Source organism: Liolophura sinensis, chromosome 10 (assembly GCF_032854445.1).
Source record: "Liolophura sinensis isolate JHLJ2023 chromosome 10, CUHK_Ljap_v2, whole genome shotgun sequence".
NCBI lineage: Eukaryota > Metazoa > Mollusca > Polyplacophora > Chitonida > Chitonidae > Liolophura > Liolophura sinensis.
This window is the reverse complement of record NC_088304.1, coordinates 21,533,862-21,678,040: the sequence shown is the minus strand read 5'-3', so window position 1 is coordinate 21,678,040 and position 144,179 is coordinate 21,533,862. Positions and strand designations below refer to the sequence as shown.

The 144,179-nt window shown below is 41.0% G+C and overlaps 1 protein-coding gene across 1 annotated transcript; it reads left to right on the top strand.

The window, feature by feature from the left end:
- Positions 1-59,860: 59,860 nt before the first annotated feature.
- On the top strand, positions 59,861-123,627 carry LOC135476444 (phosphatidylinositol 4-kinase alpha-like). Its single transcript, XM_064756472.1, is given in 52 exon segments — positions 59,861-59,951; positions 61,476-61,595; positions 61,787-61,880; positions 62,818-62,903; positions 63,462-63,534; positions 65,864-66,339; positions 67,684-67,749; positions 69,237-69,333; positions 69,879-70,073; positions 70,581-70,681; positions 71,849-72,102; positions 72,675-72,770; positions 79,148-79,331; positions 82,409-82,509; positions 82,975-83,134; positions 83,468-83,518; positions 84,589-84,630; positions 84,633-84,719; positions 85,392-85,409; positions 85,411-85,509; positions 86,528-86,549; positions 86,552-86,641; positions 86,644-86,659; positions 87,031-87,113; positions 87,653-87,729; positions 88,595-88,713; positions 89,586-89,667; positions 90,800-90,883; positions 91,343-91,552; positions 92,749-92,841; positions 96,159-96,246; positions 96,744-96,803; positions 96,937-97,064; positions 97,604-97,762; positions 98,359-98,510; positions 100,778-100,885; positions 103,009-103,136; positions 104,330-104,452; positions 104,645-104,909; positions 106,604-106,736; positions 107,167-107,292; positions 107,757-107,810; positions 109,102-109,222; positions 110,089-110,218; positions 110,460-110,530; positions 112,730-112,802; positions 114,027-114,189; positions 115,098-115,202; positions 116,291-116,416; positions 117,678-117,798; positions 120,538-120,697; positions 121,996-123,627. Coding segments are annotated over 52 exon segments (6,186 nt in total). The 5' UTR covers position 59,861; the 3' UTR covers positions 122,222-123,627.
- Positions 123,628-144,179: the final 20,552 nt, after the last annotated feature.

Here is a 144,179-nt window from a genome sequence, read left to right as displayed (position 1 = left end):
GCCTCCTGTCAATTTACCTTTATGAGAATTTTTTTCTATTTGTTTTGGCATATCTTTCTTTAGTGTCCTTAAAGTAATACTAGTCATTCTATAAAGTACCTTTTCATGTATTCTTTAAGCTCAACGTGGTCGAAAGCATTAGGCTGTTGTGATCTTCCATTAGAAATAAACTGTAGCCTTGTCGTGCTGGACTGATAGCAAAGCCTAAACAAAAGTGTTAGACTTACACTATCGTGCGGTCGTGTAAAGGCATTTTGACCAACATACCATAGCATCTGTTTAGGCTTCAACTATCGCCTTCTGGTCAAGGATAAGCGCGTAATCTACTGAGTTTGTTCGCGACAAAACTCATTAACCTGTTATCGTCATGGTTGAAATGCGATACCGTGGTACTGTGGTAGAACACTTTACAGATGAAATGTCAACCTTTTTCGTCACAGTTTTATTTTACCTAGGAAACTAAAGATTCCCTCCCTAGAGAGGGACAGCGCAATATATTTAAGTCAGTTAAAAATGCTTTCACACAGGATATGCTTCAACGCTAGAAATCGTGCTATCTTACCGTCTTTTCCGTAGACCACATGTACTACAACAAAATAATGAAAACATACACATGATTCAGATTCATTTTTCTAAGAGCTTGGTCTCGCAATATTAGGAGTTGTGGGTCATGTCTTTCAATGTGTTATGACGGTTGTTACTCGTTGTGAAGTAAGCATCTTGTATGAGTGTTGTCAATAATGGATGACTAAACCCAAGGCGTCAAATAACTTAAGTCCATATCCCGTGCGATGTGTACAACGGTAATGTTCTCCTAGCAGGAATAAATGTTACAGTTTAAAATATATATACTACAGCACGGGTAGAGTAGTATAGGGAATAGGGGTTTTGGCGCACCCTCCCCTTGGGGCACTCCCCATAACAAATAGAGGCTCCCAGCCCCCATTCCCTTCCCTGCTTCTGGGGGGTAGTATACACACTATAGGTTCTGGCGCACCCTCCCCTGGGGGTCCTCCCCAGAACAAATAGAGGCCCCCAGCCCCTTCTCGGGTTCTATTAGACATACCAATTGCACCAGGCATGCTTTTACACCAACTGTGTATACAACATGCCAAGGGGTTACAATAAGTGTCGGTGGCTACCCATCGGCTGCACCGAGCTCTGTGGTAAGAGCTGTCTGGGGGACTATTGCGGGATTCATTTAGCCAGTCTGCGGAAATGTCTTGGCACAGACCAATGTATTAGATGTGGTCGGGGCGTTAAAAACCGACTTCGGCTTTGCATGGCCTGTGGATATCATAATGCCAGATGCGGGAAAGGCGGCAGAGGCACAAGGCTTTCTTGGACGAGTTCAACCGGCTGGCGGCTATAGAAATTTACAATTAGAGAAACAGCACCACCAGGCAGATATCAGCGCTCGAAATTTAGTGTTAGAGAAACAGCACCATTAGGAATTCGACGCGTACAATGAACCACCATGAAAAAGCGCGTGCACTACGGGGGGAGTTTGAGACGCTCCTAGGTGTGCGGCCCAAGTACCCACGGTCCAGCAATGCCTTGGAAGAATTGCAGGGGATCCTCGACTGGCATAAAACGGCTGTGGCCGAGTTAAACCGGCTGCAAGACAACAAGAACTCCCGAAGAAACGAGGAGTTGAAGCAAGACGTCAAGAACCCCCTCACTAACGAGGAGTTGAAGCAAGACGTCAAGAACCTCCTCAGTAACGAGGAGTTGGATGAATTGCTAGGCGGAATACAGGGTGAAAAGAAACTAGAATTTACTAACACCGGCAGGGCCATAAGGAATCTCCTCCGGGCCTGGCGGATGGGCGTACCCGAAGGCGTTTGGACGGACCCAGTAGCCTTCTTAAAAGAAATTCGAGCCCTTATTCGCCAGAAGCTAGAAGAAGAGATCCTGGCACTCAACGGGGTTAAGTTCCAACTAGGACTCAGGGTTCAGTTGCGAAAGGACAACGCCGATGGCAGTGAAGAGTATACCAGCCCAGTACTCCACAGCAAACAAGAGGCCCTCTTAGAGGCTGGTGACATTGATGGGGCTCTAGATAAGGCCTTCCCCACCATCCAGGAGGTGCTGAAAAAATGGACACATCGACGGTCAGGGTGGGTTGTCAATAGCGTGCAAACACTCTGGCTTGACATTGCAAGGTATCAGCCAGTGAGAGGCGGGTCCTACACCCCCCTACCTGCAGCTGTGAGTAACACGAAAGCAGTCATCAATGTGAAGAACAAAGACGACGACTGCCTCCGATGGGCACTCCGATCTGCCTTTTTTCCAGCCGCGCGGCACCCTCAGAGACCAACAAAGTATCCCACCAATGATGGTCTTGACTTTGGGGATCAACGCCCCCACGCCCATCTCTCAGATCCCTAAAGTGGAGGAAAAGAACGACCTCGCCATCAATGTGTTCGGGTGGGACAAGGGTGTGATCGTGCATTGTCTCAGCAAGCAGACCGGCGAAAAGCTCCGAATCAATCTGCTGCTGATTGGGAAGGCAGGCAAATTCCATTATACGTGGATAAAAGATTTCGATCGTCTCCTGTTCCAAGAAAGTAAGACACGGAATCGCAAGCACTTTTGTGAGCGGTGTCTACACGGTTACACAAGGGAGGCGCATAAGCCGGAATGCTGTGGGATTGGCCAGACGGCGGTGAGGGTGGAGATGCCCCAGGAGGAGGAAAACAAGTTCACCTTTCAGAACCACCACAAACAGCTACCGGCTCCGTTCATCATATATGCCGACTTTGCAGCTCTGACCGAAAAAGGTTGAAGGCCCGCCGCCGTCACCTACAGAGAGCAGCACTCAAAAGACTCAGCACCACGAGCCCTGCAGTTACTGCTATGTTGTGGTGCGTTGCAACGGCCGCACAAAACCTCCCGTGGAATACTGAGGCTCTGACGCGACGGAACACTTCCTCAGAGCTCTCCGACAGGAGGAGCGGGAAATCCAAAATGTTCTAGCTAACCCTATAGCCATGAGGATGACTCCCCAGGACTGGCAGGCCCACAACAACGCCGCAACCTGCCACGTGTGTGAGAAGCCTCTAGGCGCCGATTCTGTGACCGATCACTGCCATATCACCGGCAAGTACAGAGGCGCGGCCCATAACGCATGCAACCTAAAGTTGCGGCTGGGTCCTAAGACAGCCATACCAGTAGTCTTCCACAACCTACGGGGCTACGATGGGCACCTCCTGATGCAAGCCATAAGTAAGGTGGAGGGCCGCATCTCCTGCATCCCCAACAACACGGAAAAGTACATCTCCTTCTCGCTGGGGCAGCTCCGCTTCATCGACAGCCTTCAATTCTTACCGGCTTCTCTTGACAATCTGGTAGAGGCCAACAAACCTGAGGCTTTCCACATCACAGCCCGGTATGAGCCTGCCAAAGAAAAAAGTTAGTTGCTCATGCGCAAGGGCGTCTACCTCTATGAATATATAGACTCCTGGGAGCGCTTCGACGAGTAAAGCCTCCCACCCAAAGAGGCTTTCTACAGTAAGTTCAAAGTCTCAGGCATTAGCTATAAGGACTACATCCACGCTCAACAAGTATGGAAGGCATTTGACTGCACCAATCTGGGAGACTACACAGACCTTTACTGCCGCACAGACGTGCCCCTGTTGGCCGATGTGTTTGAGGCCTTCCGGAAGACATGTTTACGGCCGTATGGATTGGACCCTGCTCACTACTTTACGAGCCCAGGTCTCTCGTGGGATGCGCTGTTCAAGAAATCCGGGGTAGAGCTGGAGCTGTTGACAGACTACGACCAACATGTCTTCACTGAGAAGGGGTTGCGAGGAGGTATCTCCATGGTAAGTAAGCGATACGCCAAAGCCAATAATCCGCAGGTGGAGGGACACAACCCCGAAATCCCAAACAGCTACATCCAATACCTAGACGCCAAAAATCTATATGGCTGGGCTATAGGTCAGTTCCTTCCAACGGGCGGCTTCCAGTGGGTAGGTGACGCGCAGCGTCTCGGTGAAACGATTGCTACCCACCCCCACGACAGTCCTTCCGGTTACATCCTCGAGGCCGACAAAGAGTATCCGGCCGACCTACATAACGCACATAACAGCTACCCATTAGCCCCGGTGCGTCTGGTGGTCCAGAAAGAGTGGATATCAGACTATCAGCACGGCCTTCTCGGCAAGAAAGCCCCTACCGAGGTCGAAAAGCTGGTTACCAACCTCCGCTACAAAGAACGGTACGTCCTGCACTACGGGAACCTACAGCTGTATCTATCTCTGGGAATGCGCCTGACAAAGGTTCACCAGGCCCTTGGATGGAACCCTATATCAGGATGAACACCGAGCTCCGAAAAACGGCAGCGAGTAAATTCGAGAAGGACCTGTACAAGCTAATGAACAACTCGGTCTTCGGAAAAACTATGGAGGACCTTCGGAAGCGTGTGGACGTCAAGCTGGTACGCTCTAATGAAGACGACAAGCTCCGACGCCTAATAGTCAACCCGAGCTTCGCACGGGCAAACGTATTTGATGATGACCTCGCAACGATTCAGATGCACAAGACCCGTCTAGTCCTAAACCGACCTATCTATGTTGGCATGAGCATTGTAGATCTCTCCAAGCACCTGATGTACGACTTCTACTACAGCCACATGAAGGCCCAGTACGGAGAGCGCTACCAGCTCCTCTACACTGACACGGAGAGTCTGCTACTCGAGATTCAGACTAAGGATGTTTATAGGGATATGGCTGAGAATACAAAGCTCTACCACACCTCAGATTACCCCCAAGACCACCCCTTGCACAGCGTAGCAAATGTGAAGGCCTTGGGGAAAATGAAAGAAGAGTGCGCGGGGCGGCCGATCGCAGAATACATTGGTCTGCGCCCCAAGATGTACTCCATTCTGGAGGCAGGTGGAGCCAACATTCACAAGGTCAAGGGCGTGAAAAAGGGAGTTGTGGAAAAGCGCATCCGCCATAAGCAGTACAAAGAGGCCCTCTTCGAGAAGAAGATCTTCCAACACGGTATGGACGTGCTGCGATCAGAGCGCCACCATATCTATGGGCAGCACCTGATTAAGGTCTCACTGTCCCCCTTCGATAGTAAGCGCTGGGATCGCCGAAGATGGTGTCCACACCTTGGCTTATGGCCATAGAGATGCGCCTCCTTAACGGCATCCGCAGGATGGGCTGGAATGGACAATCCTCTTCGAGGAACTACTAGCGCCGTAGAAACCCCATCCGGGGGAAGCTGAGTATCGGGAGGCACTATAAGCAACTCCTCACGAACGAATCCCCATTGCAGGCCATCCGACGTATCGATTAGATAGTGCAGCACGGGTTCATTAGGCTATATGACAGAGCGCCCAAGCCGATATATCTCTAGAGACCACACAGGATGAGTCGCGCGACGGCGGCCGCCCTCCAGCTCTCCAGGCTGATAGAGATAACGAACGCCAACACCCTCGGAGATCTTCGGCTCATTAAGTCCAACGGGACGACCTGGAACCGTCGAGGAAGGCTTATGGGGCACCCCTTTTGCCTTGATGGCGTCTTTTGGCTTTTTACCGATCAGTCTCGTTGTCTCGTTATTCAGAGCGGCCACAACAGAGGGCAGCCGAGCCACCCATTCAGTTGACCAATGTTCGGGTGGGAGGCGCATCTCCTGGGCGTGCTGATGTCCAAAGAGCCCCTCAGCCAGAGTACGGTTGAAACGCTCCACTATGCCTTGGTCTCGGTGGATATCCACGCGACCTCGGCGGACTGTGACATCGTGTTTGGCCAGCAGTTGGCCGCACCCATAAACCCAGTTTTGGCTGCACCCATAAACTCGCGCCCAGGGTCAACTTGGAGAAGCTTCGGCCATCGAAGGGGTCCCCGCTTGTAAATGCAAGAGAGAGCATCAGCGACTTCTTTGGAATCTTTAGTAGCCAAAGATTCCTCCTCCTTGAAGCGACATCAACAACTGTCAGCGCGTTCTTATACAGCTTCCGGCCTCGCCGATCATGTGGTAGAAGTAGAAGATTGGCTTGGTGGATGTCATTCGGCGTGGAAACATCGAACATAGGCCTCGGTATTTTTCTGGTACGAGACAGGTATATCTGCCAGATAGCCTGCTTTTTCAGCCAGGCCCGGACCACATCTTCGGAGAATTTTGCCGCAGTGGCAAGTTTCTGGATGGCCACTCGACCCTTCCAGTACCCACGATAGCTGTAGCAGACACCTTACTAGCCATGTCATCAAGGTATTCTAGCAGCCCTCTAACAGATTTGAGACGAAAAATATGTTAATCATCGTGGCGTATTTGAGTGCGCAGAACCACCTCACTACTAAGATCGTGCCTGCCATACGGCGAGGAGCTTAATGGTGAGTCCGGCACAGTCAGTTCGGATTACTTGGTGAGTTTTGCGATTCCGTAACTCACACCCCCAACCACACACATTTACAGGATGATGAAGGTTATCTTACGGTGTTTTTGATCCTCACTAGGCACATACAAATCGGAGAGCTGTGGCTCTGTGCCCAGCCGCGCGTCGCATGCGTCTCGTGCGTCGCGTGTAAGAGTTTTGCCCGTGACCATAGAATACTCGCGGATTGCAGCGTCGACATCCCGGAACGTTTGGACAGCGTGGCCCTGGCCTCGGAGTTCATCGTTGATCCAGCCCAAGCGCTCGGTGCGCTTTCGGGCCCAATTTTCCTGGGCGGCAGCGCGGTCATGCCGCCTTCGCTCTTCGTCGACACCGGAACTCCTCAGCATCTTCTTTCAACATCTTCGTCGCTCATGGCGTCGATCTCAGCGGCTGTTACGTCTTTTCCCAGATATCGTTTGGCCTTCCAACCCACCGCAAGTGCCGCCAGCCTATCCCTGAGCTGCCGTGCATCATGTTGTTGGCTGAGGTCGGGCTGTTGGCTTCGGCCAGGCTGTTGGCTTCGGCCGGGCTGTTGGCTTCGGCCGGGCTCCTCCTCTGCGCCCAGAATCTCGTCTATAAGCTCGTCGGTATTCATGCTTCATACGTCTATTAGACGTAGGGGCGCCTACGTCTAATATATAATCTTAGATGTGGCGGGCGTATCAGTCATTAGCAGGAGCGTAGAATGCGGATTGTTCTTGAGCTCTGTCGAACCTTTGCCTTTTCGCTGTCGGCCTCGATGATGTGGTTCTCCTCCAGGCACTCGTTGAACGAGCGCCGATCTTTGCAGTGGAATAAAGCCACCCACCTTTTCTGCTTGCGAATGTCTTTGAGGACGGCGTTGTGTTTGTGAGTGAGGACCCAGACGCTTTGCTTTGTATGACGGCCCGAGAAAGCCATGAATGACAGCATTTTTCTTTCTTTCTTTTGTCAGACAGTCGTTGAGCCGCTCGCCGAGGTTAAAACAATAGAGCTCATGGTCAGACAGTCTCCATCGCCGCCTGTGCGCCTCGTTATGCTTAAGAGTGGGGCACAGGATCACAATGTAATTAAAAAAAACCGCGGAAACGGCCTTCAAGCAGGTCCAGCACGAAGACTGTTTTGCCGCAGTTCGTCCGCGCACAGATAATCGCGCAGTGGGCGTTATCAATAAAGAGCGCTAACGAATGTACCATTCTGGATGTGCAGCTTTGCGTCCATGATCACGTACAGATATACGTTCAACACGCCGGGATCTTCTCTCTCTTTTGTCACCTGTATCGTAATCACCTCACTGGCGTTCAGAACGCGCCTCCCACTGCCATGCAGCTCGTCATCGTCGCTTGGCCGAAGGTCAAGCCAGAAGGCGTGCTTGTGCGTCAAGAACTCTTCCAGGGAGACGTCTGCCAGGCCTAAGTCTTTAACGACCCTGGCCACCTCAGGGTCCCGCTTTCGTAGGGGTGAGCTGGCGAAGAACCTCTGGACCTCGCCCCATTGCTGGTACGCCCGCATGCCCTGGCTGTACAGCTGATTGGGGACCCCTTCTATTGTGACTTCTACTTTGGATATCTTCGGGTTGTAGAAGGATTCCGACCTCCTCTTCCACGGGGTTCATTTGGTCTCGAACAGCATGGAGATGCCCTTCATGGCTCCCGCGAGCGTGTTCAGGTTTATGTTCCAGAGAGTATCAGACTTGTCCTTCACAAACTTTAGGTGGCGGAGGAGGCGATCATACAGAATGAAGACGCCCATGGCAAACTTGGTGCGGAGCGAGCTCCTCTTCGGTGACCATATCGAACTCCAGGCTGATGTTGTCGATGGTGTAAGTCGCGTCGGCATCGTCTGTTGCCTGGATGACCCGGCCGTAATCGTTGAACGTCAGTTCGTACTCCGCGCACAATGACGTCATTTGCGGAAAGCGGAACAAGAGTTGTTGATTCTAGTCGATCCTACTCGGGTTGTTGGTGACGACCAACGACTGCCGTACACCTTGTACCCCCCGAGGCCTACGGAGTGTTCTGAAAGGGTTTAGCCTGCGTCCGTATGCATCCATTGTTGTATTGAAGGCATACCTTGCAATGTTCAATACGAGGATTATGGCAGACTATGACTTTGATAACCAGGCGTACGACGCCAGAGAGGACAACGCCCAAAACGATGCCAGAGAGGAGAACAACATCGACGACGAGCGGACCCTCTCCTTCCAGGTAATAATGTTCCCGAGCATCAAAGCTTTATTGACGAGTTCCTCAAATCCCCAGAAGGAAGGATATTAGCGCAAGCCGTTAATGATTATTACAAAAGCTTGGAGGAGCTGTATGGCCTCCCCCCCAAAAGTCTCAAACGCTATTACATGAATTTTGAGATTAGCGAAGAAGGGAAAGTGCGACTCAAGGATTACTGCAATGTGAAAATCATCCACAAACGAACAGGTGGACCGCGAGTCCTCACATCAATCGCCAACCAAAAAGGAGGGGTGATGCCATTCGACTGGGGCTGGGCTTTGAAAACTTGAGAAAGAAAATCCAGCCATCGTTGCATCCGGCAGCAGTCGCAGCCCTGGAGACAGCGACTTCAAAACTCGGTGCCGCGGCCGCCGAGGCAGATACCATGGAGCTGAAGGATTTAAACCAAGCAGCGAAAAAGGCCGATGATGCTGTCCACACAATGGAAACAAGCTTGACGGATAGTGAGGTCGGGCTTGCTCTTGAAACGATAAACGACCCTCCTTTTCCCATGCGAGAATTTCTGAGGCTTGACAAGGCACTGCAGACCTCGGAAGGCGAACACACGAATAACCTCGCCAAGCTGTCAAGCCTCGATAAGGACATCGCAAAACAAAAACAGAAGTTGAAGGAGGCCATTGATGAATTCTCCCGGCGCCGGATCGCAGACCGGATAAGGAATGTCGAGGACGAGAGGGTGCCCCGGCTCGAAGCAGCCTCTTTAACGGGCGAAGCCCTGCGCACGCAAATACGCCGCATCAAGCAGACGGTCGATCGCATCCTACACAAGGATACCACTCTAACCGAGCGCGTCCGCACCCTCTTCCGGGAGCAGGGAATAACCGTGGTCTCCATTCTCACGGCAATTGGGATGGCGATCTCGACACTGGGGCTAGCGATAAAGTTGGCGTTGACTGGCGGGTCCAGTCCAGTCCCTGGCGCGCGCCCTCGATTCCGGGTATTATTGGCAGTATCGTGTCCTGGCTACTGAACCTTCTGGGGAAAGCGGCTGGGTGGCTGGCCGATAATGTCTGTTCTCTAGTCGTCGCAGTAGGTAGCCTAATGCTCGTGGCTGTTCGTAAGTATTTACCGCATAGTCCACAGCAGCAGTAAGCCGATACTAACCCCAGCGACGACGTTGGCTATCTTCTTCGCATCGTGATTCTTTTGCTTTGGAAATAGGGGTTCTTGTTTGCCTCCGGCGGCAGCAACATGCTGAACGCGCGCGGTGGGTGGGGGGACGCTTTCTTGTGGCTCAACGATCCCGTGGGAAGGTGCGCGTTTGTGCAAAGTGGGCGGCATTTTAGCGTTCACACCCTCATTGGCGCCTAGCTTCTGGTCCTCTGTGGCCACGACGATTTTGTTGTTCTAGTTCACCACATGGCCGATCTGCAGAAGCATGTCGCTGGGGGCCAAATATAGGCCTATGCCATAGACAAAGTCTACAGCGCTCCCGGCATACTGTAGCACGTCCTGGTAGCGTTTGATAGCAGACGGAAGGTCGATCGGAGAGGAAATAGCGTCTTCAACGTTCGCGGCAAACTTTTGCCTAGAATACGCGCCCTTGTTTGCGCTTGGGCGCCTAAAAGAGCCCACACGTATGTCCTGATGGAATCGTTTAGGCGCTCTACGCCCGGCTGCTGGAATCCTTGGGGTGTGTCGACAATTACCGCCGCCCAAGCCTCCTCGGCGTCCTGCTCGATGTGGTCGACGTGGAGCGCTCTAGGCTTTCTAGAGAACGACATCCTGCTCGGAACGAAGGTCCCATCGGCAATGGGGCTGTAGCCCGTTCTCGTGATATAGAAATATGCCACTCCGAGGCCGTGATTCACCCCCCTGCGCCTCCAGTCCGTGTGCTTATCTGCGCGGAACTCCCTACAAATCCTCTCATAGGCCCTCTTGTCGTAGGGGTGGTCGAATGTCGCCCACGCTCTGTCTTGCGGCAGGGGGGCCTGGATCTCTTCCAAGATCCGCCTAACTTGGTGATACACATGGAACGTGTACAGGGCCCTTATTCCTAGGTCAGGGGCGAGAAGATGGTATTTTGCAGAGACGCCACAGCCCGTGGTTGTGCACCAGACCGGAAAGTTCACTTGGTTCTGCCAGAATAGCATTGGATTGGTGTTCTAGGCCCGAACAATTTCATTGTCGGTTATCTTTGGCAGCCGGTACTTGGCCAACACATTTGTGAACTGGACTGGAAAGGCCTTCTTTTCATCAATGTAGATGTCAAATCGCGTGAGCTGCTCTGCGTGGGTTTAGATACTATGAAATGCCCCGGCCTTGTAAGTGGCCTCTCTATTGAACCTGTAAGCCTCACTGTTCATCGTGGCTAAGATGTTCATCACATTGACTGACATTCTAAATGGCGCACAGCACACGCTGCCTCATGCCCTTAACAACCTCGACGGCCGCCTTAAAACCGCCCTTCGCGAGATAACATTCTACCCGGCCTGGGTGAATATCCCCTCCGGAGTGGGCTTCTTGCTTGAGGACAAACGTGTTGAAGTGCCGACGGGCCACTACAATGTCTGTACGCTGGACAAGGACATATTCCGCCCGCATGGGGTATCTCTGAGAATGAATGAAGCCACGGGCCGCTTAGTCCTTACCCTCCCTAGAAATACCTTCATAATACTCCAAGAGCTTTCCCCAATCTTAGGGTTCTCCGACGGGATGACTCCCTAAGGGGGGACTATGGAGGGTGAAAAGCTACCTAACTTGGTGTCACACAAAGAAGTCTTCGTGCATTTAGATGAACTGAGCACCTCAGAAAACGTGAGAATAACCTCAGATTTCGGTGGCGGTTTCACACTACTTAAAGCCATCGCCGTGACTGGTGAAGGGATTAACTGCGGGAAGACGGTTTCATTTCCCAACCCACAGTACAAAACCTTGCGCGCCGACTCTATAGCGCACTTGACCGTGGCACTTTTAGACAAGGACGGCAAGTATATTAATGTAGGGTACCTCAGTGCTACCCTAGAAATACAATGAGTATGGTGCACGCAACCGGTCCCGGGTCTGCGTGCCTCTCTTTAAGCGACTGGGCAGATGTGTCGGAGTTCGAACTTCAAGTCCAGGAAGGTAAAATCTACGCCTTCGAGTTTCAAAGTGGCAAGTACAACCGCAAAAACATTACGGGGAGGGGACAAGCAGAACCTACCACGTTTGCTCCCCTTGAAGATGTCTCATCATCTGTAGAGCAAGAGCGCAGGCCGCCGTCTGAGGTGATTGAAGAACAAAAACTGTCAATAATTCGCCTTGAAGACCGCTTTGTTCTTACCAGAGCTCGCGACCCCGATTGGTTTATAGATGTGAAGGTGACCCCGACGACGGTCCAGGCCACCGTGATCGATGTTTAAAAAGTTTTCAACTCCGGAACCTATTTCGTGTCGTACATACCAACCAGCCGCTGTCTTCTAGATTGGGACAGAAGAGGCCGCTTCGTACTAATAGCGTCGCCGGTTGTAGAGAACTTACGTCTTACCGCGCAAACCGATTTTAAGGCCGCATTACCACTAAACCCTATACCCTAAATCTATACTTATCTTCGACCTCATACTTGGCGCGGGCAGTCGCCGTTGCACCTTGATTACCGGGGTGAAAATAAGGTGGCCTGTAGAGCACAATTGAAAGGATCTCAGACTTATGATCAAATTACAGGCCCAGGACGACCCAGTCATCCGGAGCTCTCTCGAAGATATACGAGTCGTCACAGGGGGGGGGGGGGGGGGCGTTTTAAATCTCGATCAAATCTATTTAGACTGCGGTATAAGCCTTTACCGCTTCCGTGTTAGTAATCATGTTGACAATTTAGAGCTTACCGACGTTATTGATTCGTAGGACGGGCAATATGGGACGACTGTACCCGACGATCTAGGATGAAAACCCTTTGCCACCGGAGTGTGCGGCGCCGACGATTACGGATGACCACCCCTTGGCCCCGACCGCACCGACGATTATGGCTGAAAACCCCTTGGCCCCGACCGCGCCGCCGGAGAGCTTGGCGCACGCACATCGCCTGCAGTATATCAGCGAAATACAGAGGCAGCTTGAATCTGAGCGAGATCTCCGCCGGGCCCTGTATAAAAAGTACCGGCGTGGTGTCTCGGCCACCGAGGCCCTTGATTCAGCCATGCTCACGGCCGGTTTGGGCCTAGGGGTTGCTGGCGTGGGGCTACTCACAACGATAATTGCAACCCCTGCTGTCTTGGCCATGGAAGCTGCGGCCCTAGCTTGCGGTGTCTTAAATGTCGCCAGAAAATTCGTTAGCCACCGACTTCACGCAAAGGCCAAGAAACAGAACGATATAAGGCTGTTATTCGAGGCCAAACTTAACAGCATGCGTGCGCAGGTATCTACGGCATTATCTGATGGTGTTATTTTAGACGTAGAGTTCAAGCAAATCGTTCAGGAGCTCAAGAACTACTCTGATCTGAAGCAGGAGATGCACGCCAAGTCTCGTAAGGTATTCAACGCCGTAGAGATCGATGAAAGCACGAAAAAAACAGCTTATAGATCGCGGCCGAAAACTAGCTCGGCAAGAGCTGAAAAATGCTCTTTCCGAATGATATTCTGGGGAGGTGCCCAGGGCAACCCCCATGCTATGTCTCGAGAGCCCCGGGGGCAGGGCATTAGCCAGGATCTAACAATAGGGCGTCCAGAAGGCAGGGGGTTTGGGGGCCGCCGTTTGAGGCCCCCGTAAATAAGCAGGGGGTCTGCCGCCAAAGACATTTTATCGTCACAGTATCATTGAAAATCAAGACCTTTTAATAGCTTTAATTGCTATTATATCACTGGAAATAATGTATTACTATTGGACCCAAGAAATTGACAGTTTTAGGGGCACCAAATATATCACACTTTTCCCACCAATGACTGACACTGAGTGCGAATCACTAAAAAGAGTACATAAATTTTATATTAAAGTATGTAAGGTTACAATCTGTTATGCTTTCGACAACCAAGTGTGAAACAGGAGGTAGAAAAACAAATTGGACTGTAAAATACACAATTCAATACAGATGTAAGGAAAACAACGGCAATTTGGCACAGCAGTTCTGACAGTTGAAGTGTGAATGCTGTGAATCAGGAGGTAGAAATAAATAAACTGTGAACAATAAAATACACAAAAATACATATAAAAGGAAAATAATCAAAATGCATGGTAATTTGGTACAGCAGGTGCATGTCACTCACGCTTACACTACTTCACATTAAAATGCAACGGAACCAAATCAGAATACAGTATACATAGCTCTTACAACTGAGACTGAGAACAGGCAAAATTATCACCACTGAATCTGTGACTGTCACTCACTAAAAAGAGTAGTGTCACCAATCACCATACGATTTGAGCAGCTAAGTCACAGTAGGTAGAAATAAACTTTGTAAAATACAAAAAAAACAAAACAAAACAAGAAACAATTCAAATACATGTACTATCAGTCACATATCTATGTCGAGAAATTAACTTTTGGCACAGTGACACAGTAGTGCATGTTTAACATCATTTCTGTCATCTGAATACATATATGAATACACTTTGAAAACTTACATGTTAGAAAAATATTCACAATCTAGTATACATACATATAATGTTAATACACTTTGAAACAGTGTACTGGTCTGTGGGCTGGGACTCGCCGTAAAAAATGTTGATTTGAAATTTTGCCTGTCAAAATACCCCTTTTGGCTGGATTACCCGTCCAGTTGGACTGGTGAAAGAGGGTAAAAAAAAAATCTGCCCAATGTGGGGCTCGAACCCATGGTAAAAAAATGCAAAAGGCCTGGTTTATAGCTCAACCTGTTACCAATTAACCACCACCCTAACGGCGGGCTCCGGATTTTTTGCGCTAACGACCCACCGTTAGGGGGGTAAATTGGCGCTGACACATCCCACCACCTTTGGGCCATGTACAACACCCCATGGTAAGGTCGCTCTGCCTCCAAATCTGTCGAAAGTTGCAGAGATTCCTAAGAAGTGCGTAGAGCCAGGCGCCATATGCAGGTAATGTATTCATATACAGGAGACCAAATCCGGATTTGAGCTAGCAAACATCCCCTTATATATGTAGTGTATGAATACACCCCTTACACACAGCGCCTATCCCACCTCTGTCAGCCGACTGAGCTATATCCCACAATCCACGAAACATGGGCTTAAATTGGAAGGACTTTTCCGCAAAAACAAAATATCTGCAATCCTCCTAAAAATACTGGATGTTATCAAACAAGAAAAGCTGGAAAAAGTTGTCACATTTATTTTTCATAAAATTCCGTAGTTTAAGCTCTATTCAGGGGAGAAAATCAGCTGAATCACCCTGTTGTGTAACACAGCTGGCCTATATACAGACTATACGCCTTATCTGTTAAATGCCATGTTAAATGTGTGTCGGCTAGACTTGTAAATAAGCGTGTATACCTTGGCTGGGGAGGCGCCTAAGGATGGGTTTTATGGGGGAAGCAGGAAAAGGCGGGTGGGAGCCTCTATTTGTTATAGGGAGGGTCCCAAGGGGAGGGTGCACCTGAACCTATAGTGTGTATATACCCCCCTGAAGCAGGGAAAGGAAAGGGGGCTGGGAGACTCCATTTGTTATGGGGAGGGCCCCAAGAAAAGGGTGAGCCAGAACACCTATTCCCTATACCACTAAAGCTAAAGTACACAAATTAAAAGACGGCTCAATAGGATAACCCTGCGTGTTTAGAAGTATCCATTGCGTGTATTGATGTGACAAGTACACAGACTTTTGCAAGAAAATATAACAGATGTAAATGTGGATGAATGGGGGGTTAATTGGAGCTGACACATCCCACTACCTTTGAGCCGTCTACAACACCTCTTGGTAAGGTCTCTCAGTCTCCGAAACTGTCGAAAGTTGCAGAGAGTCCTAAGAAGTGCGTAGAGCCAGGCGCCATATGCAGGTAATGTATTCATATACTACATATCCAGGAGACCAAATCCGGATTTGAGCTAGCAAACACCCCCTTATATATGTAGTATATGAATACACCCCTTACACACAGCGCCTTTCCAACATCTGTCAGCCGACTAAGCTATATCTTACGACCCACGAAACATGGGTTAAATTGGAAGGACTTTTCCGCATAAACAAAATATCTGCAATCCTCCAAAAAATGCCCGATGTTATCAAACAAGACACGCTGATAAAGGCTGTCACATTTATTTTTCATAAAAACCCGTAGATTAAGCCCTACCCTGGGGAGAAAATCAGCTGAATGAACCCTGTTGTGCAACACAGCTGGCCTAAATATAGACTATACGCCTTATCTGTTAAATGCCAACTAGGTCGCCTCATATCCATGTGTGTGTGTCGGCTAGACTTGTAAATAAGCGTGTATGCCTTGGCTCGGGAGGCGCCTAAAGGGGGGGAGGTATGGGGGAAGCAGGAAAAGGGGGGAGGAAGCCTCTATTTGTTATAGGGAGGGTCCCAAGGGGAGGGTGCACCAGAACCTATAGTGTGTATACAACCCCCCCCCCCCCCCCCCCCAGAAGCAGGGAAAGGAAAGGGGGCTGGGAGACTCTATTTGTTATGGGAATGGACCCAGGAATGAGGTGCGCCAGAACACCTATTCCCTATACTACTAAAGCTAGAGTGCACAAATTAAAAGACGGCTCAATAGCATAACCCTGCGTGTTTAGAAGAAACCATTGCGTGTATTGATGTGACAAGTACACAGACTTTTGCAAAAAAATATAACAGATGTAAATGTGGGTGAAATTTTCAATGTTTGGTTCTGTGAGACTACTAATGAAATATGCAGCGTTGAGATAGCTTTATAGGCCTTAATCAAGGTGCCAATTCAAAAGTTCTGCAAAGAAGTTTTGTCTTATTTCACAAGCCATTTGCCTGCCTATAAAGACATTTTTCGTGCCAATTAGATTGCACCGTTGTTTCTATCTGCTATCTGTAGCTGTTGCATCCATATATATTATTTGAAGGCACAGTTTTGGTTTGACCTCAGCAAATTCAAAAATTGTAAGATTTTCGTGAAATCATTGATTTTTCATTCAGAGTTCTTTGTATAGAAATGTTGTACAAAGAGGCCAATTTTTTTGAATAAGTTGAAGTGTGACCGGGTGCGTGAGAGAAGGCATGGCGCTGGGGGATTAAAGGAAAATGGCGGCGAACCATTGTTTCCGCTGATTACCTTTTGTCATCAGTAAGTTTGCAACTCACTCTTTAAGAAGTTCTGTCAGGCCTAACTCAGTGACGACGTGGCGAGGAGTTAAACATCTTGCAAAGTGTCACTCAAACCTCATATAAATTGTTTGCTGGCTCTCAAGCTTGCATTACGCTTTCTTATGTCAAGCAGGAAAACTCGATAAAATTGCCGTCTTACACTTCTTGCCATGGATTCCAAACACTTCCAGTTGTTTGCAGATTTGCGGAAAGCAGAGCTGACCTTTCAAAAGGCATGCGAGCAAATTGTGTTTTTCAACAAGCACCTCGACGATCTCCAAATCCGATACGACCGTGCCAACAAAGAAGGAAACAAATCATTCCGCTACAGCCTTCGTCTGAAGATAGCCGCGGGAGAAGGACTCAGAAATGCTTACTACGAATACGCCTGCAATAAAGCTGATGTCATCACTGCACTTCGATGCAAACTAATTGGACAAGATGCTCAGTACGAAATAGACTCCGACAGCAACAGTGAAGAGGACAACATGTAAAATCCATCTGGCACCTCGACTACATTCCACCAAAACGGCTCTTTTCAGAGCCACACAAGTCTTCCCGAAAAGGAACTTTGTAATCTGAAAGCATAGACAGGAAACACACCAACATGCATTTATCAAAGCACAACAATAAAGTCGCACACGGCAATAAAAATCAAAGAAACAAAACAGAAAAGATAAATACTTTATTACAGCAAAATAATCGAACTGCATGCAAAGCCGCTATAAGAACTTATCTCCTTTAGTGCATTTTAAACTCAGCAGAGTTGTGGTTTACAAAAAACTGTGGCCTATTAAAAATGTGCAAAGCTAAAGTACACAAATTAAAAGACGGCTCTATATCATAACCCTACGTGTTTAGAAGTATCCATTGCGTGTATTGATGTGACAAGTACACAGACTTTTGCAAGAAAATATAACAGATGTAAATGTGGGTGAAATTTTTAACGTTTGGTTCTGTGAGACTACTTATGAAATATGCAGCGTTGAGATAGCTTTATAGGCCTTAATCAAGGTGCCAATTCAAAATTTCTGCAAAGAAGTTTTGTTTTATTTCTCAAGCCATTTGCCTGCCTATAAAGACATTTTTCGTGCCAATTAGATTGCACCGTTGTTTCTATCTGTTATCTGTAGCTGTTGCATCCATACAGCTGACACACTGATTATCATTTGAAGGCACAGTTTTGGTTTGACCTCAGCAAATTGAAAATTGTAAGATTTTCGTGAAATCATTGGTTTTTCTTTCAGTATTTTTTGTATAGAAATGTAGTACAAAGAGGCCAATTTATTTTAATAATAAGTTGAATTGTGTGCGGGTGCGTGAGAGACGGCATGGCGCTGGGGGATTAAAGGAAGATGGCGGCTAACCATTGTTTCCGCTGATCACCTTTTGTCATCAGTAAGTTTGCAACTGACCCTTTAAGAAGTTCTGTCAGGACTAACTCAGTGACGACGTGGCGAGGAGTTAAACATCTTGCAAAGTGTCACTCAAACCTCATATAAATTGTTTGCTGGCTCTCAAGCTTGCATTACGCTTTCTTATGTCAAGCAGGAAAACTCGATAAAACTGCCGTCTTACACTTCTTGCCATGGATTCCAAACACTTCCAGTTGTTTGCAGATTTGCGGAAAGCAGAGCTGACCTTTCAAAAGGCATGCGAGCAAATTGTGTTTTTCAACAAGCACCTCGACGATCTCCAAATCCGATACGACCGTGCCAACAAAGAAGGAAACAAATCATTCCGCTACAGCCTTCGTCTGAAGATAGCCGCCGGAGAAGGACTCAGAAATGCTTACTACGAATACGCCTGCAATAAAGCTGATGTCATCACTGCACTTCGATGCAAACTAATTGGACAAGATGCTCAGTACGAAATAGACTCCGACAGCAACAGTGAAGAGGACAACATGTAAAATCCATCTGGCACCTCGACTACATTCCACCAAAACGGCTCTTTTCAGAGCCACACAAGTCTTCCCGAAAAGGAACTTTGTAATCTGAAAGCATAGACAGAAAACACACCAACATGCATTTATCAAAGCACAACAATAAAGTCGCACACGGCAATAAAAATCAAAGAAACAAAACAGAAAAGATAAATACTTTATTACAGCAAAATAATCGAACTGCATGCAAAGCCGCTATAAGAACTTATCTCCTTTAGTGCATTTTAAACTCAGCAGAGTTGTGGTTTACAAAAAACTGTGGCCTATTAAAAATGTGCAAAGCTAAAGTACACAAATTAAAAGACGGCTCTATATCATAACCCTACGTGTTTAGAAGTATCCATTGCGTGTATTGATGTGACAAGTACACAGACTTTTGCAAGAAAATATACCAGATGTAAATGTGGGTGAAATTTTCAATGTTTGGTTCTGTGAGACTACTTATGAAATATGCAGCGTTGAGATAGCTTTATAGGCCTTAATCAAGGTGCCAATTCAAAATTTCTGCAAAGAAGTTATGTTTTATTTCTCAAGCTATCTGCCTGCCTATAAAGACATTTTTCGTGCCAATTAGATTGCACCGTTGTTTCTATCTGCTATCTGTAGCTGTTGCATCCATACAGCTGACACACTGATTATTATTTGAACTCACAGTTTTGGTTTGACCTCAGCAAATTGAAAATTGTAAGATTTTCTTGAAATCATTGGTTTTTCTTTCAGTATTTTTTGTATAGAAATGTAGTACAAAGAGACCAATTTATTTTAAAAATAAATTGAATTGTGTGCGGGTGCGTGAGTGACGGCAAGGCGCTGGGGGATTAAAGGAAAATGGCGGCTAACCATTGTTTCCGCTGATCACCTTTTGTCATCAGTAAGTTTGCAACTGATTCTTTAAGAATGTCTGTCAGGACTAACTCAGTGACGACGTGGCGAGGAGTTAAACATCTTGCAAAGTGTCACTCAAACCTCATATAAATTGTTTGCTGGCTCTCAAGCTTGCATTACGCTTTCTTATGTCAAGCAGGAAAACTCGATAAAACTGCCGTCTTACACTTCTTGCCATGGATTCCAAACACTTCCAGTTGTTTGCAGATTTGCGGAAAGCAGAGCTGACCTTTCAAAAGGCATGCGAGCAAATTGTGTTTTTCAACAAGCACCTCGACGATCTCCAAATCCGATACGACCGTGCCAACAAAGAAGGAAACAAATCATTCCGCTACAGCCTTCGTCTGAAGATAGCCGCCGGAGAAGGACTCAGAAATGCTTACTACGAATACGCCTGCAATAAAGCTGATGTCATCACTGCACTTCGATGCAAACTAATTGGACAAGATGCTCAGTACGAAATAGACTCCGACAGCAACAGTGAAGAGGACAACATGTAAAATCCATCTGGCACCTCGACTACATTCCACCAAAACGGCTCTTTTCAGAGCCACACAAGTCTTCCCGAAAAGGAACTTTGTAATCTGAAAGCATAGACAGAAAACACACCAACATGCATTTATCAAAGCACAACAATAAAGTCGCACACGGCAATAAAAATCAAAGAAACAAAACAGAAAAGATAAATACTTTATTACAGCAAAATAATCGAACTGCATGCAAAGCCGCTATAAGAACTTATCTCCTTTAGTGCATTTTAAACTCAGCAGAGTTGTGGTTTACAAAAAACTGTGGCCTATTAAAAATGTGCAAAGCTAAAGTACACAAATTAAAAGACGGCTCTATATCATAACCCTACGTGTTTAGAAGTATCCATTGCGTGTATTGATGTGACAAGTACACAGACTTTTGCAAGAAAATATAACAGATGTAAATGTGGGTGAAATTTTTAACGTTTGGTTCTGTGAGACTACTTATGAAATATGCAGCGTTGAGATAGCTTTATAGGCCTTAACCAAGGTGCCAATTCAAAATTTCTGCAAAGAAGTTTTGTTTTATTTCTCAAGCCATTTGCCTGCCTATAAAGACATTTTTCGTGCCAATTAGATTGCACCGTTGTTTCTATCTGCTATCTGTAGCTGTTGCATCCATACAGCTGACACACTGATTATCATTTGAAGGCACAGTTTTGGTTTGACCTCAGCAAATTGAAAATTGTAAGATTTTCGTGAAATCATTGGTTTTTCTTTCAGTATTTTTTGTATAGAAATGTAGTACAAAGAGACCAATTTATTTTAATAATAAGTTGAATTGTGTGCGGGTGCGTGAGAGACGGCATGGCGCTGGGGGATTAAAGGAAGATGGCGGCTAACCATTGTTTCCGCTGATCACCTTTTGTCATCAGTAAGTTTGCAACTGACCCTTTAAGAAGTTCTGTCAGGACTAACTCAGTGACGACGTGGCGAGGAGTTAAACATCTTGCAAAGTGTCACTCAAACCTCATATAAATTGTTTGCTGGCTCTCAAGCTTGCATTACGCTTTCTTATGTCAAGCAGGAAAACTCGATACAATTGCCGTCTTACACTTCTTGCCATGGATTCCAAACACTTCCAGTTGTTTGCAGATTTGCGGAAAGCAGAGCTGACCTTTCAAAAGGCATGCGAGCAAATTGTGTTTTTCAACAAGCACCTCGACGATCTCCAAATCCGATACGACCGTGCCAACAAAGAAGGAAACAAATCATTCCGCTACAGCCTTCGTCTGAAGATAGCCGCCGGAGAAGGACTCAGAAATGCTTACTACGAATACGCCTGCAATAAAGCTGATGTCATCACTGCACTTCGATGCAAACTAATTGGACAAGATGCTCAGTACGAAATAGACTCCGACAGCAACAGTGAAGAGGACAACATGTAAAATCCATCTGGCACCTCGACTACATTCCACCAAAACGGCTCTTTTCAGAGCCATACAAGTCTTCCCGAAAAGGAACTTTGTAATCTGAAAGCATAGACAGAAAACACACCAACATGCATTTATCAAAGCACAACAATAAAGTCGCACACGGCAATAAAAATCAAAGAAACAAAACAGAAAAGATAAATACTTTATTACAGCAAAATAATCGAACTGCATGCAAAGCCGCTATAAGAACTTATCTCCTTTTGTGCATTTTAAACTCAGCAGAGTTGTGGTTTACAAAAAACTGTGGCCTATTAAAAATGTGCAAAGCTAAAGTACACAAATTAAAAGACGGCTCTATATCATAACCCTACGTGTTTAGAAGTATCCATTGCGTGTATTGATGTGACAAGTACACAGACTTTTGCAAGAAACTATAACAGATGTAAATGTGGGTGAAATTTTTAACGTTTGGTTCTGTGAGACTACTTATGAAATATGCAGCGTTGAGATAGCTTTATAGGCCTTAACCAAGGTGCCAATTCAAAATTTCTGCAAAAAAGTTTTGTTTAATTTCTCAAGCTATTTGCCTGCTTATAAAGACATTTTTCGTGCCAATTAGATTGCACCGTTGTTTCTATCTGCTATCTGTAGCTGTTGCATCCATACAGCTGACACACTGATTATTATTTGAAGGCACAGTTTTGGTTTGACCTCAGCAAATTGAAAATTATAAGATTTTCGTGAAATCATTGGTTTTTCTTTCAGTATTTTTTGTATAGAAATGTAGTACAAAGAGACCAATTTATTTTAATAATAAGTTGAATTGTGTCCGGGTGCGTGAGTGACGGCAAGGCGCTGGGGGATTAAAGGAAAATGGCGGCTAACCATTGTTTCCGCTGATCACCTTTTGTCATCAGTAAGTTTGCAACTGATTCTTTAAGAATGTCTGTCAGGACTAACTCAGTGACGACGTGGCGAGGAGTTAAACATCTTGCAAAGTGTCACTCAAACCTCATATAAATTGTTTGCTGGCTCTCAAGCTTGCATTAAGCTTTCTTATGTCAAGCAGGAAAACTCGATAAAATTGCCGTCTTACACTTCTTGCCATGGATTCCAAACACTTCCAGTTGTTTGCAGATTTGCGGAAAGCAGAGCTGACCTTTCAAAAGGCATGCGAGCAAATTGTGTTTTTCAACAAGCACCTCGACGATCTGCAATTCCGATACGACCGTGCCAACAAAGAAGGAAACAAATCATTCCGCTACAGCCTTCGTCTGAAGATAGCCGCCGGAGAAGGACTCAGAAATGCTTACTACGAATACGCCTGCAATAAAGCTGATGTCATCACTGCACTTCGATGCAAACTAATTGGACAAGATGCTCAGTACGAAATAGACTCCGACAGCAACAGTGAAGAGGACAACATGTAAAATCCATCTGGCACCTCGACTACATTCCACCAAAACGGCTCTTTTCAGAGCCACACAAGTCTTCCCGAAAAGGACCTTTGTAATCTGAAAGCATAGACAGACAACACACCAACATGCATTTATCAAAGCACAACAATAAAGTCGCACACGGCAATAAAAATCAAAGAAACAAAACAGAAAAGATAAATACTTTATTACAGCAAAATAATCGAACTCCATGCAAAGCCGCTATAAGAACTTATCTCCTTTAGTGCATTTTAAACTCAGCAGAGTTGTGGTTTACAAAAAACTGTGGCCTATTAAAAATGTGCAAAGCTAAAGTACAGAAATTAAAAGACGGCTCTATATCATAACCCTACGTGTTTAGAAGTATCCATTGCGTGTATTGATGTGACAAGTACACAGACTTTTGCAAGAAAATATAACAGATGTAATTGTGGGTGAAATTTTTAACGTTTGGTTCTGTGAGACTACTTATGAAATATGCAGCGTTGAGATAGCTTTATAGGCCTTAACCAAGGTGCCAATTTAAAAGTTCTGCAAAGAAGTTTTGTCTTATTTCTCAAGGCATTTGCCTGCCTATAAAGACATTTTTCGTGCCAATTAGATTGCACCGTTGTTTCTATCTGCTATCTGTAGCTGTTGCTTCCATACAGCTGACACACTGATTATTATTTAAAGGCACAGTTTTGGTTTGACCTCAGCAAATTGAAAATTATAAGATTTTCGTGAAATCATTGGTTTTTCTTTCAGTATTTTTTGTATAGAAATGTAGTACAAAGAGACCAATTTATTTTAATAATAAGTTGAATTGTGTCCGGGTGCGTGAGTGACGGCAAGGCGCTGGGGGATTAAAGGAAAATGGCGGCTAACCATTGTTTCCGCTGATCACCCTTTGTCATCAGTAAGTTTGCAACTGATTCTTTAAGAATGTCTGTCAGGACTAACTCAGTGACGACGTGGCGAGGAGTTAAACATCTTGCAAAGTGTCACTCAAACCTCATATAAATTGTTTGCTGGCTCTCAAGCTTGCATTACGCTTTCTTATGTCAAGCAGGAAAACTCGATAAAATTGCCGTCTTACACTTCTTGCCATGGATTCCAAACACTTCCAGTTGTTTGCAGATTTGCGGAAAGCAGAGCTGACTTTTCAAAAGGCATGCGAGCAAATTGTGTTTTTCAACAAGCACCTCGACGATCTCCAAATCCGATACGACCGTGCCAACAAAGAAGGAAACAAATCATTCCGCTACAGCCTTCGTCTGAAGATAGCCGCCGGAGAAGGACTCAGAAATGCTTACTACGAATACGCCTGCAATAAAGCTGATGTCATCACTGCACTTCGATGCAAACTAATTGCACAAGATGCTCAGTACGAAATAGACTCCGACAGCAACAGTGAAGAGGACAACATGTAAAATCCATCTGGCACCTCGACTACATTCCACCAAAACGGCTCTTTTCAGAGCCACACAAGTCTTCCCGAAAAGGAACTTTGTAATCTGAAAGCATAGACAGAAAACACACCAACATGCATTTATCAAAGCACAACAATAAAGTCGCACACGGCAATAAAAATCAAAGAAACAAAACAGAAAAGATAAATACTTTATTACAGCAAAATAATCGAACTGCATGCAAAGCCGCTATAAGAACTTATCTCCTTTAGTGCATTTTAAACTCAGCAGAGTTGTGGTTTACAAAAAACTGTGGCCTATTAAAAATGTGCAAAGCTAAAGTACACAAATTAAAAGACGGCTCTATATCATAACCCTACGTGTTTAGAAGTATCCATTGCGTGTATTGATGTGACAAGTACACAGACTTTTGCAAGAAAATATAACAGATGTAAATGTGGGTGAAATTTTCAATGTTTGGTTCTGTGAGACAACTTATGAAATATGCAGCGTTGAGATAGCTTTATAGGCCTTAATCAAGGTGCCAATTCAAAATTTCTGCAAAAATGTTTTGTTTTATTTCTCAAGCAATTTCCCTGCCTATAAAGACATTTTTCGTGCCAATTAGATTGCACCGTTGTTTCTATCTGCTATCTGTAGCTGTTGCATCCATACAGCTGACACACTGATTATCATTTGAAGGCACAGTTTTGGTTTGACCTCAGCAAATTGAAAATTATAAGATTTTCGTGAAATCATTGGTTTTTCATTCAGTATTTTTTTGTATAGAAACTAAGTACAAAGAGGCCAATTTATTTTAATAATAAGTTGAATTGTGTGCGGGTGCGTGAGAGACGGCATGGCGCTGGGGGATTAAAGGAAAATGGCGGCTAACCATTGTTTCCGCTGATCACCTTTTGTCATCAGTAAGTTTGCAACTGACCCTTTAAAAAGTTCTGTCAGGACTAACGCAGTGACGACGTGGCGAGGAGTTAAACATCATGCAAAGTGTCACTCAAACCTCATATAAATTGTTTGCTGGCTCTCAAGCTTGCATTACGCTTTAAATAGCTGTGTTTTTCAACAAGCACCTCCATTCGTGTATTGATGTGACAAGTACACAGACTTTTGCAAGAAAATATACCAGATGTAAATGTGGGTGAAATTTTAAATGTTTGGTTCTGTGAGACTACTTATGAAATATGCAGCGTTGAGATAGCTTTATAGGCCTTAACCAAGGTGCCAATTTAAAAGTTCTGCAAAGAAGTTTTGTCTTATTTCTCAAGGTATTTGCCTGCCTATAAAGACATTTTTCGTAGCAATTAGATTGCACCGTTGTTTCTATCTGTTATCTGTAGCTGTTGCATCCATACAGCTGACACACCGATTATCATTTGAAGGCACAGTTTTGGTTTGACCGCAGCAAATTAAAAATTGTAAGATTTTCTTGAAATCATTGGTTTTTCATTCAGTAATTTTTGAATAGAAATGTTGTACAAACAGGCCAATTTATTTTAATAATAAGTTGAATTGAGTCCGGGTGCGTAAGAGACGGCATGGCGCTGGGAGATTAAAGGAAAATGGCGGCTAACCATTGTTTCCGCTGATCACCTTTTGTCATCAGTAAGTTTGCAACTGACCCTTTAAAAAGTTCTGTCAGGACTAACGCAGTGACGACGTGGCGAGGAGTTAAACATCATGCAAAGTGTCACTCAAACCTCATATAAATTGTTTGCTGGCTCTCAAGCTTGCATTACGCTTTAAATAGCTGTGTTTTTCAACAAGCACCTCGACGATCTCCAAATCCGATAGGACCGTGCCAACAAAGAAGCAAACAAATTATTCCGCTACAGCCTTCGTCTGAGGAAAGCCGCCGGAGAAGGACTCAGAAATGCTTACTACGAATACGCCTGCAATAAAGCTGATGTCATCACTGCACTTCGATGCAAACTAATTGGACAAGATGCTCAGTACGAAATAGACTCCGACAGCAACAGTGAAGAGGACAACATGTAAAATCCATCTGGCACCTCGACTACATTCCACCAAAACGGCTCTTTTCAGAGCCACACAAGTCTTCCCGAAAAGGAACTTTGTAATCTGAAAGCATAGACAGAAAACACACCAACATGCATTTATCAAAGCACAACAATAAAGTCGCACACGGCAATAAAAATCAAAGAAACAAAACAGAAAAGATAAATACTTTATTACAGCAAAATAATCGAACTGCATGCAAAGCCGCTATAAGAACTTATCTCCTTTTGTGCATTTTAAACTCAGCAGAGTTGTGGTTTACAAAAAACTGTGGCCTATTAAAAATGTGCAAAGCTAAAGTACACAAATTAAAAGACGGCTCTATATCATAACCCTACGTGTTTAGAAGTATCCATTGCGTGTATTGATGTGACAAGTACACAGACTTTTGCAAGAAACTATAACAGATGTAAATGTGGGTGAAATTTTTAACGTTTGGTTCTGTGAGACTACTTATGAAATATGCAGCGTTGAGATAGCTTTATAGGCCTTAACCAAGGTGCCAATTCAAAATTTCTGCAAAAAAGTTTTGTTTAATTTCTCAAGCTATTTGCCTGCTTATAAAGACATTTTTCGTGCCAATTAGATTGCACCGTTGTTTCTATCTGCTATCTGTAGCTGTTGCATCCATACAGCTGACACACTGATTATTATTTGAAGGCACAGTTTTGGTTTGACCTCAGCAAATTGAAAATTATAAGATTTTCGTGAAATCATTGGTTTTTCTTTCAGTATTTTTTGTATAGAAATGTAGTACAAAGAGACCAATTTATTTTAATAATAAGTTGAATTGTGTCCGGGTGCGTGAGTGACGGCAAGGCGCTGGGGGATTAAAGGAAAATGGCGGCTAACCATTGTTTCCGCTGATCACCTTTTGTCATCAGTAAGTTTGCAACTGATTCTTTAAGAATGTCTGTCAGGACTAACTCAGTGACGACGTGGCGAGGAGTTAAACATCTTGCAAAGTGTCACTCAAACCTCATATAAATTGTTTGCTGGCTCTCAAGCTTGCATTAAGCTTTCTTATGTCAAGCAGGAAAACTCGATAAAATTGCCGTCTTACACTTCTTGCCATGGATTCCAAACACTTCCAGTTGTTTGCAGATTTGCGGAAAGCAGAGCTGACCTTTCAAAAGGCATGCGAGCAAATTGTGTTTTTCAACAAGCACCTCGACGATCTGCAATTCCGATACGACCGTGCCAACAAAGAAGGAAACAAATCATTCCGCTACAGCCTTCGTCTGAAGATAGCCGCCGGAGAAGGACTCAGAAATGCTTACTACGAATACGCCTGCAATAAAGCTGATGTCATCACTGCACTTCGATGCAAACTAATTGGACAAGATGCTCAGTACGAAATAGACTCCGACAGCAACAGTGAAGAGGACAACATGTAAAATCCATCTGGCACCTCGACTACATTCCACCAAAACGGCTCTTTTCAGAGCCACACAAGTCTTCCCGAAAAGGACCTTTGTAATCTGAAAGCATAGACAGACAACACACCAACATGCATTTATCAAAGCACAACAATAAAGTCGCACACGGCAATAAAAATCAAAGAAACAAAACAGAAAAGATAAATACTTTATTACAGCAAAATAATCGAACTCCATGCAAAGCCGCTATAAGAACTTATCTCCTTTAGTGCATTTTAAACTCAGCAGAGTTGTGGTTTACAAAAAACTGTGGCCTATTAAAAATGTGCAAAGCTAAAGTACAGAAATTAAAAGACGGCTCTATATCATAACCCTACGTGTTTAGAAGTATCCATTGCGTGTATTGATGTGACAAGTACACAGACTTTTGCAAGAAAATATAACAGATGTAATTGTGGGTGAAATTTTTAACGTTTGGTTCTGTGAGACTACTTATGAAATATGCAGCGTTGAGATAGCTTTATAGGCCTTAACCAAGGTGCCAATTTAAAAGTTCTGCAAAGAAGTTTTGTCTTATTTCTCAAGGCATTTGCCTGCCTATAAAGACATTTTTCGTGCCAATTAGATTGCACCGTTGTTTCTATCTGCTATCTGTAGCTGTTGCTTCCATACAGCTGACACACTGATTATTATTTAAAGGCACAGTTTTGGTTTGACCTCAGCAAATTGAAAATTATAAGATTTTCGTGAAATCATTGGTTTTTCTTTCAGTATTTTTTGTATAGAAATGTAGTACAAAGAGACCAATTTATTTTAATAATAAGTTGAATTGTGTCCGGGTGCGTGAGTGACGGCAAGGCGCTGGGGGATTAAAGGAAAATGGCGGCTAACCATTGTTTCCGCTGATCACCCTTTGTCATCAGTAAGTTTGCAACTGATTCTTTAAGAATGTCTGTCAGGACTAACTCAGTGACGACGTGGCGAGGAGTTAAACATCTTGCAAAGTGTCACTCAAACCTCATATAAATTGTTTGCTGGCTCTCAAGCTTGCATTACGCTTTCTTATGTCAAGCAGGAAAACTCGATAAAATTGCCGTCTTACACTTCTTGCCATGGATTCCAAACACTTCCAGTTGTTTGCAGATTTGCGGAAAGCAGAGCTGACTTTTCAAAAGGCATGCGAGCAAATTGTGTTTTTCAACAAGCACCTCGACGATCTCCAAATCCGATACGACCGTGCCAACAAAGAAGGAAACAAATCATTCCGCTACAGCCTTCGTCTGAAGATAGCCGCCGGAGAAGGACTCAGAAATGCTTACTACGAATACGCCTGCAATAAAGCTGATGTCATCACTGCACTTCGATGCAAACTAATTGCACAAGATGCTCAGTACGAAATAGACTCCGACAGCAACAGTGAAGAGGACAACATGTAAAATCCATCTGGCACCTCGACTACATTCCACCAAAACGGCTCTTTTCAGAGCCACACAAGTCTTCCCGAAAAGGAACTTTGTAATCTGAAAGCATAGACAGAAAACACACCAACATGCATTTATCAAAGCACAACAATAAAGTCGCACACGGCAATAAAAATCAAAGAAACAAAACAGAAAAGATAAATACTTTATTACAGCAAAATAATCGAACTGCATGCAAAGCCGCTATAAGAACTTATCTCCTTTAGTGCATTTTAAACTCAGCAGAGTTGTGGTTTACAAAAAACTGTGGCCTATTAAAAATGTGCAAAGCTAAAGTACACAAATTAAAAGACGGCTCTATATCATAACCCTACGTGTTTAGAAGTATCCATTGCGTGTATTGATGTGACAAGTACACAGACTTTTGCAAGAAAATATAACAGATGTAAATGTGGGTGAAATTTTCAATGTTTGGTTCTGTGAGACAACTTATGAAATATGCAGCGTTGAGATAGCTTTATAGGCCTTAATCAAGGTGCCAATTCAAAATTTCTGCAAAAATGTTTTGTTTTATTTCTCAAGCAATTTCCCTGCCTATAAAGACATTTTTCGTGCCAATTAGATTGCACCGTTGTTTCTATCTGCTATCTGTAGCTGTTGCATCCATACAGCTGACACACTGATTATCATTTGAAGGCACAGTTTTGGTTTGACCTCAGCAAATTGAAAATTATAAGATTTTCGTGAAATCATTGGTTTTTCATTCAGTATTTTTTGTATAGAAACTAAGTACAAAGAGGCCAATTTATTTTAATAATAAGTTGAATTGTGTGCGGGTGCGTGAGAGACGGCATGGCGCTGGGGGATTAAAGGAAAATGGCGGCTAACCATTGTTTCCGCTGATCACCTTTTGTCATCAGTAAGTTTGCAACTGACCCTTTAAAAAGTTCTGTCAGGACTAACGCAGTGACGACGTGGCGAGGAGTTAAACATCATGCAAAGTGTCACTCAAACCTCATATAAATTGTTTGCTGGCTCTCAAGCTTGCATTACGCTTTAAATAGCTGTGTTTTTCAACAAGCACCTCCATTCGTGTATTGATGTGACAAGTACACAGACTTTTGCAAGAAAATATACCAGATGTAAATGTGGGTGAAATTTTAAATGTTTGGTTCTGTGAGACTACTTATGAAATATGCAGCGTTGAGATAGCTTTATAGGCCTTAACCAAGGTGCCAATTTAAAAGTTCTGCAAAGAAGTTTTGTCTTATTTCTCAAGGTATTTGCCTGCCTATAAAGACATTTTTCGTAGCAATTAGATTGCACCGTTGTTTCTATCTGTTATCTGTAGCTGTTGCATCCATACAGCTGACACACCGATTATCATTTGAAGGCACAGTTTTGGTTTGACCGCAGCAAATTAAAAATTGTAAGATTTTCTTGAAATCATTGGTTTTTCATTCAGTAATTTTTGAATAGAAATGTTGTACAAACAGGCCAATTTATTTTAATAATAAGTTGAATTGAGTCCGGGTGCGTAAGAGACGGCATGGCGCTGGGAGATTAAAGGAAAATGGCGGCTAACCATTGTTTCCGCTGATCACCTTTTGTCATCAGTAAGTTTGCAACTGACCCTTTAAAAAGTTCTGTCAGGACTAACGCAGTGACGACGTGGCGAGGAGTTAAACATCATGCAAAGTGTCACTCAAACCTCATATAAATTGTTTGCTGGCTCTCAAGCTTGCATTACGCTTTAAATAGCTGTGTTTTTCAACAAGCACCTCGACGATCTCCAAATCCGATAGGACCGTGCCAACAAAGAAGCAAACAAATTATTCCGCTACAGCCTTCGTCTGAGGAAAGCCGCCGGAGAAGGACTCAGAAATGCTTACTACGAATACGCCTGCAATAAAGCTGATGTCATCACTGCACTTCGATGCAAACTAATTGGACAAGATGCTCAGTACGAAATAGACTCCGACAGCAACAGTGAAGAGGACAACATGTAAAATCCATCTGGCACCTCGACTACATTCCACCAAAACGGCTCTTTTCAGAGCCACACAAGTCTTCCCGAAAAGGAACTTTGTAATCTGAAAGCATAGACAGAAAACACACCAACATGCATTTATCAAAGCACAACAATAAAGTCGCACACGGCAATAAAAATCAAAGAAACAAAACAGAAAAGATAAATACTTTTTTACAGCAAAATAATCGAACTGCATGCAAAGCCGCTATAAGAACTTATCTCCTTTAGTGCATTTTAAACTCAGCAGAGTTGTGGTTTACAAAAAACTGTGGCCTATTAAAAATGTGCAAAGCTAAAGTACACAAATTAAAAGACGGCTCTATATCATAACCCTACGTGTTTAGAAGTATCCATTGCGTGTATTGATGTGACAAGTACACAGACTTTTGCAAGAAAATATACCAGATGTAATTGTGGATGAAATTTTTAACGTTTGGTTCTGTGAGACTACTTATGAAATATGCAGCGTTGAGATAGCTTTATAGGCCTTAACAAAGGTGCCAATTTAAAAGTTCTGCAAAGAAGTTTTGTCTTATTTCTCAAGCCATTTGCCTGCCTATAAAGACATTTTTCGTGCCAATTAGATTGCACCGTTGTTTCTATCTGTTACCTGTAGCTGTTGCATCCATACAGCTGACACACCGATTATGATTTGAAGGCACAGTTTTTTTTTGACATCAGCAAATTGAAAATTGTAAGATTTTCTTGAAATCATTGGTTTTTCATTCAGTATTTTTTGTATAGAAATGTAGTACAAAGAGACCAATTTATTTTAATAATAAGTTGAATTGTGTGCGGGTGCGTGAGTGACGGCATGGCGCTGAGGGATTAAAGGAAAATGGCGGCTAACCATTGTTTCCGCTGATCACCTTTTGTCATCAGTAAGTTTGCAACTGATTCTTTAAGAATGTCTGTCAGGACTAACTCAGTGACGACGTGGCGAGGAGTTAAACATCTTGCAAAGTGTCACTCAAACCTCATATAAATTGTTTGCTGGCTCTCAAGCTTGCATTACGCTTTCTTATGTCAAGCAGGAAAACTCGATAAAATTGCCGTCTTACACTTCTTGCCATGGATTCCAAACACTTCCAGTTGTTTGCAGATTTGCGGAAAGCAGAGCTGACCTTTCAAAAGGCATGCGAGCAAATTGTGTTTTTCAACAAGAACCTCGACGACCTCCAAATCCGATACGACCGTGCCAACAAAGAAGCAAACAAATCATTCCGCTACAGCCTTCGTCTGAAGATAGCCGCCGGAGAAGGACTCAGAAATGCTTACTACGAATACGCCTGCAATAAAGCTGATGTCATCACTGCACTTCGATGCAAACTAATTGGACAAGATGCTCAGTACGAAATAGACTCCGACAGCAACAGTGAAGAGGACAACATGTAAAATCCATCTGGCACCTCGACTACATTCCACCAAAACGGCTCTTTTCAGAGCCACACAAGTCTTCCCGAAAAGGAACTTTGTAATCTGAAAGCATAGATAGGAAACACACGAACATTCATTTATCAAAGCACAACAATAAAGTCGCACACGGCAATAAAAATCAAAGAAACAAAACAGAAAAGATAAATACTTTATTACAGCAAAATAATCGAACTGCATGCAAAGCCGCTATAAGAACGTATCTCCTTTAATGCATTTTAAACTCAGCAGAGTTGTGGTTTACAAAAAAACTGTGGCCTATTAAAAATGTGCAAAGCTAAAGTACACAAATTAAAAGACGTCTCAAAAGCATAACCTTGCGTGTTTAGAAGTATCCATTGCGTGTATTGATGTGACAAGTACACAGACTTTTGCAAGAAAATATAACAGATGTAATTGTGGGTGAAATTTTTTAACGTTTGGTTCTGTGAGACTACTTATGAAATATGCAGCGTTGAGATAGCTTTATAGGCCTTAACCAAGGTGCCAATTTAAAGTTCTGCAAAGAAGTTTTGTCTTATTTCTCAAGGCATGTGCCTGCCTATAAAGACATTTTTCGTGCCAATTAGATTGCACCGTTGTTTCTATCTGTTATCTGTAGCTGTTGCATCCATACAGCTGACACACCGATTATCATTTGAAGGCACAGTTTTGGTTTGACCTCAGCAAATTGAAAATTGTAAGATTTTCTTGAAATCATTGGTTTTTTATTCAGTATTTTTTGTATAGAAATGTAGTACAAAGAGGCCAATTTATTTTAATAATAAGTTGAATTGTGTGCGGGTGCGTGAGTGACGGCATGGCGCTGGGGGATTAAAGGAAAATGGCGGCTAACCATTGTTTCCGCTGATCACCTTTTGTCATCAGTAAGTTTGCAACTGATTCTTTAAGAATGTCTGTCAGGACTAACTCAGTGACGACGTGGCGAGGAGCTAAACATCTTGCAAAGTGTCACTTAAACCTTATATAAATTGTTTGCAGGCTCTCAAGCTTGCATTACGCTTTCTTATGTCAAGCAGGAAAACTCGATGAAATTGCCGTCTTACACTTCTTGCCATGGATTCCAAACACTTCCAGTTGTTTGCAGATTTGCGGAAAGCAGAGCTGACCTTTCAAAAGGCATGCGAGCAAATTGTGTTTTTCAACAAGCACCTCGACGATCTCCAAATCCGATACGACCGTGCCAACAAAGAAGGAAACAAATCATTCCGCTACAGCCTTCGTCTGAAGATAGTCGCCGGAGAAGGACTCAGAAATGCTTACTACGAATACGCCTGCAATAAAGCTGATGTCATCACTGCACTTCGATGCAAACTAATTGGACAAGATGCTCAGTACGAAATAGACTCCGACAGCAACAGTGAAGAGGACAACATGTAAAATCCATCTGGCACCTCGACTACATTCCACCAAAACGGCTCTTTTCGGAGCCACACAAGTCTTTCCGAAAAGGAACTTTGTAATCTGAAAGCATAGACAGGAAACACACCAACATGCATTTATCAAAGCACAACAATAAAGTCGCACACGGCAATAAAAATCAAAGAAACAAAACAGAAAAGATAAATACTTTATTACAGCAAAATAATCGAACTGCATGCAAAGCCGCTATAAGAACTTATCTCCTTTAGTGCATTTTAAACTCAGCAGAGTTGTGGTTTACAAAAAACTGTGGCCTATTAAAAATGTGCAAAGCTAAAGTACACAAATTAAAAGACGGCTCTATATCATAACCCTACGTGTTTAGAAGTATCCATTGCGTGTATCGATGTGACAAGTACACAGACTTTTGCAAGAAAATATAACAGATGTAAATGTGGATGAATGGGGGGTTAATTGGCGCTGACACATTCCACGAACTTTGGGCTATCTACAACACCTCTTGGTAAGGCCTCTCAGCCTCCGAAACTGTCGAAAGTTGCAGAGATTCCTTAGAAGTGCGTAGAGCCCGGCGCCATATGCAGGTAATGTATTCATATACTGCATATCCAGGAGACCAAATCCGGATTTGAGCTAGCAAACACCCCCTTATATATGTAGTATATGAATACACACAGCGCCTTTCCCACCTCTGTCAGCCGACTGAGCTATATCCCACAACCCACGAAACATGGGCTAAATTGGAAGGACTTTTCGGCATAAACAAAGTATCTCCAATCCTCCTAAAAATACTGGATCTTATCAAACAAGACACGCTGAAAAAGGCTGTCACATTTTATTTTTCATAAAAACCCGTAGTTTAAGCCCTATCCTGGGGGGAAAATCAGCTAAATCACCCTGTTGTGTAACACAGCAGGCCTATATAAAGACTATACGCCTTATCTGTTAAATGCCAACTAGGTCGCCTCATATCAATGTGTGTGTGTGTAGGCTAGACTTGTAAATAAGCGTGTATGCCTTGGCTGGGGAGGCGCCTAAAGTGGCGGGGGGTATGGGGGAAGTAGGGAAAAGGGATGGGAGCCTCTATTTGTTATAGGGAGGGCCCCAAGGGGAGGGTGCGCCAGAACCCCTATTCCCTATACTACTGGTAGTAAGCTAGAACAGCGTGTGTGTATGTGTTCATAGGTTGTGCCTTCTTGTGGAAGGGCGAGTGCATGCCGTCAAAATGGTGCCTGGGCTGAAGTATTAGGCCAAAGACATTTACCATTTTTAAGTCTTTGGTAAGAACCGAAGCGGGTTGGACTTCCGTCTTCTTAATAAATTGTAAATATAATTAAAAACGTACAGTATTGAGAGTAAAACCAGAGCAGCGATGACAGTGTGGTAGCAAGAAACTGGTCATACGTAATACGGCCTACTGTCAATTCACCAAAGTTAAGGTTTTATACTAATATAAAAAGTACTGGTCTCTATGTTGTAGTCTTCGATGTTCCATTCAAGCATAAAGCTGGAGTCTGCCGGTGGCCAATACTTCACCCAGGATATGTTTACTAATTTTCACATGTTTTACAAATTCCAGTTTACATAAATCCATATTTTCTCCTTAAGCCAAGGATTAAGGTTGACGCTTAATTTTCTACTAAATGAATGTAAGTATTTATGTTAACAGTTAGACTGAAACCCTAATTGAGATGCAGACCAAATTGGAATAGCTACTTTATCTAGTGATGGGATAAGTTCCTTTCGAAACCTTGGGATAAACTAAGGATGTGTCCTTTCTCGCCTTACGTGTATCTGGCAAAAGATTAGCGCCCAGTAACATGGGTCATACATCCATATCATGGCTGACAAACAGGTGATGTGAGGAACGTGTTTTCTGGGAGTGAAATTAAACTAGTGAAAAAAGGCATTTTGACGTCAGGCTGTGAATGACACGTGCCATGCGTGACATCCTGACAGCAATCTTACTATTTATCAGTTTTGTTCTGTCTTTGGTGCTCTTTTCTTTCTCTTATGACATTATCCTTATCCTTGTCAAATGGTGAGGTGTTACCTTTAGTGCAGCTGTCCTTAGTCCTGCATAATTCGATTATGTTGCCATTGTTTATAATCTATTCGTCGAAACAGACATTCGCATACCAGTCGTCAATCAATATGGACGTTCCAGGTCAATAATCAAAAGGTCAATTCTCAAAACGACGACTAACACATACCATCAAAAAATATGAAAGTATATAAAATACGAAAATCGGATGAATGTCATCCAATACAGATGCTCCGAGTAAATAATCGCAAGACAAATTTCCGAAACAACGTTGAATGCAAACCTCCAAAGAACTAAGATAGTATATAAAGGAAGTTCAAGCTGGCCCAAGCATAGCTCACGCTGGCTTTCTCTCTGGCCGTACGATGGAAGGTCTGTGAGCAGCCTGTCGTAAATGTCATCTAGGGTGTAAAGGTATACGTCTGTTTGGATCATTCACCAACTGTTCACGGACGATAAAAAGTAGCCCTCCCGGCGTGGCGCAATGACGGAAAAAGCTGCCCAGCAATGCGGTCGCTGTGAGTTCAAGTCCAGCTCATGCTGGCTTTTTCTCTGGGCGAACGTTTCAAGGTCAAAAACCTGCGGATAATTGAGGGTTTCCCCCGGGCTCTGCCCTGCTTCCCGACTACCAATAGGTAAAATGGGTACGGCGAAAAAGATCGATCAAAGAAATAAGTAAATCATAACGAACAAAATCTCCATTCAGGAGAAAAATTCTTCCTGCAGGGCAAACCATATAATTATGAAGGATAATACATCATTGTGCTTTTCCCCTATACTATGAGGGTCGGATGTAGAGGAAACCGGAATACCCGGAGCGAACCGTCAGCATTTCACAAGTAACTGGCGAACTTTCACACGAGTTATTACAGATCAACGGACCCAAGTAACGAAAATATTTGTCTATTTAATGGTAAGAGGGATTGTTCTCAACCCTTTAGTTAAGTAACATGTAATGTTATCCTGATAAATGGAAACAACTACTATTTTGTTCAAAAATTATCAAAAATTCGTTCGAATAAAGTTATTACTTCCAAACTAAATTTTAGCCAAATGTAATGAAATTATACACGTTTATAATGAAGATTACCATCCAAACATCTGCCTTTTCTCTCCTAAGTGTATTTTAATGCGTATGACGTCACAACGTATGGACTGACCCTGTTGACGTCGCACACAGAACCATTCACATGCAAATCATGTCAATGGCAGTTATAGTGTGGGGGTGTATAAAAGCCTATGTGCTTTCGTATTTTATTCATTCATTCGTCGACGAAAGGCAGTCGGTAAAATGCCGCGACTGAGTGCTGCCGACCGAAATATCGCCATTGGTCGTCTTCAAGCCGGAGAAAGTTTTGGTACTATTGCACGAAACCTAAATGTTCACAAAACAATGATATCCCGACTTTGGAGCCGTTACAACAACTTTAATTCGACCAACGATCGCCCGAGAAGTGGAAGGCCAAGAATCACGACCCCACTTCAAGATCGGTACATCCGGGTCTTTCAACTGAGTAATCGGCATGCCCTACCAACCGTGACTGCCACACCAATACCAGGTTTGAGGAGAGCGTCGGCTCAAACGATTAGGCACCGTCTGAAAGAAGCGGGTTTACGTGCCTGTAGACCAGTTGTTGGACCTGTACTACGCCCCTTACATCGACGCCTACGACTCAGGTGGTGCAACAACGTAAGGATATGGACTTTACAAGACTGGAGGCGCATCTGGTTTTCTGATGAATCCCGTTTTCTTTTGACACGTCACGACGGAAGACAGCGTGTGTATAGGAGACGTCACGAACGCTTTGCGCCCATCTGCGTCCGGCAGGTGGACAGATTTGGCGGAGGCAGTGTTATGGTTTGGGGAGCCATCTCGTACAACCAGAAATCAGACTTGGTGATCGTTCCAGGGAACCTGACAGCCCAACGTTACATCAACCACGTGTTACAGCCTCACCTTCTCCCGATTATTGACCGACAGACACAGCTTTTTCAACAGGACAACGCCAGGCCTCATACTGCACGTACAACAATGAACTTTCTGCAGGATTCCAACGTCAGTGTCTTGCTGTGGCCCTCTAAATCACCAGACCTCAACCCTATTGAACACCTGTGGGATACTCTGCATCGACACGTGCGTCAACGTCAGCCACCGCCACAGACGCTTCTACAGCTCGCCGTTGCGTTACAGGAGGAGTGGAGGGCCATTCCCCAGGAGAGAATCCGGCGTCTTATCCGTTCTTGTCCAAGGAGATGCCTTGCAGTGATTGCAGCTCGTGGTGGTCATACGAGATACTGAGGAAGACGCCCCCTGGTGAGCAGCTGGTGTCTGTGAGATGACTTTTGAAGAGACAGTTTTAAACATTACCATCTTGATTATTATTCTGCCAAATTTCTGACTTCTGTCTTCAATAAGAAAAACGTTGTGCCGTCCTAAAACTAAATATTAAAATCTCTAAAATAGGGGGGTTTGCGTTTCTCTTTTGACAGAGTTTATAATAATATGCTAGTATTTCAAATTAATTACTGGATTGTTTCACTTTTGTTACAGTTAACACATAATAATATCCTGGTAATTAAGATTAATTACTGGAATGTTCCCAACACTTTACTTACAACTGAGATATAATAATATGTTGGCAATCGAAATTAATTACCGTTGCTGACAGTTTATTGAACAGTTATTTTTTCAGTCTTAAATTGTTACAACTTCCCATATGTCCCACGCTGAGTTCCTCACGCCTTCAGTTTTGTGTTCTGTGCCCGCATATCCTCGGCACTGGCCAGTGCGGGTGTTGTAGTTGAAAACTCGACAAGGGTACAGACAGAGGCGGAAACACATTGTAACAGCCAACGCTCTTTTCTCGAAAAGGTGATCATCTTGTATTAGGAAATACCGCTTCATAATCCTGGAAACTGAACAAACACACCAGGCAGTCTGTCAACAACAGTTACGACTGTCTGCCATTTCCTGGGTTCAACAAATATGTCTGAATTGAAAACCGACAAAATATGAAACCCAACAGTAAACAGGGCTTCAGGCCTCATAGTAACGTAATTATCATACATTTCAATGAAACTTAGTCATACTTTTACTGCCATAAAATTTTGGCTTATCTGAGAAATTCTTCTTTACTTGTATAATACAACATGATGTGATCAATTTAAGTTTGTGATAAGAGTCTGAATAGTTTAGCTTTCAAAGATTAAAACTGTCTCACGTACGTTTCGTCTGGTTGAGACTTTGTGGACGACGGTGCTGAGATGCTTTAGACTCTGGTAAAACAAGAAAATATAGAAAACTGATAAAAGATAAATAAAACAATTTTCACCTAAAACTTTTAACTTGTGCATGGCCTTGCCATATTGATTTTTTTTTTGAAATCAAATGAAATTTGAAGTAGCGGCAAACACCCTGTTTGCTCCATGCTGTATGATGCGCCGAACCATTACGACATACAATTGGCAAAGCATCGTGTAACATGAGGTAAATTGGCGTGAATTTCACGACAGGCTGGCAAAAGACATGAACAAGTTGCGAAACGTTTGGGAAGATTGGTAAATTATTCTTGTTAGGGAGAAAACGCTACAAGAAATCCATATCACTCTATGGTAAGTTCTTCGTAAGTCTATCGTCACTTCGTACTAATCGGTTAATTTTGAGAACCGTTACGACACAGCGATGCCTTCCGAGTGATTACGTTAACTTTACCACTGCAGCCGCCAACTTTCCGATTACTTACGCAGTTTTAACGGATACTTACGAATCATTACGAACTTACGTCCAGCTACGAAATTTTAAAGCCTTTGGAAATTTTCGCCGACATGAAAATTAGAACACGAATTCATTACAAATGCAAAGGCGATTACATTGCGACGTCAATTTGTAACGTATTGGCAAGAATTCGTCAGTATTAGTAAAATCTTGGTAAATATTCCCTAAGCTGTCGGTTGCAATCGTAAAGACAACGTAATCATTCCGGAAGCACCGATATGTCGTAAGGCTTCTCAAAATCAGGCAATTAGGGCAGAATAGATACTTTCCAGTGTATGCCAAGTTACGATGGACTTACGAAGGACCTAATTTAGAGTTAGAAAATGCCACGATTTTCTGTCTTTTTCAAGAATGTATTACGAATTATCCCCAACGTTTCGCAACTTGTTTGTTTTTGTCGTGAACATCACGCCAGTTTACCTCTTCCTGCACGATGCAATACGATTCTTATGTCGTAACGGTTGGGCACGACATTCAGCTAGGTGGAGAGATGGTGCAGGGATATCTACTCGTATCAGAGAGATGGTTTACCACAGAGAATGGCAATAACAACCACACTACTATTGCGTAGTGTAGATGAGTGGCAAGTCGTCAGACGTAGCTGGTGAAACTGGCCTCTTGTCAGTTTACCTTAGAGTTTTATTCTAAGTGTTTATGGAAATCTTTAAAAAGTAATAATTGCAACCTCTCTAGCACCATGATTAAAACAAAATCAAGTAGAAAAGTATTCGGGCATGTTAACTGCAATACATATTAGACGTCATTACCTAGATTTACCCAAAATGCAATATTGTCATCGCATTTAATATACAAACACATGAAAAGACTCATTTTAAGGCCACCTTCTGAAATGTATTACCTGAAATTCGCGTTGTGCTTATCATGGTACGAGTTGGAACATCTACCCAGATAGATGCTTTGTCGATATCTGGAGCCACAAGGCAAACAGTACAAGAATAAAAAGATATATATGATGCCAGGTGGTTTACGCTAAAATCGCTCACGATGACGGTTTGTTATATGTATTTTGTAAGAAATCCCGTCAGCTGGGGATCACGTGATCACTGTAGCGTGGGTGAAAACAAAATGGCCACCCTATGTTGAATCATAGGAGAAAAAATCCTTGGTTGCCACTCCGTTAGCGATCAGTAAGCCCTGGTTGTACAACAAAACATCACGTAAGCTACACAGAAATACTCAAACTATAGGAAAATTTTAAAGATCCACCGAATACATCGCTCAAAGCGAAGCAACGATAGGCATTTTCCTGTCCTATAACATTACGGAAACAATTTGTTTTCATCCACACCCTGTGTTACAACGGAGAGGAGATGACGTGGTCTCTGGCCTCAGGGCCGTCTTACAGGTTGTTACATGTACTTTAGAAACATCCTCTAGTTAGACTAACCTGGCAGCTGAGTTCCTTTCCCTTGTATCTGTACATAGTGTGACAACTGAGATAAAGATATTTATTTATTTATTTATTTATTTATTTATTTATTTATTTATTGATTGATTGATTGATTGAAAGTAGTGAAAAAGAAATATACATGTGTGAAATAGTAGTATATTCCAGTATTGATGAATATTCAAGATTTGTGCCAACGGTGTGCAGCGACAGTGAGCTTTTATACCTTGCTGTGTTTGTGGCAAATATGACGAGCATGCAAAAACTGACTCGAAAAACACCCTGGGAAGCAGATTTACCCTCCGCCACGTTGCTAAATTATACAGGACGCAAACAGATCTGTAATTTGACCTTTTATGAGGCATTTTAATTACGCTCGAAAAAGGAACAGCGGAAACAAGAAGCATGTTATAACGTCAAGACACTTCTGTGAACACACGTGACAAAATTCAGGCAAAAACATTTATTATGTGGGTGTTATGAAGTTAAAATGAGATTTTTTATATGCTTATATTAGCGAGTGATTGTAATCACAAAGTAAGGGACTGGTTCACATAATAAGAATATTAGCTGTCAATCATTCCAATTACTTCTGTCAAAGTAGATGAATGTAAGTTAGATAACAGGCGGAACCAGTATCAGTAAACAGCAAGAAAATGTGGGATTGTTGAACTGATTACAACTGACTGTCCAGGCAATTTGAAAGCAACAATGTATGATTAAGGTGACAACTATTGAATAACCATGGTGACGATGCATTGGGACAGTCTACAGTTATTTCCACTTGAACGGTGAGTACGGTCTTATACATCAGTAGCACAACACTCCAGTCATCCTACAGGTCTCACCCTTGTGTTTCAGACTGTTAATTTTGTTCAATGTTTGGTGGATAGCCATCCTTATTCCCCTGATTATCAGATGCATTTGCGCACCATGTGAATAATTTGACCTTAGTTCGGAAGCTTTAGAAATATTGTCAGATTGTGCGATCCCATATTTATTTATTTATTTTTTTGATTGGTGTTTTAGGGCGTATTCAAGAATATTTCACTTATACGGCTGCCAGAATTATGGTGGGAGGAAACCAGGAAGAGACACCGGGGGACCCACTACCATGCGCGGGTTGCTGTCAGACCTTGCTGGAGAAGAAAACAGAATGAGCTGTGCTTGAATTGACAGTGACATTGGGACGCTCCTGGGTCATTGGTGTGCTCACCACCTCGGCCACGAAACTCCTCTACCCCCAGCTATCCAATGTTAAGTTTGTACGTGTTTACATGATAGTAAGATTTGGTATTTCATTGTCGTATTGAGGATTTTCTTTCAGTTCAATTAAGTCTGATTTAATGACAAGAAGTACAAGTGTTTTAAATATCAAGGTATGGATTAATAAAGTATAATAAAGTATCTTACCATGCTCACAGACATAAGGAAACTTGTCATCACAGCTCAGTTTTCCCACCAATAGCTAATAGTACTTGATGATCTACGATATCCAATGCATGCAACGAGGCAAAACGTCCATGTTTTGAACCAGCTATTAATTGCAATGTTTATACTAGTCGACCAGAGATCACCAACAACAGGAGTGCCTGTAAACGAAATAATTGTACCCGTTAATGCAATATATATTACCCGCCTTCCAGAGCAAAACTGTATAAAACGGAGTAAAAATGTAACACAAATACAATTAAAGTATTTCACGCTCAGTGTGTTAATGAAGACGACGGATAGTTCAACAGAATGATTATAGAAATTATGGAAGGAACACAAAGGAAAAAGTATGAAATTGAAATGCGGTATACGTAGAGCACAGAGCACAGCCATGCGCGGATGTTGACGCCACCATAATTGCATATAACGTGGATCTTGCGAGGTCGCTACATACATGTATAGATTGTCATGTACTTCAACATTTAAGCAACAAGCAAATATAATAGATGAAATCGAGCGAGTGAGTAATTGGGGTCATATGACCACGAAGCGCATGTAATGTGCCTACATGTTGCGGGACGGATTTCTGCCGTTCTTTTATGTAGTGCTGCTTCACTGATAACATTACCGAAGGCAAATAAGCCGCCCCGCCCGAGCCATAATAATGATATGGGTCAACCAGTCGCTGCACTTTCCTTTAAATGTTAAACACCAAGGGAGGAAGTTATAACTTCCTCTTTTAAGGTCTTCGGTGTGATCCCACCCAGGGTTGACTCTGGATCTACCTACCCTCCCCCTTGAAGCGGACACAAGATGATATCAACATTACAGTGGTAAACTATAGATTACAATAAAGACTTCGACATCTACATGTACACATTCCTTGCCCCAAGACCGGGTATCTAATTACTACGTAAACTGTGTAACGTGCAATATCATCACCTGGTAATTTACATTTACACGTTTGTATATGTATTTGTTACAAACTCTTAACAAAGTTTGGTGTTCGAGCGACTCTATAATGTATTCAGTTATTGTGGTAGATTAGCCAGCTAAATTTAGCGCACACATTCTATTAACTCACTAGAAAGATTGCTTTGGACTAACAGGATATTATCTGGAATAATTTATTTATTAGTGTTTTACGCTGTACTCAAGAATATTTCACTTATACGACGGCGGACAACTGGGAGGAAACCGGCCGGAGCCCGGGGAAACTCACGGCCATTTGCAGGTTGCTGTCAGACCTTCCCACGTACGGCGTATGTGGAATATCACACAGTATTGTGTTATAATAACAGAGTACCTTCTAGCATCCCTCAGACAACAGATTTTGTGCTAAAGTTAAGATTATTTTTATGAGTGTACATTGACATCAAAAATCAATTAGCCAGGAAACAGTAGATAATCAAACGACAGAAACGAGCAGGTAGATAATTACATGTAGTCATTAAATACTAATCATCAAAGTTATTACCATCTGTCCAGTAAAATTCTCCATCTCGTTCTTTTGCACCAGTCCATACTGTCAAAAACATTTTCTTTTTAAAAAGAGCAGACACCTTTTCCTTATTGGCCGCCTTGAACAACTGACCACCCCTGGCTCGGCAATCTCTGACCGCAGCTGACCACGTCAGACTCTCCATGTGCAGGGTATAGCAAAAGTTTCCATGAATCATGTTCCTCGATCCATCAAATCCGTTACACCAATCTTCTATTGCGCTGTAATCAAGGCTTGTATCTGAAAAAAAAAAAACAGTGTTAAAATGAGGTCAGTAGGCTACAAAGTCTGAATATTTGCTAGTATTTCGACATGCGTAATAAAGGAATCTGTGCGCCAAAAACAGACATTTGTATACCAGCTGACAACCAAGAATTATGCCACGTTCTGTTAAAGTTATTCTACATCACGACGTATATGAACACACACTGATTGGTACGTGAAATTCACGGCCACAAATCGTCTATGTAGAGACAAATACAGCCTCCCAACTCCTGGCGGAAAATGTTGAGCCTCAAACAGAGAATTCAACACTATACTTAAAGACTTCCAGCACAGAGAGTAAAAGCAGCGCGTCGGCAACAGTGTGATGGCTGGCAAATGGTCAATCGAAACCGATAAAATACGGGCTCTTGTCAATTTACCTTTCATAAGAATTGTTTTCTATTTGTTTCTTTACTTTCCTTGAAACAATACTATTCGTTCTATAATGTACCTTTTCATGTATTCTTTAAACTCAACATGGTCCGCAGCAATAGAGAGTTGTCGTCTTTGCTTTAGAAAAGAATGTGGCCTTGCCGTGCTGCACTGCTAGCAAAGCGTAAACACAGGTGTTAGACTTAAACTCTCGTGTTGGAGGATTTTGACTAACACACCATAGCATCTTTTTAGGCTTCAACTTTTGCCTTCCGGTCAAAGGTAAGCGCATAATTTAATGTGTTTGTTCGCGACAGATCTTGTAAAAGTGCAATCGTCATGGTGAAAATGCGATACTCTGCTACTGTGGTAGAACACTTTACAAATGAAATATCAACCTTTTTCATCACAGTTACTAAAAACATTTTTGTTAGGAATCTAACAATTCACTCCAGAGGGAGATACACAGCAATATTTTAAGGCCGTTGAAAAAAAAAACAAAATGTGTTCCTTACATCTTTTACACAGTACACGCTTCAACGCGAGAAATCTGGTTATCTTACCGTCTTCACTATAGACGACATGTACCACCGACAAAAATGTGAAAACATACACATACTTCAGACTCATACTTCAGATTTGTAAGAGTTTGCTCTGCAATGTTAGATGTTTTCGGCCGTGCTCATAAATGTGGTATGACGGCGGTTACTCGTTGTTAAGTAAGCATCTTGCATCACTGTTTTCAATACTGGATGACTAAACCCAAGGCGTTAAATGACTTAAGTGCATATCCCGTGTGCCGTGTGTAACGGCAGTGTTTTCCTGCTTGGAGATGTTACAGTTTAATGTTACAGTTAGGGTTACATTTTGAGTGTTTGCGTTAGATAAAATACATTTCTTACAGTCTGACGTCAAAATAGCTTCGTTCACAATATATTCTCGTCTTTTCGTCGTCTTACGTGCATGTGTCACAAGGTTAGAATCCTGTAACATGGCTAATACATCCATATCATGATTGACTAACAGGTGATGTGAGAAACGTGTTTTCTGGTGGTGAAATTAAATTGATGAACAAAGGTATTTTGACGTCAGACTGCGACTGACGCGTGCTATGCTGACAGCAACTTATAATTTATTATATTATAATTTATCAGTTTTGTTCTGTGTATTGTGAACTTATCTTTATATTATCCTTATCTTTGTCACGTCCTGTGGGGTTACCTTTAGTTCAGCTGTCGTTAGTCGTACATTATTCGATTCTGTTGCCATAGTTGGAAATCTATGCGTGAAAAGAGACATTCGTACACTAGCAGTCAATCAATATGGATGTTCCAGGTCAATAATCTCAAGACAGATCCCCAAGACGACGTGTAACATGTCATGAAAGAACTATTAAGTATAAAGTACGAGAATAGAACAGAATCATGCAAAAGAGCAATCAACAGTTTTCAATGATGTTTGAATTTATTTATTTATTTGATTGGTGTTTTACGCCGTACTCAAGAATATTTTACTTATACGACGGCGGCCAGCATTGTGGTGGGTGGAAACCGGGCAGAGCCTGGGGGAATCCCACGACTATCGCCACAGCATTGTGGTGGGGGTATATCTGGGCAGAGGTAGTTAATGTAAAATGTTACGCTGACGACACAAGTATATCAATAGGAGACGTGCGTCAATTATCGGGTAAAATGTCGCATTTCTATTGTGCACAAGTAGAGCAGACGAGGTGACGGTGGGAATGGGCTGCCATATGAAAATGTTTTTGTGAAGACATGGACATTTTTGTGTAAGTATTTATTTATTTGATTGGTGTTTTACGCCGTACTCAAGAATATTTCACTTATACGATGGCGGCCAGCATTATGGTGGGTGGAAACCGGACAGAGCTCCGGGGAAACCCACGCAGGTTGCTGACAGACCTTCCCACGTACGGCCGGAGAGGAAGCCAGCATGAGGACTTGAACTTACAGCGACCGCATTGGTGAGAGACTCTTGGGTCATTACGCTGCGCTAGCGCGCTAATCTACTAAACCACTGAGGCCCCAATGATATTTGAAAGACGCTAGCTATATTCTAGGCGAGTGAGTGAAACTAGTACTCAAAACGATTACTGGCGACCTAATTCAACACGATGAATATATCAAGTACATGCCTGAACAGTCGCAAATTACACGTCCAACGGGAATATAACTATGCAAAAACTAATTTAATAAAATAATCAGTGATCCTCCGCCTTACCGTACCAGATCCTTTCACAAAGTCTGGTGTTTGAACGATTCTAGAATGTATTCTGTTATTGTGGCAGACTAGTCCGCTAAATGCAACCCACACATTTTATTAACTCAATACAAAGATTGCTTTAGACTAACAGGATATTATGTGGAATATGACACAGAAGTATGTTGTTATAGCAGACTATTTTCTAGCGTCACTCAGACAATAAATTTTCTGTTAAAATCGACATGTTAATTCTGTGAGTGAAAATTGACAACAAAAATCAGTTTGCCAGAAAATAGTAGATAATCAAACCACAAGAAACGAGCGGGTAGATAATTACATGTAGTCATTAAATACTAATCATAAACTTGTATAAATTACCATCTATTTAGTAAACGTCTCCACATCGTTCTTTTGCATGATTCCATACTGTCAAACGTTCTTCCGTTTGACAAATATCAGACACCTTTTTCTTATTGCTCGCCTTGAACAGCTGCCCACCCCTGGCTCGGCAATCACTATCCTCAGCTGTCCGCGTACAGTGTAGCAAAAGTTTCCATGAATCATATTCCTCATTCCGTCAAAACTGTTACACCAATCTTCTATTGCACCGTAATCAACGTATATTTGCTAATGTATTCATTGCTTAAAAAGTGAGCTGATTTACACATATGTGATATTTGGAAATGCGTAATATGAGAATCTGCGCGCTGAAATAAACATTTGTATATCAGCTCTTAACTAAGAAGAATGCCACGCCTTTTTTAAGTCATTCCACATGAATAATTATGCGAATATACACTGATTCGTGCATGCAATCGCCGAAAAAAGGTCTATGTACAGACAAATACAGCGTCATAAATTCTGGTAGAAAATTTTGAGGGATTCCAATGAGTTAAGGCTCAAACCAGGAATTCAACAATGTAGTACAGCATAGAGAGTAAAACAAGCGCGTCGACGACAGTGTGATAGTTGGCAAATAGCCACTCGAAACCGGTTAAAAACACCACCTCTTTCTCATTCACTAAGCTGTATATTGCCAACTTCAAACATTCCATATATAGGAAAGGCTGTGAAAAACAATTACCGACCTTCGCTGGATTTAAAGGAAACCACAGGGTCACCAGATGGTACATCTTATATGGACCGATATTTCTGCAGAGACTAAAACGGTTTCCCTTCTCACAACCTTTTCAAGAGGGATAGTTTCGACCGTGTAAATTGTCTTTACTTGGACAACAATATACCGAAGGGTCCTGCATATAGCGTGTGCATATACCGCCTTGTAGCATTTGTTAGATCCCGCATGTGTGGCGCTTTCAATCAACGTCACAAGTTATTCCCGCAAAAACTAATGTGTCAAGGCTATTTCAGCAAACATCCTCACTCCAAGTTTCTTAAGTTTTACAACTGTGCAGTTCTCTTGTTAGTAAACATGGACAGAGCGTACAAAATCTCTGGCGCCCTGCTTTATGATTGTGTCTAATTCCTTTTTAATCGGGCACTAAGGGACCTATACTGATCATGTTAAATTAGATCGCCACGTTGGATATATTAACACTTGCAATCAAAGGGCGCTTAAGAAACAATTTTTTATCAACAACTGATATTCTAGCATGGTACACTTTCTGAATACTGATTTCAATCAGTAGCCTAGAAAATGCCTTGTGTCTTCCAAAATAATTCAAGACTTTTTTTAGTCAAACAACGAGAAGTCATTAGGTTTGTGTACGTATACTGTCGGTGCCGTCTTGTTGCAGCAGACATGACACTCCGCCCAGCCACATTATACCGACACCGAGCCACCCAATCGTGTTTCCTTGCTCTAGCCTCTTAGTGCTGAGCGCCAAGCAAGGCAGCAATCGGTACCATTTATGAAGTCTTTAGTATGACGTAGATCCCGGGTCTGATCACTTCGTTGTGGAAGCACTGAAGAGGTTTTGTGTTTTACGCACAGATTGGTACATAATACTAATGGAATGCAAATATCCTTCATCGAAAGTTAGATGGCACAGGCCACCACAAGGACATTGTCGATCGTTTACTGTGTCCAAGCCAAGACGGACATTTTCAATCGCTTAATGTGTCCAAGCCAAGACGGACATTGTCAATCGCGTAATGTGTCCAAGCCAAGACGGACGTTGTACATCGCTTAATGTGTCCAAGCCAAGATGGACATGTCCAAGCTAAGACAGACATTTTCAATCGCTTAATGTGTCCAAGCCAAGACGGACATTGTCAATCGCTTACTGTGTCCAAGCCAAGACGGACATTGTAGATCGCTTAATGTGTCCAAGCCAAGGCGGACATTGGGACCGCAGTGGGGGTTCCTTGTCTAATTTCAGGCATCCTCTGAGTAAATTGACTGACGCACTTCTTTAGGCGATATCACGCTTTTAATATTCTTCCGGGCTTTTGCAACAAATTTTTCTTACTACCATCTTTGAGTTACAGTCATCTTATTTTACATTTTCTTTAATATGAACATACAGCACAGACCATATGTGAAATAGTGATCGGACCAAAAATGCCATGTGACAGAGTAGAAATCAAGTGACAGACCTGTGAAAGTTAAAATTTATTTATTTATTTATTTGATTGGTGTTTTACGCAGTACTCAAGAATATTTCACTTATACGACGGCGGCCAGCATTATGGTGGGTGGAAACCGGGCAGAGCCCGGCGGAAACCCACGACCATCCGCAGGTTGCTGGAAGACCTTCCCACTTACGGCCGGAGAGAAAGCCAGCATGAGCTGGACTTGAACTCACAGCGACCGCATTGGTGAGAGGCTCCTGGGTCATTACGCTGCGCTAGCGCGCTAACCGACTGAGCCACGGAGGCCCCGTGAAAGTTAAAATGATAAATATTAATCTTTATACGCATATATTACCATCTATCCAGTAAAATGTGCCATCGCGTTCTTCTGCTCCAGCCCATACTCGTATACCTGTATCATACTTCAAATTAACTTTCCAGATTGTCCGGCTTGAATGGTTGACCATCCATTGCTCTGCAAGCATTGACCGCGGCTGACCACGTGAGACGCTCCAAATGCAGCGTATAGCAAACGTTTCCATGAATCACACGTTTTTCTCCTTGAAGGCTGTTACACCAATCTTCTGTTTCGCTGTAACAAAGGTGGGTTTCTGAAAAGAAAATGTTAGAAAAGGTTTGAGTATGCATTACTTTAAGTCAATTATTTTACCGATATAAGTGATGTTTCTCTATGTGTAACATTTAAACAGTAGTATAACACACCCTTTTTATATGGTTTCTTGTGAACATACTACATTACAGGCTGATAGTAAATAAAACCATGGAAACAGTCGGTCTCACGTTTCCGTGTGTGGGCGAAGAAGGTGCGATGCATTCTGGGAGAATATCTTATGAATGAAATGATAACGGAATGGATGAAGATTCAGGGTAAAAGTCAGTACAACTTTTCACACCATACCTACTAAATGGCCCGAAGCAACCAACCCTACCCTAGTGCCTGTAACGGCCGAACATTTTGTGTGTAATGGTTTTGTTTATTTTAGTTTCAGCGTTTTGAAATTAAAGATTAGATATATAGGTAGATTTTGTGTGGTCTTAACTGTACCTTTCGCTCTTCACTGTATGAGATCGCTCAACCTTGACACTGACTGTCCTCCGAGTCAACAGGTTCTCGGTGTGCACTGCTAGAAACACCACACACGAATCGAGATATCCTGTCAACAGTTAGTTCAACAGCCTGTGATCCTTTGAAATTTGCCTATCCTTCTCCGCTAACCGGGAAATAATCCCACAAAACTAGTGCAGGCTTGCTGATAAATGTGATGACGAAATTCCCCAAGAAATAGCTTTTACCTGGGGACAATCGTGGACAAGACTACATCCGTTAGAAAACCTAAAAATCAGCTGGTGTGTCATACTCAAAGATTTTGATGACATTTGGTGACAGATGCACGTGTTCTCGGACGAAAGCAATGTGGGCTACAGTGTATGTACACATACATACGCTTTTTGGTTCTAGGAAAGTCATGTGCAGCACCCTTAAAGGTGTCCAGTCTGAGACTGGAGCTCAAATCAGCGTCTTCGGAAGGCCTCCGAAACACATCCCTGTCGGAAGGGTGTAACAAACACATTAAGACTGATGTTCGTGTGGGAAAAGAGAAAGTGAAATTTAGATAACGCAAGGTTATAGCCTTGGAAAGAAAAATAAAGAGATTGGCGGCCAGCGAAATTTTCTATTAGAGAAATAGTGAACGGAGGGAATACACACACATTATGTCTACTACGGGTGAAAATCTAGATCAGTTGGAATAGCTCTTAGGAGAACTGTTGGAAGAAATGCTAAAGAATCAATAGATTACATGACATGACTAAAAACATCACTTCCTGAGAAAGTAGAGAGATTCTTACTGCCACGAAAATACAGGTCTTCTCGCAAAAGCAGGTGAGGAAAAGGTCATAGAGGAAGAGTTTGACCCAGTGTCTACCTCGAAAGCTTTACTATAAAAAAGAGATTCTGCACTTGTTCAACAGTAAATAGCACCAAAAGTTAACCTTTAAACATAAGTCGCGGTTGATTGGGACTTTTTCGCGGGAATGGTAGATCCATGTTCCAGAATAAGAAATCAATGATTTGAAAGGAGTGAAGTTTTCGTGGCTTCAAAGGCCCAGTTTCGAAAAGACAATACTGACGGTAGAGAAGAGTACACAGACCCTTGCTTCGCCGTAAGCAGGAGGGTGTGCTGCAGGTCAGCGAGATCGGCAAGGCTCTAGACACGGCTTTCCCTAGAATCCAGGAAGCGACTGAGAAATGGAGGCAGAGAGGCTCTGGATGAGTGGTGGGCGGAGTAAAACTTCTTTGGCTGAATATCGCCGGGTATCGGCCACTTCTTACATCCCACTACCTACAGTCGTAAAGAGCAAGAAAGCAGTGATGAATGTAAATAATAAAGATGACCACTGTCTCCGATGGGTCCTCCCTTCTGCCCTGTTTCCAGCAGCCAAAGATCCTCCAAGACTCACAAAATACCCAGTAAATGATAGCCTTAGTCTCGAGGGTGCCACAACATCAATCTCTCAAGTCTGCAGGGTTGAAAAACAGAACAACCTTGGCGTTAATGTATTCGGATGGGACTAAGGAGTGATAATCCACAGACTCAGCAAACAACCGGCAGGCATCGCCAGGGTAAACCTGTTACTGATCGAGAAGGCCGGTATGTTTTACTACATCTACGTGAAAGAGCTCAACCGTCTACTCTTTCATGAGAATAAGAATAACAGGCGAAAGCATCTCTGCGAGCACTGTCTCCACGGCTAAAGCAAAGATCTTCTAAAGGCCCACAAGCCAGAGTACTATGGAATACGGAAAGCAGCTGTGAGGGTGGAGATGCCTAAGGATGGAAAGAAGAAAATGACCTTCCAGAATCACAACAAACAGCTGCCGGCTCCGTCCCTCACCTACGCCGTCTTTGAGGCTTTTACAAATACAATGGAAGGACCAGAACTGCACCCTGTGAAAAGCAAGACACAACAACACGAGGAAGTAATGAAACAGAGCATTTCCTCAAGACCCTCCGGGCCAAGGAGCGGAAGATTAAGAGAGAATATGACAACACCAGGGTCATGCAGATGATTCCAGAGGACTGGCAGGTTCACAACCCAAGAACAGCTTGCCACGAATGCGAAAAGCAGCTACTTGGCCATAGTGTTCGGGTCACTGCCACATCACTGGGGAATACCGCGGTGCTGTCCACAATGTCTGCTGCCTGAAGCTGCACCTGAACCCCAAAATCACAACCACAGCTGTAGGCCAGTAACAGCCATAACTAAGACGACAAAGGTGAGCTCTCGATTTATCAGGTCTACACCCGGCAGACAGCTGAGACTTAAGCCCCAGTGTGTTAAGAGTTTTACCCATGACATCGGAGTACACATGTATCGCTTCATCGACATCCTAAAGGTTTGAACTGCATGCCCTTGACGGCGTAGGTCTTCATTGATCCAGTCTAAGCGTTCTGTCCGCTTTTTGGACGATTCTGCTTGAGCCACCTTAAGTTACTTGATTGCTTTGTTGTGAATCTTACGCTCTTCATCAGCACTTGAGTGTTTTGTTCTAAAGGCATACGAGTAGATTTGTACTCAACTGTTTGTAAATGTGGAAGAGTTGGAATTTTAGATCTCGGACGCCTGCGCAACCTCGTTTGCCTCGTTCTAAAATTTCAACTCTTCCACATTTACCGGTCTAAAATCAACCACAGTTATTCAATTAAGAGTCATTATTTCTTAATTTTATCTCGTATTACACTGACATCTTTCTTTAGTTAACGAAATGCTTTCCAATAACTGCCAAAACCATGGAATGGATAAGGAGCATAAATACAAAGCAGGTTAAAAGCGCGGAAATGTCGATAACGTTAACAGAATTTATATGTTTAAAGTTAGTGTGTAGCAAATAGTCATATTAATTGATATCGCTATGTAAAATCCAAAGAAAACAAAATTTTAAGCTGAAACTGAACTGGAACTTCTTTTTGAGGTTGGCAATGCTAAGTTTGAAGTTCTGAATAGTAAATTTATGCTAATTTTCTTTCTAAATAAAAGAATGTGCAATGTATTCAAGACGTTGCTGCGTCAAATAAAAAATAAAAGGCTGTGACAATTGAGATATAATATTACTATACTGTTTTTATATATCTACTAAATGTATATATTCATAAACATAAACATTATCATATCTGAAATAATATCGATAGCTTATACACCGAAATATACGAAAGTGTTGACTCGTCCTAAGCAGCCACATATACGACAGGTTTGACTGTACAAAGTAAACTGAGGTATTACACGATAGACGGTTCAACACTAAACATACTGGTAAACTGATCTTACCATCCTTAGCGTAGACGATGTAAATCACCGACAAAAATATGAAAATGTAGCCAGGTTTAAGACTCATATTTTTTCTAGCAATCTTACAAGTCCTCGGCCAGATGCCATCTAAAAAATGTCTGTGTGAACGCGAAGTAAGGTAAATATCTACAGAAAACAAACTCTTATCAATATTGAATGAGTGTGAACAAAAGGCTTAGTAGTAATCGATATCCTACCATGTTGGGCAGAATGTTTTGTGGTATGGTGAGTTATCACTGCCACCAATAGACAAGCTGAACCTTTGGAGTCTATGCGACCTACGTGGACTACGTTTGAACTTCCTCATCACTTACGTCCTTACGCGGAACTATTTCATCAGTATTCATCAATAAAATAGTTTCATTTGTTGGTTAGAACTATGTTGTAGACACTTTAGATAGAGAGAATGCCTCAACCATCAAAGGTTGCGACAGAGTTTTTGTGCTTTCTGACATCACTTCCTGCCTCATCACCTTGACCTCAGGGATCTCGGCGTTGTTCCAGATTTCTTTACAATTAGTTGTAAATTACAAACTGAGGAAGAAAAATTTAAAGCATGAAAATAGCCTGACGGAATTACGCTAAATGGACACAGGTGTTGACCCAATGTAGTGTTTATCATTAAGTCTGCGAATTAACGTTCAGTAATCAAATAAATTCTGCAGATAACTGAACAGAGATACTTATTAAAAGGAACAAACATACCAGTCATGAACACTGCATGTGTGATAGGGATTTAAGCTGATTAGAGGTGCGTAACGGAATCACGTGCGCAATTTGTTCAGAAATTTGACATAACTTTCACTAAAACGCTGTGCAGAATAATTTCGTATCATGTATTTTCAATTCTTTACCTTCTCTGATACAAATGTTGAAAACACAATATAATTCAAACAGAGATTGATAACCATTAGGTTTGCACGAACATTACAACACCACTGGTACTTTTATTCTACTCTTTATGTAATAAAGGGAAGATAACTTGACGACATATTTCCCTTATGAACTTATGAACAACTTATGAACAAAGTATAGACTAAATGTGAATGCCGTAAAGTCAGATTGTACACAGTAGTAGCGTCACATGGCAATCGCAGCACCCTGTTTAGCATTGTTAACAGGGAATTTAAGAAAGGTTATAACAACTAAAACAACTGATGGTGTCTCTACATAACACCAGGGTACGTTTCATTTCCAGTATTGCAATGAGAAGTGTTCCAGTTTCAATTTACGTACAAATTTCGCAATTTGATTGAGAGGCAATCATTACACATGAAAAGCTCGCTGTCGTCAATTACACCTCTTATTACAGCACATGATTCATGGAACCATTTGTTACAGTCACATTTTAGCCAGTCTTCACTTTTCTTGAGGTCCTTCTCATCTCCGAACTCACACTCACACTTTCCACATGAATATTTCGAGCTCGCCGATTTTGGTATGTGTGCCAGGGGGATTTCGTCGGATTCAGTTGATGGTATATCGCCGTCATTTTCCAGCAATATCTATGCATCCTTGATTAGTAAAACATGGACTTTACTGCTGGAGGCTGATTTGTAAAATTTAGTCCCAATATTTCCATGTCCACTACTGGCCAACATGGTGGACATTGCTTGTGCCAGGAATAATTGGCAATGTGGACCAAGCTTCCTCCAATATTAACTGACTACATATGTCGCTGATGTCTTGCTGTGTTGATGTTAGCCCTCTAATTGTATCTGTTGCAGACTGCACAACACTTCCAAAGGACTGGGCATCTGTAACAACGTCCTACCTACACAAGACCCGTCTGTGCACTATGCGTTAAAGGGTCATTTGGACACTTTCCATGGCTGAAATTCAAATTGAATTTTCTTTCCAGTTCTACGATCAAAGAAAATATGAATTTGTTCTTGAATTGACTACTTAGTCCCTCCGTCCAGATTTTAACTGTTTTGACAAAAGCCAAGTTTGTTTTAATATGTTTCAGAGCAGCGTAAGTGTACGTGGACACGGCTCTTTTTTTCATGGTCCTTTACTGTCACAATGATGGAAGAGTGGACAAAACTTCTAGCCCATGCCATTACAGTGAAAATGGTTATTTTCCGCTGCTTCCAGCGAGCGAACTGAACTTCATCTTGAAATGTAGAGGTATAATTTACTGCAGATCCCATTGGCAAAAGACACAAAATGCTCTAGGCAACTTTTGCTTCTGTCTTGTCTGCTTCATATGACTCGGCCTGCGTGCCTTTAATGAAAACGTGGCATTGGAATTTTGGAAGTTGATTCTTTAGGCTACCCAGTTCTTCCGCAATCTGCCTTTCACGAGAAAACCACTGTCGTCTTTTCCCACTGGAAGCAGCACATCGTTTCCTCCATATCCAAGGGGAGATCTCCAAAACTGGTGTCAAACATTTTCCCGTCATCTTATCAAACAATGGAGTCACTTGACATACACTCCTCAGATAGCGTATTGCAGACACACGGCGACAAGAAATCGCGTTTAGAGTTGAGTGGTATGCACTTGCACTTTCTGTGTAGGCTTTCCAGTAGTAAGGTTATATTATTGTGATATTTGCACCCACACATATTATGTGGCATTTGTCAGCTTAATAGCACATACATGGGGCGTAGTGCAGCAAATGACGATTTTCCTATTTTGCGTTCTTGCATTTAGGACTTGAATAGTTCAAATGCTTCTGACACTGTCATTGTCATATGCCTCCTTTGTTCTGTAACATTTAATCCATTTGCATCTCTAATAATTATGACATCAGTTTTCCCACATGCAACACCTGAGATAGAATCACTCTCATAAAATGTCTGTATGTCGTATTTTGTTTGAACCAAACCTTGTGTTTCGTAGCTTGTAAATGGTCTTGAACTTCACCGACAAAGACGCCTATCTTGTATGGAGTTTGGTTCTCACGGAATGTGGAGAATGATGAGACTTTTCTCACCTTGATCGAGTATTTAGCTTTGGTCGTTTACGGAGGTCTGTAAGCTTCTCTGGTGACATCTGTAGCCTTCTAATTTCCTTTCTTTCTCTATCATTACTGCGATTATTTTCCAATGCCTCTCTGTCATTTTGCAGACGGGCGCGTCTTTCACACTGTTTTCTTGCGGATGTTTTTGGCATACTCTGAACCTTTATAAATAAACCAAATATATTAGTCTGAGTCAATAAGGACACAACTACAGAAGACTTAAAGATTTATTTTTATTATGTACAGTTTTATTTGTCAAAGAAATATTTCTATGTGACGGAATCACCTATAATATGAGATTCCGTCACATTTTCTGTGATTCCGTCATGTAAATTTAACATAGTTCCCATACACCATACAGATTAATTTTTTACGGTAAGAAGTGCTATCATACTTTAGCTTTAGTCGCAAAAGATAAAAGTCTCAAGGGTCCCGTTTTCATATGAAATTTTGATCAATTCATAATTTTTGTGACGGAATCACCAAATTCGCAATTTGAATTTTCGGTACACGTTTATGTTTTCTTGGATTGATTTATAAAATATCTGTCCATGAATCCCTCAGAATGTTTACTTTGTTGTAAAGAAATAGAAATTGGATTTGTAGAGAGTCTAAACAAATAGCATAACATACATAGCTTCAGGCTGATTGTTCAGGATTAAAATAGGCAAAATTTCCGACTTTCGCACGCTCAACTTTAGACGGCAAACGAACATTTTCGGTTGTATTTGGTTGCGCGCGCAAACTAAAAGGCCTCATGAATTTTCAAAACTATAGTATATTTCAGTTTTCGGTTCAGTTTTCGGTTGTATTTGGTTGCGCGCGCAAACTAAAAGGCCTCATGAATTTTCAAAACTATAGTATATTTCAGTTTTCGGTTCAGTTTTCGGTTGTATTTGGTTGCGCGCGCAAACTAAAAGGCCTCATGAATTTTCAAAACTATGGTATATTTCAAGGACGCAAGTATCATATCTTTTTTTAAAAAAGACCATCATTAAGACTCTGGAGTGGATTTGAATTTTAGGCACTCATGTCCGCTTTTATGTGGAATTCATGTACTGGTGGCAGTGACGTAAAAGGCCACAGACCTCCATTAATTTTCCATAAGCGACAATGTTAACGTTTAGCGCTGTAGCTCAGCCCCAAACATTCCGTGGCCAATAAACTTTGGTGTATACATGACCCAGCCTGTGAGAAAGAAACCATTAAAATTTTGACATAGGTTGACCGTCAAAATCTGGACCTTTCTATGCCGGCAGCTGGGAGGGGTGCCTAGCAACGCCAAGGGGACGTCATTCGCGGCCTCATCACCCCCTATCTCCTTGTGTCATCTTTCATCAGTAAAACTCATACCTGCCCAAACCTTAGACAATTTCCAGCATTTTGATATCAAGCATTCACCTGTGCACCAAAAACGACAGGCTGACAGGCAAAGAAGACTTTACACCCTAAAATACACAGAATCACATTCCCTCCCGAAAAACGGAAGTTGTAATGGGGATCTGTCTCCTATCACACCAGCCAACTTTTGTCAAAATGAATAATTTTTGCACAACATAATTCCTACTACCTCTCAACCTTACACACAAAGTTAAGGCTTGATACATGCAAAAACTTTGGAGTAGGAGGAATTTAACTTGGGCTACCCCTATCTTGGAAATGTGCCTGTTTATCCGCTCTAAAGCATGAAGGTCAAAGCTCTGTAGTGCACATACGGTTTAAAACATCTCAACCAGGTCAAATGTTTTGGAAAGCTGGCATGTACATCGGCAAGAAAAATGAAAAAATTCCAATGATCAAGTATTTTACATTTTCCAATAACAAACATTTAGAAAATTATGGATTTTCAAGTAGATTTTCTGGTTTACAGCAGTGCTAAGAAAATAGTTAAAGGCCAAAAGTGTCAAAATGTATATCAAAAGACAGGTAATTTATTTGACAATTCACTTACAAAGTATGCCTTTTAGCAATTTGTGCAAAATTTGACTTACAGTGATACCGGGGGGTACGAAAGCGGATTTTCAAAATTCCAGAGAAAGTCCACTTTGATCAATATCAAAGTAAACGCATGTATCCAAATTGATATAGAAATGCTCATAGGCACTGTTTCCATGGATAGGGCTTAAGAAAAGACTAGTATCCCTCACAAACTGATAAAACCCTTTAAAAGAACACAGTCCCCCCCACCCCCCCCCCCCCCCACCCCCCCCACACCCCCCCCCCCCACCCCCCACCGTGTCCAAAACGACAGATAGAGAGCGGCGCATGCGCTGTTGAGGACTATGCACTCGACCATATATGCCGTCCACGCAACCAGACAGCACTTCAAGGTTATATGTGGGACTCATTGTATTATTTCCTACATACCGGTATTTGGCATACTATACATAAAGGCCTTCGTGTATATTCATTATTTCGTCTATGCACCAACGTTAACTGCATGCTATATTTCTGGAGCAATAGTGAAGTAACTCCGAAAAATGATGTCGTTTAGGTCGATATTTCGGTTGAATTCCAATCCATCATCCAGACAAGGTGAACTATGTTTACAATAAAGGAAAACAAGAGATAGTTTTGAATCAACTCGAATACTGACTGTACACATTATATGTACAAACATCTAATGATCCCTTGTCCTACACATTGGGTCTACACATGTAGGCCTACATATAAACAAATGAATAAATAAATGTAAATCAACCCAAATTGGTGTGAATTCTTAAAGGTCAACAGTTCCTTGCGTGCAGCCATATAAAGCTATTACATAGTTCAAACACATATATATTGTTTATACTCTCTTCGATATGTCTATAAACCGTGTACAACACCTGGTGGGCAGTCTTCTGTTCAGGCCGTTTAAAACAAGGGTCGATAACTCTGCCGGCTGAGCATTTTATTCTAGAGGGCGTGTTACAACATGGCAGCCGAAGAGCGTAACATTTATTCCAAAACATTGCAGCAGCTAGCACGTTCTTTGGCTGACCTTAATCCGTCACCATGGGAAAAGGTAAATGATCTGAAAGTATTAAAAAAGAAATGCAATGACTTGTCATGTGGTCAGTGATAAGTCTGCAATGTCAACAGTTGTCAAGTACAACGATCTGTCAAACACGAAATCTGGTCGTCGAATGACTGCTCCCAGCAGTCTGATATTTCCGTGCTTCAAAGTAATTACTTAACTGAATGCTCATGTTGGCTCTTACCAAAGGGTGAATGGTGTCCTAAGGATGGTTTCCATATGGCAGTTGAGGTTGATGTAAAGACTAGGTTTGTTGTTTAGGTGTTGCATTCAACGTTAGTTTAATGCGTGAAGAGTAATTCAAGCTCCCCTGAATTGAGGCTGTACAACAGATGCAGATGTGCAGGTCGCCCCGGAAAACTACAACTTCTTTTCTTATATCTCCTAGTCTCGAGACAGACAGTGTTAATTTCATGTTTAGTTTTTGTGTCTTTGTTATCAATTAAGTTTAATGCAAATGAAAAACACCAAACTAGACTCGCTTTCCGCACCCACTGCACCACCACACCACCATCATATGCACCTACTCGCTTTAGATGACATTTATTATATCCATGAATTTTTCCATGGGAACAGTCTCCTCAGCCACTGCCACCATCTTCCCACTGCTCTACAGTGAAGCAGCACATACACATAACTGCCCAAGTTGGCGGCAGTGGGCGAAGAGTCTTAGTGGATGTAAACTACCTTGACTAAAAGACATGATTTTATGATATGCGCCAATGGCGCTGTGGAGTTGACAGACAAGACCGTACATGTATGTATATTCAATCGGGCAACTACTTCAAAATCACTTGGTAGTCTGTGAAAGCAAACCTTTGTTTAATCTCTCCTAAATCTACATCATCTTGTGAGACTTCTGAAGTGCTGATTGGATGCATTAAAACTGAAATCAGTTAAAGACCATAACCCCTGCCTAACTTATTAATATGGTCCAGAAGAATTCAGCAGCGTCATCAGTATTTGAAATTATGGTTACTCTGTGTCATTTTTTAATAGTCATACAGATAAGTCTGTTTTTTTTATTATTATTCAGAAGTGAAATTGCTAAACTCAGCCAGTCACTAGAGCACATTTAACCCTTACCATACCCATCTGTATTAAACATGTCTAAGAAAAACATTCAGTCGCAGAAGCCAAGTGGTTTAGTGATATAGATGTCAGGGGCTAACCCTCTTTTGACTTGACGATGTGTATGAGGGGTAGGAATGATGCAACATTGTGTTTCTGTCTGCTATAACCTGGCCTCATAAGATTCTTATTCCTGAGTAAAGATTGATTCATGCCGTTACCAAAAAAAAAAGTTCTGTCCAAAAAATATCTATGGCCATTTAGGTCTGTTTCTACCCCTCTTCTGAAATGACTCAGGTTATATTATTTGTGGTCTAATCTTCTTGGTGATATTAAAGTATTTGCAGAGATTGCAAAGTGATAAGACCATGCATTGTTTCGCAAATTCAGTATGTAGATATTGTACATGTAATGTAATTTTTGTATGGTTTTTGCCCACAGGTCAGTCGACTTATTTCTCTTTGCCCTGCAGAGAACTTGAGAGGAGGATTCTGTTTAGATCAAAGAGGCCAGGATGCCATTATCGCTCTGGGAATTTACTTCCTGGAATCGGGCCTACAAGTGAGTGTTTACCTGAGGAGAATGCATAGTTGTGTCCCCTTATATCTTTGTTGCTGTCTGAGAGCAGTTTCAAAGGTAAAGCACTCCAAGTGCTGTCAGTAGACAAACAGCTTCTGTGAGTCTCTGGTCCTTCTTCTGTACAAAGATGTTAAATTGAATATCTATTCTATCATTTAATTCTATGTTTTCAGTACAAGGAGAAGATATTGCCATACTTATTGAATGTACTGCAGAGCCTGGTGAAGGCACAGTGGGTGGACCGTTTAAGAGGAATGACCAGCCATGGTGAGTCAGTGGTATACATCATGATGGGTGAGTGGTGCACACTGTGGGTGAGCATCGTACGCGATCTGTGAGCGGTGTGCACAGTGAGTGAGAGAGCTGTGTACATCGTGGGTGAGCTGTAGTGAGTGATATACACAATATGTGACAGTGTGTGCAGATGGTGAGCAGTGTACGTGGTGGATCAGAGGTACTGTTTTTGCAGTGGGTGGACCGTTTAAGAGGAATGACCAGCCATGGTGAGTCAGTGGTATACATCATGATTGGTGAGTGGTGCACACTGTGGGTGAACATCGTACGCGATCTGTGAGCGGTGTGCACAGTGAGTGAGTGAGTGAGTGAGCTGTGTACACGGTGGGTGAGCTGTAGTGAGTTGTATACACAATACGTGACGGTGTGTGCAGACGGTGAGCAGTGTACATGGTGGATCAGTGGTACTGTTTTCGCAGTGCCTTTTCTCTCCTTATTCAGCTAATTATCAGTTATTTGGCATTTTTTAGAATATATTCCTTGTAGTATTATTGGGTACAGATGCACTGATAAACTTGCCATTATATGGGAATACAGTTGCTGACTCCGAAAATAATAAATTTTGAGCATAGTGAACCAATATTTCGTCACTTTACCTTTGTTATCTTTTAATAGAATTTTAGTTTACAAAACCATTTGAAACTTGTGACGAATTACCAATCCTCAAAGTAACATGAATAAAGTATTGATCCATCATACTCCCCTCTAATGCCATTCTTCCTGCATTCTCTTGTCGTCTCTGGTTGTTGTGGGAAGCTCAGCTAGCAGCCTGCAGATTTTCAAAGGGTTTTCACCAGGAGCTGCCAGGTTTCTTTCCACCGTAATGCTGGCCCCTGCTATATGAGTAAAATATTCTTGAGTTCGGCATAAAACTGCAATAAGACACATATTTTTTCCATGTATATTACAGTGTTACCAGTAAGTGAAAGCTTCACGTTTTGTCTCTCCACCATTCTGAGTGATGTGGCACACAGGAATCCAGACTTTAAGGAACAGGTATGTTGGAGTGGTGTCATAACATTGGACAAATTATATACTTGCAAATGTGTAAAAGGTAGGTTATGTTTTGTGGGCAGAATAGTGTGTATATTTTCATTTTAGAAACCAACATAGCCGAAATGTAGGACTTGAATTCCTTAGTTTGGTAATGTTATTTTAGTATTTTATATATGTATTTGATGGGAGTTTTTTATTTTTTGCTGTGCTTTATTAAGTGTGTTGCAGTGGTCCAGTTTATGTGTGGAAAAAATTAACCTGAACCTGTAGCAAAACCACCACATCTTATTAAACCATAGCGATTTGTAGAATAGAACTGATTCTTCAGACAACTCAACATAATGCTTTCTGAGAGGTATTGAGCCTGTGAATAAAACAATAAAAAGTTAGTGGTAAACCATCATATCTTTGTTCAGTTCACATCTACTTGTCAGTTTTATTACAGGTTGATTAGTTTTGTGTGCGACCTTCCCACGTTGGGCGGGAGAGGAAATCAACTTGAGCTGGACTTATGTTAACCTGTACATACATATTGTCATATGTGATTTATTCTTCCAGGTACTTACTGCCCAGCTAGACCTCCTACAGCTTCTCACCAAGCTCTGTGTTGGCGTTCATGATATACCACAGGGTGGGTGATATACCACAATGCTTCTCTCAGTAATACGTCCTCTCTTTTTGTTATGTTTAAACATGTATGAAGAGCCTCGCTACATGTATGGGTGTAGTTTAAGAATAGACCTAATTTTTCTAATTTTTGGGTCCGCTTCGGGAACGGTAGATCCAGGGTCAATCCTGGATTGAGTCACACCTGGTGTTCAGCATGAAGGGGATAGTACAACGACTGGTTGACCCGTATCAGTATAATGGCTCGGGCGGGGCGGCTTACTTGCCTTTGATAATGTGTCTCAGTGAAGCAGCACTAGATAAAAGAGCTGCGGAAATCCGTCCTGCAACAAGGAGGCACATTACATGCACTCTAAGGATTCCTTCGTCATCATATGACTGAAAAATTGTTAAACACAACATTAAACCCCAAGCACTCACTCACTCACTCACTCTAATTTTTGGCGCATGTAGTCTTGTCCTATAGCCATCATATGTGTCATTGTAACAAGAATATACTGTTTCTCATTTCTCACATTGTTAGTCCATCAAATAAAGAACATACCCATATTTTTTCTTTTCCAGAAAAAAAACTTTTCTGTGATTTTTAGCTTTCAGCACTGCTAATATTTCTCCTAAAACATAGAAAGGACATAACTAAGGCTGTCTCTGCTGGTTCTTAGCTTAACCAGGACAATATAATTTTTCAACTAGTCTTATTTTTGTCAGTAATTAAGACGCACACTGATGTTTGAGCATATTTTTTTTCAACAAGATGTGAAATACATGTTGCAGTTATTCTCATTGACCCAGGGTGTTGTGAGCAAACCCAGATGGTAGAGAAATGTGGACAGAGTTAATAGATAGAATGAGAAACAAAAGGTGGTCCATGCTTAAGGAGCTTCTTTAGTGTTAAGACGTTTACAGTGTATGCCCTAAAAGCAAGGTTAAATTTTAAGATCGAGATAGTAAGAATTGCTTTCTTAAATCATTAAAAAAATGCATTGTTTTAAAGCCGCTGTTATTAATTAAGGAGGATAATACTTAAACAAACGTTTTCTGCCGATTCTCATTTTACCTGGTGTGACGTCATGCAAGAACACTTGATGTCACCCATCACTGACGTATAGCAAAAAATGATGTCATACGTTCAAACGTGCGTGACATCACTCCAGCATAACTGCTTTATTCAACGTCATATTAGCCTGATTCATCGTCACATAAGTTATATTATCGGGTCCCATCAAAAAAAAAAAAAAATTTTACTGAAACTGCCGAAGATTTTTTTTTTGAGGACTCTTCTCTTGTAGGGTTTATAAATAGGGTTATTCGTTGTAAATGTTTGAATCGTGGTGCTGGCTGTATTCCATAGGGCATCCTTCATATCAGTTTAATATTTCTGCCTAGCCTCCCTTGGGGCTGAAGTAGCGCTTTCAGATAATCGTTGTTACACCCTCTATACAAAGGGAAGGCCATGTATGTATTTTTAACCAGTGGAACACCAGTGTCTTGTGTGCATACTTGAATAACACTACCCGCCATGAATGTTCACCCGCCTCGGGAGTCGGGAAAATCGGGATCAAACCTGGGTCGGGTAATACCAAAGACTTTAAAAATGGTACTTGGTTGCTGGCTGGCTTGGTACTCAGGCATTGAGCAGTCAGAGCAAGGGAACAGTGCTGGTTGGCCTGGTGTCAATATAATGTGGCTGAGTGAGGTTTTATGTCTGTTGACATGATACCTCAGTGGTGGCATGAACTCTTCCACAAGAACGGTACGGTATATGTACTCATAGCGAATGACTCTTCCTCATCATATGACTGAAAAATTGTTAAGTACAACATTAAACCCCAAATATTCATTCATTCATTCATGATTATTCATATTGCTATTTAAATCAGTAGAACACGTTTATAATAATGTAGGCTTAGGCCACTCCAATATATATTTTTGTTTTACGAACTTTAAACGAAGATATAAAAAACTATAATAAACCATCTACTTGTTAGGAAATGTCCCAGCAGTTCTTGTTCTTGAAAACACATTTTCTTGATCAGAAAATCTTTAAAAAAAACAGGATAATCATGAAAACCCTGTGTCAGACAAAATAAAAAGCCAAATTTTCAGTTTTAATTTTTATACCAGATTTGGCTTTTTTTTTAGCGTCGGGTTGCTGGTAAAACACAAAATTAAATTGATGTTACCTTAGGGGACTTGTATTTCCCGAGATAATGGTTTGCTTCCCTTTGTAGAGGGCTGGTGTGAATTATCTTCAAGCAGATATAACCTTTTGGTTGAACCTTCAGCAACCAGACGTCTGGTACCTGTAAAATTGTGACCTTGGACCTTTTCAGATACGCTGGCGAAGGTGATTATTCCAGTGCTGTTGGGTCTGGCCCGTGCCATTGGTCGATCTTCTGACAATGACACGCCCCTCATTAGTCACCTCTACCCTCCTTCCCATGTGGTCTCACCCAAACTGCGCAACATTGTCCGAGAGGATGAGGTACGGAAGAAGAAATCCTTCAGCACATTTCGTCCCATTTTACCGAGAACGATGTCGTCAAACATCCTGGTCCCAGAGAGTCCACCTGGCTCGGCCAGCTCCATAGGATTTTTCTGCGACACTCTGCACCAGGAGCGCTCCCCCTCTCCACTGGTGGCGTCCTCTAAGGGGGAGCAGGCCGATGACCCACTGGACGCCTCCGTACACTATTTTAACCAGGTGGGCTCAAGTTTTACGAGAACGAAGGCCTGGGGCTTCGAGATCATACCTGAACAGGATCATCTAGAGTTCTCCAGCAATCAGCTACAGACTATCCTGAGTATGGTAAGCTGTAAGACAGGTAACTATTCTGTCAGGCAGCCTGAAAGTTGGAGATCACCCCCAAAGTGTGCGAAAACAGTTTGGCCACCGCCATGTGGAAGCCTAGGTGGAAAAGGCCCCTAATTACCACTCTCATCAGTGACCAGGTTCAAAAATAGGCATATTCCTATGCTACAACTTTAGGGGGGAAATTTTTTTCGCATATGCTGTCTGTTACTAACATGACTGTTAAAGGGGTTCACCTGGTCTCTGATTTCCGGGTCATCTAACAGAGTAGACCACTTCGGTGGCATAATGGTTCATGCGTAAAACATCAAAGTCGAGAGACCTGTTATCAAACTCAGGTCGGGTCATACCAAAGACTTGAAAAAATGGTACTTGTTGCTGCCTAGCGTGGAGCTCAGCACTAAGAGGTTTATAGAGCAAGGAAACAGGGCTGGTTGGCTGAATGTCAGTATGTTGTGACTGGGTGGGGTGTCATGTTTAGTGTCTTCGGCACGATGCTTTAGTGACGGCAACAACTTGGCGGCATGGCCTGTCCTGCTATAAGAAGACACAATATATAATACCGTAATGCTGGCCGCTGTTGTATAAGTGAAATATTCTTGAGTACAGCGTAAAATGCCAATCAAATCAATCAGTCAAATCTATAGCAAGTGTGGAAAGGTGTGTGATGCCAGCTTTAGGAAAATCAAATCTGTCTTCCGATTTTAACAACAAACGCAACAAAAACATTTCCCAGAAAAAGAAATGAAATGAGGACAATGTCGTGATGCTGCGTGCTGAAGAATGGGACACTGGCAGAAATCCGAAATGGGACATATTACGTCATTTTAGTGATGCTGGACATTCCACTGCACCGTCAACAGCAGGATGTCATATTTTGCGCCGTGCAGCAAAAGACCGTGGACATGCAAGTTTTAATTTACAGTAGCGCCACCTTTTGTGACAAGAAAATCTGCCAGCATTGCATTGATTACCAAAAATGTATCAGCACCTCCAAATCGTGATGCAGTATGTTGGAATCCACTTTACCTGTGGACACATTACCTGTGTTGTTACAATACTTCTCTTGCCATTTCATGTTGATGGGAAAAATCTCACAGTCTTACCAAAAACATAGGTTTCCTACCTTAGACAGGAGAGCACTGTTTTAACACATTCTGGGTTTGGAGGGAGGATGGAGAGCCCCAGTGTGTTTATATTTTTTATTGTTTTTATTTTTATTGTTTGTTTTCCACTATGGACATGATTGACAAGGAGCTGATGTCTCCATGTACGTGTACAAATGTATTTATTTTTCTATAGTTAAATGCTAAAAAACCATATTTTTTTCTTTGAATACAGTCCAAGAAACTGTTAAACAAGGAAGTTTTGAAGAACCTGGACACTATAGCTCATGAGTTTTCAACGGTAAGATTTTCTTATCATACCTTGTGACATTTTTTATCTCACCTGTGGGAAGTGTGGGCGTGGCTAATGTTATAGCCTGAGAGACAGTGTAACATCCACTAGCAGTGAAATCAGTGTTAAAGGTAAGTGGTAGGAGGTGGTGTCTAAGCAAATGTGGCAAGTATTAAGGGCATTTTTTGCAATCAACACGTTGAACTAGTGTAAAATATAACACTGAAAGAAATAATATGTAAAAATCTTTCCAAGTAGTATATATTAGTACAAAAACAATTCAGCACAGAGTTGAACTAGTGTAAAATATAACACTGAAAGAAATAATATGTAAAAATCTTTCCAAGTAGTACATATTAGTACAAAAACAATTCAGCACAGAGTTGAACTAGTGTAAAATATAACACTGAAAGAAATAATATGTAAAAATCTTTCCAAGTAGTATATATTAGCACAAAAACAATTCAGCACAGAGTTGAACTAGTGTAAAATATGACACTGAAAGAAATAATATGTAAAAATCTGTCCAAGTAGTACATATTAGTACAAAAACAATTCAGCACAGAGTTGAACTAGTGTAAAATGTAACACTGAAAGAAATAATATGTGAAAATCTTTCCAAGTAGTACATATTAGCACAAAAACAATTCAGCACAGAGTTGAACTAGTGTAAAATATAACACTGAAAGAAATAATATGTAAAAATCTTTCCAAGTAGTACATATTGGCACAAAAACAATTCAGCACAGAGTTGAACTAGTGTAAAATATAACACTGAAAGAAATAATATGTGAAAATCTTTCCAAGTAGTACATATTAGCACAAAAACAATTCAGCACAGAGTTGAACTAGTGTAAAATATAACACTGAAAGAAATAATATGTAAAAATCTTTCCAAGTAGTATATATTAGCACAAAAACAATTCAGCACAGAGTTGAACTAGTGTAAAATATAACACTGAAAGAAATAATATGTAAAAATCTTTCCAAGTAGTACATATTAGCACAAAAACAATTCAGCACAGAGTTGAACTAGTGTAAAATATAACACTGAAAGAAATAATATGTAAAAATCTTTCCAAGTAGTACATATTAGTACAAAAACAATTCAGCACAGAGTTGAACTAGTGTAAAATGTAACACTGAAAGAAATAATATGTAAAAATCTTTCCAACTACTATATATTAGCACAAAAACAATTCAGCACAGAGAGTTAAGAATACAGAACATTTAGTTTCATGCATGTTTTCAGGCTAATGTTCATTTTCCAAGGAAGTCTTTCTTAATATTAAAGTCTTGTAATGTACCCCCTAGATTATTAATACTAGATGTTCCACGTATGTATGTTTTTGTATAGAGCAAGTCTTAAGGACTATAATCCATCTTTTCAATGAATGTAGCATCTGTCCGAAATACATGGTGTATAAATTAATTAAACTCAATAGCTGGATTGTAATAATGTTAATGTTGTTTTTCTTCTTTTCCGTGTCCTGCAGCGTGATAATGGTCGACATTTTCCGTACCAGACATTCAGCGAGACCATAACCTTGGTGATAGTCACCCTCTTAAGAGACATACTGGAGCATGAGAAAGGTGAGTTACGTTTGGTCAACCCTAATTCCTAAACCTCTTCTCACCTGAAAGAGCAATTTTCAGTGAGATTTTAGCCTATTTTAATTTGATTTTGAAGACAAATGCACTTTGTTTGGTTGTGGCCGGTTTCATGGCTGCACAAATGGTATTATTTTATCAATATGCACAGAAAAATGCCCTCGAAACAGTGGAAAATGGGGCCACGGTGGCCTAGTACTTCACATGCTGTTGCAGCACAATGACTGACTGTAATGCTGGCTGAGGTTGTATAAAGTGAACTTACATTCTTGAGCGTGACATGAAATGCCAATCAAATAAGTAAATAAATAAAAAAAAAAGATACGTAAAGGTTGAAAATTACAGTAAGTGTGTATAATTTTTAATTGTCACTGTCAAACATCTCTCAGTCAACCTAATTAATTCTTCATATTCAGTCTGTTTTAGCTAAATGTGTGTAGATGTGTTTGGAGTACTGGACTTTGCCTCCTACTTCATATATTCCACAAGAAGTCCATAATATGTCTCTATCCACTTCTGTTTTGTAGATTTACCTGCCCCATTCGCTAAGGACGTTCAGGACTTTGTTAAGGACCTGTACCTGTCGGGCATGACAGAACTACAGGAGAGTCACCACCGGGGTGGTGGGGGGAAGCGCTGGTGTCTGGATCCCTATGAATTGACAGTGGCTAGTAACGCTGCCTGTATAGAGCTTCTCTTCTGGGCCATCAGGGAGGAATCAGGTCAGTATCTTATCAACTGCTCTACAATAGCCATCAGTTGCTTTTTATGCAATGTAATTTTTTAAGCCAAAAAGACAAAAAGAATTTGAATATGTTATATTTTTGTATGTCTTTAAGTTTTCCATGATGTGAACTTGGAATACAAATAAAAGTGAAAATCAGCCTTTTTATACCATCTCGTCTTGATGTTTTAGTGGTTTTCTTGTTTGTCAAGATCTTTCGATTGAGTAATTGTATCTTCATCAGGAAAACTTTTTGGAATTGTCCACATTTTCCGAAAATTAGATGATCTTCATGGTTTAACTGTCCTCCGATATAAAAACAAAAAAATTATTCTGTGTGGTAAAGCAACACTTTAAATTGATGTAGCCTCACTCTAAATAGTTGTACATCAGAAATGAAGTTGTAAGCAGTGTTACAGAGAGACGGAGTAGTATTCTTTGACCAGAAAGAATATCATATGTAATGAGTTTTGTGGAGGGTTTATTGTGCTTTGTTGGTTAACAGAGGCTGAAGGATTATGTGTGCGGCTCACAGAGAAGATCAATACTCACACAGAGAAGAGACTGCTGCTCTCACACATGCCCTTACTCACGGTCGCCCTGGAGGTTTGTCAGCAGTTATACTCTGGATTTTACTTCACCTAATTCAGTTTGCCCCTCGCAGTGTAATCACACAATGTAATGGTAGCACCCTGCATGTGGGTCTAGATCGTTCATGCCAAAGACTTGTCAGTTTTAAGCTCTAAATTATCAAATCATGGCACACACAGGGCGTTAACCTTTTAATTATTACTTTTGATTTATTTATTTATTTATTTGGTGTTTCACGCCGTACTCAAAAATATTTCACTTATACGACCGCGGTCAGCATTATGGTGGGTGGAAACCGGGCACAGCCCGGGGGAAACCCACAACCATCCGCACGTTGCTGACAGACCTTCCCACTTACAGCCTGAGAGGAAGCCAGCATGAGCTGGACTTGAACTCACAGCGACCGCATTGGTGAGAAACTCCTGGATGATTACGCTGCGCTAGCGCGCTAACCAACGGAGCCACGGAGGCCCCCAATTATTACTTTGGATGATAAACAGTGAAGGTTGTATGTATGTATAGCAACACAAAATCAAATATGGAATACAGCTTTATCTTCTAAATGAAAATGGGGGCTCTCTGTGGTTAGCGTGCCAGGGCGGTGCAGGGCAATGACCCTTGAGCCACTGACCAGTGCGGATGGGTCGTGGGTTTCCGCTGTGCCCTCCATTGTTTCCTCCACCGTGATGCTGACCAGAGTCGTGTTAGTGAAATATTCCTGAGTGCTTTACATGTATATCTCTAATCACAGTCGATCATGAAGAAGATTTATGGCGTATACCCCATATGCATTTATATTTATTGATTTACTTATTTATTTATTTATTTATTTATTTGGTGTTTTATGCTGTTCTCAGGAATATTTCAATTATGCAATATAACTGACTATGTAACATTTGCTTAATACTTTTATATTACTTTATTGCCTCATACAAAGAAGATGTTTTGAGGTTTGTTTGGACATATTAGATATTGTTTTGTAGCATGATATCCTGCTGGGAAAATTTAAGTTTCAACACAGAATATAAAGTTTTTGGACTTACTTGCATCCAAGAGTGCAATTGTTTGTGCAAAATTTTTGGCCCTTTGAGATCAAGTTTGAAAAGCAGTGTGAGTCATACATAAGCTTTGTATCTTCAGCAGGTGAAATGACTGTGTTCTTTGAATTACTCGTTATCCCAGGCTTTGGGCAAACTGGCAGAAAAGTTCCCCAATCTGGCCTCGCTGATGATTGCTTCATTGCGAGACTTCCTCATCAGCCCCTCGCCCATCCTGAGCAAACTTAGCAAGTACCTGAGCTCTTCATCTGATGGAGGTATAAAAATCACGGTGACGGATGAAAACAGAGTTGGAGGAAGCAGTTCTAATGGCCCGAAGAGCAAACTTCATGCTGCCCTGGAGAACATTAGAGACACTGCTATCATGAATATTTGCAGGTTTGGAGGCCTTTTATATTTATTCATTGATGACTTATACGACGACGGCTAGCATTGTGGTGGGAGGAAACTGGTAGGAGGTTGCTGACAGACCTGCAGATGTATGTTTGGCACGTATGGAGGCTTTATATATATATATATATATATACAAACATACTGCCATTTTACTCTCATATTTAGTCACATTTGTCCTTCCACCTTCCATTTTTTAGGCAGTAGCTTTAAATCAGAGGGTTTATCAGGCACTTGACCTTCTTAGGTGGTTTCTCTCCATTGCTTCTTTGGTTTCCTCCACCTGGAAAACCCAAGTAGAGAACAAACTTGGCATACGTACTGTGGGCTGAACCAGCACTGAGCTTAGACTGTATATACACGTACATGTGGCATGCTGAATTTCCCTGGGAGAAAGTTGTTTCCAATATCTTTGAAATCGCTTCATCCATTGTTGTATTCTGGAGAAAGTGCTGCTAATAATACCACATTACATGTAAATAAATTACATGTACTCTTCTTTACATCGTGCGACTCTATTCAGATGAACTCCACTGAGTTTGGTTAAATTTTGCTTGCAGGGCATTGCAGGCTGGTCTTCAGGCAGATCCTGACTGTGTTCAGGCCTTCCTAGCCTCTGTCTCCAGCAGACTGTACAAAGCAGAGATGAGTGACAGGTAAGCTGGCCAATCACAGCTGGCTAGCTGGTTTTAGCCACGTCTTCTAGTGCCAAGCTTTCTCCCAGCTACCCTGAGTGTGAATACTGAAATGAAATGTATACATAAGAGTTAGTATATGAAGAAATACAGTAAGTCTTTTCTGACATTATATTTACTGATGATTATAATGTCCTATTTTGTAAAATCTGTAATTGGAGAGTAGTCAGTGTTAGACATCACAAATTAGACAAAACGAATGTTAGACAAAACCAATGAAAGACTACATTTTTTTTTAGTCCTAAGACTTACCCTTTCCCAGTAGGATATTATCCTACCTTCCCAGCAAACTTCAAAATACCTTTCTAAAACCAATAGAGCTCCCAGAATTGTTAAAAATCAGCAGGGTAATTTTGCTACATGTATGTTGTTAGAAGCTCACTGCACAACTTCATTTAGCTGACTAGTATCTATATCCATTCAATTTTTATAAGAAACTGAGTGAGATGAAAGGTAGATTAATGATACTGGAGTGTTTCAAGATGAGTAGAAAATATGTAAGCTAAAAAGAGTTTTTCTGTCAACTTTTTAGCCCGGAGAAATTGTTATTTACTGTTGAATGGAAAAACAAAGACGTGTGTAGAATGCAAATTGAGAAGAGTAGAGAGAGGGGCTGTAGGTGCATGACTGGTCAGGTATTACTCAGACACTTTTATTTGAAAGCTAAAATATGAAGTAAAGTTTATCATACAGACAACTAAAAGCTATGTGCAAAAATACTTTTATTTATTTTTTTGCGATTTTTTAAAGAGTATTTGAAGGTATTCAAATATTTGTTTATGGTTGGGCTTTGTGAGCCATACTGACGGTATCTAGGAACTCAGATGAACTTTTGGGAACATTTTTTCAGTAATCTTTTACTCATGGGTAAAAACAGTTAGTCCAATATTCAGTGTTGTGATTAGAGTTGGAAAAACTTCCTGTGATGTAAGCGCTCCTAGATGCTGATAGACACCATTATTAGCTCTTTTTACAAAAATCTGAAAAAAAATAAATGAAAGTGTATTTGTGCATAATTTTAAGTGGTCTATTTAGTGAAGCCTACTTTAATTTTTTGAGGCCTTAGCTTTGACAAGAAATGGACTTCTGCTCTGACAAACTTTGTTCAATACAATTAAGGTCAGGTTGATAAAACCAGCCAGAAACTTAAAGCCAAATTAGTTATGTGTGTACAGATGACTGTAAATATCATGGTAAGGTTTGTTGGCAGCGTTGGAGAATCAGGCTCATCCGTTTCAGTATACTCAGTTATCAATTTGGGGTTCACATTCTCCACTCACGTGACTCCGGTTGTTGTGTTGTTGTAGCAAATATTTCACATGCAGTGAATAATTCTTATTCAGTAGTTTTGATTTACTGAATATCTCGAATTGATCAGGGTATGCTGGTTTAACGAATATTTTTGGCATTTAGTCACTGTTTGAATATAATCAACATCTAGTTCTACTATTCTACTGAATATTTCACATCCCGTTGTTATTCTACTGAATATTTCACATCCCGTTGTTATTCTACTGAATATTTCACATCCCGTTGTTATTCTACTGAATATTTCACATCCCGTTGTTATTGTACTGAATATTTCACATCCCGTTGTTATTCTACTGAATATTTCACATCCCGTTGTTATTCTACTGAATATTTCACATCCCGTTGTTATTGTACTGAATATTTCACATCCCGTTGTTATTCTACTGAATATTTCACATCCCGTTGTTATTCTACTGAATATTTCACATCCTGTTGTTCTGTTGTTTATTTTTTTTTTACTGGATATTACACATATAATTCGTACATCACATAAACCCTAAACGGCTGCAAATGTTTTACCTCGGAGCATTATGTTACTCACAACCAGCATGACCCTAATTGCATGCACACTGTATACCAATAACATGCCTTCATAAAACCTATATCATACCTGTATCACAAGCACAGTTGAACCCTTAACCTTTAATATGTTTTCTAGGGCATATACCATTTCGCTGAGCAGATATTCATTAATTGTTTGTATCTGGCCAGTAGCTGCATGCTCAAGACTGGAGCGAACGTTGATTTCAAATAGTTTTCAACACAATTTTCTAGAAGAAAGTATTAATGTGTATGTGTTTGCAGGAATTTGCTCCAGTTATGCAATGTACCTGTTTATGTATGTTGTTCTTACAAAGGAAAACATACACGTGCATGTATTTTGTTCTTACAAAGGAAAACATACATGTATATGCATTTTGTTCTTTCAAAGGAAACATGTATTTTTTTTTTTTTTTTTTACATCTACACGTATTTCTCTTCCCAAGAATTTTAATAGTGGATTGATGTAAAAGAAAAGCTCCGGCTGACTGCTTTCGGACAAAAGCTGGGTACATTTTACATGATATCGAACAGCTGTAATGTATGTTGATCTGAAAAGATTTATATGCTAGTCTGTTCACTCGAACCAGTTCATGTGCACAAATACTCATTGAAATATATACATACAGTTTCATTCAGCAGCTAATTGTACCGCCAGTATTATGTAGAATATGGGATGTAAGATATTCTTACATGCAGACTGTTTGATTTATATGTATTTTTAATGGAGAACCTTTATCAAATATGGTAATTTAGGTCCAAGCTGTGTAGTCAGTTGTTCATTCCTGCCTTTGTGGTGATGTTTTGCGAGGAAAAAAAGAAAGAAAACTCACATGTAGTAGATGTTTATACATATGCTTGTCCATTGTGAGAGAACAGCTTGGACCTGAGTCACCAGTGTACGGAAAAAGGTGCTCCATTAGGATTGAAATTTTCACAAAAATGTATGTATTCTTCTGTACTTGTCTGTCTGCATGTAGCTTTATGTTGTGTGTAAACGTGTGGTTGCTATATGTGTTGTGGAATTAGCTGTGCATGGCAGTGATGTTTGCATGTAAGTATATTTCCTGTGCGTGTATATTTGACATATTTATGATTTGTGTACCGTATTTCACCGAAAGTTTGGTATGTATAAACACACTTTCAGAAGAACATAGAGGTCTTCTTTTTTCAGCACTCGCGTTTTTCTGATAAGAAATTAATCAAAATTGACAAAATACTTACAAGCTACCCCAGGAAGAACCAAGCAAAATGTGCTAAACTTTAGGTGAAATTTGGCATCTCTGCTTACAAACTATTGTATATTTAGATTACATTTATTTCAGGCATATTTTGAAGGTGTTATTCTTTGTAGACTGAAATGTTATTACTCTTTGTGAAGCCCTGTAACTGACCCATCCAGTCAATGTTGTTTTGTCTCCAAAATCGAATTAAAAATGCGCACAAATTGCACTGAAAGTTGTTCTTTTGTATGTGAAAACATTAAGGAATGGAGGTATATGTGTTTTAATTTTGGGAGCATGTACATGTATTTTGGCCACACCTGTATTCGTCATAGCCAAGCTGTAATCTAAAGGCCTGACTGTTGGATAATTGCGATTGAAAGTCTTTGCTCTGTGATGTTTTATTTTTACTTATTCGATTATTCTTTGACGTCATACTCAAGAATTTTTCCATTTGAACAGTGCTGCTCAGTTTTACAGGGTGGAGGAAACTGTAGTGTGCGGGTGAACCTCCCGTCTCCTATCATCAGAAAGGATCATCATCGCTCGGCCTTGTTCAGCTCCTTGTTTTTTGTCTTTATGAGTGCTGTAGGATTGATTCCCTATTTTCTGTTTTCATTCCTATCATCTCTCCGCTAAATGTCAGAAACATTACAGAAAAAGTTGTGTAGGATTTTGATGAAAATTTACACACAGGTTGGTCTGGGTTAAGAACCAATTCGTCAGATTTTGGTGGTGATCTTTAATGTATTCCTGAATCGAGGAATTTTTTAAACAATTTTTTTACCAGCCACACCTAGGTCTGAAATGTAGAGTATTCTTCCTTTGTCTGTAGGCAAGGAATTTGTGCATTTGTGGTGGAGGTTTGTGCTGCAGAAATTTATATTGTTTGCCCTACATATGTGCTGTAGCTAGTGTGTTTGCGATGTATTGTGCTGTAGCATGTTCCATAGTTTGTACATGTATGTGATGTATTTTCTTTGTCCTGTGTGCTGTAGCATGTATGTGGTATATTTTTTGTCCTGTGTGCCATAGCTTGTATGTGATATATCTTTTGTCCTGTGTGCCATAGCTTGTATGTGATATATTTTTTGTCCTGTGTGCCATAGCTTGTATGTGATATATTTTTTGTCGTATGTTCCGTAGCTTGTACGTGATATTTTTTTGTCCTATGTGCCGTAGCATGTATATGATATATTTTTTGTCCTATGTGCCATAGCATATGTGTGATATATCTTTTGTCCTATGTGCTGTAGCATGTATATGATATATTTTTTGTCCTATTTGCCCTAGCATATATGTGATATATTTTTTGTCCTATGTGCTGTAGCATGTATGTGATATATCTTTTGTCCTATGTGCTCTAGCATGTATGTGATATATTTTTTGCCCTATGTGCTGTAGGATAGAATCAATGCCGTCTTCGGGGGAGGCAAATTGGCGCCGCCTCAGGAATGTCTTATCATTTCTGAGATCAACCACAGGAAAAGCCGTGGAGCCGCATGATCTAGAGAGGCAGCTATACATTTACACTCTTGCTTAAATTCTCCTCCTGCACAATGGGTTCTAAGGGTGTCACGCAGACACTAACCACACTCACTAGGAACCTAAGTTTGCACAAACCTTTAATAGTGTGCACGTGTGTGTGTGTGTGTGTAGTAGCACTAACAAATAATTGAGCAATCATGGTGCCAGTTTGTAGTGGAAACTGTTTGTAAGTGAACTGTTTTTGGTCATGCATGTGTGGATTATTACTAATGTAAATGTATTGCAAACAGGTTTGAAAAAATCATACGCTTTTGCTATGTAGAGCATGCTATGCTAGAATCAAGCAAGATTGCATTCAGTGCGCAGTAATTGTTTGATTTCATTCACTTTACGTTGTCTGCATTCACTCACTTAACATTTTTGCATTCATTCATTTCACATTGCTTGCATTCATTCACTTCACACCTGTTTTTCCTCACATGTGATGTTAATGATCTAACCTATTTGTAAATCAACTATTTATACCCTTCATATTGCCAGGTGTTTATTCCCTTCCCTGTCATATTGCCAGGTGTTTTTTCCCCTTTCCCCTAATATTGCCAGGTGTTTATTCCCTTTCCCTTCATAATGCCAGTGGCCTCTGGCAGCGATCATAGCCTAACTACCAAGGCGACACATGCTTTTAACATGTGTTGCCATGGTAGTTACAATCAACTTAGCCCACGATTGCTTTGTGCAAGCAGTCCTGGGTGTTTATTCCCTTTCCCTTCATACTGCCAAGTATTTGAAACTGGTCAGTGCATATATTGTAGGTGTCTCTTTACAAGACAGTTTTAATCATATATAAAAGATCATCTTCATTATTTGAGTTTAGTAGTAGCATAAATACTTTATGATTAACCAATTATCTGAAAGTAGATCTCTTACTGTTTCTGTAGATTAGGGAAATAATTTAGCATTAATTTAATCTGAAAGCATGAATAGTTATTAACGATGTGTACATGTAACTGTATAAGTGAGTCATTCTCTTTTTGCTTGGCAAGATTGGATTGGGTTTAATTGACACGTGCCTGATGTCCTCATGTCTAGTGAACAATCAGTCTTTGGTGCGGTTTATCCAAATCTGCTTTATGAGATCTTGTATTTGCCCACAAATTCTTCCCAACCCCAGGCACTCCCTCACTCAAATTCTTCCCAAGACCTGATTCTGTAACAGAAGAGAAATAATCGGTGCAGTGAGTCACTGTTGCTGCCTTCCCCATAAACAACCTCCATTTTTTTAAACTCGGATATACATAAATGCTTGATGATTCTGCCTTGATTTGAACTCCAGCTGACGTCCCCATTAAACAGCATACTGTTTAAAACTCAAATACATGTAAATGTCGGAGGATAAACTGATAAAGGCATTCTACAATTAGGAACGATGCTTAGGAATTTAATGATACCTCATCTGTAAATTGAAAATTTAATTAAATTTAATTTTCTGGTCAATGATCCATTTCACATGTATTGTAGACATGTATGTAAATGTGTATTGGAAAATCTTATACATGGTATTTATCTTGCTTATTAACTGCAGTAATGCCTTGTGCATATTGGTTAGCTAATTTCTCTAACATTAAGACATATTAATGGAGCATGCGAATGTGGGCAGGTTTACAATGCCAGTTGGTTACTTTCCTTCTCTCCAGAATCTTGGTGGATTTAGCCCATGAGGGGATTTTTAACAGGCAGTGCACTCATTGTAGTCGATAAATCTTTTGTGTGTTTCAGAGAGTCCACGTTGATTTCAACCAACACCATACTGGTTCTGGGACACGTTGCTGTGGCACAGAAGGACACGCCCAAAACAGTCGCCTCTGTGCTGCAGATCTTCCAGCAACGGTTCTGCTCCCCTCCGTCGCAGCTGGACGTTCTCATGGTGGATCAGCTAGGCTGTATGATCATGGCTGGATGTGTAAGTTAGTCACGTATCTTTGTAGCTGGTATTCTGATGGTAGATCAGCTAGGCTGTATGATCATGGCTGGATGTGTAAGTTAGTCACATATCTCTGTAGCTGGCATTCTCATGGTGGATCACCTAGGCTGTATGATCATGGCTGGGTGTGTAAGTTAGTCACGTATCTCTGTAGCTGGCATTCTCATGGTGGATCAGCTAGGCTGTAAGATCATGGCTGGATGTGTAAGTTAGTCACGTATCTCTGTAACTGGCATTCTCATGGTGGATCAGCTAGGCTGTGTGATCATGGCTGGATGTGTAAGTTAGTCACATATCTCTGTAGCTGGCATTCTCATGGTGGATCACCTAGGGTGTATGATCATGGCTGGATGTGTAAGTTAGTCACATATCTCTGTACCTGGCATTCTCATGGTGGATCAGCTAGGCTGTATGATCATGGCTGGATGTGTAAGTTAGTCACATATCTCTGTAGCTGGCATTCTCATGGTGGATCAGCTAGGGTGTATGATCATGGCTGGATGTGTAAGTTAGTCACATATCTCTGTAGCTGGCATTCTCATGGTGGATCACCTAGGCTGTAAGATCATGGCTGGATGTGTAAGTTAGTCACGTATCTCTGTAGCTGGCATTCTGATGGTAGATCAGCTAGGCTGTATGATCATGGCTGGGTGTGTAAGTTAGTCACGTATCTCTGTAACTGGCATTCTCATGATGGATCAGCTAGGCTGTATGATCATGGCTGGGTGTGTAAGTTAGTCACGTATCTCTGTAGCTGGCATTCTCATGGTGGATCAGCTACATGTAGGCTGTAAGATCATGGCTGGATGTATAAGTTCCAGTCATGCTAGAAGGGTTGTTTCCACAGTCTGGAATACATTTGTTTAAAGAGTGAATTTCATCTTTCACCACTGTCTTTTTTCCATCTAGTTGGATTTCTTCAAGAGAGCTCTTACCATTTAAAAATAAATGTCACCTACATTGAATTTCATCTTTCACCACTGTCTTTTTTCCATCTAGTTGGATTTCTTCAAGAGAGCTCTTACCATTTAAAAATAATTGTCACCTACATTGCGTAAAGAACACAGCGATTTTTTGAACCTTGACATGCCTATCAGAACACATATACTGTACTTCAGAATTGTGTTTTTTTTTTTTTTACTAAGGCCTAATTTCTCATCTATAGGACTTGCAGTAAGGTACATGTCCCTCTAGTAGTCCAGTATATACAGCACTGAACCAGGTATACACGTCTGAGTAAACTCACAAGTTGTTTCTTGTGACCTAAAGTTTTGCCCGTCAGTTTACCCTGCCCCCTAGCTGATTCGACGGCAAGATGACAGGAAGTGCTTATTAGCCACCAGTTTGCTACTTTACCCATGGCCAGTAAGGCGGTTTGGGTTACTAATCGTCGCCACATGTGGTCAGGTAATGGACGAATAAGCATGCCGATCTCTCCACCAGTACACCTATTCTTTTATCCATGAATTAAACCGAAAAAAGAATCAAGAGTCGAGCAATAATTGTTTCAAACCTGTCAATGCCATACACAGTCACAAAACATAGCCGCACCAAACGAACGACAATATACAGGGAAGACTTCAATTCAAGTGGTAAAGATTGTTCAGGTTACGTGGCAAACTCCCCAGCACATTTTCTGCTGAACGGTTGTCCATTCACTGCCCTCATTAATGGAACAAATCAATAAATATTTTCTCCATAAATATCTATTACCAGTATACCATATAATTTAAATGAAGTATTTCTTCATGCACATGTTATGGTCAGAACTGTCCTCCCATTGCAGAAGAGTTCTATTTCTGGCAGTTTTAAGGTGGGAAACTTCCTTTAAGCATAGAAACAAGGTCTCCGAAGATATCAGAAAAGACCTATTTGCGAGGAATTTCAAAGACTCCTATGTCAATATCAGAGCAGCGTTTCCTAGTGGAGCCTATATGACACAAGGTTTTTGCATCAGAAGGAATTCACAAATCATGGTGTACTTGTAATGATCTTGTATACAGACAATTTCCTGCTGATCTTGTTTTGTTTCATATACCAGGAGGCTATGGGCGTGTTCATACAAGTGTGTGTACATATGTGTACTTGTAATGATCCTGTACACATATGATTTCTGCCTAAACTTTTCTTGTTTCTGTGTTACAGTCAACCATATACCAGGAGGTTATGGGCGTGTTCACACAGATGTGTGTACATATGTGTACTTGTATGTGTACTTGTAATGATCCTGTACACATATGATTTCTGCCTAATCTTTTCTTGTTTCTGTGTTACAGTCAACCATATACCAGGAGGTTATGGGCGTGTTCACACAAATGTGTGTACATATGTGTACTTGTAATGATCCTTTACACATATGATTTCTGCCTAATCTTTTCTTGTTTCTGTGTTACAGTCAACCATATACCAGGAGGTTATGGGCATGTTCACACAGATGTGTGTACATATGTGTACTTGTATGTGTACTTGTAATGATCCTGTACGCATATGATTTTTCTGCCTAATCTTTTCTTGTTTCTGTGTTACAGTCAACCATATACTAGGAGGTTATGGGCATGTTCACACAGATGTGTGTACATATGTGTACTTGTATGTGTACTTGTAATGATCCTGTACACATATGATTTTTCTGCCTAATCTTTTCTTGTTTCTGTGTTACAGTCAACCATATACCAATAGGTTATGGGCATGTTCACACAGATGTGTGTACATATGTGTACTTGTATGTGTACTTGTAATGATCCTGTACGCATATGATTTTTCTGCCTAATCTTTTCTTGTTTCTGTGTTACAGTCAACCATATACCAGGAGGTTATGGGCGTGTTCACACAAATGTGTGTACATATGTGTACTTGTATGTGTACTTGTAATGATCCTGTACACATATGATTTCCGGCTAATCTTTTCATTTTTCTGTGTTACAGTCAACCATATACCAGGAGGTGATGGGCATGTTCACACAGATGTGTGTACATATGTGTACTTGTATGTGTACTTGTAATGATCCTGTACACATATGATTTCCGGCTAATCTTTTCTTGTTTCTGTGTTACAGTCAACCATATACCAGGAGGTTATGGGCATGTTCACCCAGATTTGTGTACAGAGTAGCTCCCCTTATGACAAGGAGAAAGATGAAAAGGTCAAAGGTTACAGGTCCGTTGAGTCTAACACTGATTTCATATTGGACACTGTCAAACTTAGTGTTTTAGAATCATATTTAAGCAATCAAATAATTTGACAGTAGAAATGTACATTCATTTGGAATTGTACAGTTCCGGTATTGACATCTTGATACCTTTTTTTATGTACCTTCAGAAACTTGTTTCCCTTTACTTCTAATATTGACCTTTTTTTTGTCCATGTACTTGAACAAACACTTCTTCCTTTCCTTCAGATATTGACATCCTATTAGTTTTTTCATCCACATACTTTCACCTGTCATATATCCCGTTCCACTTGTATTGAAGTCTTATTAACTTTTTGTTCATGTACTTTTACAGACACACCTTCTTTTGAGTCTGCTATTGACATCTTATTAGCTTTTTAATCCATATACGTTCACATGTCATATGTCCCTTTCCTGCCCGTGTTGAAGTCTTATTACCTTTTTGTTCACAGACATGTGTCGCTGGCTGTGATCAATGCCTATGCGAATATCGCCGCTAATATCCAAGGCGAGAGTGCCCAACAAGAGTTACTGGTTCGCCTTTTGGAGCTTTTCGTCCAGCTGGGATTGGAGGGGAAAAGAGCCAGTGAGAAAGCTGCAGGAACTATGAAGGTCAGTGGTTACATATATGTCACATATATAAGAAAGAAGACAAAAGTACTCAGTAAAATCTTACAGCTCATATAGAACTTGAAGTATTAAGCATTGATGGTTCAAATCCAGCTCTTGATGTTTCAGCAGCAGTTTTACATGTATGTCCATATGAATTAAATTAAAATTAAATTCTAACCAGATAAATAAATGAGATATTTCAATGTATGAATGAAAAGTATGTTCATGCTTTTGAAACTACAGATTTGGGTTAAAATTACATGTATTTTCTGAGCCATGAATTTGTGGTGTGACAGTTAAAGACTTAAGCCTGAATTATATATTATTTTGTAGGCATCGAGTAGTGCTGGGAACTTGGGGGTCCTTATCCCTGTTATTGCTGTGGTAAGAACTTTTTAGCTGTGTGTAATTTGCATTTCTCCGGAGTTGGTAAGCTGTTGTGTTTCACACTTCGTCAGTAGCCGTATTAAAGGAGGATATTGTAGTTTTTCAGATATAATTGTATTTTTTAGCAACAGTACTTGCTGTGTGACATGAACATTGTGTGGAAATTTGCACATTGTGTAAAAATTAGCACATTTTCTGGAAATTTGCACATTTTGCGAAAGAGTGTTGGAATACCAAAACACAAACTAAAGGTATCAGCAAGCTATGGTATTTTGGAAAATATGATACAACAAAGTGTTTTTGGATTTGAGATAATCTTTATTAACCTTCACAATCCTTGCATTTATATTGATGTGACATGAACTGAAAAAATTAGCACCCATTTTAGTCTGGAAACCTATTTCGGCCTCCATGGCAGAGTTGGTTAAGCATGCAAACAATGACCTAGGAGCCTGTCATCAACGCAGTGACTATGAGTTCAAGTCCAGCTCATGATGCCGTCCTTTCTGGCCGAAACATGGGAAGGCCTTCTAACAACCTGCTATGGGTCATGGGTTTCCCCGAGTCCAGTTTCCTTCCACCTTAATGCTAGTAACCATCATATAGGTGACATATTCTAGAGTACTAAGTAAAACATAATCAAATAAATAAATAAATGAAAACCTCAGCCAACTTGGTCATAGCTAAAGAAAGAGACGAATGTAGAAACCAGCAGTTAAGTTGCAACTTGTGTGGGCAGGGGTGGGAGTGGGTTGGGGGGGGGGGGTAGGGGAGGTGGTGCTTCATAATGTATAGGAAATTATTTTCATTGGGCCATTGATATTAAACAATGTTTAGAGCCAAAATGGTCCAAGAGCAGCAGTATATCTACGTGTACATGTAGCCAGTTGACCACAGAACCGGTGCATCCTGCTCCATTTAAATGTCATCCTACATGCAATACGTACTTCTAAATATTGAAACACCCCTGCATGTACGTGCATGGATTTGTACATTTTTACACTGTTAAGGCCTTAAAGCTTATGAGAACTTGTCACTTGTTTTTTTTGTTTGCTTCTGATACACAGCTGATGAAGAGGCTGCCTCCAGTTGTGTGACCCCAAACCTCGTTCTACATAAACTGTTTCGTGACTTCTGGCTATACTGTGTGGTCATGGGTTTTGTCGTGGAAGACTCAGGTATCCTAGCGCTTTGTCATGTTTAGTATGCATACAGTGCACAAGTTTGGATTCATGATTACATCCCTCTTGTACAGAACACAGCAAACTCACAATTAATCAAAATGGCTATAAGGCCTCCATGTCCTAGTGGGTAGCGTGTTGGCACATCTGAATGTCCCAGAAACCTCTCACCCATGCTGTTGTTGCTGTGAGTTCAATACCAGCCGACCAGCCCCGATAGCACAGTTCATAGAGCGTCCAGGGTCAATCCTTGGTCAAGTCACACCTAAGACTTTAAAGAGGAAGTTGTAACATCCTTGCTTGGCGTTCAGCATGAAGGGGAAAGTGCAACAACTGGTTGACCTGTATCAGTATACTGGCTTGGGCGGGGCAGCTTACTTGCCTTCGGTATGGCGTCTCAGTGAGGCAGCACTAGGTAAAAAGAGCGGTGGAAATTCGTCCTGCAACAAGCAGGCCACATTATATACACTCTAAGGATTCCTTTGTGGGTCATATGACTAAAAAATTGTTAAGTACAACGTTAAACACCCAACACTAACTCACTCAATACCAGCCCGGGTTGGCATCATGTTTTCTTGTTCGTGAGGAAGTCTGCCTGCAGCCTCTCGACTGGAGATGAAGGCAAAATGAGCATGAAATAAGGGATAGAATTACATGGTGTGTTTGTGTTTATCAGGCATCTGCCCCAGGACTGGTACGAGGGTGTCCTGTGATGTGGCTGTCAAGTCTCCTCTCCTTATCTCCAGAGAACATCTGAGGTCAGAGCTGCTGTACAACACTGTCTTCAAAAATGACAGCATTGCACCGGTAAGAAAGGGTCTTAAAGTGATCCATACATGTGATCCATACATGTACATGTGATCCATACATGTACATGTGATCCATACATGTGATCCATACATGACAATAACCACTGTTGGATAAAAACTGCTCGTTCTATCACCCTTACCATACATGCTTTGTCGTCGTCGTTGTCAACCATAATTGATGTTTCACGTCAATAATTGCAGTATCATTTTCAAAAGCATTGTTCAATACAAAGCAAGATTCGTGATTATGGCATAAAACACCAATCAAATAAATAAATAAATCAACACAAAGTACCTAACAACCCAAAAAATGTAACACAAACGCCAAAGAATTGAGAATGTAAGAAACAAATCACCAAAAAATTAGGACAGGGAATGTTCTGCGTGTACCTGTAGATGTATAATTTAATCAGTATCCAAATCATTTACTATCCGGATTACAAGTTCGTGTTTATGAAAAATATTTTGAGCAGAGCTGTTCTGCAGTGCAGGATCATTACCACGCAGTCCTTTGTAGTTGATGTGCAATTTTCTGTTCCGCAACCTGTACAGTATGGTTGTTATCTGCGTGAAATTGTGTGAAACTGTATTCAGCTACAGTAATGCTCCTGTGCAGTACCCGAGCTTTGCTTATCTCATGCCATACTCAAAAATTTTCCACTCAGAGGACTGGGGTCATTTTTATGGCTGGAAGGAACTGATTTACCCAGGGGGACCGCGAACCTTTGGCAAGGCCCATTGTTTACTGATGAGTTTTCCACATGTCTACAACCACAATATAAGACTGTCCGAACGGCAATACGGGCGTCCTTAACATGGTGCATATTGTCACCAAGGCCTTATAAGCAGTCGTTGCGAGATAATCTACAAATTTACTATCCTAGATGGTTTTGAACCCCTACTGTCTATCCCAAAGGCACCATACATTTTAAAGCTAATAACTTAATTATATAAACTGTGAATTAAATATAAATAATGTGGTTATTGTGCTAACTATAATTGTCTGTGTGTTTCAGAGTGAATTGGCTGAGCTGAGGATGACATCTGCAGCCTGTTGGAATACCCTGCTGATGTTGTACCTCTCGTCAACAAACTTACTTTTAATCAATGTACTTACATCCTGTCTGTATACAGCTGGAAATTCTCAGGTACTCACTCTTCACATTCACACGGCTGATGTCGTTACCTCTCGTTAGCAAACTTACCTTTAATCACTGTACCTACATACTCCTCTGTCTACAGGCTAGAAATCATCAGGTGTTCACACAGATGTTTGGAAACCTTTTTAATAATTTAATCATGCAAGTGAGGTTTTCTCCAAAACGTTTGCACTGGAGTACTTTCTCATTTTTCTCTTGCCACGATGTGACCACTTCTCAGTCCTGGTGGCTGTTGTCTGTGGCCTTATACTGAGTGTCTTTCACATGGCATTACAGTGATGAGTATCACAGACACACAGAAATCAGTCCTTAACTCAGTCAGTGTGCTAGTCATTATTCTCTGTTGTTTTCTCCCCCAGGGTGGCCAATTCCCAGGACTCCACAGCCTTCCATGGGATCTTCTCTTACCTGGAGGACACCACTATTGTTAAGGACAAGGCAGGTTAGTCACAGAATATACTGTGTGATACAGGAGTTACAGTCAGATCATACTGTGTGATACAGGAGTTATAACATGACAAGGCAGGTTAGTCAGATCATACTGTGTGATAAAAGGGTTCAACATGACAGGGAAGGTTAGTTAGATCATACTGTGTGATACACGAGTTGCAAAATAACAAGGCAGGTAGTTAAAACATACTGTGTGATACAGGAGGTTACAATATGACAAGGCTGGTTAGTCAGGTCATACTGTGAAATACACGAGTTACAACAGGACAAGTCTGGTTAGTCAGATCATACTGTGTGAAAGAGGAGTTACAATATGACAAGGCTGGTTAGTCAGATCATACTGTGAGATACAGGAGTTGCCAGATGACAAGGCAGGTAGTCAGATCATACTGCGTGAGTTATACAGTCACATGAGTTAGTCATTAAAGCCATGAAGTACATGTAGGCTGCATAGTATGGTTGATATAAGCTCAGTGATGTGGTACTGCATTGATGGCAGGTCTCTTGCATATAATTCCCCTTACATTTCAGGCATGTGGAACTGCTTGCTCTCCGTCTCGGAACAGGTGTTCAAGAAGTTTCTGGATGTTACGTCTGAGAAGGGTAAGGCCAAAGAGTATGGTGCTAACTAGCAGGCATAAAAAATAAATAAAGCTAATTTATTCCCTAAAACATTATGCGTGTTTCTTTTTACAGTTTATTTTTAATTAGGCCATGTTAATACTTATTATGTGGATTTCAAGTAGCCCAGGAAAGTGATGGCTCACTACACAGAAAATATTGTACTTTACCACTGTACACAAAAGGGCAGTGGGGGCCTCCGTGGCTCAGTTGGTTAGTGCACTAGCGCAGCGTAATGACCCAGGAGCCTCTCACCAATGCGGTCACTGTGAGTTCAAGTCCAGCTTCCTCCAGCTGTGAGTTCAAGTCCTGGCTTCCTCTCCGTCTGTAAGTGAGAAGGTCTTCCAGCAACCTGCGGATACCCATGGGTTTCCCCTGGGCTCTGCCCGGTTTCTGCCCACCATAATGCTGGCCGCCGTCGTATAAGCGAAATATTCTTGAGTATGGCGTAAAATACCAATCAAATAAATAAATAAATCAAAAGGGCAGTGGGCTGTGAACAAGTGGTTAAGGTGCATGCCTTTCATAAGGCTAACACACTTCAAGGATCAGGATTTCCTGTGCTCTCCCCGCTATTGGGGCGTCGGTGACAATAAGCTCTTGACAAATGTTTTATGGCTATTTACTCAGTGGAAGATGTTTGTAAGTTGCCAAATGCTAGTAATTTACCCTCAGCTGGGCGTTTTGGTTTCCTCCACGCATAAAACTGCCTAACATCTTATCAGAAAACAAAATGGTGTTACACAACTATCAAGTAAATTATGAAGTATACATACACAGTGGTTTAAGTACTGACCTGTGCTTAAGGATATAGACAAGGTTAAAGGTGTTCATTTTGTTTTGCAGCCGAAGACGGAGGAAAGAGAAAAGGAGCTAGAACAACACGCTCAGTTTCTGCTGGTCAAGTTTAACCACGTCCATCGGCAGATTAGGAGAGTGGCTGACAAGCTGTTATCCGACCTCGTTGATAGGTGAGATATTTATTTGACTGGTGTTTTACTCCGTACTCAACAATATTTCACTTATATGATGACACCCAGCATTAGGGTGGGAAGAAACCCATGGCCATCCGCAGGCTGCTACCAGACCTTGACAGGTAAGATAGCATGTCTACACACACACACACACACACCTGCCTGATCATACCTGGGAAGATCTCTCAGCAACATGCAGGTGGTTGTGGGTAGAGCCTGGTTTCCTCTCATTGCATGCATTATACTGGCCACCCTTGTATAAGTGAAATATTCTTGAGTACTGTGGGAAACATCAATCAATCAGTGAAATATAGAAAATCACACATATACCAGAAGTGCTAATGTTGTACATGTACACGCTGAGAAACTGTTGTGATTAACCATTTGTGTTCACGGCTGTTGTTGTGGTTTACCCAAGCTACAAACTAAGCATGGACGGTTTCACGAAATAAGATGACCAGAATTTAGGAAGTGCTTTAGGAAACACCCACGGACATTCTGTTAATCAGCCTTCCTCAGGTGACATTGACAAATATCTTACTAGATGTATGTCTACCAGACATACACTGAAGTGTTATCAGTGATAGAAGGCATTTCCTCTTGCGACCTTGCTTGGCGCTCAGCCGTGAGAGGTTAGAGCAAAGAAAAAGGATTGGTTGGCCCCGGTGTCAGTTTAATATGGCTGGGTGGGGATTTCATGTCTAGTGCATTCTGCATCATACTTCTGTGGCGAGAGCTCTTTGGTACAGTATATGTACACACACCCCATGACTCCTCGTTGTCATTTGACTGAAAAGGTGTTAAGTACGATGTAAAACCTCAAGCATACATACATACATGTACATATGTTCCCTTGTTTATACACCCAGGTTTCCCCATCTACTGTGGAGTGGCAAAGTGCTCAAGTCCATGCTGGATATTCTTCAGGTCCTCTCCAAAGCTCTGGAAATCGTGAGTGATTGGCTCATTTGTGCTAGAAGAAAATACAACGCAAGACCAGATATATACATGCAGTGATAAAAGAGTCCCACATAAAGTTTAGAAAGCATAAATTTTTGTTTTTGTGATGTTGCACAACTGAAATATGGCAGGTGAAATTAAGCAAAATCATGCATATTGAGGAAATCGAATGCGCTGCAATGTATCAGTTTTATTAAATCAGGAAGCGGTTATTTCTGTGAATGGAAGATGGGTTTGTTTTCTATGTACATGTGCATGTAATCATGTCCCCTGGATTCTGTTTTTCCCTTTAACCATGCATATATGTACGTAAAATGTGATTGATGTGACGTCATATTTCTTGTTTGCTCTGAAATGACCCATCCCATGGCCTCGTTAGAATTCCTTTTTAAAAATGTATTTATAGAGTTACATATAACACGTCTGTGACTGGATAGGTCTGTTTACAGCCATCTTCCCAAATTTTGCATTCTGCTTGTTGTAAGCTGTTTACATTAAATTTGTATTATCATCAAACTTTCACGGGCACAAAGTACATGTGAAGTTCACCTTTGTTATTTTTCAAGTGACACATTCTGCTGGATTCTGATTGATTTATCCATCTTATAGCACCACTTATGAGTTGTTTCTGATGTGTGATATATTTTGTACCAGAAAAACCAGTGTTGGCATCATAAGAGTCAGGAGTACTTTACCCTCTCCTATGTATAAAGTAATGATTGAAGAATTTACTGTGAGGATCAAGCCAGGATTTGAACTTTGATATCCATAGCCAAAGTCCAGCAGACCTATGAAAGGGAAATACCCACTAGCTACTGCTAGTATAAACACTGGAATGCTGCTCCCGTCATGACGTGTTGTGTAGTGGTGATATTTGATCGGAACATTGTGCGGAGATTGAAGGATCCGGATGCCTCTGGTTATTCCAGCAACCTTTGACCAGTGATTAGGACTTCTCTAAATTACCTCCCTTGTGTTTAGAATAACACACCAATGATAAAAAGTGAGACAGTTCACCATCTACATGTAACTTTTGACGTTTCAAATTTCCACTTTTCAACATTTGGCATCCACCACGTAGCTTCCCATGTCCCATATTCTGTGTTAATAATTATCATTACAGGATCCTAATGAAGACGCTCCAGAGTTTGAGATCGCTGGCACGCCCTATAGACTGAGGGTCATGGATAACCTGATTGACAGAGAGGTGCGTAGATGTCTGTCTGTTGGTCTGTTAGCCTGACTGTTTGTCCGTTGCCTTGTCTCTTGCCCTGTGCAAACAAGCTGTGTTTATAAATAAAATAAACTGGGTTGTACTTAATGATAAACAAGTTGAAACCTTGCCAGTGACATAAGGCATGGTCATTTTGGATTTGATATTAATTAATAAATATATTTTTTAATATAGGTGTTGATAGATGAGATGGCATTAGACAGTAGTTGTATTAAAAAGTGATTTGGGAAACAGTAGAAGTATATTGACTTGATTTGCTCCTCAACTCTATAACACCTGTCGAACAGTTAGCCTTGTGCTGAGGATACTGAAACATACGTACCTGTATTATCTTTATTGTCTTCAGTACCATGTCCGTCTGGTATGTAGTCACACTGTTGCTTGTTTTTAATGTTTCAATACTGATGTGATGTTGCATTACTTCCTCTTCAGAACACAGTGAAGGATTTCGCGGCACGTAGTGCCAGTATCCTACAGGAGTCAATGAAGTGGGCTCCTAACGCTACGCGATCTCACCTCATACAGTACCTGTTAGAACAGCGCAACTCTTCTGAAGGTCTGGTACAGCACAGCGGACTGGCGCTGGCCACGGAGAGCGTCCTCAACTACGCCGGCTACAACAAGTCAGCCGCTCCTCTTGGGGTAAGTGATGGGGCCTCGCTGGTGAACGCATTAAGTTACTTACTGGTCATTCCTCAAGATCCTCTCAAATGAGATGACACGTTTCTTTCCTTCACCAGCAGTCTCTACCTTCACTTTTTGAGAGTGAAGTCCTTTCTTGTGCTAGTTACATGTATCTCAGTTTCTACCTTCACTTTTTGAGTTTGAAGGGAATTTTGGCAGGTCCTATGTTGTGCTAGTCACGTGTATCTGTAATGTACCTTCATGAAGAAACCAGTTCAATAAATGAAACAGTTTTTAGCTGTTGGGCAGCTAAAAGCATGGGCATCAGCATCAGCTTCCGATACCCGGTTAATTAATATTAAATGAAATGTTATGGATGGTATGTTTAGAAAGTACTGCAGGTATTGAGGTCAGGGTTTGCAGATATTGAGATCAGGGTTTGCAGTATGTAGAGTGCAAAAGCACCAGGGGGATATTCCATCTTTGATTTAGTGTGTACATGTTAATTACCAAATTCCTGACTTAGTGTATTGTGTATTAGAATCAAAGTTTAACAAAATGCTAAGGGTGGTATCTCAAAGTGTACAGCATGTATTGACCTGAAGTTTTACGTGCGTATAAAGCACGATGACACATGGTGGATGTTCCATCACTGATGCTTTGTGAGTGCATGAATTACTATAAATTATAAAATTCGCGACTTCAGTACTTTATGTATTGAGCTGAAATTTTGCATTCATGTGCCTCCTACAGGCGAGCTCTTTGGTAGCCTTACTGCCATTTCTAACTTTTCTTACCTGTCAAAAATCACCAAAAAAATTCGAATATATTGATGGAATGTATTAATGCCACCAATTGTTTCACCAGTGGAAATATATAATTGCACTTATAAATAAATGTTCTTTTTGCATTAATATTGGAAACACTCTGGAAATTGTTTTTGCTTCTTTTGTGTCGGGATAACATTTATGGACTTACGTGTACAGGTATTCGCTACTCTAGCAGGGCGTGGATAGCGTGGTTTTGAAATGTCAGACGCAGAAAATACTGTTTCATTCCTAGCTTTGGACAGAGAATGTTGGGATGCCTCAGCCACCTGGTGCCTTAGTACCAACAAGTGTACTGTAATAAATATAACAATGTTGTACATAAATGAAATGTTTCAAAATATAAAATACCTGTTGGTCAGGAATTTCACCATTCACCATTTTCAGACAGCCACACTGGACCGTAGACCGACATGTGTGACGACGGACAGCTCCTACTTCATGGCTAATCTCACATTGAGAAGTCGGTACACAGGGGAGGTAAGCAATCAGGGGAGGTAAACAGTCAGGGGAGGTAAGCAGTGGTGTCGGTAGAGAATTACACTCTAGTAGACCATAGTGTGTGTGATTCTTGACCACCAGTATTAGCATATGGAAGCTTTCTGATCCACCTGAAGTTCTGTTGAAATACTGAAAGGTCAAGCATGCACCTTTTGTATACAAGCACCTAAATACATGTAGAAGTTATGATAACTTTAGTCTACTGGTGGTTCAACATGGCAGCTGAAGGGTAGTTCAAGATGGCTGCCAAAGGTGTAGCGCAGAAAGACAAAGCTCCAATCATCTCCGGTAAATCTGTAAGTATGTTGATATTTGGCATGTGTATGAATGTTTCAAGTGAACATTAGTACAGTAGAGATTCACCTCCCCCACTCACACAAACCAGCAGATGGTTCTCTTTACTTTTTTCCATGTACCAACTTCACTTCAGAGTGAGGATATGTTGAGAGGAATTAAGCTGGCCCAGGTCCAGCTGTGAGTGTTCTAAATAAGAAGTTAGGCTTGGGGATTCATGTTGCTGATAATGATATTGCTTATCGTCAAGGCAGATATAAATCAAACACTGATAGGCCTACGGCAATAATGGTGAAATTGATGTCATTAGGATATAAGAATGAGTGTCTCAAACGTAGATGTGCACTGACGTAGTTGTGAGTGAAGATTTAACATGTGAAAATGTTCACGTATTGAAGCGAGCCACGGTACACTAAAACACAGAATCTGCTTGGTCATTCACCGGCGGGATATTTGCAAAAACTGTCCTGGGTGAGATAAAACTGCTTACAACTGTAAGATCTGTGAACGAAGAACTTGAAATCACCCTCACAGATCAAAGCAGCCATGTTTCCAACCCGACAGACTGCATCTTTAGAAATCAAGATCCCTCTACCTGATACTTTTAAATTGTGTTCAGCTTTACTGTTGACATTATTCCGATGACAGCTATGGATAGGTCAAGTGAAAGTGGTTTTGTAAATCATTAGTGTTGTAACATGGTTCATGGTTATACTGTGTTGTTGTTTATTGATGTATTTATGATGTAGATCATACATTATGATGTAGATCATAAGTTTCATGACGTTACTAATGATCTATGTGGGAATTATCTTATTATGAGTTTAACAATACATGAGACAACATTCACCCTGGAGAAAGTATTTGGACAGTGAAAGAATATTGAGGGAAGGGAAAAAATACTATAAAACCTTATATAGTAAACAAGATGAGAAAAATGAATAAAGTAGAAATAAAAATTAAACTTAAAAAATATAAATTTGTAATACTGACAGAGGCTGAATCATCAAAATTAGAAGGAAATTTTGCTTTCCAGGAATTATAAAATGGTCTTAAAAAGAAAGGAAAAAGAAAAAAGCCAATGAATAGATGGTTTTCCGCTAGAATTCTATAAGTTCAGCTGGAAAGAAATTGATCCATTTGTTCCATCAACGAATTCTATTCAAAAGCTGAGCTTTCCATTACTCAGTGGCAACGAGGAATAACTTGTTGACAAAAACCAGGGAAAAAACCTTGCAAAATTGGAGACCTATAACATTGTTGAATATAGTTTATAAATTAGCCTCTGCGTGCATCACCAACAGAATTAAAATGGTTTTAGACAGTGCGTGCATCGCCAACAGAATTAAAATGGTTTTAGACAGTGCGTGCATCGCCAACAGAATTAAAATGGTTTTAGACAGTGCATGCATCGCCAACAGAATTAAAATGGTTTTAGACAGTGCGTGCATCGCCAACAGAATTAAAATGGTTTTAGACAGTGCGTGCATCGCCAACAGAATTAAAATGGTTTTAGACAGTGCGTGCATCGCCAACAGAATTAAAATGGTTTTAGACAGTGCGTGCATCGCCAACAGAATTAAAATGGTTTTAGACAGTGCGTGCATCACCAACAGAATTAAAATGGTTTTAGACAGTGCGTGCATCGCCAACAGAATTAAAATGGTTTTAGACAGTGCGTGCATCGCCAACAGAATTAAAATGGTTTTAGACAGTGCATGCATCGCCAACAGAATTAAAATGGTTTTAGACAGTGCATGCATCGCCAACTGAATTAAAATTGTTTTAGACAGTGCGTGCTTCGCCAACTGAATTAAAATTGTTTTAGACAGGGTTATTGCTGTTAATGTGATGTTTTGGGGCTAGATGTCAAAAATCTCTAACAGATGTATGATTTCCCCGAATATCTGTAAGACACACATTTGAAAATGAAAGTACTCTTATGTCAGTCTCTGTGTTGTGCAGAAAAATAAAAAAAATAAAAATGTGTTAAAAAAAGAAGAAAAAAAACTGTAGTCTGCTGAAGTGTTTTTCTCACTGACATGTTGCACGCACCCCTGACCTGTGGTGTTAACCCACTCCCCCGTTACCTGTTGTGTGTTCCTCTTCCCCATCAACATGCAGGACCTGTGATATGTATCCCCAGAACCTCTTGCCTACAGGTGTATCCCCTGGACCTGTTGTGCGTATCCCCAGAATCTCTTGTGTACATGTATATCCTTTGGACCTGTTGAGTGTATCACCCGAACCTCTTGTCTACAGGTATATCCCCTGGACCTGTTGTGTGTATCCCCAGAATCTCTTGTGTACATGCATATCCTCTGGACCTGTTTTATGTATCCCCCAAGTCTCATCTCTACATGTATATCCTTTGGACCTGTTGAGTGTATCACCCGAACCTCTTGTCTACAGGTATATCCCCTGGACCTGTTGTGTGTATCCCCAGAATCTCTTGTGTACATGCATATCCCCTGGACCTGTTTTATGTATCCCCCAAGTCGCATATCTACATGTATATCCTTTGGACCTGTTGAATGTATCACCCGAACCTCTTGTCTACAGGTATATCCCCTGGACATGTTGTGTGTATCCCCAGAATCTCTGGTTTACAGGTATATCCCCTGGACCTGTCATATGTATCCCCCGAGTCTCTTGTTTACATGTATATACCCTGGACCTGTCATATGTATCCCCCGAGTCTCTTGTCTACATGTATATACCCTGGACCTGTCATATGCATTCCCCTGAGTCTCTTGTCTACATGTATATCCCCTGGACCTGTCATATGTATCCCTGCGAGTCTCTTGTTTACATTATATCCCCTGGACCTGTTGTGTGTATTGCCCAAACCTGTTGTGTATTCCCTGGACCAGTAGTGTGTTTGCCATGGACCTGTAGTGTGCATGCCCGAGACCTGTTGTGTATATGCCCTGGACCTGTTGTGTGTATCCCCCGGACCAGTTGTGTGTATCCTTCTGACTTGCTGTGTATACTCTCCTCAGATCTGTGGGATGAAGGACTTGTGTGATGAGGAGGGAGACCTGGTCACCACCCTCTGCCAGAAGCTGGAGAAGGCCTGTGAGAATACAGGTGAGGACAGCTAGTCTAAAGCTGGGGTGGGAGTGTGAGCATTATTATGCTGCAGGGTGAGCCTCTTGGGAGATTTGTGGGAAGGTTGAAATAGTCATGCAGCTCCTTTCGTCAAAATCTCTCGAGACCAATAATTTCTTCATGGAGGAAGGGTTTGTTGCCATTGATTTTAGAATATTTTGAGCTTTTTTTAATCAGAATGTATTGGTTTATCACCCCTATTGCTGGCGTTCAGCATGAAGGGGGTAGTGCAACGACTGATTGACCCGTATCAGAATAATGGCTCGGGCGAGGCGGCTTACTTGCCTTCGGAAAGGCGTCTCAGTGAAGCAGCACTAGATAAAAGCAGCACATTACCTGGGTAGCTAATTATTTCGTGGCACATCCACGGCTGTAGAATGAGCAGGAGTTCCATGAATCATTGTACTGAAAGTTTGTTACATGTATTGTTAACTTGTGCAGTCATTATACTTACCGTTTTCCATTGATTTCCACAGACCCAGAAGTGTGTAAGAAGGCCATGTTTCGTGTATGTGCCCTGCTGATTACAGCTAAAGGTGAGTGACCCACCTACCAATTCTGACGTTTCCTGTATCTGCAGTGAATGCTCTGTGCACATACCAAGACACCAGGCTTCTGTACTTCACTTACGGTTCCTACATTTCATGTGATTATTTTTTCCGTGTTCAGGTAGTAACAGACAGTTGTTACACAGCCTGTGCTGGACGCCCATTCGTCACTTCACAGAGAGAACCATGGAAGCTGCTGTGGCATGCTGGGAATGGCTCTTAGCCGCACGACCGGATCTGAGCATTGAGGTCAGCGTGTGCGACATTCATGTGTACATTGTACTCTACGTCATTTGGACAATTCTTTTGCTATCAGTACTCTTACAAAATTTAATATTTATAAAATTTATTCATGGTTGATTAATGCCATATTCAAGAATTTTACTTTATTAAACGGCCTGACAGCAACCTGCAGATGGTCGTGGGTTTCCCCCAGGCTCTGTCCAGTTTCCTCCCACCATAACGCTGGCCGCTGTCATATGAGTGAAATATCCTTGAGTACAGCGTAAAACACAAATCAAATGAATAAATAAATATTTTATTAAAGGGAAATAATTTTAGTGTTTGTGATGTGGGTAAAGTTCAGTTTTTGTGCTCTTTATATTGAAATTTGATTAGAAATATTACTGTAGTCCTTGCTATAATTTCTGAGCGATATTTGATTAGTGGTGTAGCTTTGATTGCAATTTCTGCTCTTATAGACAATTGGTAAAGATAGAGTACTCTATTCATTGTCTTAGTTCATGCGCGACATTTGACAAGGGAGGTAATTGTGCTCGCTGTTGTAGTTTCTGTGTGAGATGAGTGCAGCCTGGCAGATGACTGTGGACATGAAGCTAGGGCTGTTTGCAGAGGATGGGATTCGCCCTGACCCCCTGGCTAAAGAAGAAGAGCAATCTCTCGATCCTAACCCTCCCTTTGTTGAGCCTCACAGGATATGGACCAAGGTGGGGTTGAAATTCTCGCATGCCTGATGTTAGAAAAATTCCAAGTGTCTTACTGGCAGAGTGGTAAAGAGTGCTAGGTTTAAGACTGAACCCCATTGACCAGTAATTAAGGTGAAATGTTTGTATCCAGATCCCTTTTTCTTGTTTGGGACAAAGTTTTGATGCTTCACCTGGTTTTTTCCACCTCAGAAGTTCAAAAAAGGAATAAAATACATAACATATAAATATAAGAAAATTGTACTGTAATTAATCCTTATAGCTCAAATTATATTGATTGTGTACTTGAAAATCGAATAAAAAGGGATCCATAATTACATAAAAAATTCTGAATATTAAATGTTATGGCGTAAGGGACCGTCCCCTGTATGAAGAAACAGTTAAATCAGTCAAAGTAACAACAAGCTGTAGCACAGACTACCATCAAGTTCAACTTTAAATTTTCAGCATGTGGAAATCTATGAGTACAGTTTAAGATTTATCGTTATTGTGTGTTTAACAGTAATTTACCTTTATCTTAATGTGTTCCGTTTTTGACAGAACATGTTGAAATCACTGTTAATGTACAGGTTAACATTTACCTTTATCTTGTGTTTTAGTTTTTGGCAGAGCGCGTTGAAATTGCCAAGTACAGCAGCCTGGATCAAGTGAGCATCTACACCTCTCTGCTGCATAAGAGTCTATCCATCAGCGTGGGGAAGCGCTCAGGCCCGATGTCCCGCCACCCAGCAGCCCTAGGGCCCAGGGTCAGGTCTGTATACAATGTTTATTAATACTTGTAGCCTCTGCCAGAAAGGCCAGTGTCACCTCATTGTTATCCTCAGTTTTTAATATTATTTTATTAATTTTGTGCAATAACATTACATGTTATTAGTGGTGGAGGCTTGATAAATCAAGGGCAATATCAGAATCTGTTCATGCAAGCTGTGATTTATGTCATTTATTTACTCAGGAGCCTTTCATCAATGCGGTCGCTGTGAGTTCAAGTCCAGTTCATGCTGACTTCCTCTCCAGCCGTAGGTGGGAAGGTCTGCAGCAACCTGCAGATGGTCAAGGGTTTCCCCTGGGCTCTGCCTGTTTTCCTCCTACCATAATGCTGGCTGCTGTCGTATAAGTGAAATATTCTTGAGTACGGCATAAAACACCAATCAAATAAATAAATAAATAAATAAATTTCATGTATATATTTATTTGATGTTTTACGTCGTACTTAAGGATATTTCACTTATAGGACGGTGACCAGCATTATGATGGAAGGAAACCAGGACCATGTATGCTTTGCTGGCATCAAATCTGTGTTAGCATGGTGCAAAAGCATATAGATACCCTGAAAAAACTAAAAAGTCGCATACACTGCAGTTGATGTTTCAGTACTTCCAAAAATTGTATTTGTCGCCTTCAGAAAATTTGTTAAAATGTTGAAAATTTAAATTTGCAAAAAACTTTTGCGCTTTTTTTTTTTTCAGAGTGTTATGCTTTTGCATTATACAAGGCTTATTGGTGCATCAGTACCAGTGTGACTTTATAGGGGATGTTGTTTGTTGTCTTCTGCCTGCATGGCAATTCATTGAGGCAGCACTTTCCGTATTTTGTCATTAGGCCACGACTGCTGCCAGGAGATTCAATCCAATAAAATGTTGACAGTAGAAACAAAGAAAACAGTCCCTTCAGACGTGTACCCTATTTTCTAGGCGCAGATCGGGCCATACCAAAAACTTTAAAGGTGGCACTTGTAGCGTCTCTTGGGCGCTCAGCGCTGAGATGTTACAGGAAGGAAACAGGACTGGTTGTCCTGGTGTTAGTGTAATATGACTGGGTGGGGTGTCTTCAGTATGGTACACTTCAGTGGCGGCTACCCAAGCATACATACATTATATGGATAGTGCATTCTTAGGGATGGGATATCCGGAATTGTGTGAAGTAGAGGTACAAGTTGAATATCACTAGTTGAAAGCTTGCTATTCTTGATATCCCGCCCCCTGGCATGTGCTAAGAGAAGTGTATTTGCTCAGTTGGTACTTGGTCAGTAGGTACTTGCTCAGTAGGTACTTCCTCAGTTGGTACTTGCTCAGTACGTACTTGCTCAGTTGGTACTTGCTCAGTAGGTACTTGTTCAGTAGGTACTTGCTCAGTAGGTACTTCCTCAGTTGGTACTTGCTCAGTTGGTACTTGCTCAGTAGATACTTGCTCAGTTGGTACTTGCTCAGTATGTACTTGCTCAGTTGGTACTTGCTCAGTATGTACTTGCTCAGTTGGTACTTGCTCAGTAGGTACTTGTTCAGTAGGTACTTGCTCAGTAGGTACTTGCTCAGTTGGTACTTGCTCAGTACGTACTTGCTCAGTAGATACTTGCTCAGTTGGTACTTGCTCAGTATGTACTTGCTCAGTTGGTACTTGCTCAGCTGGTACTTGCTCAGTTGGTACTTGGTCAGTAGATACTTGCTCAGTTGGTACTTGCTCAGTTGGTACTTGCTCAGTATGTACTTGCTCAGTTGGTACTTGCTCAGCTGGTACTTACTCAGTTGGTACTTGCTCAGTAGGTACTTGCTCAGTTGGTACTTGCTCAGTTGATACTTGCTCGGTTGGTACTTGCTCAGTAGGTACTTGCTCAGTAGGTACTTGCTCAGTTGGTACTTGCTCAGTTGGTACTTTAAAATGCTGTACTTGTATGTTGTAAACAGACCTATTCATCATCTCCTTGCTTACTTTATGAACTAGCAGACATCAGCGAAGCACGAGGGTATTATACTGCAGTAGAATAAAAGCACAGGATTGTTCGGGATATTATTTTGCAAGCTTGATGTTGCTTTGTTTGAGCATGCAATCTTGGTACATGCCCAGCAGGCATGAGATTTGTCCTCTTTTCGGAGAAATTCTGATGCAACAAATGCGTCAGAAAAATGCTCAAAATTTAATTCAGAAATGCTCAAAATGTAAAAATTATGAGTATGATGTATAGCTTTCTCTTTTTCATCCCAGTGTCTGTCTCATCCCTGATATACCTGTATTATGTTTCAGGCTACTCACAATGGGTCTTTCCCTCCTCCAGGGGAGCCTCCTACCCAATACTACCAACAAGAGTGTTCTCAGGGAGAGGGTATACGCGGCAACGCTGGACTGGTTCTGGTGAGTATAGCCATGTCAGTAACAGGCAGTCAATTCGTGAAATTCTTATTTTTTTTTTTTTCACAAATCCATAGATCCATTTGCAACAAGAATTAAAAGTATATATTGGAAAGGAAAGAACATCGTTTATGGATAAGAACTTGAATAATCTATTCAGAGACATTTACTGTGCTTCTGCCTTCAGCACTTCTTATTTGTGATGATACTGATTTTCAGCAGTGGTATATCAAATAATTAGGTGACGAAAACTGGACCTTGTGTAATAGCTTAAATGTAGCGAAGAAAAGTTTGTTTTTTTTTCTTCATTATGATAACATCCCTTCATTAATCACTGTGGGAAAACGTTAGAAATTAAGCTGTTTGAAATTTCACTTCCTCATTTTGATGTTTGGAACTTACATGTATGTAATATAAAGCATTTGTACATATGTAGCTGTTCAGAATATTGCACAACTTGTGTATGTTACTGATTTGTGGTCGAATGCTAACAATATAAATGTAACTTACATGCATGGGAAGGTCTGCTAGCAACCAGCAGATGGTTGTGGGTTTCCCTCGGGCTCTGCTCGGTTTCCTCCCACTATCATGCTGGCTACCATGGTATAAGTGAAATATTCTTGAGTACGCCATAGAATAACAATCAAGTAAAATAAATAAACATAACTTACATGTAATTACTAACGAGCCGAAAATATGCACATGATTCTTGTATTGATTTGTGGTGGGCTGTGTGGATCATCATGTACTTCAGGCAGGCTATGAAGTGTATCTGTTATCATACATTTAGATTCCCTCTTCAGCAGAATGGTGCAATAATAATTTTGGTTTGTCTCTGTCATACTTCAGTTTCTGTGCATTAACTCTACCGGCAGTCTCCGTGACCGAAGTGGTTAGCGTGCCGGCATGGCACAATGACCCAGGAGCCTCTCACATATGCAGTCTTTGTGAGTTCAAGTCTAGCCTATGCTGGCTTCCTCTCCGGCTGTATGTGCGATGGTCAGGAGGCAACCTGCGGATGGTCATGGGTTTCCCTCAGGCTTTCGCCGGTTTCGTCTCACCATAATACTGGGCGCCGTTGTATAAGCGAAATATTCTTGAGTATGGCATAAAACATCAATCAAATAAATAAATAAATTAACTGCACCAAATATTGTCTGGTTTGGAAAAAAATTGTATGCACAAACTCTGTGGCCCCTGAGATCAAGTTGGAAAACTAGCTTGGGTCATGTAGAAGTTTTTATTTATTCAGAGAGGAATAGAAATTCTTTGAATTTGCTTCTTTGCCAGTGTTTTGCGGTGGCTTTTTGATTCACTCAACCCAAACCGGGTGTTTCACTCCACCCAAACCTGGTGTTCACCCGTACCTGGTGATTCACTCCACCCAAACCTGGTGTTCACCCATACCTGGTGATTCACTCCACCCAAACCTGGTGTTTCACTCCTCCCAAACCTGGTGTTCACCCAAACCTGGTGATTCACTCCACCCAAACCTGGTGTTACACATTTTTAGCCAGCACCTTACAGGAGAGGTATTGTGCGAGGGGGACCAGACGTCGTCGGCGGCGGTATCAGTGTGCAGTTTGGTTAAAGTTTTTGGCTAGTTTTTCGGGTTGCATTGGCCAGCCATAGTACACAGATAGCCAATCATCAGTAGCAATTTGCATATCAGTGACCAAGGAAGCCTTCTTTCTCATAGGTCACTTTTTTGCTGAGCTATTGGTAGTGTTGCAGTTGCCTCCCATAGTACATGGATTGCCAAATGAAGTTCGCGATTTACGTATGAAAGACCTATGTGGTAAAGGTGTGCACCAACTCCCGCACAGTTTTACTACCACAATGGCTCACAACTCAAGTCACTGCTCTGCAATCCTTATATATATACAATAAACAGTGATAGTTGTGACAGTATAATAATTTTGGTATTTTCTGTTGCTATAATGGCAAGATAGCACTGTATGATTAAAGGATAATCTCTCTATGACAGTGTCACTCATTCTACTTTTTTTTTTCTTTTGGTTTGGATGTCAATATTTGAATGTATCATATGACTTGAACATAATAAAAGCCTCAGACTTTGTGGGATTCTGATATTCTCTGAATGCCTTGCTGTTTATGTCTTGCAGTGGCCCAGTAATCCACCCCACCCAGAGGGGATCAGACCTCAGGGAGGACATCCTGACCCTCATTCGCTTCTGGCAGTCTATGCATGCTGATAAGAAGTACCTGAGGGGCAACATAATACCGATGCCCGGTAGGTGTTTAGTAGTGATGCACCGGGTGCCGGTGGTAGGGACGGACAACACCCTTGATACACATGTAAATACTGTTTACATAAAACATATGTGGTTGTGAGATCAAGTCCACCTCATGCTGGCTTCCTCTCCCTCCGTATGTGGGAAGGTCTCCCAGCAACCTGCGGATGGTCGTCGGATTCCCCCGGGCTGTGCCCGGTTTCCTCCCACCATAATGCTGGCCACCGTCGTATAAGTGAAATATTCTTTAGTACGCCGTAAAACACCAATCAAATAAATAAATAAATAAATAAAACTTATGGAGCGTGCCATGAAACGAGAAGTTTCACAATGTGAACTTGGTCAAATTTCATGTCTTTTTCAAGTTTGTGACATGAATTCTGCTGTTACCATACATCCAGTAATATCACAACATGTGCTCATATCACTCATGTGACCAGTGCTCCTTGCTGTAGACACTTCCAAATCTGGTGGTGTTCACTGACACAATGAGTTGTACAAGGAAAATCGTGATTTTATTCAGATTTTGGGAATAACTTGTACGTGAAATGACCTTTTTCTTCACGCCCAATCACAAATGATTTATGGGGACACTCTCTTCCTGGTTAGACGTCACGTGATTTCAGTTCAGTCGGAACCTGACTTCCCACCTGAATTTTTACCTGTATAACTGCTGCTATGTCAACAACTGTATTGTAGCTGTTTGTTGGATTGGTAAGCTTGGTGACCATTCATGTCATGTTAGGATACCTTTTCTTTGTAGATTTTGTTGGTATTTGCAAAATTGAAGAACAAAAACTAGCTTTTTAACCTGAATTTGAGAAGAGATAGTTGTGAATATGTTCAACCTTCACAAGTGTGTGAAAATATGTTCAATGTCCTAAAGTTGTGCCCCTAAAAAGTTTTATTTTAGAGGCAACTAAATGTCATAAACTCTTAATTTGGGTACTGATATGTACCTTTTTACAGTAGAAAATCGTCCTACTTCTCAAACAAACCTCATAATACTTTTCTAACATCAGTGAAACTGCAAGAATCAAACAAAATAAGCAACTATGTCATGGATAACATTTTAGTTTATTTTAACACTGTATAATATGTGTGCATTTGTCTCTTTCCTTTTCAAGTATGCTTCTCCAGGTCACAAATTTGAAGCTGTAACTGTTATCATGTATGTGCGTATGTTCTTCAGAGCCTGATGCCACATCGTACAGTATGAACACATTGATGATGCCGTCAGACATGCGTTCACAATCAGGCACGGGCTGGATGAACACTATGAGCAGCATGTCTACCTACTCCAAACGCTCCTCAGGTCAGTGGATGTTTGTATATCATGAGATATGACTCAGAGCAATAAGGGGTCTTGTGGCACCTCACTCTGAAGTTTAAAATTATTCGCTTTTACTTGGTTAAACTCGACAACAAGGACAGGATAAAGAATCACTAAAAAATAAATAATACAAAAAATCTCAAGCTACCCCTTACACTCCCTGGCTGTTTACAGGGGTAGGACGTAAGCGTGTGGGCAGTAACACAGCCTTTGTGAAGGACTACATCCGTAAGCGTAACCTGATCCTGACCCTGGTGGCCAGCGCCATTGAAGTGTTCATCACCTGGCACAACCCCCTGGAGCAGCTGGAGCTGAGGGTCCCTGGGGAGGACACCATCACAGCCTGGAGGAACCAGGTCATCTCGGAGAAACAGTGGCGGGATATCACACGACTGGCCTGGGACATCTCCCCCACTCTGGCCGTCTTTCTGCCCTCGAGGTAAGCGATCAGGCGTAGGAGAAGGGTTCTTGTATGTCTACAGCAGGTTCAGGTTAAAGGTTCTCAGGATGACTTTAAGATGCGTCTAGCGCACCATTGGTAGGCCTGCACCAGCCAGTGCCATTCATCTACTGATGGTGTAGAGTGACCCTCCAACAACTTTCTAAAACCATTCCACTGACTTGCCACAGACACACCACTGGCTCACCACTGGCTCACCACAGGCATGTTACAGATTCACCACAAGTATGCGGCAGGTTCATCAAAGGCACACCACAGACATACAAGAGGCACACCACAGGTACACTACAGGCACACCACAGGGACACCACAGGGACACTATACGCACACCATGGGCACACTGCAGCAGGATCATCACAGGCACACAAATGCATGCCACAGGCACATTACAGACTAACTGCCTGTAACTGTTTGTCTAAGGTGTTTTAGGTTCTGTACTTTGTGTTCTGTACTTTCTGTCTGTGGTGTTTCGTTTTCTGTACCTCTGAGGCTCTAGTATTTCAGGTGATGTAACTTTAAAGCCCCACCCAGACTATCCAACATCACTCAACTTCAGTTGACTCAACAAGAGTCTCAATAGTTGACTCAACAAGAGTCAACTTGAAGTTGAGTTAACAAGTTATGTGGTGTTGAGTAGTCTGGACAGGTTCTTCAACTTTGTTCAACAACACTCAACACCATCCAACACCATTGGAAAATCGGAAATTTGCATATGTATTTTTGTCAACAAGTTGAGTCAAGTCAAAATTGTCAGTCGTAGAAATAACATGACCATCTTGAGGCACGTGACCTGGGCAAAATGGCGGCACCAAAGGTGAAAGAGAGAAACTGGTCTCCAGATGACACATTTTTGTTGATACAGGGGTATGAAAAATTCCCTTGCCTGTACAACACTCTCTCTAAAGGTTACAAAGACAGGAACAAGAGAAAATCATTGTATCTGCGGCATTGGAGAGAAAGCTGGAAATTTCCCCCAATTTATCGAAAGTTTGGTAAAAAAGCACAGCTCAACACAAGACAGCAGCGTTGGATAATGTAGAACTTTCTGATTTGTAGTGTGGAGGGGACACTCAGCTTACCTCAACAGTATTCAACTTGCTGTTGAGTCAACAAAAGTTGAACGATGTTGAATAGTCTGGAAGGGGTTTAAGTCGCTTGTGTCTCGGCTTCCATGTTAAAACTTTGAGCTTCTGGTGTTTCAGGTTGTACAACTCTGAGGTTCTGGTGATTCAGGTTCTGTAACATTGTGGCTCCTAAATCGGAATGCGTTGTTTTTTCAGATTCTGTATGTTTCAGACTTTGGTGTTTCAGGTTTCATAATTCTGAGTTTCTGTGATTCAGGTTCCATAATTCTGAGTCTTTGTGATTCAGGTTCCATATTTCTGAGTCTCTGTGATTCAGGTTCCATATTTCTGAGTCTTTGTGATTCAGGTTCCATATTTCTGAGTCTCTGTGATTCAGGTTCCATATTTCTGAGTCTCTGTGATTCAGGTTCCATATTTCTGAGTCTCTGTGATTCAGGTTCCATAATTCTGAGTCTTTGTGATTCAGGTTCCATAACTCTGAGTCTCTGTGATTCAGGTTCCATAACCGTGCATCTCTGTGATTCAGGTTCCATAACTCTGAGTCTCTGGTATGGCGGGTTCTGTAACTCTGAGTCTTTGACGTTTTAGGTTCCGTAACTCTGAGGCTCTGGTGAGGGAAGTTACCCGTCTGGTTCGTCTCAACCCCGGGGCAGTCAGCCACATACCTTATGCCATACAGTTCCTGGTCACGGCCCACAGCGTGGAGGCAGATGCCCCAGAGGTCAGGCCACACCATGGGTGCACTGTGCCCAAATTACTGGTTTTTATTGAAAAATCTATATTAAAGATTAAGTGTTTATAGCAAAGCTGAATTATTCCTAAATAAGTGCAATCAAGTATTAAGTAAATATGTTTAAGATACATGTAGAATGCCCGGTTTTTATCATCAGATACACAGTAATGTTGATTGTGTTTGCCATGGCATGTATTCTTCTTCAGAAAAGTGGGTTGCAATTTTGTCCCGGCTCTGTTATCAAACAGAAAATCCCTGAGGGCATTCTAATTTAAACTAAGAAGAACCAAGCCATGTGCACCACTGACAGCGCTAATGTAGTAGCTTGAGGTCACTATAAAGATGTTGGTCGGCTGTCTTACCTGTATTTTAAAAACTATATATATGAAGCTGTATGTTGTCCTACCGGCTCTTGCAGTTATCACACGTGCTGACCTGGGCAAAAGTCTCCCCTGTCACGGCACTGGCCTATTTCTCCCGTCAGTTTCCCCCTCACCCACTCACGGCTCAGTTTGCTGTCAAGACACTCCGTCTCCATCCACCGGTAAGTCTTGTTCACCTTTCCCCTGGTGTCAGTTTGTGAGCGCAGTTCTGAGCTGCCTCTCTGCCAGTGGAGGTTTTCTTTTTGCCAGCCTGGCTTTCTGTTCGTTTGTTTTACAGATAAAGATATGCAAGCATTCAAATGAAATTTTGTGTTTAAGACCAATCTGTTAAGTTTTTGTGTTGACCAGAATCCTGATCCAGGAATTTTTTTTTTGTGAATAGTTGTTCGCTAATAACAGATAAGACAGAAATGCCAAGTAGGTATTTTTGTGCCTAGTGTTTTACACCAATATGTCAAGCTGTGTCCAAACTTTCTCATGCAGTTGATTCATGCAGTGTTCTCTGCGGGAAGAAGCTTTAATTCCTTTCTTTGCAGTTGGCCAATCAGCAATTTGATAACATATTATCATTGGAGAAAACCAGAAGATGTTAACATGTTTTGTGCTTATTTTCTTTCCTCTCCAGGAAGCTCTCTTATTCTACATACCACAGCTTGTCCAGGCTGTCCGATACGATACAGTAAGTGTGCAGTTTGAGTGTTGTCCTCTTTGATTTTTACATTGTACATTACTGATTGGTAAAAGTTAATTTATACTGATTATTTGTCTGTTTTACATCATGTATACTGATTTTTGGGTAATGTTTATATTCAGGCGTTTATTTAATCTTTCTGCTGGAGGTAAAGAATTGTGTAGAAATGTATACCGACACTGCAGTACAAGAGTTAAGTTCATTGAATATTTAATAAGAATATATTTCATGCATATTGTGTTGTATATAATTTAACTGAATATACAGTTTTAAAATAACTTAAAATTTCACCCCAAAAATTGGTGATTTAGAGACCAAGAAATTTCATCAAACAGTCACCTGCACTTAAATGTACTGTTACATGGAGAGTAAAATGGACAGTTACATGCACAGTTATGTGCACATGGGCAGTTACATGGATAGCTACACCGACAGTTATGTTGACAGTGAAATGGACAGTTACATGTACACATGTATGGGCAGTTACATGGAAAGCGACATGGATAGCTACACCGACAGTTATGTTGACAGTGAAATGGATAGGTATTGTACCTGGGCAGTTACATGTACATGGGCAGTTACATGGAAATCAACATGAATAGCTACTCAGACAGTTGTGTTGACAGTGAAATGGACAGTTAAATGTACACGTACATGGGGAGTGACATAAAAAGCGACATGGATAGCAGCACAGTCAGTTATGTTGACAGTGAAATGGATAGGTATTGTACGTGGGCAGTTACATGTACATGGGCAGTTACATGGAAAGCAACATGGATAGCTACACCGACAGTTATGTTGACAGTGAAATGGATAGGTATTGTACCTGGGCAGTTACATGTACATGGGCAGTTACATGGAAAGCAACATGAATAGCTACACAGACAGTTATGTTGACAGTGAAATGAACAGTTACATGTACATGTACATGGGCAGTTACATGGAAAGAGACCTGGATAGCTGCACAGACAGTTATGTTGACAGTGAAATGGTCAGTTACATGTACACGTACATGGGCAGTTACATGCAAAGAGACCTGGATAGCTGCACAGTCAGTTATGTTGACAGTGAAATGGACAGCAAACTGGACTATAATATTGACAACAAAATGGAGAGTAGAATGACCAGTTGAAAATTTACATAGGCAGTTACAGGTACAGTTGAGACTAGAAAATTGATATCAGGTGACCACACATTTGGGGTTACTAGTGGGTAGGATAGACTGACTATTTGATCAAATTTTTTGCAGCATGTCAGGGTTTTGTGGTTTGTTTTACAGATGGGTTACGTGACAGAGTTTATTCTGTGGGCAGCCAAACATTCTCAGCTTTTGGCTCATCAGCTGCTCTGGAACATGAAAACTAATGTTTACCATGATGAAGACGGAATGATCAAGGATGGTAAGTCTGTGTATACTTGTAGTTGTGTTCAAATTTACCATAATGAAGATGGGACTGATCAAGGATGGTAAGTCTGTGTATACCTGTAGTTGTGTTCAAATTTACCTTAATGAAGATGGGACTGATCAAGGATGGTAAGTCTGTGTATACCTGTAGTTGTGTTCAAATTTACCATAATGAAGATGGGACTGATCAAGGATGGTAAGTCTGTGTATACCTGTAGTTGTGCTCAAATTTACCATGATGAAGACAGCTTAAGATGTTGAGTCTGTCCTAGAGGGAAAGTCATATCAGGTGCCATCTTGTGTCCATCCTATCTTAGGATCAGCCAGCAACCTGGGAATGGCTGTGAGTGTAGCCCGGTTTCTACCCACCATAATACTGGCTTCCAGCAGATAAGTGAAATATTCTTGAGTATGTTGTAAAGCACCAACCAATCTAATGAATATATTATCACTTAAACGTATAAATTGTCTTTAAATGTGGCGATCATATTCAACATGACAAATATGTAGCCTTTAACCTCGGGGTACGTGGAATTCAACTCTGTAAAACATAAAGTGCCAGAGATCCCTTACTGAGTAAATCATTGACTCCCTCTCAGCTGTACAGTACTTTACTGTGCAGTATTAATCTGGGAATTGTCTTTGCTTACAGTTGACCTTGGGGATGCTCTGTACAGTACTTTTCTGTGCAGTATAAATCTGGGAATTGTCTTGCTTACAGTTGACATTGGGGATGCTCTGTACAGTACTTTATTGTGCAGGATTAACCTGGGAATTGTCTTTGCTTTTAGTTGACATTGGGGATGCTCTGTACAGTACTTTATTGTGCAGTATTAACCTGGGAATTGTCTTTGCTTACAGTTGACATTGGGGATGCCCTAGAATCCCTCATCATGGAAATCACTAACTCTCTCAGCGGACCAGCCAGGAATTTTTATGAAAGAGAATTTGACTTCTTTGATAAAATAACAGGGATATCTGGCGAAATCAGGTAAAGCATATCCCGTTATTTGGTGATTATGATGCCTAGTAAAAGAGGTGAAAATATAGTGAAAGAAATACTGTTAAAAAAATAAACAGTAAAACTAAACCAAAAAACTAAATGACGACTCAATGGGACCACCATTCTATGTACTGAAGTGTTAGAGCTGAACTACAGCAGAAGGGTGTCTTAATCTGAAAAACAAGGTTTAGACCAATGAATCAGTGCTGTGTATTGTTCATGTTGTCAGGCCCTACCCCAAAGGTCCAGAGAGGAAGCAGGCCTGTCTGAATGAGCTGAGTAAAGTACAGGTGCAAACAGGTTCGTTTTTCTACCTCATGTTCTTTCTCGAAAAACCAGTCTTCCTTTCTGTATCACTTCTATTTCAGGGTTTTCTTTATTTGCACAGGGTTTGCGCAGGTCCTTGAAAGTCCTGGAAAGTTTTTTTTGTTTTTGTGTTTTAGAAATTCTAGGCCTTGAAAGTGCTTGTAATTGGCTGTTTTTGAGTAAAGGTCCTTGAAAGTGTTTGAATTTCAGGAGGCTCAGTGAGTAAATGGGATGTGAAAAAGTAAAACTGTGTGAAAGGCTTTGCTTCATTTACTTTTCAAGCTATCTTCAGTGTCCGCTGCAGACTGCAACTTAGTTAACTCGTGTCTTGCAGTATACATGTACATGTATTAGTGTTTCTGTTCCAGAGCCACATACATAACTCAAGTTTGTGGCCCTGGATCATGGATAGGCCTGCATATAGTATAGCCACACGTGTTGCCATTGTGAGTGATATTTCCTCTAATTGGGCTGTGTATGATTATTTTGCCCATTCTTAATTGGGGCAGTACATGAAAAAATGCCTGGGAAATGTAAGTTTTGCGACTTAAAAGATTGGTTGAAGTCGGGCACAGGTTAACGTGTTCAGTGTATGTGATGGGGAGGTAACTCTTGACAAACCACCCAAGTGCCAGGGCCAAAATTAGGGGATGAAGGTGAACAACAGCCCATCTACTAACTTTTGTACACAGACTGGGTTTGGAGTTGTCGGCATGATAGTTGATCTTTCAATAATGGCATGGGACAATTGCTTTGGATGAGGTTTACAAAATATCCACGTGGGAGTGGGGACCTGTGTGCAACTGTGATATGCAACATATATCACTTTGATTTTGAATTCTGGTAGGTGCTTTAATTTAGTCTTTTATGTCCTGGAAAATCATGGAATTTATTTTCTTATCACCTGTGCGCACCCTGATTGCACATTTTATGCCATTCTTTTCATCCATTTTCAACAAAGTTGCAGGAATTTTTGTTGTGTCGTGGACCATGGCGTACAGCTACATGTAGCTATTATTCTGACAGCATGTATTGCTTCTGCAATTCTTCCAGAATGCGTCTTCTTCTGTAAACTAAAATCTGCGATTACTCACGTCTAGCTGTGACTTCATGCTTATGTACATGTGTATATACTTGTATGTCAGCTGGTTTTCTGGTGAACATGTACACATGATGAGATGGAAGTTTTCTTCACGTGTAGACTTGATCACATTGTAATACTACATTTGACCCAAGTATTAGTATAAGATAAGGGTCTTAATACGATATTCGACTGGCCGTGATAGTACAGTTGGTAGAGCGCCCGCTTCAGGAGCTGTAGATCCAGGGTCAATCCTGGGTCGAGTCACACGTAAGACTTTAAAAGAAGAAGTTGTAACTTCCTCGCTTGGCGTTAGGCATGAGGGGGACAGCGCAACGAGTGGTTGACCCGTATCATTATAATGGCTTGGGCAGTGCGGCTTACTTGCCTTCAGTAAGTCATCTCAGTGAGGCAGCACTAGATGAAAGAGCGGTGGAAATCTGTCCTGCAACAAGTAGGCACATTGCATACACCTTAAGGATTCCTTTGTCGTTACATGACCGAAAAATTGTTGAGTACGATGTCAAACCCAAGCACTCACTCACTCACGAAATGATACTTTTGATGCCAACACATACACATTTTCTGATAAGAAATGAATCATACTTGAGAAAAAAACTCCACAGTGGCCCTGTACATTGTATCAGTTGATTGAATCCATAAGAGTCAAGCTTAATGTGTAACATGCAAAATGCTAAGCTTTAGGGGGGATACAATAAACTGTGTGTATTATGAAGGTTTTTCAGGTTACTTGTATACTCTTCTGGAGAATGGCAATTCTAAAATTCTGAAAACCGATTTACTTTATAGTGTGCTGTAGTGCACATGTTTCATCACATTTAAATAAGGCTTTAGCTTCCCGAATAGAACAGTATGTGGGAAGGTCTTCCAGCAACCCACGGATGGTCGTTGGTTTCCCTCGGGCTGCGCCCGGCTTCCTCCCAACAAAATGCTGGCCGTCATCGTATGAGTGAAATATTCTTGAGTACGGCGTAAAACACCAATCAAATAAATAAATAAATAAATCTTGAATAGAACATGCACTGTTTTGATGCCCTGAGATGTAAGAGTATGTATACTGAGAATCAATGTTCTCTGTTTTTTCCCCACAGGTTGTTACCTGCCGTCTAATCCAGAGACGATTGTCACGGACATAGATTATAACTCTGGCACACCTATGCAGAGGTAAGCCCGACAGGCTGTGATATCCAGTCATGGTTACAATATGAACTGCATATACATGAACTTCTAGGAGTTCAAATCCAGCTGTAGTCAATGTTCGTACTGCTCAGGAGACTAAAGTTCAATCTCAAAGTTATGGCTGTTTGGTTATAAAGATGCATGCCATTTTCAGTTGCTAGGTTACATGATGTCCAGGTTCAATCCAGGCTGGGTAAGGGAACATAATTTACAGACTTTCCCTGGTCACACTGTGCTTATAAGTGGTTGAAGATGTTTGTGTGTCTGTTTGCACCGTCCAATGTATAGTGAAGACCTCATTGTTTTTCACCAACATGGTGTCCATACCTGTGTGTTATGTGGGAAAGTTTGTCACCAACTTGCCAAAATGTTGGTGGTTTACCTATGGCACTGTGGTGTCCTCCACCCGTAAAAGTGACCGTCATCTTATACTTGTTTGGTATTTCATTAAACAATTCTGAAAGTAATACTGTAAAAAAAAAAATTCTTAGGCTTTTCATGCGTATATAAATACCCTAATTCTTCGCTTTGCCACCAATATTTTGAAAGATTCTGAGAGAACTGCAGCCTGTATAGAAATAACTTGCACAGTTTTAGGAAGCTTACAACTTTAATGACAAATCATTTTTAGTGTCATTTTCATTATAATTGTAGGCATAAATTCCATTGAAAAAAGTGCTTTAGTGTTTGAAAAGGTTGAAAATTTACACTGCTGATATTCCTTTCATAATAGATAATCTTGGAGCTTCCTTTCTTGGCCCTCAACATTATGGCATAAGTTCATTTGATTGGTGTTTTACGTTGTTCTCAAGAATATTTCACTTATACGACGGCGACCAGCATTATGGTTGCAGGAAACCGGGGGGGAAACCCATGACCATCCGCAGGTTGCTGTCACACCTGCCCACATACGGCTGGAGAGGAAGCCAGCATGAGTTGGATTTGAACTCACAGGACCCCATTGGTGAGAGGGACATGAATTCAGTAAACATGTACCTGATTGAGACACACATTCTGGGAAAACACCATTATACAGAGGAAATACAAGCGAATGTAAACCCAAAGCTAACAAATAAAGATAAAGGGTTAGAGGATGAGAATTTTGTAGCTGTTTTTGTCATTGTGGTGCAGGACCAATGTCAGGATAACATATGTGTTGCCCACGGTAACCATGCCATGATTTCACACCTGCCTGTTATGTGTTTGCAGTGCTGCAAAAGCGCCGTTCCTGGCGCGGTTTCGTGTGAAGCGATGTGGGATCCACGGCCTGGAGGCGCTGGCGTCAGGCGATCATCATGCGCAAAGTGAGATCATGGCAGCTCCGGAGTACTGGCAGGCTTGTATCTTCAAAGTGGGTGATGATGTCAGACAGGTCAGTGCAGCCTTAGCATGCTAGCTACCATTCTGCTACACGCCAGGAGGTTCTGGTCACATCACATAAAGGGGAGAATTTTAAAGGCCATACTGAACCCAAGACAAAGACAAAAAAAAGCTCAGGAGTTGATATTATTTCCCAATAAGTCTCGCAAAGAACCTTGAGAAGATTTGTCCTGAAATGAGGACAAAGAAAACACTCTTGTATGCTTAGTAAAGTTTTCCATAGAAACAGTTGTTGAATATTATAATATGCAAAGGATTTGTGCATTGTCTTAAAAAATTTAATACATGGTAAAGTATACTAGTAGTAAGATGTTAAGATTTACAGATATATATTTTTTTTCTGACCTTGATGTTCGTTTGTCAGTGGCAGCCTTATGTCCAACTTTCCTGAGCCTCTGAAAGGTCTACTCCACCCTTAAAATTTACAGCTGTTGCAGATGGGGAATATTGTGCTTTGGGCAGGAAATTCACTCTTTCTTGAGCCTTGGTGACAATAAACATTGGTAAAACACCCCTTGGCAATATGGCATGCATATATGCACATAACACTTAAGAAAGTTCAACAGTAACGTGCCAAATGTCTCAGGATCTCTGGTTCACTCCATTCATATAAATGGACTGAGGTAAATAAAGAAAAAAAAAGTTGATGACTGACATCGGATAGTGAAATATTCTTCAGTATAATGTTAGACAAGGATCAAATCAGTTAGTTTTTTGACTACATGCACAGGTATGTGTTGATTAGGCTAAGCTTGGGTCTTTTGTACACTCTTTGATGCGATATTGTCTAATGTTAGCCAAAGTATTGTTACAGTTTTCTGCCAGGACGTTTTGTAGCTCCTTTATACAAATACTCGTTTGTAACAAGATTTTCACATCCATGCTTCCCCCTGTGTTTAGGACATGCTGGCTCTGCAGGTTATAGGACTATTCAAGAACATCTTTGAGCAGACAGGGTTAGATATGTACCTGGTTCCCTACAGAGTCGTGGCTACTGCCCCAGGGGTAAGTCTTTGTGGGTTAAAGAAAAAAAGACAACACCACACCAGGTTTATATTTGAAATGAGAAAATATTCCACCCACGTTTGTAAAGCGTACTTTTTTAGTTTTGTGATGTTGTGTGACGGAGATATTGCTATGCAAAGCAGGCAAAAATGTGCACACCAAGAGAATTTAACGCGCCGTCGTATGTTATCAATTTTAACCAGTCAGACACAAGTTATTTCTATGATCCATGGAGGCAGTTGTTTCTGGTGTGACATGAAGCTGCTATAACTTTTTCTGTGCATACTGAAGACCTTAGGTCATGAGTGACTTGAAATCATGTTTCCAGTTTCTCTCTAAGGGTTCCTTCATTGTCATATGACTGAAAAATTGTTAAGTATGACGTTAAACCCCAAGCACTCGTTCACTCTTTCGAGTTTCTCTAAAATGGCACATCCAATGGATTCCAGATTCCTGATTAAAAATTGATTTATTGTTACCAACCTTGTCAGAAAAAAGATTGCACCTGGTTAAGTCTGTTTTTACCCAGCATCATGATTATGTAAAATACATGTAACTATGGTTATATTCTTTGTTGCCTTTTCTGTGAAAAGATTTTTCTGTTTGTCAAGATTCCATTGTAACCATGTACATGTATTAAGTTAACTATTGTTGTGTCCAACTTTTTATCTGTAGATGATTTAAGAAATACGAGGACTGAATTGAAAAGTTGAATCACTGAAATAAATGTGTGAAATGTGGGGGAAAATATAGGCCTCTGCTCTCTCCTTAGATACGATAGAGAAACAAAATTCTAGCCTTGCATTTTATATGTCATACCGATTTACTTTATCTCTCAGGTACATGCAAAAATTTAAACGGCCAGACATCTTAAGTAAATCATTCAGGTAGATTTAATGATTCACTGATTGCATAACAAACTGGTGGATCAGAAGAAGCAGTACAGTTCATCAATGTCATGCTTATGACTTTGTACGTGTATTTGTTAACTATTCACCTTTGTAACGGAGCATTTGTTGACAAGACACATTTGTAACTGAGTGTTTGCGTACAATTCACCTTTTGTAACATTGTTTTTGGTTTGCTAGTCTGGTGTGATAGAGGTCGTACCTGACAGTAAGTCACGTGATCAGATTGGACGACAGACGGACATTGGGATGTTTGAGTATTTCCTGAACAAGTATGGAGACATCAGTACACCTGCCTTTCAAGCTGTGAGTACAATAAATTGTGCCTTCCAAGCTGTGAGTACAATAGATTTTGCCTTCCAAGCTGTGAGCACAGCAGATTGTGCCTTCCAAGCTGTGAGTACAATAGATTGTGCCTTCCAAGGTGTGAGTTCAATAGATTGTGCCTTCCAAGCTGTCAGTACAATAGATTGTGCCTTCCAATCTGTGAGTACAATAGATTGTGCCTTTCAAGCTGTGAGTACAATAGATTGTGCCTTTCAAGCTGTAAATACAATAGATTGTGCCTTCCAATCTGTGAGTACAATAGATTGTGCCTTCCAAGCTGTGAGTACAATAGATTGTGCCTTTCAAGCTGTAAGTACAATAGTTTGTGCTTTCCTAGCCATGAGTGCAATAGATTATGACTTTCAAGCTCTTAGTACAATAGATTGTGCCTTCCAATCTGTGAGTACAATAGATTGTGCCTTCCAATCTGTGAGTACAATAGATTGTGCCTTCCAATCTGTGAGTACAATAGATTGTGCCTTCCAATCTGTGAGTACAATGGAGTATGCCTTCCAAACACTGGATACAATAGATTTTGCCTTCCACAAACACTGGGTACAATAGGCTGTGCTTTCCAAGCTATAAGTACAATGCATTGTGCCTTTCAAGCTGTGAGTACAATAGTTTGTGCTTTCCTAGCCATGAGTACAATAGATTGTGACTTTCATGCTGTGAGTACAACAGATTGCACTTCCCAAGCCATGAGAACAATAGATTGTGCCTTCCAAGCTGTGAGTACAATAGATTGTGCCTTCCAGTCTGTGAGTACAATTGAGTGTGCCTTCCAAGCTGTGAGTACAACAGATTGTGCCTTCCAAGCTGTGAGTATAATAGCTTGTGCCTTCCAATCTGTGAGTACAATAGATTGTGCCTTCCAATCTGTTAGTACAATAGATTGTGCCTTCCAAGCTGTGAGTACAATAGATTTTGCCTTCCCCAAACACTGGGTACAATAGGCTGTGCTTTCCAAGCTATAAGTACAATAGATTTTGACTTTCAAACTGTGAGTATAATAGATTGTACCCTCTAAACTCTAAGTCTTTCAAAGTGTTTGTACAGTAAATTTTACCTTTCCTTTTGTGAGTACAATAGATTGTTTTGGCAATTTGTTATGAAGTTGTTATAGGTAAATAAATAAATCACTGAAATACGCCTTCTCTGACAAAGTGCCTGTAACACTTTAATTGAATACCTGTTCATCCTCAAAGTGCAGCAAATATTTCTCTTTTGTACGTTGCAGGCAAGACGTAACTTCATCATGAGTATGGCAGCGTACAGTGTGGTGGGCTACTTGCTCCAGATCAAAGACAGACACAACGGCAATATCATGCTGGACAGCAGTGGACATCTTGTACATATAGGTCAGTTATATTGTGCTAGGCAGTAGTGGACATCTTGTACATATAGGTCAGCTATATTGTGCTGGACAGCAGTGGACACCTTGTACATATGTCAGTTATATTGTGGTGGACAGCAGTGGACATCTTGTACATATAGGTCAGTTATATTGTGCTGGACAGGAGTGGACACCTTGTAAATATAGGTCAATTATATTGTGCTAGACAGTAGTGGACATCGTACATATAGGTCAGCTATATTGTGCTGGACAGCAGTGGACATCTTGTACATATGTCAGTTATATTGTGCTGGACAGGAGTGGACATCTTGTATATATAGGTCAATTATATTGTGCTAGACAGTAGTGGACATCTTGTACATATAGGTCAGTTATATTATGATAGGCAGTAGCGGACATCGTTGATATCGGTCAGTTATATTGTGCTGGACAACAGTGGACATTGTACATATAGGTCAGTTATATTGTGCTGGACAGCAGTGGACATCTTGTAAATATAGGGCAGTTATATTGTTCTGGACAGAAGTGGACATCTTGTACATATAGGTCAGCTGTATTGTACTGGACAGTAGTGGACATCTTGTAGGTCAGTTATATTGTGCTGGACAGTAGTGGACATCTTGCACATATAGGTCAGTTATATTGTGCTGGACAGTAGTGGACATCTTGTACATATAGGTCAGTTATATTGTACTGGACAGTAGTGGACATCTTGTACATATAGATCAGTTATATTGTGCTGGACAGTAGTGGACATCTTGTACATATAGGTCAGCTATATTGTACTGGACAGCAGTGGACATCTTGTACATATAGGTCAGCTATATTGTTCTGGACAGCAGTGGACATCTTGTACATATAGGTCAGTTATATTGTGCTGGACAGTAGTGGACATCTTGTACATATAGGTCAGTTATATTGTTCTGGACAGTAGTGGACATCTTGTACATATAGATCAGTTATATTGTGCTGGACAGTAGTGGACATCTTGTACATATAGGGTGCTGGACAGTAGTGGACATCTTGTACATGTAGGTCAGTTATATTGTACTGGACAGCAGCGCACATCTTGTACATATAGGTCAGCTATATTGTGCTGGACAGCAGTGGACGTCTTGTACATATAGGTCAGTTATATTGTGCTGGACAGGAGTGGACATTTTGTAGATATAGGTCAGTTATATTGTGCTGGACAGTAGTGGACATCGTACATATAGGTCAGCTATATTGTGCTGGACAATAGTGGACATCTTGTACATATGTCAGTTATATTGTTCTGGACAGCAGTGGACATCTTGTACATATAGGTCAGTTATATTGTGCTGGACAATAGTGGACATCTAGTACATATAGGTCAGTTATATTGTGCTGGACAGCAGTGGACGTCTTGTACATATAGGTCAGTTATATTGTGCTGGACAGCAGTGGACATCCTGTACATATAGGTCAGTTATGTTGTGCTGGACAGCAGTGGACATCTTATACATATGTAACCTGTCACCACCAGTAATATGACATACATGCATAACACATGTGATAAAGAACACTATAAAAGTTGGTGGTTTTAGACATCTTGGATTCTGGTTTCCTCCACCCAGGCCAAAGATCTGGAGCCACTTTCAGAAAGCGGCATACAGCGTCACTATTACCGTACCATTTTCCTGTATGTGCGATATCGTACAAGTATGACATCTTTGTTAAAGTAGCATCTGGCTACCAGCATAGGAAGGATTGAACTGTTTTGTTGGTATAGGTAACAAAAATTCGTACTAAATCATGTGACTTGTCAAAACCTTTACACAACCTTTGTTGACAGTAATTTACCAGTCACCTTTCTCATAAGCTAGAGGCCCGTTTCACAAAAAGTCTAAAGGCTAAGCTTTGACTGCTAACTCTGTTAGCTGACTAACAATGTCTAGCTTGTTTCACGAAGAAAATCTTTGGCTATCGACTAAAGCTTTTTGTTTTAAATTTTGAAAGATATTCGAAAGCCCTTAGCCATGCTTGTCCTAAGGTGGCTGGGAGGAAACAGATTGGACATTTGAAGTGTTATGAGTCTCTCTTTTGGAAGTTCATTTATTGATTGGAGAAAAATAGGTACAAATCTGCCTCTGTCGGCAAACAAAGGTCTTAATAATGTTCACAAATCATCAAAATTCATCCATTGTTGTTGTTTAGCTTCGACTGAATGTTGTAAAAGTTATGATTGTGCTTTGGTGAACTTCATTAAAAAACGAAAATGAAGAAGAAATTATCATCCTATCCTGATATTTGTAGATAGTCATTTAATTTATTTAGCTTTTGAAGCCAATTTAACAATAATCATGATAAACTCTATCAATCAGATTGCTGCAAAGCAGCCACATAGCTGGCTGTGGTAAGCCAACTAAACTTTAGACAGTTTTATGTTTGTGTAAAGACCGCTTGCCAATTGTTTTCACATCCGGCTTATGGCAGTGGGCTAAATGATCCATGGTGGACTAACAGACCCAAGATGAAGTTTTGTGAAATGAGCCCAAGAAGCTCAAATGACTCCACTTTAGTACAAAGATGACAAATTTTCTCCATTATTCACCTATACTCTGTATAACTTTTAGTGAAACTTTTTTCAGACACCCATTATGTTAAAGTAAATGTAATTAGTTGCTAACTTTTCTGACATTTTTGTTACCTCCAGCAAGGATTTTTTTCTTCATTTTAAACGCGAAACTCTAATCTAATCTATCATTTCTTTGTTGTGCAGATTTCGGCTTCATGTTCGAGAGCTCACCGGGCGGTAACCTTGGGTGGGAGCCAGATTTCAAATTAACCTATGAGATGGTGATGATCATGGGGGGCAATATGGAGGCTGCCCCATTCCAGTGGTTCATGGAGCTCTGTGTCAAGGGTTACCTTGCTGTCAGGTGAGTCTGCATTGATAGGGACTTACTTGTATTAGTGGGGTACTCATAAAACTGGACATGTGTCTTCATCCAGGACTGGCCTGTCTCGTTTATCTCCTGTTATCTCTAACTCTAGGTGGATTTCCTCCAGACTATACTGGGATTCCTCCCACCATAATGCTGGCTGCCGCCATATCAGTGAAATATTCTTGAGCGCGGCAGAAACTCCATTCCAATAAATAAAAGAATACATCCACACGTGTTGTTACAGACATTTAAAACATTCCTGTATTCACAATTGTGCTCAGTATTAATATTTAATAACTTTTTAATTGGTCTATTGTTAAATTTAGATTTTTAAAGAAATCGAGGTTAGCTTTCTTAAGACGTTGAACAAACAAGTTCAAAGACCAACAGATGGATTTGTAAACAATGGTGCATTATATTATGCAATTTGCAGTAGTTCTGAACAGCTAAGATGGACATTTACTACCACATGTGCATTTCTGATCAGACTGACACTGTGACATTTACTTCTGCATTTCTGATCAGGCTGACACTGTGACATTTACTTCTGCGTTCCTGATCAGACTGACACTGTGACATTTACTTCTGCATTTCTGATCAGACTGACACTGTGACATTTACTTCTGCGCTCCTGATCAGACTGACACTGTGACATTTACTTCTGCATCCTGATCAGACTGACACTGTGACATTTACTTCTGCGTTCCTGATCAGACTGACAAAGTGACATTTATTTCTGCGTTCCTGATCAGACTGACAATGTGACATTTACTTTTGTGTTCCTAATTGGACTGACACTGTGACATTTACTTCTGAATGTCTGATCAGACTGACAAAGTGACATTTACTTCTGTGTTCCTGATCAGATTTACAAAATTACATTTTATTCTGCATTCCTGATTAGACTGGCAAAGTGACATTTACTTCTGCGTTACTGATCATACTGGCAAAGTGACATTTACTTCTGCATTCCTGATCAGACTGGCAAAGTGACATTTCCTTCTGCGTTCCTGATCAGACTGGCAAAGTGACATTTACTTCTGCATTCCTGATCGGACTGGCAAAGTGACATTTACTTCTGCATTCCTGATCAGATTTATGAAGTGATGTCCAGTACAAAACTTGGGTTCCTGTCCTGAGTTCAAAGACAAATCTGATGGGAATGTAAAGAATGTTGTATTAAATTATGTAATTTGCAAAAGTTCTGAAGAGCTGAAGTTGACATATACATGCACCGTCAGATTGACTGTGATTTCCTGTAGTAAACGTATCTTCCTGTTTTGACCCTGTAGACCACACATGGAGGCCATCATCTCGTTAGTTTCTTTGATGCTGGATACGGGACTACCATGTTTCCGAGGACAGACAATTAAGCAGCTTCGCTATCGCTTCATGCCCCACTGCAATGAGAGAGAGGCAGCCAATCATATGCTGAAGGTGGTCAAAGACTGTTGTCTAAACTGGAGAGGAAAGACCTATGACTGGTTACAGTATTACCAAAACCAAATCCCTTACTAGTCTGAGCTGGGAGTTTCGAGGTCAACCTTTGTATGCTGAAGATTATAGAAATCAAGCTTTAATTTTGTCTTTGGTTTTGCAAAAATCATGGACCAGTAAGATGGATGTATATTTGGAGAGAATAATATATTATTAAATGGGCTAGAAATGTGATTTATGATTTATGTACTTTGCATGTTTCATGTGGTCTTGCATGAAGGATTGGTGCTTCATGAGTCTGAACATGTACATGTATATGTACATATAGGCAGGTTTAGGTTGACTTTTATTATGCACAGGTATTGTACCCTGAATGCTATATAGGGTCAGGTCATCATTTCTGATGAGATGCATATGGCAGATCTACAGATCCAGGGAAATCCCTGGCAAGGCAAGGTACATTTGATGAGGATTTAGCCTGTTGTATAGTGGGATATGTAGTTTGTAGATAGTGTACAGTGTATATACAATTCAGGGTGTATAGCTTTGAATAAGAGGTAGACACTATTTTATTCAAAGATCAGAATGGACATTGAATGCTGCTGTTTCGTTTGTGGTACAGAGGTACAGGTACTTGCTTTTAATGGGATTCTCTTTGATTTTATGGAAGTACTGTCCTTCTCAAAAGTTAGCTGATCAGGGCAGTAGCAGTTTTAGCACTGGTTTATGGTTTGGAACAATTTGTTAGGCTTGGATATGGTGTTTTACATTATATTATTGTATTAATATTCTTGTACCTGTACTTGCTGCTACAGTGTAGGGTTTCACATACCAGCTGCGGCTGAAGTGGCATCATTCGCTGTTTCTCGTTGAACGTCACAGTTTTTCTTTGTTTTTCTTTGTGTTCCCGTCATCTTTTGTTTTTGTTTTATCTTTTACTCATCTTTGTTTTATCCTGGCCTCTGAGGTTTTTTTTCTTTTTGCAGTTTTGTTGGATTCTCAGTCCTGTACAACAGATAAACCCTAGAATATGATAGAGAATATAGGACAGAGATGTTATACATTATAGGCTTTGTCTGGATTAGCTCTTAGAAAATGTGGAGGCTGTCTTCACCCTTCCAGTTGTACTTTATTTTGTGTGTGTGGAGGGTGTTGACTGTCACGATTCATGATTTTAGATGTTCATGCATGATGGAAGCGGTACTTAAGGATTTTATGTGGATTTTTAACAAGAAGATGGACAAGGAACATAGAAGCTGTTAATACATAAGTCATAGTTACTTACTTTGTTCTTGTTAAGATTTAAAGAGGCAAAACTGAAAATCTGTTATGTCAGTTCAGATGACAAGCATATTCACGTATGTGTTATTAAGTCTGTATGAGTCATTATTCCTGGGCTTCTGTGAATAAGTTGTATTTTTGTACATGTGTGTACTATAATGCGTTATCATGTGTGTACTATAATGTGTCATGTATATACTATGTGTCATCATGTATGCACTATAATGTGTCATCATGTATGCACTATAATGTGCTATGTATGTACTATAATATGTTATCATGTATGTACTGTAATGTGTTATCATAATGTTTCATGTATGTACTATAATGTGTTATCATGTATGTACTGTAATGTGTCATCATGTATGTACTACAGTGTCATATACTGTGTGTCATCACGTATGTACTACAATGTGTCATGTATATACTATGTGACATCGTGTATGTACTATAATGTGTCATCGTGTATGTACTATAATGTGTCATCATGTATGTACTATAATGTGTCATCATAATGTATTATCATGGTTGTACTGTAATGTGTTATCATAATGTTTCATCATGTATGTACTATAATGTGTCATCATGTATGTACTGTGTGTCATCATGTATGTGCTACAGTGTCATATACTGTGTGTCATCACGTATGTACTACACTATGTGACATCGTGTATGTACTATAATGTGTCATCATGTATGTACTATAATGTGTCATAATGTATTATCATGTATGTACTATAATTTGTTATCATGTATGTACTATAATGTGTTATCATGTATGTACTATGATGTGTTATCATACATGTGTTTACATGTGTTATCATAATGTTTCATCATGTATGTACTGTAATGTGTCATCATGTATGTACTGTGTGTCATCATGTATGTACTACAGTGTCATATACTGTGTGTCATCACGTATGTACTACACTATGTGACATCGTGTATGTACTATAATGTGTCATCATGTATGTACTATAATGTGTCATAATGTGTTATCATGTATGTACTATAATGTTTCATCATGTATGTACTATAATGTGTTATCATGTATGTACTATGATGTGTTATCATACATGTGTTTACATGTGTTATCATAATGTTTCATCATGTATGTACTGTAATGTGTCATCATGTATGTACTGTGTGTCATCATGTATGTACTACAGTGTCATATACTGTGTGTCATCACGTATGTACTACACTATGTGACATCGTGTATGTACTATAATGTGTCATCATGTATGTACTATAATGTGTTATAATATTTCATCATGTATGTACTATAATGTGTTATCATAATGTTTCATCATGTACATACTATAATGTGTTATAATGTATGTACTAAATTGTGTTATGATATACATGTAAGTACTGGAATGTGTTATCATGTACAGGTATTCTATTCCTTCTCCAGCTGGTATTAGGGTTCTGTACTTTCATGTGGTTAATGACTGTGGAGAGTTTTATCTTTAGATATGCTTCACTCATGGAAGAGCTGATTGGTGCAATATTTTCTATGCGTCTGAGCAAATATGTGTTTTTATAGAGACTTTTAATTGGACATGACCTGTTGCCATGGTGATAGTAATGCTGTAGTCTAGCTCTTGACATGTCCGTAATATATATGTACCCCTCGTCTGTCACTTTTATGCTGTGCTTTATAAAGGATAGGAAAAAAGAGTGTGCATTTGTAATATTGTTCTGAATTTCACAGTTGCGCATAATTTTGTTACTTTGCGGCATAATCTTATCATTCCATGCTGTTGACATCCCAAAACATGCTCTCCCATTCCAGCTCTTCCTTCTAGCTTCCATGTAGTTTCTTTTTTTGCAGGTGATCAGTCGTTCAATTCAGATAGGGCCATTTGGTTCAATTACCGAACAAATCTTGGCTTTAATTTTTATCCAGGGACCGGTTGTTCAAAGCTGTTTTAAGACTTAATACCAGATTTAACTTTAAGCAAAGTCTTCAGTTTAGTTCTTTTGCCTAACAGTATACTCGGTATGAACTAAATCTGCTGCTCTTATATATACACTTTGCTTTGGTTGCCGAATTTGGCTAAAATCTACAACAGGGCCCAGATATCACTGTATTTTAAGTTTGGGTTTATATTGAGGTTTGGGTTTATATTGAGGTGTACCATGGACACTCCCGCAGTATAGCTGTACAGGAATCCTTTCCTTTTTGTCAGTTTTTACCACACAATTTAAAACACATTAATAACGTTACTTTGGAATATATGTTAATACCGAGTGTTTAGTTGCGATTCCGCATGGGTTATTAGCTCATGTAGCTTTTCTGAGGAATTGCCGGCACTTGCTGTCTTTCTTTTAGTCTGTGATAAACCGGTCGATCTGTTTTTGCTTCTTGGTTAGTGGAAGCCATGAGGGCTAACACATTAAGCTAATATCATATTAAGGTTTCAGCTATCCTCAGTGTAATGTAACTTCTCTAAGTTCTTCATTCTTGATATAATGTAAAGCTGATGCTCAGAATAAACACACACATGTTTTATACGTTGTATGACTGATTTATTCAGCAAGTTTTGACGAAAAGAGAGAGTGAGTGAGTGCTTGGGTTTACATGTATGATGACGAAGGAATCCTTCGTGTGCATGTAATGTGCCTCCTTGTTGCAAGACGGGTTTCCATCGCTCTTTTATCTACGCTGATTCACTGAGACGCCTCACCGAAGGCAAGTAAACCGCACCTCCCGAGCCATTATACTGATACGGGTCAACCAGTCGTTGCACTATCTCCTTCGTGCTGAACGCCAAGCGAGGGAGTTACAACTTCCTCTTTTAAGGTCTTAGGTGTGACTCGACCCAGGATTGACCCTGAATGTACCGCTCCCGAAGCGGACTCTCTACCGAACGAAAAGAAGACCCTTTCTTGGCCTAACTCTTACACATGTTAAAGTGTCCACCTTGAAATGGAGAGACTTGAAACCCGGACTGGGTCATAACAAGGATTTTAAAAATGGTACTTCTTGTCGCCTTGCTTGGCGGTCAGCCTGAGATGTAAGAACAAGGAAACAGGACTGGTTGGCCTGGTGTCAGTATGATGTTTATGGGTGGTGTGTCATGTCTGGTGTCTTGGGCATGATAGTTCAGTGGTGGTAGCACTATGGTGGCATCGACTGGCCAAAAACACGGTATATATTGGCCTACACATCTTACTCCTAGTCGTCGTATGACTGAAAAATTGGGAAGTACGACGTAAAACACAAAGAATACAAACATATATTCATGAAAAGAAATCAGTAGAAATCATTTAAGCTACCTAAATAACAACAAACATATTTCTGTCTGTATTAAAATGGCTGGTTCCAGTTTCAAAATAGGTAAAAAAATTAAAAATATTCATTATGGCCTGTAGAAGACACCTATACCGGTAATATGAAAGACTACAGCGTGGCGAGTGAAACTAGAGCAGCGTGGCCTGTCTTACTCCTTACAGTGTGTGCGTCGCTGCCACCACCAGGCTGGTTTGAGCCCGCGCGACACACGTGGGCTTGCCTAGGCTTAGCCTCCCCTCTGGTGTCCTCACGCAGGAAATATTTAATCAGCATTCATTAATAAAAATGCTTCAGGTGTTGGTTAGAATGTTGGTTAGAATGTTCTGCATACTTCTGATAGAGAGAAGGAATGTGTATTAGGTATCGTTAAATACTGAGACAAAATTATCGTGTTTCATGACATTACTTCCTGCCTTATCGCCATGACCCCAATGACCTGGACGTTGTTTAAGATTTCTGTACAAAATTGGTAGTGGTGGCAGTGATATAAATAGAACGTACGGAACGAACCATGGGCTGTAAGGAGTATGGTGGACAGTTTGATTGTTCGCAAATGCTCACACATAACGGCTGAAATTGGGCTACTTGCCAGTTTAGTCTAAACGCTGAAATGGTAGAAACTTACATGCCCTCTAACACCAGGGCTTATGCAATGATTGAATCTGCCGGTGTCTGCGGAATGTTCAGGACTACGTATCGGGGGATAATAGAACAGATGACCTTTGTCTTCTCTTTTATCGTTGAAAAGCTTTGGGTGAGGAGGCCTGTTCTTCTAAAAAATTGTGCCAAACTTTCGTTCAAAATGGTTATTTGTATCCCAAGGCCTCCTTAAAGGATACACGAAAAGGAACTCTAAAACGATACAAAAGTCTGTGGTTTTAAGGAAAACTAATAAAGATGTCACAAAAAATTGGAAAATTTTATAGTTCTTAATACCGGTATAACTTTTCGTTTGTTTTTCATGCATATTTTCCGTCAGTGATCGGAAGTATTGGGAAGTGACGTCATCAATGAACAAACTGGGAACGCGTAATCAGGCCCGCGTTACCAATGGAAGACTCGAGGGCGAGCTATGCAGTAGGTCCAAATGACCAATGGTAGTGACAGTGCGTGTGTACTTCGTATATGTCTTATGAACACACGCACACGGATAACTAACGGAATAAGGAAAGAACAAATGAGTTCAAATGTGTCATCCTCCGACCGTGAAGGAGTTTTACTAGTTCCTTATTCGGGCTATCCCCTCAACAAAGTTGTTTTGACAGCTTTTATCGTGGGCGTCACCACAATCAGTGGACTGACCGCTGGGCCCATAGAAAAATTAGTAAAAAGCCATTTTTACGCTCAAGACACAAGCTGAGAAGCCATTTTGCACCTCTATATGCAATGCCATGTACTCCGTATTAAGAAACAAAACTGAGCATTTCATCTATCTTTTAAGCTAGTTCTATTCTACTGTGAAGCGGTCGAATTTGTCGGTTATTTTCTAGTTGACTGTTCACATTACAGGTGACGATCCTGGACTTTCAATAAAATGTGACTCATATGAAAGGACATATTGAAAACTATGTACTCCGAAATATTTTGTTTCTGGGCATTATCGTAATTTTCAGGTTTTAATGGTGGCTAGCTATTACATCTGGTAAAATATTGCGTGCACGTGTTTATGCAGTAACCTAGATAATACTAAATATTAGTTATCACATGCCGACTTCAGATTTTTTTCCTGGCAAGGCTTCCATGGATATGACTTAATTGGGTATTTGTTCTGACTTACGACTTCGAATTTTATTTACACAGCCCATATGCAATAATATCTGGGACGAATATACATATTATATGTATTCGTCCCAGGTTCTATGTGCCAGACATAATCCGACAAGTCAATTCAAGACGTTGTCCTCTTATATGACGGTGGGCTGGTTTAAAGATGGATTTTGACTTGAAATAAAGGCTGTATAATAATGATGTACACAGAAAGATCGGAGGCATTTTTGATGTCGTGATATTCATACCGTTGCTAATAAAGACCGTGCGACAAATTCAATACCTGATGCTCTTATATTGCCCCAAGGAAAGATTCGCAATATAATTGGAGTCTTAAGGGTCATTCTGTATGTAAACCCTTAATAAAATTTAAAGGGTCGTTCCAAGTCGATAATCGCTAACCAAAACAAAGAGTAATTGTGTTAATTGAAGTTGATTTTACGTATCTAGTTTAGAGTTACTCATTACTGTTGTAATCGCATTTAATAAACATTTAAAGAAAAGAAACGTGAACATGCAGAAACACATGCTTAAGTAATAGTACGATTAAGAAATCCATGCGTCTAAACGGACATTTGTATACACGTCGACCATTATGGACTTTCCAGGTCAGTAATAGCAAGGGCCGATTCCCAAAACGGCTTTTAACTAAGTACGTATATAAAATATGACATTAAGGTGGAATCATGTAATAAGAAGCAGCTAACAATTTTCAGTTGGAGAAATCAGCACAAAACCGTGTATCATGCTAGTATATAAGTTGTCGATAATAAAATATGTATCTCAATTGGGCTTTGATTGAGACTTCATCCATCCAATGTGACGATTTAACTAGCTCTGTCCATATTTACCTACAAGGGAATCATACTCATTGTAAAACTTAGGAAACTGAAGGCGTTTGATGGAATAACCTTGACACAATAGTTTTTGCAGTGATAACTTGTGACGTTGATTAAAATAGTCACATAACACGCAGCATGTAATTAATTCTGCAAGGTAAGATATGTACACGCCGTATGCACGACTCTTTGGTGTATTGCTGTTCACGTAAAGATAATTTACAATGTCGAAATTGAAACTATCCATTTTGTAATGTCTGCGAGAGAGCAAACCGTTTTGGTCTATGAACCAATATTAACAATTCATAGACAATCAAATACGTCTACGTCATTTAATCCTTTTACGACCGCAACGTCAACCATTGACGCACTGTTTAGGAATTAGGGTTCGCGTAACTGCCCAGGCCATACAGAACCGCTTGCTCGCTGTCCATCTTCGTGCCCGACGGTCTTCTGTTGGGCCGATTCTTACACAGGTACAAACGGGCACGATTTAAACCACAGATAATGGAATAGGGTTGTATTTAGCGGATATTGACGTGATGACGTGGCCATCGAGATCACCTGACCTCATTCCCATCGAATACGTATGGGAGGCTCTTGGAAAAAGTCTTCGTGCCTTAAGACGTCCGTCTCAAAATGTTCAAGAGCTGAGCGCCATATTGGTACAGCAATGGCGCGGGTTGCATGATGCTGTGTTCATGTGTGTTTGGCAGTCAATGAGATAACGTTACCTTGCTGTTATGGTTGCGAGAATTCGGCATTTGTGTTACTGAACACGTTCCAATACATTTGGTTAGTCCCTGTGAAATCCATCACGCTACTGTACACTGTGAGGAATGCACCAAGCGCACCTTAAAGCCTAATCCTGTTTAGTGTATGCTCATTACGTCCATTAATCAGATTTATCCACTAGTAACACATTTTGTTCTATATCGCAGATAGATTTTTATTGCGCCAATTAGTCCATGATTACATACACAGTATATACACAAAGTACTTAATTCAGCCCCCATACTACCCCTCCCCCACCCACAGATGGTCGTCGTGTTCAAGCAAGGGATCCGCCTGTACATGATCTGGCCCTATCGGAAGCTGCCTTGCACGAGGAATGGCAGCGACTTTCCCTTCAGAGTATCAGGAGGCTGACAGGTGTTTTAAGGAGAAGGGTTCAGGCTGTCATCCAGGCAATTTGTAACCATCGGAACGAAACATCCCATGAATGGTTACCTTTGTACGTCGATTAACTGAAGAAGGCATTGTTACCTTTGACATTAATGTAGCGGCGAGGGGTTTTATCAATTATAATTAAAGACGTACAGCATAGAGAGTGAAACCAGAACAGCGACGACAGTGTGATAGCTGGCAAATGGTCAGACGTAACAGGTGAAATAGAGCCTCTTGTCAATTTACCCCAGTTAGGGTTTATTCTAACTTCTCACGTAAATGCTTAAAAAAGAGCGAACACACCAGGGCTAGCAGCATAACAGCAGAATTAAGTAAAAAAAAAAAACAACAACATATACAATGATGTTAATGGGGTATATTTGATGTAACTGGTTATAGAATTACTCAAAATGCTGTGTTGTCTGTGTTGAAGTGTTGCCTCGGGTATGCTTAGTCCACCTGCCGAATCCTGGTTTATGCAGGAATACAATATAATTAAAAACGTTCAGCACAGTGTGTAAAACCAGAGAAGCGACAACAATGTGATAGCTGACAAAATGGTCACACGTAACCAGTGAAATACGGCCTCTTGTCAATTAACCCCAGTGAGACACCGATAGAACTAACTATGAAATTCTATCTACCGGTTTCAAAATAGTGTTATGTAGACGGAGAGAACTTACCTTTAACTGACTTATCGCATGGGATATTACGATGTGATTCTCTAGTACAAAGAATGTCGTTCCAAATGCCCTCAGGTTCCTTGGGAAGTTCCACACAGCCTTCGTCTACGACAAAGCTACCGCTACTCGGTTCGTCAGCTTATCAATGTGACAACAATAAATACTAGTAAAAGTCCACATTTCATTTGCGTTTCATATCCTGTAATTTGAGCGGAGTTATGTGACGGGGAATGTGATATGGCTATATGTGGTATGGCTTCACATTTCATGCTTTCGTCTAAAGTTAAACACCGAGGAATGAACTTTCCGAATACAACTCAAGTGTTAGGACTGTCTCAGCCGGCAATGCCATGTGTGGTAAGACTTATAGCATAGAGAGTAAAACCACAACGATAATTGACAAATTGTCATATATAACCGGAGACATACAGCGTCTTGTCAAATTTATACAAGAAACCCAGTCTGGGTTTGATTCTAACTGTTCATGTAAATGCTTAAGCATTAACTACACGCCCTCTAGTACCACGGCTTAAGCAGAATTAGACAAAACATTGCGATGATGATAATTTACTGGATGTTTTCATTTATTTGATTAGTGCCTTACGCCGTACTTAAGAATATTTCACTTATACGACGGCGGTTAGCATTATGTTGGGTGGAAGCAGAGCAACGCCTTGAGGAGCCCACTACCATCCGCAAGTTACGGGAAGACGAACGGTCGGAGCGGAAGCCAGCATGAGTTGGACTTAGCTGACAACGACAGTGTTGGTGAGACGTTCCACCTATGCCAAGGAGACCCCCCCCCCCCCCCCCCCAATTTATTAAACGTCACTGACCTAGAATTCCTCACAATGTTCGGTTGTCACCATATTTAACATACAATAACATTAAAACAATGCAAATTAGGGACCAGCCCTCGCGGTTGCTTTGTCCACCCGCAGAATCCTGGTTTATGCAGGAATACAATATAATAAAGACTTACAGCATAAATAGTTAAACCAGAGCAGCACGACAGTGTGATACATGTAATTACCAAATGAGTCAAATACAAGATCGGCGCCTTTTTTAACTGGCGTCGTGTTTGTAGAGGACCAAATGTTCGTTCTCATGGTAGATAGTATTAAAGACCGCCGATGTTTTCCACCGGCGCGTCATTTTGGACTAGTAAAATGTTTAGTCCACTCAACATTATCCTTACTTGTCTCCCACATTGTAAATGTTAGTCTCTCACCGTCGCCCCATCTGAAGTCACTCTCCTTAACTTTGTCATTCAGACCAATGAAAGCACCGTAACTCTTGCGTGCCATCAATAGCTCCACGGCCATGTTGTTCGGTCCCGTCGTATTGAGATTCACCAAGCTGCCGTCATGCTGATGACATAACTGTTGCGGGTCCGTGCCAGTAGAAAACAGGATGTAAAATGCTTCTTCTGTTTGATCGAGCCACTCGGAAAATATGCTACAAAAAATGAGATACATCCAGTAATTAGCTAGTGACTCGTGTATTATTCCTGCAGTTCAATTTTCAATTCAAAAAATGATGCAAATGTCTGATATCTTTTCGATTTTTCTTTGGGAAAAGCAGGTATTGGAAAGTATTTTTGTATCTTGGGTATTAGGGGAACCACCTCTTGTTACATATCGTCTTTCCATAATACTGATCTAAATGAGTACTGTGATGCATGACTGCAGCCTGATTATTACAACCAGTCGCCTATATTCAGTTATCTGTAAAATCAGTCATACTCGCTACCAAATCTACCTTAAATCAGTGACGTGCTACAAAACAGACTCCACAGACATGAATGTGATGGAAGTGCATATTCTTGCGAGGAAAATCAAGTTAGAATACTTTTTCTAATTCATAATGTTAAACTATGTCAGCTCGGTTACGAGGCCCGAGAACATCTTATTAGACTGGGACAATTTTTTGGGGAATATATGTTTGTTGCTTATACCCAGACAAAGGCATTTGATGTACATTGTGCTATTATTTATAAATACATTAAATCATGCATATTATTAGAATTCACATTTGTTTGCTAGAAATAACAAATTTTAGTACAAATATATTGTTACATCCTTACATCCTCATGTACAACACTATCAAGTCAATATATGTCAAGAGGTGGTCTCATATACCCACCCTGCCAAAATTATTTCCAAATGCCCTTTTCTCTTTAACGACCAACCGAAAAAAAATTTAAGACCATTGTTTCAAATAACTTTTCACACTATTTCATCTAAACTTCACATAATTTTCATGTTTCTTCCACCTTTAAGGTCATTTATTACAATAACTCCTTCATTCCTTTGTCTTGTTTGCTTTCACAGCTTCTCAAGCGTTGCTTTATTAGCACACCCTGCGCAGCTGACAATATATGTCTTTCGTATCTCCGACAAGAGTGTTATGTGTTTACCGACATTTGTTGATCTATCGGCAACATAACGGAACACAGGTTATGTAGGAATTTGGATGAAATTTGGTACCCAGGTTGGTTTAAGGCTATTAAAGGACAAAGCAAGTTTGCTGGTGACCCGGATGAGGAATATGATTCATGCTAATGCTACTTAAAGTAATTCTGTGTAGGATTTGACGATCAGTTTTATGGGTGGCGGTTACCAGAGCGCTTATGATCAACAAACCACATTTGATATATCACACTGACCCTATTTGCAATGTTTGACGTTCAGACTTGGCAGTTTATATTTTTACCAATACCTTAAAATAACAAAGGCTAAAATATGTAGTAAGTTTCTTTAGACAGACTGCTGAAAACTATACGTAAAAATACTTTTATTGATTTATTTTAGATGTTTTGAAGAGTGTTGAAAAGCGTTCAAATATCTGAATTCTTTGGCCGGCTTTATGAGCCATACTGATGGTAGAAACAAGGAACTCACCTTCTTTTCCTGCTTTGCACCAGAGGGAATGAATTTTTGAGAGCATTATTTCAGTAATCTTATACTCATATGTGAAAAGAGTTATTAAAACATGTCTTGAATAGAGTTGGAAAAACTTCCTTTGACGTCAGAGTTCTGCTAATAAACTCTGATAACATGGTCCTTAAAGCCCACCGTAGAATTCAAACGTTTGAACACCTTTAACTCTCTTTAGAAAATCTAAAAATAAAAAAAAATAAATGAAAATATATTCATACATAATTTTAATTGGTATATTTATTGATGCGTCCTTCGATTTTTAGAGCTCTTTTCCCTTAGAATCAATGATAGCGAGGGAAACACACCTTTTGTGCCTTCGTTATTGTAGCTGTTACGCATCTCACCACTGAGTCACATCTAGCTCCCAACACACTGGCCGGCTATAGACATGGCTTGACCTTAAAAATTACAACACAATTCTAATGGGAGACTTCTTGTTATCATCGTAATCAGTGACCAAACAGGACGCTTAAACAAATAATGTTAACTAACCGACTGAAGCAGTGACTGCAGTCAGAACTACCCGAAAAGACCTGTCCGCAAGTCCCCCTCTCCACCTCCCCCAACACCCCATCCAAGTTGAGACGTCCCTGACCAATCACCAAAAGAATCAGTGATTGCACTCAGAACCACCCAGACAGACCTCAATCCCCAAGGTGACAAACTTTGTATTCGTTTCATGAATGAATGAAGTGACTACAGTCAGAATCAAGCAGACAGACAACCACTTAAGTGACCTGTGCATGACAACTTGAGGAATGAAACAGTGACTGCAGCCAGGATTAGCTATACAGATAACCCCCAGAGTAACATGTCTCTGGCAACTCAAGGAGTGAAACAGTGACTGCAGCCAGGATTAGCCATACAGATAACCCTCAGAGTAACATGTCTCTGGCAACTCAAGGAGTGAAACAGTGACTGCAGCCAGGATTAGCCATACAGATAACCCCCAGAGTAACATGTCTCTGGCAACTCAAGGAGTGAAACAGTGACTGCAGCCAGGATTAGCCATACAGATAACCCCCAGAGGAACATGTCTCTGGCAACTCAAGGAGTGAAACAGTGACTGCAGCCAGAATTAACCAGACAGACGACCCCTAGAGTAACATGTCTCTGGCAACTCAAGGAGTGAAACAGTGACTGCACTCAGAATTAGCCAGACAGATAACCCCCAGAGGAACATGTCTCTGGCAACTCAAGGAGTGAAACAGTGACTGCAGCCAGAATTAACCAGACAACCCCCAGAGTAACATGTCTCTGGCAACTCAAGGAGTTAAACAGTGACTGCACTCAGAATTACTAAGGTTGACAATAACCCGGGTGAAATATCTCTGGTAATTCACCAGATGAAGCAGTGGCTGCAGCCAGAATTAGCCAGGCAAATAACCCCCAGAATAACATATCTCTGGCAACTCAAGGAGTGAAACAGTGACTGCAGCCAGAATTACTAAGGTTGACAATCACCCGGGTGAAATATCCCTGGCAATTCACCGGGTGAAGCAGTGGCTGCAGCCAGAATTAGCCAGAAAGACAACCCCCAGAGTAACATGTCTCTGGCAACTCCAGGAGTGAAACAGTGGCTGTAGCCAGAATTAGCCAGAAAGACAACTCCCAGAGTAACATATCTCTTGCAACTCAAGGAGTGAAACAGTGACTGCAGCCAGAATTAGCCAGATAGAAAACCCCCAGAGTAACATGTCTCTGGCAACTCAAGGAGTGAACCAGGGACTTCAGTCAAAACCACTAAGGATGACAACACACGGACAACCATGTTCCAGGCCAGTTCCAAACGTTTTTTGCGCATCTCTACCGGTTGAAACGTGTACATAGATGTGGTTTCAGTAACGCTTTTAAAGAGATAGGCCACCACAGCAAGATCTGTCCAGCACGAGAAAAGGAATTCATGACTCATCGGCAGTAATATGATCGCAGTGCAAGGCCGTTATGCTGAAACAATCATCACGTTTAAACCCCATTTGAATATTTAATGAGACGCCTCTGTTTCAGACCGAGAAAGGATAAATGTTTACCCTACTTGTTTTGTCACGGAACTTCCATCAAGAGTGGGCAACCTAATTCTGAAACACTTATTTTGTTGTGATTTGTTCTACTGTTTCATTATTCAAGGGAGGCGTTTTGTTTAAGATAATGGTCAATTAGTGAGGTTTCGTCCGGAACGGGTCCCATACCAAACTTCCCCGTAATCGGCCGACCTAAATAATCCAGACCTTCCGCAATACTTGTACCTCTATGGTATACAGGAATTAACTGTCAAAGTAGATGAGGTTTGTGACTTACCGACCAGTGTTTAGTTGATTTATTTGATTGGTGTTCTACGCGGTACTCAAGAATATTTTACTTACACGACGGCGGCTAGCATAATGGCGGGCGGAAACAAGGGGGGAAACTCACGACCATCCACAAGTTGCTGGAAGACCTTCTTTCTTACAACCGGAGAGGAAGCCAGCATGAGCTGGACTTGAAGTCACAGCGACCGCATTGGTGAGAGGCTCCTGGGTCATTACGCTGCGCTAACAAACTGAGTCACGGAGGTCCCTCCGATCATCTAACCATACAAGCATTCCATTTTTTGATGCACATGAATTTTATACATTTAAGACGGCTGATTTTGTGTCAGGGAACATCTTATAGTTTCTCATATATGTGACCCCTTTTGTGGCTTAAATACAATAGTAAACATGAGTATATATTGATGTTACTCCCCTGTAGGTAAACCGTCTTTCATCAGGGTCAAAAAAAGACATCACTACCCTGACATGACACTAACTCGAATGACTTATATTTCTGCATATACATTTTCTACATATTTGTGCACAAAATTAAGATTTTACTTGTGCGATTGGTCCCTTTACCTTCTTGATGTTTATTAAATCTAACGACAACACCACACAGAACTAGTCCAGAACTAGTACGGCTTGGTAACCAGCGGAGGCTCGGTGCTCCGTCAGAGTCAGATCAGACCGAATTGATTGATTTATTTACAGCTGATAAAATATTGAATAACCAGTTAATATACACACAAATCCGCACTTTGGACATTGATTCAAGGTACTTCGACTACACAGAACATGTCAATTTTAATGTTATCTGGAGGACCACATGCCCTCTCAACCAGGATTCACGTATGATTTCACTATAGTTGCCACACGTTACGTAATACCATGGCTTAACAATTATCCATTCTATTTGACGAGTGAGTGAGTAAGCGCTTGGGGTTTAACATCGTATTCAACAATTTTTCGGTCATGTGACGACGAAGGAATCCATAGGGTGTATGTAATGTGCCTCCTAGTTGCAGGACGGATTTCCACCATTCTTTTATGTAGTGCTGCTTCACTGAGAAGTGACTTACCGAAGACAAGTAAGCGGCCTCTCCCCAGCCATTATACTGATCAACCAGTCATTGCACTATGTCCTTCAAGTTACAACTTCCTCTTTTAAGGTCTTAGGTGTGATTCGACCCAGGATTGATCCTGGATCTACCGCTCCCGAAGAGGACGCTTTACCAACTGAGCTATCCGGGCCGGTCTCTATTTCACGATAACACTTACTTAATGCAAGCCTATATTTTAACTTACACAAAAAGTATGTTGCCAATGAGAAAAAAAAGAACTACAAAGATTCGAACTCTTGGTGGAGTTGCAATTTGTTCTTTATAGTAACGTCGTTAGTTCACTGTGCTATGAATGATACCTGTCACCCTGTGGCAGAAATACGGGTTTTAAACTTGCCAAAATATGACAAAATCGATCATATTATAAATTTTATTTTTACATGTGAAGACAAACATTACAGAAATACACACATAATAGTTTCAGTATTTTTTTTCTTTCTGGTTAACATTGATTTTCGTTCTGTGTATTGAAGACACAGTCCCATGTTTAAACGAAAAATTTGCGTTTTTGGTCGAGAATGCATTTTTGGAGGGTTATTGGTGTAAAACCTAATACCAACTCTGGCCACTGTACACCCCCCTGGGGACAGTGTGTGTGAGTGGCTGGATGTTCATTAAGGCCATAACTTTTGTGCTGGTGGACACTTCTTGCTCCCATCTCACCCTGAGATAGGGAGGTGAGATTTATTGCCATTCCCATCTGGTTTCCTGGGGGGTTAGAGACAAAAGTCTGTCTCTTTTCTCCTTGGACATCCGAAAAGTTAACAAGTGCACTTCCACAGCAGCCTTTATACCACTTACCATCCTCTGTATTTAGGTAAGAGTTCATCCCTGGAGGCCTCAGAATGTTAGCGTGATTGGAAGATATGTTATTTGTTAAAGGGTTTAAGCCATGTGGGATCATTATACATGTACTTTCAATATTTGTGCGCGACAAGTGGGTACATATATTCTCTTTGCTCCAAATCTCTTGTGTTCATGAATGCCACAGCAGTTATTTATACTGTTGATACCCTCGTTTATCATCGGCAGTAATGCGGATAAATGCTTGATAACTTTGTGATGATTTTTAGCCTTGTTTTGATGAATTTGGACTCGATTTCTCTACTAGGTTGTGAACATGTTGATCCCGTGTGGCCAAGCTGCCTTAGATGATATAAATTATATCATAGCTTTAGTCATGCACACTGTCTTAACACTGTGATAGGTGAATATATTCAGATTATTTCACATTCACAACACTTATTTGCCCACGCTAGTGTTATATGTATTAGCCATGTTCCAAATGTATCCAGTGGTTTATATATACTCACACACTTAAGACTGGACATATTTGTTATTCGCATGTGGGACATGGTTCAGTCGGTTAGCGCGCTAGCGCACCGTAATGAACCAGGAGCCTCTCACCAATGCGGTCACTGTGAGTTCAAGTCCGGCTCATGCTCTCTTCCTCTCCGGCCGTAAGTGGGAAAGTCTTCCAGCAACCTGCGGATGGTCGTGGGTTTCGCCCGGGCTCTGCCCGGTTTCCTTCCACCATAATGCTGGCCGCCGTCGTATAAGTGAAATATTCTTGAATATGGCGTAAAACACCAGTCAAATAAATAAATAAACATGACATTCTTCTCATGCAAATGCATGTTGTTGTTCCTTTGAGGGTTTAAGTTCCACATCATAGCTTTATACAATAGCATGTCCCTGGTATACATGTTTGTTATGTTGTGCGCAATGACTATCCTCAATTGTATATATTTTATAAGAACACATATGTACTTACTATATGCATGATTGGACGAGACGCTATGCTGACATATGCTATGCAAATTGTCTATGCAGGGACAACTAGTGTTGTACAACAATATCTTGGTTGTAATCTTGGTTTAATAGCATATATGTTTTACAAAACTGGCCAATGTTGCTGATGCTAATTGTTTATACCGCTTTTGCTCCGGGTGACGCGGGCCCGTTGTTTTGCGACGATGCCATTCAACCGTGTAAAACTTGGCTGTTTGCAATTTGCTGTTGTCGCAGATGTTTACCAGTACAAAGCAAATGTCAGTCAGTTGTTAAGTAAAATCATCCTTTCAACAACGACTGGTTGACCTGTATCAGTATAATGGCTCGGGCGGTGCAGCTTACTTGCCTTCAGTAAGTCGTCTCAGTGAGGCAGCATTAGATGGAAGAGCGGTGGAAATCCGTCCTGCAACAAGGAGGTACATTACATACACCCTAAGGATTCCTTCGTCGTCACATGACTGAAAAATTGTTGAGCACGACGTTAAACCCCAAGCACTCACTCACTCACTCGAACCATCCTTTGCCTGGTTATACCTTATCTGTGAGTATAGGGATAACCATGTGCATTGCACACTGTATTATTTTGCACTGATGCTATTTGATTTTATAAGTTATGCATCATTACTTAACTTTGTTTTATCGCGATATTTTTGTACGCGTTTAAAACTAGCTCTTTTCTCCCTGGACATCCGAAGAGTTAACACTTACACTTACTAACAAGTGCACTTCCACAGCAGCCTTTATCCCGATTTCTATCCACTGTATTTAGGTTATTTCGGATGTCCAAAGCACGCAGGCCCCTCACTACAGAGTAAGTCACTCAACCTGGCGTGTGGAGATTGAGCATTCTTTTTACCTGTTCCCTTCTTTCCTTCTCTTTCCTTTCTACCAATAAACCTGTATTTAACTGCAAGGCATTTTCAGTGAGTTGGTTTTGTTTCTTTCAAGCTGATTCTACTCAGGATTTGTTACCGCACGCACTTGCCCTGATTACCGTGAGACAGTCCGGTGATAATAATTCACCGTACACCTAGGTCTTACATTGCTAAGCAACCGTCTTTTTTATGGCCACATAAAATTTATGGGTGATTTGACACAGTCTTGTACTTCTAATTTGGAAATTTACAGAATTGTGCTGTGAAAGTTGCACTTTCATCTCGTACCTCTCTGGGGCCGATTCTCCGCCTTAGCATATCAGGTCACTTTGAAATCGGTTTTTTTTCTGATGTTTTACTTAGTTGTAATTATGATTCCCTTCTATGACGACTGCCAAAGAGAAATCACTGCAGATGTGTGGGTAACCTGCACCCCTAGCTGATCTCCATTTGGGCACAGACGAGGGATTATGGTTCAGTGCCGTCGTCATCCAGACGGACCCGTGACTCAGGTGCTCCTGGCCCCATAGTCATCTCCACTCAGACGTGCGACTCCAATGCTCGAAACCCGGTCTTCTTCTAGACTCAGAGGCCGGTCGTTATTTAGACTGACGTGTGACTGGTTGTGGTTTGGTCGACATATAGACTCCTCGATACAGAAGGGGGTGTACTTGTATAAAATGTAGTGAGAACTGACAGACCAGAGAAAGACACGGGATCAGATGAACTACCTTCACCTACATAAAGTGTAGCAGTGGACGGTCAGTGAGCCATGACAGAGATGAGTTGAAGCAACGAGGCTTGCATAAAATGACCCAGAGTACAGTCAGCCAGCATTCACAGACAGGAGGACAAAGTCACCCGTGGAAAGTGTAGCAGAGGACAGTCGGTGAGCATTAATAAAGATCAGACGAGCCATAGTGAACCGTAGAAGTGTAACAGAGGGCGGTCGGTGAGCACTGGGAGTGTTCAGGGGGGACACAATGACACGTGGAAAGTGTAGTAGAGGGCGGTCCGTGAGCATTGACGGAGATCAGAGGAGCCATAGTGAACCGTAGAAGTGTAGCAGAGGGCGGTCGGTGAGCACTGGAAGTGCTCAGGGGGAACACAATGACACGTGGAAAGTGTAGTAGAGGGCGGTCAGTGAGGATTGGCAGAGTTTAGGGGAACACAGTGACACGTGGAAGGTGTAGCACAATGTTTATATCAGCAGTTGAGGGTCATACCCTGCTCAGTGTTTAAATTTGTACACGATCAGCTTGTCGCCGCTCAAGAATGCGTAAGATCTGATCCGGGGATCAGGAATTGATCTCAGATTTAAGTCAAAATTTCCTCCCTTTCTGTTACTTTATCTGAATTTGTTTTGCAAAAGCTTTACTGCAATATACGTTGTCAAGAAATACTTTAACATTGTTACGTAAAAAATAACGATTCTTAAGTGATTAGAAGTTTTGACTTATGTCTAACATCTCTTGGTGATCCTGGGGCCATGAGAATATCGGAACATAAATCTTTCAACCGATAAATTTATTTCAGATCCCTAGTCGCGGAGAACGCCTGATAGCCCTCCCTGAGAAAAGCCAGTGCCAATAGCAAATGGGTAAAAAGTTTAAATATTCAGTGAACTTCTCTTTAAGTATATAACAGAAATCCACCAAGTTTTGTTATCCTTGACCTTACCAGTTGTCCGATGCCTGTCTGTATCGTTTGGTTTACAACGAGATTAGCTACCACGAAGATGTTCGGTGATGTGTTTCCTGCGTTTGTGATTCTGACAGCAGTGACTACTACATTCGGTATGTTGGAAAGAGTTTTGCCTATGTGCTCTGTGCATGGACAGCATATAGTTGTCACAGTTTACAACACTTCCAGCGATTTAATAATATGTACATACTTTATTATTATAGATGAATGTATTACTGGGGTTTAGCGTTGTACTTAAAGGATTAGTGTGCTCATTTAACTCCTGGTTCTAATTATAAAGATTATATCCCGCTTAAACAGTATATTACCGGAAGGGATTTCGATAAACGTAACATTGACTTCAAATCCACCAAAACAATAGATCTACTGGCCTATCTTATCTCTAACCGACCGCCCGGTATGGTTCAGCGGGTGACGTCATAGATGGCCAACCCAAGCTGAGCTGACCTGTATATGCTAGAAATTCGTATCAAAACGATGTCATTTTCAAGATGGAGTCTAGCTACTCAGAAGCAAATATTCTGCCGTATCTATTTGAACCCAGAGTTGGCGACATTGTTGTTCCCATTTATGACGCTAAGTCTCTAGTCAGACTTTAGATTCAGAGTTTTCGGATATTGAATTTGATCTTTGTCGAGGCATTTCCAACCGGACTGACAATACGCACTGGAAAGATTTAGCTTTATTCTGTGTTACACTATATGTGCTTTGTGTATTATTACATATATATTCAATAAGCAACATGGGGAAAATAATATGATGTAACTGTCAGTTCTCTGTTGTAACGGGAAAAAAAACAGTTTAAATTCTTACGTAAAATATCAGCTGATCGAATGCATATTTTACAGGATATTGCCCCAAGGGTTGGTTGAAACACAAGAAACAGTGTTACATCCTGTTTTCTAATGGACCAGAGCGCAAAACTGTTGATGAAGCAGAGCATTTCTGTCGTCAACACGAGGGCACCTTGATGAATCTCAAGACGAAGGAATTGTACAACATGGCCGTGGAGTTATTGAAGGCACGCAGAAGTCACGGTGCTTTCATTGGTCTGAATGACAAAGATAAAGAGGGTGACTTCAGATGGGGTGACGGTGAGAGACCCTCGTTTACCATGTGGGAACACGGTAAATATACAGCCTGTATTTACCTCCCTTTTGGTTCTAGTCTCTTGGCCCATACAGGTGCTTAAATAGTGGCAAACTATATGCTCATCAATAACACAGGATAAATCATTTCAAATTCTGTACCCCACCACACACCATTCTGAAAGCAGATTTAAACTATAAAGGCCAGGGAGCCAAATATTTTTCTGCTTTGTAGCCATAAAAGTAATTGATTCATTCTATTACAGATGAACCGAATGGTAGAGGATTTTTATTCATAAAGAGGATTGTGTGTATTTAAAGAGCAACGGCTTGTGGAACGATGTTGCATGTGACGATGAGAGTTCGACATATGATACCCTATGTGAGAGATCAGTGAAAGGTATGAACAATTAATATCGATTTGATCCAGTTGAGATCAGCCACGATACAGATTCCATGTTGTTGTTGTGCACACTTGGACCTGTCTTTCATCGTTAGATTTTCATTTTGTTCCCGAGTTTCCTGAATATATTTACGAAAAACTAAACATGATCAAAATTTAGATTGAACATATGATCTGAAAAGACTAAGTTCTGGTGCAAACATATTTATTTATTGTAATACGTCGTTGTTTTTATCAGTATTACACGAAGACTATATATACAAAAAGGTAGTCCCAAATACCCACCATACAATAATTATTTGCAAGTGGACTTTTCTCCTTAAAGAAATACCCCCAAAACTATTGAAGACCACATTTATGACTAACTTTTCACACTCTTTCATGTCAAGTTAATGTCATTTTTATGTCTTTTTCACCTTTAAGTACGTATATGCACATTTTTGGACTACAATTCCCTTAAACTGATTTACGCTTTATTTTTTCTTTTACTGTCTTCTACATCAATCCCTACGTTTTACTTTCAGAGCTCTTCATAGTTAACCCGAGCAGACAGAAGCAGTGTTCCAGTCCGTAAAGAGCAGCCATTCGACAAAACAATGGTTAAGACAGTTAACGAGAATTTATATCATGCCAAGATTGGTTTAACATTGAAACATATGCAGGCGTTTGATCTGTTGCAAATCAAAGTTCCCCCCCCCCCCCCCCCCAAAGCAGACTGAACCAGGCTGTCATTGGTTCAAGCCAGTGAGAGTTAAGCATACCTGCTAAGAATTGATCTGT